General features: G+C 35.2%; 2 protein-coding genes across 7 annotated transcripts in view; both read right to left on the bottom strand.

Annotated features, from left to right (window-relative positions):
• Positions 1–38,776, bottom strand: part of gria2b (glutamate receptor, ionotropic, AMPA 2b) — a 95,743-nt gene extending 56,967 nt beyond the window's left edge. For all 6 annotated transcript variants that reach the window (XM_030145234.1, XM_030145229.1, XM_030145230.1 and 3 more), the window contains exons 1-2: positions 38,351–38,776; positions 38,067–38,207 (exon numbers count right to left, since the gene is read on the bottom strand). In XM_030145234.1, the coding sequence (XP_030001094.1) occupies positions 38,067–38,207; positions 38,351–38,435 (226 nt within the window). In that variant the 5' untranslated portion in view covers positions 38,436–38,776. The remainder of the gene's footprint in view (positions 1–38,066; positions 38,208–38,350) is intronic.
• A 36,578-nt stretch (positions 38,777–75,354) lies between these two features.
• Positions 75,355–143,914, bottom strand: glrbb (glycine receptor, beta b). Its single transcript, XM_030145830.1, has 10 exons — positions 143,548–143,914; positions 134,360–134,498; positions 122,615–122,721; positions 115,527–115,594; positions 108,347–108,573; positions 106,939–107,021; positions 106,263–106,403; positions 94,567–94,719; positions 86,904–87,196; positions 75,355–76,470 (listed from the first exon to the last, which is right to left on the bottom strand). The coding sequence occupies exons 2-10, from the start codon at positions 134,479–134,481 to the stop codon at positions 76,174–76,176; spliced, it is 1,491 nt and encodes a 496-aa protein (XP_030001690.1). The 5' UTR covers positions 134,482–134,498; positions 143,548–143,914; the 3' UTR covers positions 75,355–76,173.
• Positions 143,915–144,179: the final 265 nt, after the last annotated feature.

The following is a 144,179-nucleotide window of genomic DNA, read 5'->3' as shown; positions in this document are numbered from 1 at the left end:
CTAATTAAATGAGGATTTTGCGTGTGCTACTAGTTGTCGTCATGGAGACAGTGCACTGTAAAAACTGCTCTGGGATATGCCAGTACTCATAAATATGAAGTTGTTCTTTTTCCACACAGAGGGGTGAGTGGGCATTTCTCTGTTGTTGTTTATCAGTGGTGAAGTGTGTTATTAGTAAAATAAATACCTTCTCTCCTTATGTCGCTCTGTATGGTGAACGAAAACTTTCAAGTCCGTGGGCATGAGAGAAATGTGTGGATGTGCCACTGGTGGAACTGGGCGTGGGGGGCAGGCCCATAAAGTGTTTGTGTGTGTGTGGGGGCATATGTCTCAATTTTTTTTTTTCTTCCGTCATTCCAAAAATGTTGATGTGATCAGAACAGATTGGTTCTCTGCGTTGTGCCTATGCCTCCTCCTCGCCACAACTACTGCAGCCAGTTTTGCGCGAAGTTGAAACCTGCCTTTCAAACGCACTAAATGTAGATGCAAAATCAGCCATCGCAATTAGTTTCTGGTTTGGTAAATCACATTGCACGTGCTAAATAAATATTTGCATTTACTCCTCCCAATAATTTTGCGCATTCTGGCAGAAACGCCCATATTGCATATTCATCAGGGCAAACACGCTAAATGGGTTGCGCAAGCTATTTTGCCCATTTGAGAGGCGCAAACCTTGGTGCGCCCTGTTAGCAGATAAGCTTCAACGTGTTTTTGCGGGCGCAGTCAAGTTTGCGCACGTTTTTACACACCCAAGCCTTTAGCAAATCAGGCCCCAAGTGTTTCATTACCTACAGGGGACTGGGCTATGAAATGACAATAAAAGTTATTATCGTTTATATTATTTTAGTTTATTTATTTATAATTTTATATTGCTATAAATAAAACATCTTTAGGGTTAATTTTGTATACATTATCATATTTCTCCTTAACTTTACTAAACTTTGGCTTTTTTAATTTATCATGATCATTGTTTTAAATGATCTGATCATTTTAAACCACAAGTAACCATCTACTTTCTTCAACTGTCGCATAGAAATAAAAATTTACCTTCAATCTTAAAACAAACATTGATTTGACAGTTATTACAACAATTATTGACAATTAACATGAACATATTTATCATGATAATATTTCAAATCAATGAGAATTGGACGTCGGATAAGCTGTAGGAGTGATTTGTTACAGTTTTTTGTTCTCTTACTGTATTTGTTGCTTGGAAGTAAATTGATTAAACCTCTTGTTTTGTTCTCAAGCGAAAAACAGTCCTGTCAAAGAAGTGAAACATATTCTGTGATCTGTGTTGTCTCTCCTGAAGCCCACGGAGCTGTAGTTGTCTTATGTCTCTCTGTCACGTCTGGCTATTGTGATGTTTCCAAGGCTTTCTTTGCTGACACTCTGTCGCTTGTGAGCCTGCTGAGTTTGCCCAGGATTAAAACTCTCTGAGCTCGTGCTTAGAGACTGGATATCCCCATGACTGCGCTGCAGCTTATGCCAGCGTGAACACTTTGACAACACGTTACATTATTACCAAAAATGGCCATTAACATCCAGTAGCGATGCACTGCCCATTTTGATAAAGGATTCTGTCGTCTGGAATGAAGACCAGGAGGGTTTTAATGGACACAACATCTACGTGTGCTTCAATAAGGAATTTGGAAATGTTTAATTAAGGAAGAAAAGCCAGGCACAAACAGTAAGTTAGAAATAGTGAAGACTGTGGAAAAGCCATTAAGCCTCTGTCACATCTGACTGCTTTTCAATGAAAGCAGGGAGTATTCGCCCTCAGTACACAGAGGAAAGGAGTGACTGCATAAATCGTCTTTTTTTTTCTGGTGTTGATGAGGTCACCCTAATTAGACATTGTGAGCAAAACGTTGAAACACATCTTATTACCGCTCACAGCTCGGTCTGTAAGCTGTTTCAGACCCAGTTTTCCATCACTTTCTGCAAAAAAAAAATAAAATAAAAAAAATAACAGTTCTTACTTAATCTGGGAAATGCACAAGTAAGACAAACAGACTGTCGATATTTGGGGAATTGTAATCCTTGCATTGTGACGACAGACAATAGAACACAGTATACAGCATATGTGTGTATGCTTGTGCAAATGTGCTGCCGTCTGTTTAGTCTCATCTGGTCGATCTCACACTAATCACCTTAACATGTTTTTTTTTTTTATCTATGTACCACTTCTGTCCATGGAAATAATCCTACTGAACGCAAAAAGTGCAAAATAAAACAACAAAAATAAACTGTATCGAACAAGATCTGACCTGGCAACCACTGCAATATGCATATGTTTGAGGTTCATTTTGTATGCATTATAGCTGCATTTGCAATTTCCAAAAGAAAGAATAAGACATTATAGCTTCATAAAAGTATGGACAGACAGAAGGTCATGCATCAGCACTTTCCTCATTGAAATATTGAAAAAGAAATAACTTTATGCAAAAGGCCTGGAGAGTGACACGCTTGGAATCTAAAACACTCGGCTCATTTCAGGCTTTAAAAGAGATAAATTGGAAAAAAATTCAAACTTACCATGCTGTATTTGTAAGATTATGGTTTTACTCACAATGTTTTGCTGAAAAGCCAAACTGCTGTTCTTCTACACAATGAAACTGACCTAAAAATGTAGCTTCATAGCACCAACAATCTTGTTTCTAAAAATCTGGCAACAATTGTACTATTTAAGATGTGCAACAGCTATGTACTTACTAATTCCATGTCGTACAGATGCTGATCTGACACTGTGGTCATCAGAAGGTCATCATCACCCCATTAACACAGGAGGTTAAATCTGTCGTAACAGTGACTCTGACTCGGTGCATCACCTTCAGACGAGAAGGTCTACCCTGTAAAATATATTTAGCCGTCCCAATTAGCTGACCTGGTTTCCACCGCCATGGCACTGACAGCGTTTCCATCACTGTGCCAGTGTTTACATTAAAGCTCCATCGTTGATCAAAGATTATACATGCATAAATTAACTGCTAATTAACCATCCATCTTCAGCGAAAATGCACCTAAAATGGTTGTACAGTTTCATGAAAGAATAAACACTATTGGTAATTTGTTTGATCATTGACCAAACATTGTAAGAAGACTTTTTGTGTATTTTCACTTTTTTTTTGGGAACATGTTTACTCTAAAAGATAAAGAATTCCTTTTCTTTTTAGTCAGACTGATAGAAAAAGTTGATTTTTACCTTTTTACCTTACTCTGCTCTAAAAGACAGTGAACAGTTTTATCATAATTTATGATAATAATAATAATAATAATAATAATAATAACAACAATTGCACAAGCCTCTATTCTATGTTAAGCTGTAGACCAGGGGTATCAATCTCATTTTAGTTCAGCGGCCACAATCAGCCCAATGGGATTTCAAGCAGGTTGGAAAAATAATAGCATAATAACCTACAAATAATAACTCAATTTTTTTTTTTTTTGTTTTCATGCAAAAAAGAAAAAGTGCAATTTTATCAATATTATGTCTCAGCTTCTCATTTACGCACACACATTATAACTTACAGATCTCAAGCCGTTTTCAGTCCAACAGAGAACCGTACCAGTGCTGGTTCCTACACCTAATCTCGAACTGGCTGACATGTTCACACCAAAAATCAGAACGTTTGGGAACCGAAAATTTGGTTTCCCATGAGCCCCAAGTAAAAGTTGTCCTTTCTAAGTGAACGGTGATGACATGAGTGGACGTCACCAGGTCAGTCCGGGTCATAAGTGGAAAAATAAATGAATCAAAAAAATGTGAGTGTGGAAAATGGATGAGAAACCGAGTTGTTAAGTTCTGTGTTGCATTAAATAAAAACCATCTTCTGTGTCATCTTTACTGCCACTTGTACATTCACTTGCAGATGAGCATTTTTTCCTCCTACAACCTATCCCATCATGCATCAGTCCTACTACATCTACTGGCAAGTGATGAAAGACAAAACAATAGCAATACGACATCTCCCTGGTTTCAGTTTTTTTTGGTGGCGAAGCAACACCCTCTGTCAATGACACATCATGGGCTCGAATAATGGTACGAACGCAGGGCCGTTGATAGACAAACACCTCGGTTCCCAGTGTAACGGTGTGGGAACCAGCGACGACACCGGGCTGGCCGGTCCAAAAACAGCTACAGCGGATCTACAAAGACATGAATTATTTACTAACAGTTAGTATTCCAATGGTTGTTGTAAATGTTGTAAATTATCATATAATTTTGCTTTTTCGACACAAAAACAAGGACAAACATTTGGAGTTGTCATCATTTATACATTATTAAGCTATTATTTTACTTGTCTGATCCATTTTTTTTAGATCTGATCTCTGGTCTTGTGCTGTTACTGTAACAAAGTAATTTCCCCATTGTGTGGATCAATAAAGTAAGTCTAAGTCTAAAATAAGTTTGACATCCCTGACTGTTAAAATCTTCTGTGTCATTTTTGTACTTCGCAAATTTATCCCAGAATGGACCCTTTGGCAGACTAGTTTTGGCCCATGGGCTATATGTGTGACACCCCTGCTGACATTAAAACATCTGCACAATGACAACATACTTTCCACACAGTTTGAGTGAAATGGAATAAAAGAAAAGTTGCATTTTCATTCTAGACTTCTCTGATCTGTGATATTTAACAGCAACTCAAGGAACTCAGAAAAAGATGAATCAGTCCCACACACATCACATACTGCCGTGATGATCATCAGCAGCCCCGTCACAGCTAACAGAGCTGACTGTTAAATATCTCACCTTCTCTAACACTCCTGTTCTCACCACAGAGAAAGGCCTTGGGACTTGGGGACTTTATGTAAAACTGATCTGTCACCAGTTGGCGAGGCAGCTTAAAGCCACCACCCCTTCCGTCAAAGCCCGGTTGTCACAGATTTTGACGTCATACGAGAGAAGGTCAAGAATGGTCTCATGTGATTTTAACTGTCATCTCTACATTTGAGGTAGATGTAGCTCAGTCGGCTGCTTGGTTTCAGATCCTCAGATTCAATCAGGTTTCATTAAAGCTGAGAGGATGTTGTTTTTGGTAACGGGGGGCAACTGGGAACTCAGTCTTCAGATCAAACCTACATGTTGTTTTTTTCCACTTAAGCAACCTCTGAGCCTCATCCTGAGACTTTTTAGCTGAATAACATGTTTTTTCAGCAAACTACAAAATAGTTTTTTAAAAAGCATGTCCTGCTAAAATGTATTTTGCAGAGAAAACAGGCTACATAAACCCTCAAAAACCTAAACAACCACCAGTGACCAAAAGCATCTACTGATCCACTGGACATATGTGCAAAACTTTACCGATACTTACTAAATGTTGAAAAAACAGAAGTGCGTAATGTCGGTTTTTCCATTAAATCACAAATGCAATGATTTGTTTATTTAATATTGCGAGATGACACGAAAAGTCATTCTAAAAACATGTATGAATGTAAATAGTGATGATTTACAGATATATTCATTATTATATTTTGCCCCTCTATCCCCTACTAAATTTAAAAATGATTCGGTTTCCTGGTGTGTCGACACATAGCATGCAATGTTTCTTTTAAAACTCTTCTTCATTTGTTGTAACGTCTGTCAAGATCTTTTTTTTTAATTCACGTGACTCTAGCTGCGGAAAAAGGTCTTTCCATTGCAGTTTTGCATGATATAGCATTTGCAGTACGCCCGAAAAACCACCTCTTGCCAGTGCAAAAACTTTTAATTGAAAAACGAGAGTTTTGGCGAAATTGTCATTTTTCCATTAGGCAAATTTTTATACGCAAATTATATTCGTGCAATTTGTGGGTCAATGGAAACGTGACTATTGATTTACCAGTAAAACTCATATAGTTTGACAAATAACAGTGTTTGTAGACGCTTGTTTTTATGTTCAATTAATATATTTTGTTGAAAAGTCACTTTTTCATCACTTTTCTCTGTTTTGATATAATAACCTTTGCATTTACTCTTAGTTTTCATCAACACCTACACTGTCAGTATGAAACAAGGAAAATACCTCATTTTCATTAGAAAACACAATATTATAATAAACTAATATGTAGTTTTTATGGTGTTGTGTATTTGTGCAGGCTGTACCACATTTGTCCAGCAGTCACCGCCAAAGCCTTCTGGGTATAGCACCATGACTGTAAGGTTATTGTATTCCAAAATGACTAATATCTCCCAAAATACTGGTCCTATCACCTTGCTGATTTCGCTAGTCTGTTCCTTGACCAAAAATACATAAGTATGACAAACTGCAATAGTCAGCTCTGTATGGATTTTGTGTGAATCCTAAGACACACACGCACACGCACACACACACACACACACATACACACACACAGGCGCCACTTGGCTTTTATAATACAGACAGTGAAGGTGACTTAGGAAATGTTAAATGTAGAAAAAAATTATTTGGAAGCTGGCACAAACATTTTGATATCAACAGAGACCTTTCTATTCCACTACAGTTAAACAAAGACTGGTTTAAGCCTATAACACCAAATGTATCATATCTGATACATGAGTTTTGAAGCCCTCTACATGATCAGTGTGAATTTTTTTTTTCCTGAAAAACCTGATGTATACAATTAGATACATGCAATACATGGATAATCTACCAGGGGGGAGGAATTTGTTCACCAGAGGCCTTTCCAGTGACACTATAAGATTGTCATTAATGAGGAAGGAGGCAGAACTTTGCCATTTTTGAAAAGCAATTACCGATTTGTTAGACATGTTTGTGTTACATTATGTTTTTGTTTGTTCAAAAATAATAATATTTGAGCACTGAGACCTGATGTATGATAACAAGGCAAATGTTACAGGAGCTATGATACAAAATTGAAACTCATACATGGAAATTGATATTTGAAAAAAATCTTTTTTGGGTTGTTCCGAAGGACCAATAAAGGCTCCAGTTTCAAAATACTGGAATTTTCTGTCAATTATTTAATGGTTCAGGCTTTACAGGGTTACAGATGCTTCCCCCTGTTTTCCAAAATGCTCTTGTAACATTTGCCTTGTTATCATTAATCCTCAGACACAGAGAGCAAAATGGACAGACTGTTCCGACTAAAGGCTCTGACACAAGAACAACTTTGAGACTTCCATCTTTTCTTCGTGTCTAAATTAGCCCACAGCTGTTTTTCCCAGAGCTTCGTTCTGTGCAAAAGGTTCGGAAAGATGTTCCACGCTTCACCAAGCAGGAACAAGCAACACTTAACCAGAGCAAAAATATTTACTGATATTCTATCAAATTTATGGAGCGTAGCAAGGGTTTAATAATTTCTAAGAGCTGTATGTGCAGCCCCGTAATACGTGATCTGGTTTTGTTCCTTCTGTACATGGTTGCCGGGGTAACATATCTCAGCCTTGTTCAGTCTACACTGCAGGAAATATTCACCTCGTGTCATTTCATGTAGTGTAGAGGCTTTAAATGTCAGATCTCGGGGAAACAACTTAAGAAATCAAAGAATGACTGTTTGAAGTGCGGACGCTCTTGTGTAAAAACATTCTGCAAAACGGCTCTGAACGCTAGAAGGGCAAATTGAGTTTTAATCTTAAAAAGTACGGTCAAATTGTTCCTGCAAATGTCATCATCAGTGGATTCTTTGGGCGGTAAGAAAGGCGTACATGCTTTGCAGCTCTGCAGACTGTTGCCTGGGTGACAGCTTTCAGTCATGCTCTTGAGTGGCCGATAGGAAGACTTCTGGGAGGTGTCACTGTGGGCCGGCGAGGCACGCTGGGAAGTGTTTTTGTCTGCCTCCGAGCAGCTCTTCCGGCAGCTGGTCTCTAAAAGAACAGTACAGCTCAGTTCTTATCAACTTCTGACCCCCCCCTCCTCCCATCTCCCATCCTATTTCTCTCTGTCTCTTGCTCTTTTTCTCCCTGTCTCCTTTTGTTCACTGACCTGTTTCCTGGAGGCTTTTTCGTGGCCATGGATGGAGGATGTAGGTTTCTCCAGAAGGGAGTTTGATGAACGCTTTCCGCGCTAAAATTCCAATATGCAATCATGATGCACTCATCATTTCAGGTCCGCCTTTTGTTATTGTCGCAATTTAATGTTCTAGATGTGGCTGAATTACGTGGTTTGAGAAGTGTCTATATGAGTCCCATAAATGACCCCGACAGTTCATCTCAGAAACCTGCAGACCAACGCAGCTACATATTTTCCCTCTAATGTACTGCATTTCACATCAATAACCTTAATAATGTCCAAACAGTTATGGGCATTTCCCCTGATTCTACTCATCAAAGTCTGTTTAATCTTCATGGTTAGAGCTGCTCAGTCAGTGTAAATATATTTATTATTCTCTGAGTGTGAAGAACATTTTTAAAGTCATGCCAAGGGCCCATCTTGGCTTACAGGCTGCATCACACGCTGTATTTTCCATGCAGACTTGTACTAAACACCGCACTTAAAATACTCTAGCCATTTAATAGTGTAGTTTAATTCAATCACCACAGTTGAAACTTTTATGAGAGGGAATACCGTGTAAACATCCAGCTTTTTAACTGATATTTCACCACTAACAACGCAGATTTTAGATAATTTTAGATGTTTCCTTGCTTACGAACAACTCTGTATTGCGTGTCATATCTGAAACAAAGCTATTGCAGCAAACACAAGCCCACCGACCCACCCCACTAAGCACAATACAGAATTCCTCAGCCGTATTGATTGTGCAAACCGAGCCCATACTTCACACAGAGCTACTTTGTTCACATTTCATCTGCCTCCTGTAATAAAACAGATCGTATGTCCGCTGACCTTTAGTGGAAATACCAAGGCAGAGTTTGGATCGGCTCTTCTATGTTCTAATGATCTTGAAACCTGCTAGACCAAAATTAGTTACATCTATAAAAACACAGTTTCATCCAGCATCTGAGGGAGCAGCTGCCATAGCAACCAGACAGCAGTGTTTGCTGAAGATGAATAGGCATCAACTCACAGAGGTGGAGCGAGCTGAAAGCCATTAATACACACAACCCTATGTTTTATGCCTCTGGTTCTAATGGCACAGGCCCTGTTTAGGTGTACAGAGCTCCATTGTTTTCAACCCCCTCCCCTTAGGCCCCTTTATCTTTCATCCTCCCTTTTACCCTTTTTTTCCCCTCCCTCATTACAGAAAACACAGGGGAGAAGGATGGAGCCATGCAATATCCCGTCACTGGGACATGGCCCCCACCCGGGTTTACTCAAGAGGACTTATCATCGGCATTTTGGCCCTTTTAAATCCTCCCTCTGTCCCTGGGCTGGATACAACCATCCATCATTCCATTTCACTAAAGGGTCACATACATTTAATGGTAAGGTCTAAGTCTCGGAAGAGACATCTCTGTGCGTATTAGGCCATTTCAGATCAATTTTAGCTCTATAATATTTAATATCAGCACAAATACTTAAACTAGACCTGCTTAACAAACACACATGATAAATTTAGTCGATGATTTATATAAAACATATTCTCAGTTCACTAATTTCATGTATAAAAGTCCAGTCCTACTCCTTAATTTTAACAAAAAAAGAACTATTATAATATTATATTAATCATACTCATTAATATAGTTTAGTCTATGTTTATCTGCTGTTTTTCTATAGTATAGTATAGTATAGTATAGTATAGTATAGTATAGTATAGTATAGTATAGTATAGTATATACTCTCCTAACAAGATTTATTTGTTGTTGTTTCATGAAACAAAGACACATCCACCGGCAGGTACAACACTGACCTAATATACCTATATGAGCTGTATTTTGGGTTCAGGTGCAAGTTCATTACATTAAATAACAGGAGTGCAAATGCATGTATTGGGTTGTGACACCATTGTTTTTTAATCTATTTCACTGTCCACATGTATACATAAGAGTAGGAGTTTTTAATCACCTCTACTTTTATGTGGACAAGAGGCTGAGTATCTTTATAGTTATTTTGAATAATATCTGTAGTAGCATGGATGAGGTATTAAAGAAGTTGAATGTTACAATCCCTACCGTCGTCAGACTGATAGATAAAATTGAAAACTGCCTTGACTCGATGTACTGTGCGTATTTCTACAGCTTTGAACATAATTACTAGATCTCTGTGGTATGCTGTTGAAATACTAAACGTTTTCTTCCACTTGCATTGCGGATCTTGATTCTGTAATAAACAGCTGTTTAATGGATCCCAAATCTTGAGTTGAGGTTGAGTGATAAATAACTTTGGATTATCTTACTCTCATTTGTATCTGATGGATATGATAATGGTGTCTCTCTGATGTAAAAATTGGAAATATATGTCAGCTAATTATTGACCCATTCTGATGAATCTCAGACTAAAGTGTCACTGTTGATAGGTTATATATCTTTAAAGCAGTCCAAAAGTACTATGGAATCAGTAGTTAATCATTCCCTATACTATACTGTACTGCACTATACTAGCTCTAACCCTATTAATTGCTGTTTTGTTGCTTCATGCGATCTGATTTCAGGCTTTAGCTTTGATAGACATGCATCACAGATATGCAGTCCACTCCATGGTGAAGCAAACAACTGACTGACAGATGATAGAAATGTTAACGCTGTAATTTATACGCAAGATGCAGCAGAAATATGATCCAGAGAATGTGAATATGGATTTACAAACAATAAAAGACAATAAAAAGGCACTAAAGCCCATGTTTTAGGACCAAACAACAACCCGTTTGTACGCCTTAAGCCTTTTAAGTGCAAACAAAAATGTGTAGCTGTGACATTCACTCAATTTATTATTATTAGACTAAAGTTCTATGAATGCAGAGATGAAAATATGTGTATTGTATGTTTATGTGGATTGAAAACGTGGCTTCCATGCTCAGACCAATGGAGAACCCTGGTCTATAGAGGAGAATATGTTGACTGAACATGTCTGAATGAAGTAGATGATGATGAGATGCACTCCAGCTGTCATTTGCATGTATAATCCAACTGTGACGACAATAGCAACCAATGAAAATGGCTCCATTTTTCACACACTGTTCTCCCTTGTACTGTTTAAAACAGTTTTGACATTGTGCCTTTGTCAAAGCTTGAAATGATGCCAGTGCAAACTTCCACTTCAGAAGAAACCAACAGAGCACTGACCTTGTGGAGGCTTTGGATTTAACAAGAATATTATTGTTCCAAGTGTTTTAGGTTACAGCTGGTGTCCTTTCTAGGGATTTTTATGGATTTCTCTCATTTAGTTTTTCTTTTTGTGATGAGTAAAGCACAACAAAAGTGACTCAACATCAATAAAATTACATGGTGTGAGATTTTTCTCCCTGTCACTGCCACTATTATGGTTTATAGATAAAAACAACAAATTATACTGTATATACGTCTGCCTTTTGTGCATATTTTGATGTTTTTCTGACAAATATTTGCATGTGAAATAGACCTAAACTTATGTTGTTGCAGAGTATTTTGCATATTTGAGTAACACTGTCTGCTGTGTTCATACGAGCAAAACTGGGGGAGAATAAAAGGTCAGGATTGGGAGGTATTTTATATGTTATGCTACTGTTCAGACTTCCTTCCAGTGAGGAAATGGTGAAATCAGTAAATGTCAGATAATTTATGCAGCTGGCCCCTTTTTCCAGTGTTTTATCACAGCAGGAGGTGGAGCTGCTTAAAGATGTGAAAGCTGTTTCTCCAGTGTCATATTGAGATATTTGTACTTGACTTGAATGGCACATTTTACTGGAGAAAAAAAAAAAAAAAAAAATCAGAGCCACATGGTCCAAACTAGGGCTGGGCGATAAAACGATAACGATATATATCGCGATATAACTTTTCCTCAATAGAAATATGAGACATGATCGATACAATTTCGATAGAATTCATTCCTCCATGTTTTGACAGACATAAGAACAGCCAATCATAATTAAGTAGCGCCGCACCGAACCAATCACTAGTGATGTCCCAATCTGGATTTTTTTTGCTTCCAATCTGATCCGATATTTTTAAGATTAGTTTTGCCGATACCAATCTGATAGCGACTTTTTACAATAAAATTTTGATTTAAATTTGGAGTTACTATTTATAGGTTATGCTATTATTTTACTTGAGAACACAAATGGGCTGACCACGGAACCTGAACTAAAACAACTATGACACCTTTGACTCTGAATAACTTAGGTATAATTTTTGCACTTTCCAAATTCATACTGTGGGACGAATTAGAACCTTTGGGGGGCCGGTTTTGGCCCGTGGGCTATATGTTTGCCACTGCTGTAGCCAGTCTATGGACGGGTCGGTCCATATATTACATGAGGGTGTGTTCTGCGCTGTACGTTAGTGACACGCACTTCAGCAGGTTACTCGCAGGTCGGGTTGGGGCAGGTCAAAAGAATGACAGTTTATTTGCGGGTCGGGTTGGGGCGGGTCAAATAATTCCACAAAAGCCCCACAGATTGAAAAAAACCGAACTCGCACATCACTACTGCACTATAAAGTGCAAGTGAAACCTATAGATGTTTTACTAATTCCTCTACGCCTCCCGCTGTTGTGCAGCCAGTTTTCCTTTCCCCTACTTTTGCAAACTTTAATTTCAGGGAGCAGGATGTGTGTTTAGCCGCCCACCCCAGCCCCAGAACCAAGTTCGGATTCAGCCTGATCTCATGACTAAATCTGATCCGATCTTCAAAAAAAAATGTCAGATCGGCAGCCGATACCGATCTGTAAATCAGATCGGGACATCCGTACCAATCACACCAGAGCCATGTCAAGTTAGGTTGACACACACAGAACAGGCGTAAGAATAGTCACAGCACAAAAGCTAATGTTTGGGCTGCAGCAGGAGATAATGAGTGTTACCTCCACAGAAAATTTGACCGAGAACTCAGGCGACCGGGTTACTGAAAAGAAGGATGAGAACTGTTTCGGTTCAAGGCTTTCAATACAACACAAAGGTGAACCAAACGAATGCATGTGGCCTATGTGAAGAACGCCAACACTCTCCTTTCCACACAAACCTTGAAGCGGAATGCACACAGTATGAGCAGGTTAAGTTTCAGTTTCGGTTTATGCCAGTTATGGTAGTTATGGAATGCACCCCTGTGAAGGTGGTCTGTTTTGTTTGTGTTATCTTCTAAATTTGAAAGCTTCTGCCTGTTGGTCAGACTTTTAGTTCAATATTAAATATATGTACCTGTTTTATTGACCTGAAACAGCTGAATAATGTTCAGCACATCTGTCATGTTCAACCTCTGACAGAAAATAAACCATTTAAATAAAAAATAACTTTCTGATGTCTTCACAACTAACTTATGACTAAGAAATTTTAAACTGGACAAAAATAGTGATTTGATTTATATCGTGAAACATATCAATATCATCTAATATGAAAAAAAAATTATCGTGATATGTTTTTTTTTCCATGTCACCTAGCCCTAGTCCAAACTTAACACCAGATCCAGTCCGGTCCAGTCCACTACAGTATCGACGGCCTCTTCTCTTACTCTAGTTTCAGTGTGTTGAAATAAGAACCGACACTTGGGAACAATCAGTCGCTCCTCGCTCGTTGCATCATTACACACTCTGCTGCTGGATACAAACAGTAGATCTGCTCTGAGTGTGTTTGCTTGTCCATTTGTTGTCCTGTCTTTCAGAGTCGTGTCTACCTGCCAGAGGACATGTCTGATGACCCAGCTGTTTGGGAAGCAGCCACTGGCCCATGTCCTATCTCCCTCTGTCCCTTTATATTATTTGTTTTTTATCTTCTTCTAAATCTTTTTCCTCTTTGTCCATTTAATCGGTTTGTCCTGCCACCTATTACACACTTGTCCTTGGAGACTATTTTTGCATTGGAAATCAGTTTTTACTTGACATTGAGCTTTTTTTTTTTGCAGTTACTGTTCAGTTACTTTTCAGTAATTATTGTTGCTTCATGTCTTAATTTGATAAACCAATTTCTGCACAGTGTTGTTTGGTGACTCATTTGTTTGTTCCGACACAGATGTTGGAGATTAATTGCTTTCTTTGACTTGCTTTTCCTTGTAGCTGCTTTTCAGGCTGATTACTGAAAACACTAACTCTAAGGTGCTTTGGGCAGGTTTTTAGATAACTGCACTGTAACTTACTAATAATTTGTATAAAATATTCTTCCTATATGGCTTATTATATGGCATTCTAAAAGATGCTATTTAAGTCTTTGGCTGCTATTGTTGTGCTTGTTCATAATCTTGGGAAATGTTGGGTTATGTTGTGTTAATGTTGTGTCATCCATCGTTACATTTTTTTTTTTTTCTTTTTGTCTAGTTTCTATATGTTTTCACGATAACTTTGCACTTTGTGGATAACTTCTCTTCAAAACAAAAACTACAAAAGCCAACCAAAATTGCAAGAGTAAATGATATGGTGCAACTATGGACCCTGAGCGAAGTCAAGGGAAGGTTTACATCTGGTCAAAAAAAATGGAATTATAATAATCTACACCACACTTAGATTTTTGGGCAGGTAATTACTTATATTTTCAGGAAAATGTATTTTGAAATGAGAAAAAAATTGTGAAAACATTTTTTGAGGAGTTTTATGAGTGTGAATGTTTGGAAAGTGACAAAGTTTTCTGCCGTCATTTTGGGTTAATTTTATAAACTCTCATAAATACACTAAATTTATTCCAAATACAGTGATATTTGACAATTATTGAATTTATATCATATTCTAAACACTATTTAAAATTAATAAATGCATATATCTATGCAAAATACATTTGAACATAATGTTAATATTATTTGTATGTTGTAAATATTGTAAAAATAAATAAATAAATAAATATTGCAAAAAAAAAAATGTCCATCCGAGACGCTGCTGAAATTGTCAAAACTCTTGTTATTAAGGTATGATAAAATATTTTTTTCCTCTAACCAATTATTGGGTTGTAAAATAGAGGCTTTAAGGTATACACTGAATACATTTTAGGATGAAAATGCCATAGGAACTTCATTTTTGAGAACTTTATAATTCCAGCAAAAAATATACATTAATTGTTTGTCCATCCGTGACGCAATAGTTTTTGATATTTTTCATTTAAAAATGTTTGAAACTAAATTTTGCCCTTTGATTATGTTTAAGATGGCCTTTAGTCCTTTCCAGTTATGTGTAATATTTGTCTTAAACTTGTCTGGTTCAAAAGTTATTCAATGGGAATAAACATCATCACAGACTGTCACCAAAGACATCCATTAACACATAAAGACTTATATTTAGCCTTAAAAAGCACAATGCGTAGCCTCTTAAACCCTTAAAAAACCCATTTCTGTCTGTGTTGCCATGGTTCCGTCTCTGTTGCCATGGTAACGCTAGGCGACACCTGTAGCAACAGACACACAGTAAACATCCACGTGCCCACAAGAAAATAACGCAACAGCTCAACAAAACCCTTTATCAGATAATAAAATACAACTCAAACAACAAGCACTTAAATGGGAAAATATTGAAAACAAACCCAACAGTCTGAAACAAGCGTATGTTATGAATAATTTAATAAAACAAAAGACCAATGAGACGAACTTTGCAATGCTAAGCTAACATTAAGCAGATCCAACAGTACTATAAAAGTATTATTTCTCCACCGCTAAAACTTACTGAACTCAGATGAGTCGAACTAAAGGTTGCATTTTGAAAAGATGATTTAGAATTTTGGCTTACCTTTGCTGTTTTCTGTTTATAACCTGGCTTTATAAAAATGAAGTTTTTTCTACTAGCTTAATCTAGTCTTCTGTGTGTTACGTTGAAATAGTTCCGACTGGAAACAAATGTCCCAGGTTTTAAAAATACAAGACATTTTTCTCAATGAAGACAGTTGTTCAAGCTTCAGAATTTAATTAACTAATTAATTAATTTTGTCCTTAAAATATTGCAGTGATTAATGTGTTTGAGCTGAAAAAAGTTATTTAACCCAAACTGATGCAGTGGGTAGCTTCTCATCTCTAGAGAGCATAAACACTGGACTGTGTTTCAATTGAAACTTTATTTAATTTTATTTAATGTAATATAATTTCATTTAATTTTTAAATTTTATTTTATTTTATTTTTGTGTAAACATTCACTATTTTTCCAGTAAACAACTAAATAAAAAAAATACTTGTACTCCTCAGTCAATGCCAGAACTCAGTGGGCTCTATGCACAGTCCCACTACTTCCTGAACTTCAGGCAGCTCCTTTATTTCCTGTCTTTCATTATTGGACACAGATTAATCCAGGTGTGCCTGACCACAGTAGTCACAACAAGAAGTAGCAGGCACATCTGGATTAATCTGTGTGTCCAATAATGAAAGACAGGAAATAAAAGAGCTGCTTGTAATTCAGGAAGTAGTGGGGGTGTGCATAGAGCCCATTAATATAATTAAGAAACATCAGTTCGGGGTAGGCAAGGAAATGACCCTAAATCCACAAAGACGTGATAAAAATTGACTCAGTATATGTAATAATATTTACATCAAACAAACTTTCCTTAATGCTTGCATGTTACTATCTAAATCTAGATCTTCAGATTTAAAAAAAATTAAAAAAAAAAAAAAAAAAAACAAGAACCTGTAATTTCCCAGTTTAGGATAAATAATATCTATCTATCTATCTATCTATCTATCTATCTATCTATCTATCTATCTATCTATCTATCTATCTATCTATCTATCTATCTATCTATCTATCTATCTATCTATCTATCTATCTATCTATCTATCTATCTATCTATCTATCTATCTATCTATCTATCCATCTATCTATCTATCTATCTATCTATCTATCTATCTATCTATCTATCTATCTATCTATCTATCTATCTATCTATCTATCCATCCATCCATCCATCCATCCATCCATCTTGTCTCAAAGGGCATTTATTACAGTTGAAGTCTACACCAACCACCTCCCACATATAAAGAAAAAGCAAAGATTTCTTGTGACTCTGGTAAAATGGTCATACAAAACTTCTTTTTGGTACATAAACATGATATTGTAAGTATATGTGGTTTGAAGAAAACATGCAACAGCAATGTTTTTTGCATCAAGTGGGTTGAAATACCACAGATAAAGTAAGAATTCAGTGACGTTTTCATGTTGTGAGAATATGGTTAACACTAAGCCTACATTAACCATGTTTTACAGGGTTTCTGTGGGTAATTAAAAAGCATTAAAAGTCATTGAATACAATTTGTGAAAATTAAGGCCTTAAATGGCATTAAATTCAATGTCCAGGGGCATTAAAAAATGTAATACACTTGATGGGAAAAAAAAAAAAAATATATTCACAATTTATTTTGATTATATAAACATTTTATAATTTTGATGTGAAGTATAGTGTGATGATTGACAGGTGGAACCCTTTAACTGGCTATTGTTTTTGGCTGATACATAAAGTCACAGCACTGGATGCTTCGAATGCAACATGCTGTGGCGAAAGAGCAGAGGGCATATTAGCAAATGTTGGAAAAATTTGAAAATGCAAGTTTCAGCGGAAGTGATTGGAGGAAGAACTATTCAGAACCTGGTTAAAGCCTGTCAAAGGTAAACCGGCATGTATATATAAAACTACATATAAAACTGTATCTGCAGTTGGACATGGGCATTAAATTTGTTTAAAGTAGAATTAAAAAGCATTAAATTAGATATGCTGATACCTGCAGAAACCCTGTTTTATTGCATTATTTCTAAAAACCTACAGACATTGGAGTGCATGTTTCAGTTTCAAATTGCATTTAGTAAAGTTAAAATCTACCCCAACCACCTCTTAAATATTAAGAAAAAGCATGTACACACATAGATGTTGATGCAAAACCTGTTTTTAGTCCGGAAATAGGAGCTTATAAGTATGTGTGGTCTGCAAAAACATGCAACAGGAAGGATTTTTGCAGAAAGTGGGTTGGAATGCCACAAATAAATTTAAAAATTCAGTGATGTTTTGATGTTGTGAGAATATGGTTGCATCTAAACTGGCTCTGGATGTGTAGATAAAACAACATGCATCACATAAAGTTCAGATGTAAAAATAACAGGTCTTGTTCCATCACAGTGTGTTCTGTATCAGCGTGCTCACTGTTATACCTGTTCTCCAACTTGCACCTTCAGATGCATGACAGACCTTTAGCATGACTGTAAGAAAAGCAACTGACAAGTCAACAGCTGCTGAGACGTGTTGGCTTCAGTCCAGACGGAGGCTTTGTTTAAGCAGGCGGACCATCAGGGACCGGGTTCTTACAAGAGCACAATGGCACTCTGTGTTTTACAGGCAGTTCTTAGCAGTGCTGCTGGCATTATAAAGAAAGGTTTCAAGAGGATCAAAGCTTCAAATGAAGTAGCCGAGTGTGTCCTGGTTAGCGGCAAGCCTTCACGGGTATGTGTTAATTATCTGTCCACATTGATTTTAGCGGATGTATGAAGGGACGGGGCTATATTTTAACTAAATGTTTAAAGAGAAGCAGCTGAGGAGTTGTTCACTGTAAGTCCACATTACACAGAGATACAGGATGAACCAAACTCTGGCACCACTTCAATGTAGTTTTTAACCCATAAAGTTCCCAAATTAATTTTTCTCTCTTTTTAACCCTTTCATGCATAGAGGTCAGTACAATGGACAGCTTTTCTGCAGCTGTTCTCTTGTATATTCATGGGTTTTATTGTTTTAGTTCCATATCAGCCAACACAGTGGACACTTATGCATCATCGCGTACAGTGTATTTCATACCATTACTGTAACTATGCTGTTCTAGATAAATCTGATCTGTACTGACATGTTTTAGTGTAAATCAACAAACAAAACAGGGTTTTTTTTTTTTTGCATATTATCTCCATGAAATAAATAACTTGTATTAGAGTATGTTAAAATGTGGGAAAACATCTGATTAGCAGCATTAAAAATGTTTTTATTGCATACTTTTCCATATCACTTTCTGATATTAGGTTTTAAATACATGTTTCTTTGCTTGAAAAATTAAACGCATGAGGTCCGGCTGAGTAGACAGTTTTGTAACTCCTTAAAAAAAAAACCTAAATCGCATGGTTTTTTCATGCCTAAAGAGCAATAAAAACACACAAATATTGTGACCAAGGTTCTCATAATTGCATGAAAGGGTTAAGCTTTCTTAAGTGATTTATCACTATTTATTATAATATTATCCTTTGTATTTAGTGTTGTTGTTTTTTTTCAGTGTAAATAAGGTATTTTTCTATATTTAATCCCTTGATCATGTTGATGTTCATTAACGCATAAAGACCCAAACATCCACCGTTGACTGATCTAAAATGTTTCAAACCTGTTGACCCACTAATCCTGTCAATCCATGTAAATAATTGGCATAAAATGCAGTTTGTCGTCTTTTCATGGTCATCACAAACGATCCATTTGGATGTTCAGAGGCTCCATAGTTACCATGGAAACACTGTCATCTTCTACAACATTGATTCACCACTAAAACTCATGAAGTCTGATAAAAAACAGTGGATGGAGACACTTGGATTTATGTTCAGTTATTGATATTTAGGCTGAAAAAGTCATGTTTTCTTCAGTTTTCTCTGTTTCTGATATAATAACCCTTAACTTCACTCTGACCTTTTATGATCATCTACGTGATCAATGAATTGAATATTGGAAAATACTTGATTTATATTTAACAAATGTAAAATACAGAGGATTATATTATAACAAATGGTGATAAATCACTCAAAAAAGGTTGAATATATAGAGAAATTCATTTGGGAACTGACACAAAAATAACACTGAGTCTTTATGGGTTAAAAAGAGCATGTGCGCTAATTGATAATTAATAAAATAAATTTTAAAAAATAACAAATAATAATAATAAATAAAAAATAAATTTGATAATTTAGCTGTGGTTGACTTATATACAAAAAAGTCACTTTTTCTTCATTTTCCTCTGGTTCTGACAAAATAATCCTCAAGTTTAATCAGAATTTTTATGAACATCTACATGATCAGTCAATTACATACAGCAAAATGTTAGATTTCTACTGGAAAAAATTCTAAATATAGTGGAGAATACTGTAATAAATGATGATAAATCACTAAAGAAAGGTTAAATAGAGAGAGAAATTCATTTGGGAAGTGACACAATAGAAGCAGTGGGTCTGTATGGGTTAAAGTTTAGAGTAAATTCAAAGGTTATTCAAACAGAAACAGAGAAAAATGAAGAAATAGTGACATTTTCAACAAATATATCAACACCTGAGCATTAAATAAGCATTTCCATCCACTGTCATTAATCCAACTCCATGGGTTTTACTGGTGAATCAATGTTGTAGAAGATGACGATGTTTCCACGTTCACTATGGAGCCTTTGAACGTCCAAATGGGTCATATCTGATGACCATGAAAAGATGACAAACTGCATTTTACACCAATTATTTACATGTATTGATAAGATTTGTGGTTCAATTGGTATTAACCCATAAAGACCCAAACAAACACTGATGACCAAAATCATCCACTTATCTTCTGCACCATTAATCCTATCAATACATGTAAATGATTGATGTAAAATACAGTTTGTCATCTTTTCATGGTCATCAGATATGACCCATTTGGATGTTCAGAGGCGCAGTCGTTACCATGGAAACACTGTCATCTTCTACAACATTGATTCACCAGTAAAACCCACAGAGTTTGATAAATGACAGTGGATGGAAACAGTTGGTTTATATTTACTTAATTATATATTTTACTGCAAATGTCACCTTTTCTTCAGTTTTCTCCATTTTTGATATCATAACCTTCAACTTTAATCTGAGCTACATGATCAGTAAATTAATAATATAAAAATATCAATTTTTTTTATTCATAATTGCTAAAAACTGAGCATAATTTTAGAATAAATGGTGAGATATCACTCAAGAAAGGTTAAAAATACAGAAAATTTCATTCAGGAACTGACACAGAAGTAGCACTGGGTCTATATGGGTTAAACATTTTCGATCAGTAGATGGTTTTGGTCACCAGTGATTTGGGTCTTTATGGGTTAATTAAGTGATGTACAAATAGTTGAATATGCTTCTTACAGACTATACAGTAACGTGTTTTCTGCCAAAAAAATAAATAAATAAATAAAAAAACAGACCTTTTCAGATTTTCCTTTTCAGACATCCCCTGCTATAATGTCATTTCTAGCTTTAGCCTGAGTCATTTTGCCCTTTTTAAAGGACACAGCCAGCCCACAGATACTTTCTCTTACATTTACATTACATTTACATTTTGCTCAGCGAGACATAACATACAACAATCGAGTGCACAGGGACGAGTCGGTCTGTTCGGTGCTCTCTTGATCGGCTTATCAAACTGAAAAGGCATTCTTGCTCTGTCCTGTCATTTCCATTCATCAGGTCCTATTTCTTTATCTTTTCCATTGTCTCTCTCTCTCTCTCTCTCTCTCTCTCTCACACACACACACACACATACACATATACATACACACAAAGTCTTAATAAGTTTGACAAGAACACCCTGTAAAACCAGACAAGGCAACCGGATCAAATTTTAATCAACTCGATGATGGGAAGGACAGGTTCTCGTCTGTGAATGCTAATGAGCATCTCCTCTTGGTAGAAAAGGTTGTTTGGAAAATTAGAGAAAATTTGCCTCATTTTTAGTCATTTGAAGTTCACTTTGGCGACAGAAATACCTGCATGTCAAACACCTTTAGACATAGTGTCATTGTAGTTGCTACATATTAGTCCAAGTGAATATTTTAACCCTTTAAAACCTGACGTGTCACTGCTGACACACCCTGTGCATATGCAGTTTGGACTGTAACTTTTTCACTGTTTGTGCAATTTAGAAAAATTCGAATGGTTTCTGAAACCTGAGATGTAGCGCTTTTTAGACTTTATTGGGTCATTATGGTAATTTCACTGACGCCTGTACTAGGAGTTGGAAAAGCCGTATTATAATATGCAGTAAATTGTAAATGACAGCTAGATATGTACTATGGAAAAATGTGCAAAAGGACTCACTCACAGTACATTGTCTAACCTTTTTATAGTCAAAATAAGAAAAAAAAAACTCATACAGACCATTTTAGGGTTAGGGTTTTAAGGGTTAAATCTGAAAAAGTCTAGAATGACACTTGTTAATGGGTAAATGCTTTTTTTTTTTTTTTTGGTACTAAATAGACTAAATATTTACTATATAATAATAGGACAGACAGAGACAGAGGAGTTTGGGGTTTGGCTGTTGTCATGTTGGCTTATTTGGAGATGGAAGTGACCATATTTGGACAAAAGGGGTTGAACTACAGGAGTCCAAGGGGTGAAAGATAAGCTAATGGTAAGCATTAAATTACTGACACAATGAACTTCAACCATTGCATTAAATGGTTCTGTAATTGCTTATAAGTAAGTAAGTAAGTAAATTTTATTTATAAGGCACTTTTCACAGACAGTCACAAAGTGCTTTACATTGCAAAGTACAAGTACTTATATGAAGCAATTACAGATATAAGCAAAATGGGATGTGATGCCATTGTTTAACAATCTCTCAGCTTTCCCTGAATACACAAACACAAAAAAGCACAGTTTCTTCACTTTGGAAAGCTTTTTCTTTTCAGTCTTCATTTTATAGAACATAAATGCCATTTACATGTGGAAAAGAAGCCCAAACCTAGAGAAAAATATCTGTTTTGCTAAATAGTCACATTAGTGTTTATGAGGTGTTAAGCCTGACATGGCAGAAATCAGCATTTCTATTTATATTTCATAAAGCCGGACTAATAGAACATTTATTCTAGGTTCCAAATAAAACTGATGAAACCTGAATGTTCTGGGGAAAAAATTGATTAATATTTTTTAGGAGAAGTTCTATAATTCTATACATCTGTGTGAGTCAGGGCTTTTCGGAGCAGCATCGAGTGGTCAGTCATTTTATTTTATTTTATTTTATTTTATGTTATTTTTATACAACAGTGACAATACATACAGGTATTATTACAACAGATGCAGTGTATGAAAAGTAACTTATTTACAGCCCATGTCCCAGGTCATGTTGGGGCAGAAAAGGATTAGGGCCACTGGGAAAAAAAATTAAGGTCCAATACATATATTTTTTAATTATTATTATTATGAGAAAAAAAAGTCAGAATTCTGAAATTAAAGTCAGAATTCCAAGACTACAATCAGAATTCTAAGGAAAAAAAGTCAGAATTCTGAGATTAAATTCAGAATTCTGACTTTTTTCTCATAATAATAATTTTAAAAATATAAATATATATTGGACCTTTTTTTTTTTTTTCTTCTTGGGAGCCATTTTGGCCTTTGGATGTTATTGACAAATCAATTACTTATGCCTATGAAACTATATATTTTAGCAAAACTTTAAAAAGATGGTCATGTTTAACACGTACGAGACAGGCTTTATGAACCTGCCTCATATTCAACTCATCAGTACGTTCTATTTTGCCAGTAACCTGCATCTGTTGTAAAAAATGTCAGCAGGACGGCGGCCAGGTTTACGATGTTGTCGGGAAATGATGCTGTTCATCATAAAATAGATGTATTTCAAATGGAAAAGGCAGCTGATCTATAATGACTTTCGCTGCCCTGCATCTCCTAACACACTGGCTGTCTGCTATGAAAGATGTAGCCTCTGCCAGCGGGACGGCGACACTCTGAAACCTGACTAATTCACATATTAAAACAGTGAGAGTAAATGGTGTTGTTGGCATTGATGCTGGTGTCACTGTGGAGGCTTTTAGAGCCTGATGAAAGGGCTGCAGGAGAATGACCAAGTACTCTGTTGCTTTCAGATAAAACAGAAGGGGCTGGCTCAAAGTCCTACCCCCCCTACACTTGAGCAAAACCAGGGGGGTTTGAAAAGTATATGGGTGCTTCTATGAAACTGGTACCTGGGGCTAAAAATTCAAACCAGATGTAGACTAATGTTATGAAGCAAGTTTGGAAGCACTTTGGGTCTATTTAAAAAAATAAATACTTACTGAGATAAAAGTGAAACTATTTTTCAGATGAAACATATTTTTATATTATTTTACATTATATGTAATACAAAAATCTGCATGTAACATGGTCAAAAGGACACGAAAATTACGTGCTACTATATTTTTGAATATCTCTTTATTCTCTCACAGGTATATTTTGGGAATTGAACGAATTACACTGGTCAACAACAAATTTATTGTTGAAGTTTTTTGAGCTGATTTAGGATCATTTTGGTGTGCTGAATCCAAAAATCACATTAATTTTGCTCAATCAGGTCAACTTTCTGAACTATGCTACATATTGGCTTTTTAACATTTAACATGGGCATTTTCACATCATATGATACAAAATTCTTTCATATTTCTTGCAATAAACAAGTTCTGAAGATTTTACTTTTGCCAATTTATGATTTATGTTCTTTTTAATATTACAGGTGAATGAAATGGCTTCGACTAGAAGATCTTGCAAAAATAAGCCTGACGTATTCTGCTACATCTGCGGTGAATACACCATTGTACCTAACAGGAATCAAGTCACAACTTTCATAAAGTGTGCTTACCAATCTTATTTTGGTATTAATTATTATATTTTGTGAGAAGATCAAATTTTTCAAAATCAAATTAGCAAAAAAACCTGACCTGATTGAGAAAAACAGATGTCATTTTTGGATTTAGCGGTGCAAAATGGTCCTAATTCAGTTGAAAAAACCTAGACAACTTGCAAAAAACCTTTTTTGTAACCCAGTGTTATGCAAGGCAGAGTGTTTCACATAAATGACTGCTGTTGCAAAATCATTTGCGATTTCTATACGTTTAAATGGACAGGTTCTGTATGTAATGCAAGTGGACACGATGGGTTACACACAAAACCTGGAATGAGACATGTCTGGATTAGAAAAACCACTAGAATCATCAAATTTAACACAATGTCTTTATTTATAGCAGTATATAAGATCATTTATCATTTCATTTCAAAATAAAATGCACTGACACCTAGGTAGTTTTTCCTGTCCCAATTTTGGTCCTATTTTTGGACCCAATATTTGATTAAAAATTCATTAATTTTGGAATGGCTCAGAACAAGAGTATAATTTTTATTTTTATTTTTTTGCATTTATCTGAGGTCATCATTAGGTACATCCTGGGGGGAAATATGTCTACATTTCTCTGTTATTATTGGGTCTAAGAAGCTGGAAAAGTGCCAGGTACCAAAATGTACCCAGTTTCATAGAAGCACCCACATGCAGTACATTATGTAGAAAATTACAGCTCAACTTCATTTGAAATTTGATCAGTTTAGTGATATTTGAACCCCGGTAATCAACCATTTCAGTTGGATAAAATAATATTTTATGTCTGTGGATAATTGTTTTGCTGCTGTATTAAACTGTAAGTCTCACTGTCTGTTTTTTCTTTTTTTGGTAATTTTTGAAATTTAAGAACTTCCAATGATTTCTACTGTACTGGCTGCCGAGTTGGCATTTGTTTACACTGCACCTGTGTTCTGATGTGCTCGAAAGATGTAATTTATGATGCACATTTATTTAACCCATAAAGACCCAGTGCTATTTTTTTGTCAGTTCTCAAATTATTTTTTCTTTATTTTTAACTTTTCTTAAGCAATTTATCACCATTTATTCTAATATTATGCTCAGTATTTTGCATATTTTAGCGAAAATCTGATTTTTTAAAATATTTAATTCACTGATCATGTAGATGTTCATTAAAGCTCAAACTAATGTATGGGGTTATGATATCACAAACAGAGAAAATGGAAGAAAAAGTGACTTTTTCAGTAAAATATATCATTAGCTGAAAATAAAACACGTGTCTCCATCCACTGTCATTGATCTAACTCCACGGGTTTTACTGGTGAATCAGTGTTGTAGAAGATGACGGTGCTTCCACGGTAACTACGAAGCCTCTGAACGTCCAAATGGGTCATATCTGATGACCATGAAAAGACGACAAACTTTATTTTACACCAATTATTCACACATATTGATAGGATTAACCGATCAACAGTTATTTAAGTTTTTATATCAGAAATTGATTTTGGTCGCCAGTGGATGTTTGGGTCTTTATGGGTTAAATAAAATATGTTAAAAAAAGAAAAAAAAAGAGGGGGCAGCTGGAGGACCAATAGAAACTAGTGGCCAGATCATTTTAGCGTATGACCCGCAGCTTGGAAAAAGAAATAAATATAAGTAACCAGCGTTCAATTCTATTGCAAAGAAAGTCTCAGGTGGCGCTACATTGCATCATCTTATGTTTTATCACACCATCAAAGGGTGAATCTCAAAGGGATGATGGGTAAAGGATGTAAAAAAATGTCCACAAAAAGAAAAAAATGGTTGCCAATTAAAACTGAATTCTTACATTTTCACCCTAAAGCAGATAAACTACATTAAAAGAGTAAAATAAACCGGGGAAGTAGTAGGAGAAGCTAATTCATGTCAACTGCAGCTTTCATCTGCTGAGGTTCCACATACGACAACGACATCATCAATTCTTTGTAGACCATAGTAAACACTGAGGTGAGATTCATTTTTCCAATATGTAGATTAATCCTGAGCTGCTTTGTCCTTTAAGAAGTGCAGTTGAAAAGGCTGAAAGTAAACACCAACTGAAAAGACGGTTGTCGATTAATAAACATTTCCTGTTAAGTTGAAAGCTTTGCAGTTTCTCCCCGAGGCAGGTAAATGGTAACCGGTAGATTAACATAAAACAGAGTCTTGACTGTGGAAATAGATAAAAGAAGAAAAAAAAAGTAATTTATGTCCAATTACTCGTGTTTTTCAGAGTTTCTGCACCAATTGTTCACTTGTTGTCTACAATAGTAACGACTTAAGAGTTAAGATTTTTATTCCAATAAGTAAATATATCGTTCTTAAGCAGTCAGAGTCTGAAAAGGATGCTAATAAGTCTCTACTGAAAAAAAAAAAGAAAAAAAAAGAAAAGATTTCCTGTTAAACTGAATTCTTCCAGTTTCTCACTGAGGTAAATAAATGGTTATCAGGCACAAAAACCCAGTTCATTAAAATAAAACTGAATCTTGAAAACTAGAGAAGGTAATTCCTGTCAACTACTCATGTTTTTCAGAGGTTTCATCTGCTGAGTTTCAATAAATGACCTGTAAACAGAAGTAAACACTGCGATTATTGTTTCCAAATGATTTTTTATTTTTTCATTATTATAACTGTTTTAAATGTTCTACCTCCAGATTTCCACGGTAACTACAGATTCTCTGAACGTCCAAATGGGTCATATCTGATGACCATGAAAAGATGACAAACTGCATTTTACACCAATTATTTACATGGATTGATAGGATTAACGGATCAACAGGTATTAAATATTTTAGATCAGTGGCTGGTTTTAGTTGATGGTGGATGTGCTACTTTTATGGCTGTTCTCAAATGGATTATTCTCCATATTTAACATTTTGTAAGTGATTTATCACCATTTATTGTCATATTATCTTCTTTATTTGGTGTTTTTTCAGCAAAAATCAGGTATTTTCCTATATTTATTTTACTGATCATGCAGATGTTCATAAAAGCTCAGATTCAAGTTGAGGGTTATTATATCAAAAACAGAAAAAAACTGAACAAAAAGTGGCTTTTTTGGCAAAATATATCTTAAACTGAACATTAACAAATTGTCTCCATCCACTGTCATTGATCCAAATCCATGAGTTTTGCTGGTAAATCAATGCTGTAGAAGATGACAGTGTTTCCACGGTAACTACAGAGCCTCTGAACGTCCAAATGGGTCATATCTGATGACCACGAAAAGACGACAAACTGTATTTTACACCAATTATTTACATGTATTGATACATTTAGTGGATCAACAGGTTTGAATCATTTTAGATCAGTGGCTGATTTTGGTTGGTGTGTATGTTTGGGTCTTTATAATAATAATAATAATAATGGATTGGATTTTATATAGCGCTTTTCTAGACACCCAAAGCGCTTTACATTATTCATCTATTATTCATTCACTCTCACATTCTCCCTCTGGGGGTGGTAACCTACATCTGTAGCCACAGTTGCCCTGGGGCAGACTGACGGAAGCGTGGCTGCCAATTCGCACCTACAGCCCCTCCAACCACCACCACCAAACATTCATACACCAGTGTGAGTGGCACTGGAGGCAAGGAGGGTGAAGTGTCTTGCCCAAGGACACAACGGACTGACTAGGATAGAGGGGGATTTGAACCGCCAACCCTTCGGTTATTGGACAACCTGCTCTACCACCTGAGCCATGGCTGCCCCCATAACCCCATTATGGGTTAATTAAGTGAACTACAAATAGCTGAATATGCTTCTTACAGGCTACACCAAGAAAATTAACAAACAGAAACCATCAAGTTCTGAGAAGTTTAGTTTTTATCTTCTCAGACTGTTGACTGAACAAGTCATCCTTAAAATGTCCCATTTCAGATGAAAATGTGTCTGTGTAACTGTTAGAATTGAAAATCTGCAAGCACCGATGCTAGAGGGGCTAAAAGTTCACTTACTGCCTCGCTCGGAGCAAAAATGCATTTGAGACACCTGCCTTAGAGGCGCAAAACAAAGTCTCTGAATATGAGACAAGACGCCACTTCCAGCTGGGTGACTCTGAATCACACTGTAACTGATTCTATCTCAGTCTGTGTTTTTTGAGGACAGAGTGGAGAGGGCTTGGTTCGGGGGTGTATTCAGGGCAAGCAAAGATCCACAGAGGGTTCTTTAGCCTCATTTTCTGACCAGCCAGCTCCCAGGCCTATTTAATATTTCACAGCTCCCTCTGAAATGGAGGAGAATGCACTTAATTAAGTGTGAACAATAAATTGGCTATAACCAATGCTCTGCTGCATGTATATGGTTGGTTTAGGCTTTTGATCATTCAGCAAGGTCCCTGAATGCATGCGTTCCCTGAGATGCTACGTGCATGTAAATGCATGAAATTACAGTTTGACGAGATTCAACCATGACAAACTAGAACTTTGAAGTGTTAAATCGTGGGCCGGCTGTCAGTGACCTCAAACTGCTCTGTTGGTCTCAGAAGAGGAAGCGTGGTTTGCTTTGAAAGAAGGTGTCAAATATAAAACCAGAATACACACTTTAATTTGTCAAGAAAACATACATAGAACGAACACTTTGCATTTTACACAGAATGTTATAAACACGTCTGAATTAGAGAAAGGGTGTGTTCTGACAGGCTCAGTCACATGCTTCACTGCAAAAATATAAATCTTACTAAGTGTATTTTTCTTATTTCTATTCTAAATATCTCCTCACACTTAAAATAAGACATAATCACCTAGAGAGTAACTTTTCAGTGAGATATAAGAACTTATTTTTAGACAATAGATCTTGAAAATCTTATTTCAATAAATCTTACAAAGGTAATTTTCACTTGTTCCACTGGCAGATTTTTTTTTGCTTGAATTAATTAAAAAAAAATCTTGAATTAAGCAAAAAAAAAAAATCTGCCAATGGAACAAGTGAAAATTATGTTAGTAACATTGCTTGAAATAAGATTTTCAAGATCTGTTGTCTGAAAATAAGTTCTTATATCTCACTGAAAAGTTACTCTTTAGGCGATCGTGTCTTATTTTAAGTGTGATGAGATATTTTGACTAGAAATGAGAACAATACACATGGTAAGATTTAGATTTTTGCAGTGCTTAACCCATAAAGTCCCAAACAGCCACTGACGACCAAAACCATCCACTGGATTGAAATGTTTAATAATTTCTGAACCTCTAATTCTATCGATCCATGTAAATAATTGGTGTAAAATACAGTTTGTCATCTTTTCATGGTCATCAGATATGACCCATTTAAACGTTCAGAGGCTCTGTAGTTACCGTGGAAACACCGTCATCTTCTACAACATTGATTCACCAGTAAAACCCATGGAGTTGGATCAATGACAGCGGATGGAGACACTTGGTTTATGTTCAGTTAATTTCAGTTAATGATATATTTTCCTGAAAGTTACTTTTTCTTCACTTTTCTTTGTTTTTTTTAACCCTTCCATGCATAGGTCACTACAGTGGACAGTTATTCTCCAGCTGTTCTCTTGTACATTCATGGGTTTTGATGTTTTAGTTCCATATCAGCCAACACAGTGGACACTTATGCACCATCCCATACACTGACATTCAGACCAGTACTGTAACTATGCTGTTCTTGATAAACCTGATCTGCAGTTATCATGTTTAAGTGTAAATCAGTTGTTATTTGTTAGACAAGAAGAGGTTTTTTTTTTGCATATTATCTCCATGAAGTGAGTAATTACTAGCATTAGAATATGTTAAAATGTGAGAAGACATCAGATTAGCAGCATTAAAAATGTTTTTATTTCATTGTTTTCATATTACTTTCTGATATTGGGTTTTAAACACATTTCTTTACTTAAAAAAATTAAATGCATGGATATTTTTGTAACTCCATAGAAAAAAAAAAACTCGATTGCATTGTTTTTTTCATGCCTAAGGAGGAATAAAAACACTGAAGAAAAAAATCTTGACTAAGGTTCTCACAATTCATGCATGAAAGGGTTAATATAATAACCCTGAACTTTAATCTGAACTTTTATGAACGTCTACATGATCAGTATGTTTAATATAGGAAAATACCTGATGTTCACTGAAACAACACAAAACACAAAGGATTATGTCATAATAAATTGTGATAAACTCAAGAAAGGTTAAAAATAGAGAAGAAAATATTTTGGATCTGACACAAAAGTAACACTGGGTCTTTAAGGGTTAATTTATTACTGTATGTCCAAACGCATCCCAAGCACTGCTACGCTCTGTTGGTGTAAATCATTTTCTGATTTCCTGTGTTACCCATAATTCCTCTCAGTAATTCACTGCTGGAGTTATGTGGTTTGTCTAATCTGGGTAAGTTATGACAAAGTGAATCATACTGATGCTGCTGTGAAAGGCTAATGCTTCACAAACAAATCCTTTTCCTTTCATTCTTCAGGATGGAAATTAAATCCTGGTTTCTTTTTGACATCACATACACACGGCTTAATTATTTACTCCTAATAATATCCGATTTACTGCACAGTCATGGCAGCCGGGGACATATTTAGTTTTTACTTATTGATTAATCCTCAGTGTTAATCTTCTAAATGTACAATTTTATCCATACAATACCTGAAAATAGAGACAAATTTTCAGACCTGAACATGAAATCTTCTTTAATTCTATTATTTGTTGACGGAGAGGTCAAAAAGTCAACAACAAACAAAACATACAGTACACATAATCCTCACATCTTGAGTGTTCTGTACATTCAACAAGTTTTATCCAATATTCATTCAGTCTAACTCATCTTCTGGTGATTGATTAACCCTTTATTAGGCAAGTGACTCTTTTTGGTAATTTCCAAATACATTACAAGACACTGACATCAACAGTTCCAGTGAGGACAGTGAGTCAACAATCTCAGGTCCAATGTGGTCTACAGGGTCTGTAAGGTCCACCTCTGCATGAACAGTGAGTGGACCTGCTTTGTTAGGTACCATGAAGTAATGGTACTAATGTAAGGAATGATGTTCAAAGGGAGAATGTGGATGTGGACAGGGGTCTGGACCAGCACTGATGTTGGTCTAATGTTCTAAAAGTGATGCTCTTGATCAGTGGATCAGAAACACCATAGTTTACATAAAGTAAAAAAAAAAAAAAAGAGGTGTATGCTAAATAACTTAAATTTCAATAAAAAATTTTTTTACAAAATATGGGGGCCTCTTTTACACTGTGTGAATATATTACCTGGCATGGAACTTTAAATACATTTTAGGTGTTTATATTGTTATTAACCTGCTTTGTTTATTTATTTTCTTTCTTTCTTTCTTTCTTTCTTTCGTTCATGGTACCAGAATGCACTGTCTTGACTGTCTTTTTATGCACGTCCTGTTTGTATTGCCTTTTTCTTTTCCCCTCTATGGGTTCTGTTTATCATGTCTGGTATTAATCTCTGTATCATGAACACATTACTTGAAATTATTAACGTTATTTTCTTGTTTGTTTGGTTTTTTTTTTACATTTGATTTTCATATTTTTATTGACATAATTACACATAACTATATCCTGTTGTATCACTGTAAAATGTTTAATGGGTGAAAAACAAGAAAAAACAACAAAAAAAAGTGAATCACAAAAAAGAAATTATAAATGTTGTATCTGTTCAATGAAAAGTTCTATAAATAAAGTTTAGTTTTTTTGTAAAGTGATGTTCTAATGTCCAAAAATACATGTTCCTTTCACATTACATATGTCTTTCTTGTATTTTTTAATATTTACTTCTTGTATTTTTTTTTTTTTTGCCACTTATGGTTAAGGAACCAAATATGGTAACTTCCTTTACCTTGATTTTCTCCATAACATTTAAATATTTTTGAAAAATTTCACAAAAGTAATAAAGTCTTGTCAGGTCCTCCAAAATACACTAAGGTTCATGAGTTTATGAATTTCTGTGTATTTCTGAGTGAACTATAAAGGGTTAAACATTTCATCAGCTGTTTTCAACCATAATAATGGCAGGTTGAACAGAATAATCCCGCTTCTAATTATAAGGAACTTCTCCTTGGATCTACTTATGCCTTTATTTTATGTAAAGCAAATACAATTAAAAACTTAAATAACCTTCTACCACTAATAAATGCCTAAAAGGAACATAAATCTTTCATCAAGTATAATAATTCTACGTACTTCGCAAATATCATGGATGTTTAACATGTTTGATATTTCAGTGCATGACAAATAAGAACTGACCATATTAGTAGGATGTTTATAAATGCATGCTTTCAAATGGACATCACTCTAGTATTACTGTGCACACATGAACACACATGCACAACGACTCCTCTGGTCTTGGCAGCAGACGCAGACCAGTCCGGGTGAACTGTTATCGATGGAGGAATGCTGCCTTGGTGAAGTCCGCTGCTTCACAGGCCAAATACGACCTCAGTGTGAAATGCCTAAAGTGTAAACACTCATATGCTCTGTGTCATACTTCATTAGATTAAAAACTGCCTTCACTGTATCGGAGTAATCCAAGAAAATATAATGTTTTCAAGACAGGAAATGTCCATCCTGCAGCAAATGTGGAACGTGAAAGTTTAATTTGGCTTTTGAGGTTCAGCTAAGAACATCAAAATCTTATTTCTTGTAGATTGTTTGGGTTTATTGGTCTGAATCAAACTGTGTCAAACTCATTTTAGTCAGTTTCCAGGGGTCACATACGGTCCAATGCGTGTAACGTCATCACGCATGCGCAACAAAGGTGGAATTGATAAGCAGAATCATTGAGCAGGCAGCTAAACGATTCCAAGGAATTGAGCTACTGGGAAGCGGTTCTTAAAAGGAAACGGGTCTCGATTCGAATCCCTAGTGTCGCTTGCACATGTCACATGTGTTGACTATGTAGGCAGCCTTATTCTTAAAACATTTCATGCTGTTCAGGTTATTCACATTTTAATATGAGTTTGTAAATGTAGATATTTTCATGATGTAATTATACTTTTTTCACATTTAAATCACAAAGAAAATGTAAAGTTATCATCATTTAGAGATTATTATGTTGTTATTTTACTTCAGGTCTGATTGGGCTGTAGGGTTAGGGTTAGGCCCCTGAACTAAAATTATTTGAAAACCCTTACTTGTTAATATCTACAGGGTGGGGAAGCAAAATTTACAATGAACATTTAGTTGTTTTTTCTCAGCAGGCACTAGGTCAACTGTTTTGAAACCAAACATATATTGATGTCATAATCATACCTAACACTATTATCCATACCTTTTCAGAAACTTTTGCCCATATGAGTAATCAGGAAAGCAAACGTCAAAGACTGTGTGATTTGCTGAATGCACTCGTCACACCAAAGGAGATTTCAAAAACAGTTGGAGTGTCCATAAAGACTGTTTATAATGGAAAGAAGAGAATGACTATGAGCAAAACTATTACGAGAAAGTCTGGAAGTGGAGGAAGCAACAAAAAACGTACCAAAGCTTTTATTAAAGCTCTCAAATCCAAAATCCTAAAGGATCCAACAGAATCCATGAGAAAAATGGTAACTGAACTTGAGGTAGACAACAAGACCGTTAGAAATGCAGTAGAATATGATTTGAAGTTAAAATCTTACACAAGAACACCAAAACACTTGTTGACAACAGCAACAAATCCAACTTTAGCAATTTTTGGGAATCATGTTTATGGCCGCCTTCTAGCCCAGATCTAAACCCTCTGGATTCTGCTGTTTGGGGCGTTTTAGAACATGCTACCAATAGAACATCACACAGCAATGTCGACTTTCTTAAAGATACTATTAAAGAAGAATGGGAGAAGTTGTCACCCGAATATTTGAGGAACACTTGCGCAAGTTTCAGGAAGCGTGTGAAGGCAGTTATTGAGAAAGAAGGAGGACACATAGAATAAAAACATTTTTTATTATGGAAATTTCTTGTGGCAAATAAATTCTCATGACTGTCAATAAACTAATTGGTCATACACTGTCTTTCAATCCCTGCCTCAAAATATTGTAAATTTTGCTTCCCCACCCTGTATATGCACAAATTCATCCAACTGGCCGGATTGGACCCTGTGGTGGGCTGCTTTTGGGCCACGGGCTGTATGTTTGACACCCCTGATCTATAAAGCAAACTGGAAATAACTTAAAGTGCAAGAACCGGAACGTGTGAAGACAGCAATAGTCTTCATTTTTATGGTTTAGCTTTCAAAACGCTACATCAGCTTTGATTTTTCCTCCTGTAGTGCGTGCAGTCACACAAAGTGCTTTTTAAGAGACATGGTGTTGATGCACTTAATTACATCTAAGAGTGGACCATGAGGCAGACTGCCATCTACTGGCTCTAAAAGCAAACCCCCTCCCCCTTCCCACCACTACCACCTTACCTCACCCCAGCTACCCTCACCCCTCCCTCTGTTAACGCTCCCTCCACTGTGTCATTAGAGTATGAAGACCTCAGACACACACAATGTGAACGTTCAGCCTCCATGCTATGTCACAGAACATAAAGACAGGGACTTTTGCAGTATTTAGTGCATTTTTACGCCCACGCAGGGGGAGTTTTAACTGTGAGCAGGTCTTCGAACACACAAACACCTGCTGAAAGCCAACAACAGCTACTGCTATTAATGTTTATGACCGAGGGGGAGTCAAACAGTCCAAAACAACAAGTGTCAGCTGATTTGTAGTAAGAATCACATAGGAACTCAAGCAGCAATGATAATTTACCAAAATTATGATTAATTAGACTAATAATCAGATAAATATGTACATAGCAGAGGCAATTTGTTCTAAAAATTAACAAAACACTTTAAAAATCTTTTTTTTTTTTTTTTTTTTTTTTTTTTTTTTTTTTTTTTACATTTTTGCATCAGATCTACTCTGATTTTGACAAAAAATGCATCTATAATGAACTTATTTTCTATTTTATCTCATAACTCTCATGACTTTTTGCACATCATGTACTCAAGAAACAAGGACGTGGCTCATGTTTTTTTGTAGAAATAAGATGAATACATGGGCTAAAATCATGATGTAACGTTCAAAGTCCTTCCAGTGAAGTACAGGATGAAAACACGAGATAATAGTACTTATACTGTGTATGTTGGATGTATTTTATCTCATAACCTGACTTTTTGGACACCATGTACTCAAGAAGCAAGGATGAGGCTCATGCTTTTTTGCAGAAATAACATGCATATATGGGCTAAAATCATATGATGTAACGTTCAAAGTCCTTCCAGTGAAGTACTGGATGCAAACATAAAATAACAGTACTTGTACTGTGTATGTTGGATCTAGTTTATCTCATAACCTGACTTTTTGCATATCATGCACTCAAGAAACAAGGATGTGGCTCATGTTTTCTTGAAGAAATAAGATGAATACATGGGCCAAAATCATATGATGTAACCTTCAAAGTCCTTCCAATGAAGTAAAGGATGCAAACATGAGATTATAGTACTTATACTGTGTATGTTGGATCTATTTTATCTCATAACCTGACTTTTTGGACACCATGTACTCAAGAAACAAGGATGTGGCTTGTGTTTTTTTTGTAGAAATAAGATGAATACATGGGCTAAAATCATATGACATAATGTTCAAAGTCCTTCCAATGAAGTACAGGATGCAAACGTAAGATAATAGTACTTGTACTGTGTATGTTGGATCTAGTTTATAAGACATGGCTCATGTTTTTTTATTTTATTTTATTTTTTTTGTAGAAATAAGATGCATATATGGGCTAAGTCATATGATGTAACGTTCACGGTCCTTCCAGTGAAGTACAGGATGCAAACATAAGATAATAGTACTTATACTGTGTATGTTGGATCTATTTTATCTCATAACCTGACTTTTTGGACACCATGTACTCAAGAAACAAGGATGAGGCTCATGCTTTTTTGCAGAAATAAGATGAATACATGGGCTAAAATCATATGATGTAACGTTCAAAGTCCTTCCAGTAAAGTACAGGATGCAAACATAAGATAATAGTACTTATACTGTGCATGTTGGATCTAGTTTATCTCATAACCTGACTTTTTGCACATCATGCACTCAAAAAAAACAAAGACATGGCTCATGTTTTTTTTTTTTTTTTGTAGAAATAAGATGCATATATGGGGTTAAATCATATGATGTAACGTTCAAAGTCCTTCCAGTAAAGTACAGGATGCAAAAATAAGATAATAATACTCATACTGTGCACGTTGGATCTAGTTTATCTCATAACCTGACTTTTTGCACATCATGCACTCAAAAAAAACAAAGACATGGCTCATGGTTTTTTTGTTTTGTTTTGTTTTTTTTGTAGAAATAAGATGCATATATGGGGTTAAATCATATGATGTAACGTTCAAAGTCCTTCCAGTGAAGTACAGGATGCAAACATAAGATAATAGTACTTATACTGTGTATGTTGGACATTCACAGGGCTCTGGCTGTGATCAATTGGACGCAGTTTGGCTCTCAAAGCAGGAAGCTTTTATATGGTAATGAAATCGATTGGACCGGTGCGCGCACCAATCAGAAGCGTTTGATTTATGTTTAACTGACTGTGAGAGGAGTAGTCGCTTGGCAACCGCCTAATGAAATGTAAGAGCTGTGGTTATTAAGAATAGGGACCTTAGAAGCAATTTTCTGCTGCCTGTTGCGAGTGTTTACAAAAAAAAAAAAAAAGCTATTTTGAGGAAACCGTCTGAGAACACTTTACATTACAAAAAAAAAAAAAAAAAAAAACAGTGATGGAGTTGGATCTGAAACAGTCACTTTACAGCACAGTCGTCATTTATGTTTTCTCCTGTGTATTCCTCCAAGGATCATCCAGATCTTTTGCTTTTTCTTGCCTCGCCTGTCAATTAATCACGTCCTATTAATCGTCAATGCATGTTGTAACGTCACTCTGCCATTAGTCTGTGAGGCGTTCACGGTCCACGAAGAAACGTATGCTCTTTTTTTTTTTTTCTTTAGCGCCGACAAAGGGACACGGAGCTGAGAAAAGACGTGACACCGCTACACACTGTAAAAAATGTCCATCTCAGCAAGTCTTATCATTTTTTTTTTTTTTTTTTGGAAAGGAGACGAAAAATATCAATACGGCAAGTACGGCAGCTTGGGTTTATTTACTTAAAATACAGTTTTCCTCGTTTTAAGCCAAAAGAGGATTGAACTGACATTAATTTTCACTCCAGAATAAATGATTTCAGAGACTCAGATAAAAGTAACAGCTGTAATCGATAGTTTTTTTTTTGTTTGTTTTTTTTTTTTCCAGTGTAGCCTTGTCTGATCTCTGAATCTGAAGGAATGGAATGGGATGAATATGACTGACTGTTACTGTGGAAACCAACTTTCCCTGCCTACACCATGGAGAGGATGGACTCTCCAAGTATCCAGCTCTCAGCCACGACAGAATATGGATTAGATAAGAATCGATTATCTTATCCCCAGTAAAGTCATGATGAAAACGCACAGCACGAGCGAGACATGGGATGGGAACACTTGTAGAATTATACGCTCATGTATAAAAATAAATAAATAAATAAAAAAGAGGGGTGGGGGGTGTTTCTGCTACTTACAGCAATTGGTAACGGCAAAACTGTTCGCCACTTCCAGATTGTCAATATGGGGCGTCAGTCTGAATTCCGAGGTGCCAAACTGAACCATCCCTATCCGAAATGCGCTGTACTCTTGATCCGCGCCCCTTGGAAAGAGTCCCCCTGAAATCAGACACAAATACAGCACTTAACTCTGGATCAGGTTTGTAAAACAACACCCATATTCCAACTAATTTCACTCTTCTTTGCTGTTAAAGTGCTGTTTTTTTTTCTTTTTTTTTTCTTGTAACTAAATTAATACGCACCAATTTGGACACTGGGCGAGCCTCCAAGCGCGCATCCCCATAAAACAAGCAGAACTGAAATGGATAAATTCACTATCTTTTGCATGTCCTCAGTTTAGGTGTCCACATCCACCAGGGAGCCTGATATTCCTCTTTCTCTCAGGAGATGTTAGATCCGACACATATTTGAGACCTCCGGCTTTTGAGAAAAAAACAAAACAAAACACAAGCCTATATATTCTGCAGCCAGTGACCGTTTTTTTTTTTTTTTTTTTTTTTTTTTTTTTGTTTTCTTTTTTTTTTTTTTGCAGTGAAAGGACACCAGCAGTGAAGGAATGGAAAGGCTGCAATGTAGGTCTGCTGTGTGTTCTTCCTCTCCTCCTCGTCGCTTCCCTCCTGCCGGCAGCTGATGCCTCCTCTGAACGCACAGGGACACTGCGCGTCTCCGCTCGGCGCGCCGGAGATCCTTTCAACATCACACCCACAAGTGAGGAATGTTAATGAGCGCACGGACACAGACGGAAAGAGCCGAGCGCCTTCAACCTCAGCGGATCGGATTTCCACTCTGTGTCTCTGTTGATGGACGCTGTCACTTTCAGGAGACATCAGATAAACCGATATGTGTTCATGATGATGTTTATGTGGAGACTTTGATTTGTTTTTACTCAGTTTTAATGAGAAGCAGTGATTGGATTAATGAGGATATTAAAGCCCAATCACAACAGATCAACACAGAGGGGATTCCAGTCACTATCATATCAGAATGGATTTTATTTGTCCTAAGAACATCAAAACCTCACCAATAAATGATCTAGAGATAAAGTTTTCCAGAGATTAAGTCACTGGAGGTTTTTTGGTTTCAGTTTTAACCCATAAAGACCCAGAACTAACAATTTTTTTTATTTTTTTATTTTTTTTATTGTTGTGAATGAATTTCTGTCTACATTTAAGCATTACCATTATTCTTATTATCGTTATTCTACAGAAGAGGATTAGAGCCACTGGAAAAATAAAAAAAAAATAAAAATTAAGGTCTAAGATATATATTTTTTGTTATTATTCTGACAATAAAGTCCGAATTCTGACTTTAATCTCAGAATTCTGACTTTTTTCTCAGAAAAAGGTCAAATTTTTTCTCAGAATTCTGACTTTAATCTCAGAATGATTATAAAAAGAGATTTTATATGTATATATATATACACACAGACACACACACACACTACCAGTCAAAAGTTTGGACTCACCTTCTCATTTAAATGGCATGAGATGGACCGCAGATGGCCGACAAGTGTTCAGCATCACTGGGAACTCCTTCAAGACTGTTGGAAAACATTTCAGGTGACTACCTCATGAAGCTCATCAAGAGAATGCCAAGAATGTGAAAAGCAGTAATAAAAGCAAAATGTGGCTATTTTGAAGAATCTAAAATATAAAACATGCTTTGAGTTATGTCACTTTTTTTAACTCCATAATTCCATATGTGTTCTCTCATAGTTTTGATGCCTTCAGTGAGAATCTATAATGTAAATAGTCATGACAATAAAGAAAAACCAGGTGAATCCAAACTTTTGACGTGTGTGTGTGTGTGTGTGTGTGTGTATATATATATATATATATATATATATATATATATATATATATATATATATATATGACCTTATTTATTTTAATTCCAGTGGCCCTGATCCTTTTCGGTATTATTACATTATTCTTTGCATTTTCCAAGTTTTAGTGTAATTTTTTTGCATTTATTTGTTCCAGTCTAAAGAACAAACACAATCCACAGATCCATCCGGTCCATAAATCCAACAAATCACTGAGAATGAAAATTTATAAAAAATAAACTTCACTAATTCAATAATTAATTTGTACATTCAGAATTATAAGGAGTAGGCTGAAGCTTTATTCTTATTTTGCCTCCCCTTTATACGTTATTTTTCAGCACGTCTTCAATTTTGACAAATATATTCATACACCAACATTGAAAACAACAGACACTATCAGAATGCTAAAATAAATATTGAATGTTAAATACAAACTTACTTAACATATCTATTAAGAGTCATATTTGTGAATGTTTTTTTTTTTTAAGGTGAGAGACAGAGGTCCATAGTTTCAACTCATCTGTGCAGCTGTTCCACAGATCTACTCCTCTGACAGACAGAAAGGATTTCATAATATTTGTTCTGAAGGTTTTCTTTGTGAATATTTCTGTCCCTCTAAGCTCATATTGACCGTCTCTAATTTTGAACATTCTCTGGATTGCTTTAGACAGGCGGTTATTTTTAACTTTGAACATTATTTTAAGAGAAATCAGGTACTTTCCTATATTTAATTCACTGATCATGCAGATGAAACACTTCATTGTGACTGGGGCCTTTTCTCCATTTTGTGGATATATGAACTGCTGCTCATGAAGCTGGAACACAACATTTTATTTATTTATTTTATCTCTTCTCATAAAATGATTGAGACAATGTGATTGATTCTTGGTAGATGAAATGTAACTGGGACTGTATGTAATCATTGCATCTAGTCAAGGCTGATTACTGATGTATATAAATAGGAATAAACAGAGGAATGTGCCCGAAATCAATATTATTCCAATTTTATAGACAATAGTGTATGATATGATCTTCAAATCTGGTGATAATGTTTGTAATCATGTGGCAGTAGTTGGTATGTGCTTGTCATTACTGGCATTTAAGGTGTCCCAAAGGGCTGGATATTAAGATGAATTAATCCTAACAGTTCATGATTTGATATAAAAATACATAACGCATCATAGTTCAACATTAAGAAGGTTTTTGTCTCTACAACCGTCAAGTATCGCTCTTGGATTAGCATGTGTGAGATCTTCAAATGCTTTATGGTCTCATGAAAAACAAGTCTCCTCTAAAATGAATTAAAGGCCAACATTTTTTACTTCGAAAACTCATCAAGTGCATCAGCTGGAGGCCATCACTCATGCCCTCCAGGAATAGCCATCAAATGAATCTCCTCTTTAACTTTGATCCAGCGCTCATTTCTACCCTCTGCATACAAATTTGGTGCAAATCTTCGGGTGGTTGTAAGTGCCATTTTCAACCGGGTTAAATGGAGAAGCGCTGCTGCCTCACTGCCAACAGGAAATAAATGGCATTCCTGTCCCCTGGTTTTATGATATGCATATCTCAGCCTCCACAGACAGATGTATATTAATCATTGGATGATGTGAGATAGCGGTCCGGGAGCAAACTAATGAGGCTGAGAGTGAGTGGGAGCTGAGGGTAGAAGCAAAACCAAGCCACAGTCTGTCAGATTTCAGCACCATGGACAGCAGACCACACGGTGACACTGGATCCTGTGAAACAGCTCCCAGAGATAATAACCCATAAAAACCCAAACCACCACAGGTGACAACAAACATCTACTGATGTAAAATGTTTGATATCTTCTGAGTCACTGAATCTATCAATACATGTAAATAATTTAGGTAAAATGCAGTTTGTCAGCAGATATGACCCATTTGGACGTTCAAAGGCTTTGTAGTTACCGTGGAAACACCGTCATCTTCTACAACATTGATTCACCAGTAAAACCCATGGAGTTGGATCAATGACAGTGGATGGAAATGCTTCGTTTGTGTTCCCACAATGATAATTTTCCCAAAAAAGTCACTTATTTTTAGTTTTCTCTGTTTTAATATAATAACCTTTGAATTTAATCTGAGCTTTTATGAGCATCTACATGATCCGTAAATTCAATATAGGAAAATATGTTATGTTCACTGAAAAACACAAAATACAGAGGATTGTGTCATAATAAATTGTGATAAATCACTTGAGAAAAGTTAAATAGAGAAAAAAATATTTTGGAACTGCCACAAAAGTAGCAGTGGTGACAACAAGCAGCTACTGATCAAAAATGTTTAATATCTTCTAAATTGCTGAACTTATCAATACACATAAATAATTTAGGTTAAAATAGTTTGTCATCAGTTATGACTCATTTGGACGTTCAAAGGCTTTGTAGTTACCGTGGAAACACCGTCATCTTCTACAACATTGATTCACCAGTAAAACCCATGGAGTTTAACAAATGACAGTGGATGGAGACACTTGGTTTGTGTTCCCATTATGATATATTTTCCTAAAAAAGTTACTTATTTTTAGTTTTCGCTGTTTCAAAATAATAACCTTTGAATTTAATCTGAGCTTTTATGAGCATCTACATGATCCGTGAATTCAATATAGAAAAATATGTTATGTTCACCGAAAAACACAAAATACAGAGGATTGAGTCATAATAAATGGTGATAAATCACTTGAGAAAAGTTAAATAGAGAAAAAAATATTTTGGAACTGCCACAAAATTAGCAGTGGTGACAACAAGCAGCTACTGATCAAAAATGTTTAATATCTTCTGAACCACTGAAACTATCAATAAGTGTAAATAATTTAGGTAAAATACAGTTTGTCATCTTTTCATGGTCATCAGATATGACCCATTTGGATGTTCAAAGGCTCCGTAGTGAATGTGGAAACACCATCTTCTACAACACTGATTCACCAGTAAAACCCATGGAGTTGGATCAATGACAGTGGATGGAGACACTTGTTTTACATTCAGCTATTGAAATCTTGGCTGAAAAAGTCACTTTTTCTTCATTTTTCTCTGTTTTTGCAATAATTACCTTCAGCTTTAATCTGAAGTTTTATGAACATCTGTATGATCAGAAAAATAAATTGAGAAAACGCATGATTTTCCCTAAAAACAAAGCAAAATACAGAGAATAATGTTGTAAGAAATAGTGATAAATCACTTAAGAAAGGTTAAATCTACAGAAAAATTCATCTGGGAACTGCCCCAAAGTACCGCTGGGTCTTTATGGGTTAATAACACAGGGTATCTGCAGGTTTAAGGAAGCAAAATCCATGACTTTTTAGCCGTTTGAACTCCACCAGATCACTAGCAACCCCTCTAAGCATGATCTTAGACCCCCCGGAATGTTCATTAAGTCATAAACATATTACTTGTTCCCATTTAGGCAGTGCTATGTATCATTAGAAGGCTTAGATTCTTACATATTTTTGTAATTTGTGTATTTTTTATGGAAATCATGAGCACTAAAGAACAATTCATCATAAATTCAAGACAAGTGTCGAAGATAATTCCTGTTCTTTGAATCCAGGGGTAGTCAAATAGGATTTAACCCCCACTGTAGATAGACTATTGTCATTAACCCTTTCATGCATAAATTATGAGAACCTTAGTTGAGTTGGGTTTTTTTTTTTTGTTTGTTTGTTTTTTTGAGTGTTTTTATTCCTCCTTAGACATGAAAAAAACAATGAGACTGAGGTTTTTTTTTCATAGATTTACAAAAATGTCCACTCAGCTACACCATGAATTTTACTCTTGAAGCAAAGAAACATGTATTTAAAACCCACTATCATAAAGTGATATGAAAACAGTGAAATGAAACCATGTTTAATGCAGCTAATCTGATGTTTTCTCACATTTTAACATATCCTAATACTAGTTATTACTCACTTCATGGAGATAAGATGCAAAAAATAACAATTAACAATTGATTTCCACTCAAGAACCAATCAAGAACAGCAAAGTTACAATAATGGTATGAATTGCAGTTTATGAGATGGTGTATAAGCATCCACTGTGTTGGTTGATATGGAACTAAAACAGCTAAACCCATGAATATACAAGAGAACAGCTGTAGAATAGCTGTCCACTGTAGTGACCACTATGCATGAAAGGGTTAATTTGCCTCAATTTTCCACTGTTTTTTGTAACTGATTGTACGTGCTACCTAGTTATATATGATCCCTTACATTCATGGATTAGTATTAACATCTTGTTTCAGTAACAGTGTTATTAATTTCATGATATTCTACTGATTTTTGGGTCATTTTTGTCTTGTTTGGCTGGATCAATAGTTGCGTCAATAGAATAACCTGCACACCTGAGCCTTTGTTTCATTGTTTAACCTCATTTCAAAAACAGTGGAATATTGAGGCATATTTGCAAAAACAGTCTACAAGGGGTTAAAAAGTCAGGTGGAATGGAGTTTATCACCTTGGCAGTGGTAACACATACTCTATGTTCTGTTTGCACATTCAGAGGCTTCATAGCAAACATGTTCAAGCCCTAAAACTGTAGAATTAATTCATATTTTATCAATTTTAGCCAGTAAGTTGCTCTAACCTGCTGAGGAGAGGGTAAATGTAAGCAAATAAAATGCAATGGAAGTCTAAAAATATCTATACATGGCTTTCTAAATAACAAACTCATTAAAGCATAGGTGTCAAATACGCGGCCCGGGGGCCAAATCTGGCCCGCCAAAGGTTCCATTCCGGCCCGTGGGATGAAAGTGCAAAAATTAACCAGAACAGTCCAGGTTGTCAAAAATCCATTTGGTTCAGGTTCCACATGAAGACCAATGTGATCTCCACAAAAAACAACAACACAATAACCCATAAATAATGACAACAACAAATTTTCTTTGTGAAAAATTATGTGGAAAAATTTAAGTGAAAAAAATATTACACTGTGAAAATATTTACATTTACAAAATGATTCTTTCACAATAAAATGCAAATAAATACATAAATAAAAACAAAGATGAACAACCCGAAATGTGCAATTTTAACAATATTCTGCCTGTGACTAAATGTTTTTGTGCATTTATGGATCCACTGTGATCTGTAGTTGTATTAATAATAAGAGATGGAATATTGTAGAAACTGTGAAAATTTTAGTTCCAAAATCCAAAATTTTAACAATATTCTGCCTGTTACCAAATGTTTATGTAACACTGTGTGTAATGTATATGTAAGGGTAGAGACTGCGATCTGGTAGGATCGGCGATTCTACCAGTAGAGACTCCGATCGAAGTCTCTGCCAGTAGAAACTCCGATCAGAGTCTCTACTGGTAGAAACTCCGATCGGAGTCTCTACTGATAGAAACTCCGATCTTACCAATAGAATTGCCAAATGCAAAGTTAATGTTGAAATTCCAAAGGTTTTGAGAAAATTGTTGTCATTTTATATTTCACAAATTGTTTTAATATTTGGTGCTTTCCATAAATTATTTATATATTATGTGAGCATGCTGAGACTAACTAAAAAGTCCAGATGTGGGTTAGGGGTTAGGGTTAGGGTTAGGTAGGTAGGATCAGAGTTTCTACCAATAGAGACTCTGATCGGAGTTTCTACCGGTAGAGACTCTGATCGGAGTTTCTACTGGTGGAATCGCCAATCCTACCAGATCGCAGTCTCTACCCTGACATATATGTATAAATACTAAGTCGAGGGATAATATTGTTAAAATTGCACTAATTTTTCAAATGAAATTTCTGTTTTTTCAGGCTATTCACATCTTTTTTGTAAAATGTAAATATTTTCATAATTTAATTGGGTTTTTTTTATACTAAAACAAAAATAAAAACTTGGATTTGTCATTATTTATAGGTTATTAAGTCATTATTTTACTGGTCTGGCCCACAAGAGATCAGATTGAGCTAAATGTGGCCCCTGAACAAAAATGAGTTTGACACCCCTGCATTAAAGGTTCAAGAAAACAGCATTTTTACAGTAGTTTTATGAAAACATTTCTGGTAAATGTGTCTATTCTCAGATTAAACGAGTGCAAAATTATAACATTAAATAAACCGGATGAATTTCTTGATGTTGACACCTGACGCTGAAAGAAAAACTAAATAAAATAAACATTGTACAGGTCAAACATAACAAGATAATTAGAGGTCAATCACGTTTTAATCCAGATGATGTTACATTTGCATTTGTCCATGACTAATGTTTCTGCTTCTGACATTCAAGCTGCTAAAGCTCATACCTGAACCCCTCCACCCATGACTGATTATTGGAGTCGCTTTATTTATTGCCATTGAGACTCATTTGCGTTTTCAGCATCTGCTCCAGTGTTTATTAAGACACGGTATTCAGAAGTAGCTGCAAAATCTTGGACATCTACAGTTTTACAATGATGTACAACAGGGGATTCTGTAAGATGATAACACAAGACAAAGGTTGAAGCATTGACTGATTGATTTTATGAATGATTCATCGCTCAAACAAAAGCCAAAGGATACACGTTAAAGTGTTGCCACCTATTTCCAGTATGGTCCATAGATGATAAAAACAGAGGCAACATGAGATATTTAAAACAAATGTAAGAAATTAAGATCATCAGCTGCATTAATATAACTGAAGCAGCATCTACAACATCTGCTTTCTGTAAACTACTGATTATTGTCAGCATTTTTGCATTACTGAAAGACATATTTTCTTATACAGTATAATGTAATACACGCTGTAAAGACATAGTCAGATTTAACCTTTAAAGACCCAGTGCTACTTTTGTGGCAGTTCCCAAATTAATTATTCTCTCTATTTAACCTTTTGTAAGTGATTTATCACCTTTTATTGTAGTATCTTTTTTATTTCAGTGAAAATCTGCTATTTTCATATATTTAATTTACTGATAATGTCGATGTTCATAAAAGCTCAGATTTAAATTTAGGGTAATTATCTCAAAAACAGAGTAAACTGAAGAAAAATGTACTTTTTCAGCAACAATATCATTAATGAACACAAAAACACATGTCCATCCACTGTCATTGATCCAACTCCATGAATTTTACTGGTGAATCAATGTTGTAGAAGATGGCGGTGATTCCACGGTAACTACGGAGCCTCTGAACATCCAAATGGGTCATATCTGATGACCATGAAAGGATGAATAACTGCATTTTACACCAATTATTTACATGCATTGATAGGATTAATGGATTAATAGTTATTAAACATTTTACATCAGTAGACAGTTTCTGTTACCTGTGGCTGTTTGGGTTTTTATGGGTTAAGACGAATCAACGCAGATTAGAGAATTTATGTCACTAGTTTTAAAATATGATTTTTAAAAGATGGTTTAACAACTAGTGTGATTATCAAAATTAATGCTCTATATGGACAAAAATATCAGGACACGTTACTCCCATTCCTGTTGATATGAAATATTACTGTAAATAAAATGTTCCTGTCAATAATTATGTCGATATATGTCAAATCAATATTGCCTTTAAATGAGAGTTGAAGAAACTGGATGGGTACTTGTAGTTAAAAATGATTATTTATGATCAGAATATGGAAAAAAAAAAGTCATAAATGTAGAGGTAGAAGACTGAAACAATTATCATGTTAAAAGAAATGTTGACGTTGAACAAACGAAAGCATTTTGTAAGCATAGATGATAAAGTCAACAAAATTATGATAAAATAAAGACATTTATTGCAATGAAATTACATTTTACATTATGAGATTTGCCATTAACAGCACTGCTACCAATGAAACACCAGATTGTGTCCCAATTCTTTTGTCCACATCATGTATATGTGTCATGGGTTTGGTTAGGACCCAAATACAGTACACCAGGTAACAGAATCAGTTCAGAAATGTCTTTATTTAAAACACACAGCACAGAAATAGGGTAAGGAGAGTGAGTAGAATGGATAACAGGAAGAGAGACGTGGAGAGGACAAGCAGAGGTGAAACCAGGAAAATCCAGAATCACCGAACTCAGGGTCACAGGCAGAAAACAGGTCAGCCCTGAGCAGCATTAGAGAAGCTCATAATATTATTTGTTTGTTTTGCTGCTGTTTTTTGTATGATTTTGCCTAGTTTTCTTTTGTTTAATAGGTTTGTTGTGTAATTTAGTTTTTTGTATTGTGTTTGTGTTGATTTTTTTTTAATGTCCAAGTACATGTTTATGTAAATGTATAAATAAAGAAAAAGAAAGAAAAAGAAAACAGGTCAGGTTACCAGGACTGAGGCGAAGAGACGTGGTCAAAATCAGACAGAGGTCAGAAAACAGGACCATAAGTGCAGATAAATGCTGGACTCTGGCAGGTTCCAAAGACAATCTGGCAGAAACCGAAGAGTCAGTGAGGCTTAAATACGAGGCTGATTGGAGGATGAGCTGCATCTGTGCAGGTGAGGAGAGTCGGCCTGATGAGGTGGGCGTGGCTGAGTAGGAGTGGAAAGGTGAGGGAGAGGACGGCAGCAGGAGTCCCAGGTGAAACCAATGTAACTGAGGAGGAGGCAGGGCCAGGGAGGAGACAGCAGCAAAGCAAACTGTGACAATATACACTACAAATATAACACAGGGTTACAAAAAAATGTTTTTTGCAAGTTGTCTAGGTTTTTTCAACTGAATTAGGACCATTTTGCACCGCTAAATCCAAAAATGACATCTGTTTTTCTCAACCAGGTCAGGTTTTTTTGCTAATTTGATTTTGAAAAATTTGATCTTCTCACAAAATTGATTACATTTTTGTGACTTTATCAGTTGATTTTTTATATAGTTCTCGCCCAAAATAGGTTTTAAGAGAAAAAAAATCCTTTTCTAACAGGATTCCTGTTAGGTACAATGGTGTTTTCACTGCAGATGTAGCAGAATACGTCAGGCTTATTTTTGCAGGATCTTCCAGTCGAACCAATTTCATTCACCTGTAATATTAAAAACACCATTAATCATAAATTGGCAAAAGTAAAATCCTCAGAACTCGTTTATTGCAAGAAATATGAAAGAATTTTGAATCATATGATGTGAAAATGCCCATAAATGTAAGCAAAAATATTAAAAAGCCAATATGTAGCATAGTTCAGAAAGTTGACCTGATTGAGCAAAATTAATGTGATTTTTGGATTCAGCACACCAAAATGATCCTAAATCAGCTCAAAATACTTAATCAATAAATTTGTTGTTGACCAGTGTAATCTGTGTTTTTTACCTCCACCAAAGAGGTTATGTTTTTGTCAGCGTAGGTTTGTCTGTCTGTTTGTGTGCAGGATAACTCAAAAAGTTATGGACAGATTTGGATGAAAATTTCAGGAAATGTTGACACTGGCACAAGGAACAAATGGTTAAATTTTGGTGATGATCATGTTTTTTCTGTTTGTTTGTTGTTTTCTTTTAATTTGCTTTTACAGTATGTTTGTGTTGTTTAGCAAACATCTACAGTTAGTTACAGTGAGATAAGGCACTTTTTACAGAAGGAACATAAATAAATGAATAAACTTACAGATACACCACACAGGGAGGATTTTTGAACAACAGAAGAGAAAAGAATAAATAATAAATAAATAAATGAATAAATAAATAAATAAATAAATAAATAAATAAATAAATAAATAAATATCAAAACAAAACAAAAATATTACAGGCACTTTTCCCGTCCCATCCCATCCCATCCCATCCCACCCTCACACAACAGAAGAGAAAAGAATAAATTAACAAACAAACAAACTGATAAATAAATACATAATAAAAATGAAAATCAAAACAACGCAAAAATATTACATGCACTTTTCCCATCCCATCCCATCCCACCCCCTACTCTCCTCCCTTGCACAACAGAAGAGAAAAGATTAAACAAACAAATAAATAAATAATAAAAATGAAAATTAAAAAAAACACAAAAATATTACATGCACTTTTCCCATCTCACCCCCCACCCTCCTCCCTTGCACAACAGAGGAGAAAAGAACAAACAAACAAACAAACAAACAAACAATCAAAATCAAGATCAAAACAAAACAAAAATATTACATGAACTTTTCCCATCCCACCCCCCACCCTCCTCCCCCGTATGACTCTCAGTTTCCTTTCATTTCTATACCTACACAGTCTGTGTACAGTTTATAATTACACCCATCTGTACGCAGTCATATGTATATAAATCAACACATTACTCACAGTAAATACATCAATGTGGAAGTTCTACAAGAAGAACCTACAGAGGGCTAATTCGAAGTTGGTCCAGGAAGTCTCACATCACCATGGTCAACTAAGTCCAGAGAGGGCAGAATGTCTGTGAAGGAGCCCCAGATTTTGTCAAAGGCTGCAGGCTTCTCTCTCACATTATATAACATTGTTTCAGGTGTGCAGTAAGACACAAGTTCATTAATCCATTGTCTTATTGGTGGGGAATTTTCAGATTTCCAGTTAATTAAAATACATTTTTTCATTGCAGTGCTTGCAAGTAAAATAAAGTATTTCTTAAAACACGTCACATTAACAGAGCTTGTGTCCCCCAGAATCCACAGTTTTGGATCCTTTTCAATTTACAAATATTGATTTATTGATCCATTGATTTATTTTGCACATACATGACACTGATCAAAGTCATAATAGAACAGTAAAGGTGCAGGGAGAGGCAGAAAGCCTAAAATGACTTGTTTTAAAGCTTCCACCTTATAAATACATAAACATTATAAAAAATTATGAGACTTCCATAGTCCATACACATTCAGAATTCATTAAAAAAAAAGAAAGAAAATATAAATATATACATATTACATATTTATTTTTATTTCATTTATTTATTTGTATCAGACATGTAAATAATTACAGTCCATAGAGTATAATAAACATATAATAACAATAATAATAATAATAATAATAATAATAATAATAATAATAATAATAATAATAATAATAATAATAATAATAATAATAATAAAAAGGGTTTTATATATATATATATATATAAAAACAACACACGTGCACACACTGTATCTTTTATAACAAGTATAAAGATGCTGGTGCCAGTATTTAACAAGTGTAGAATCTGCATAAAAGTCAGAGTTAACAATTGTAAAAATCACAACATTTCTAGAGTGACTTAAACGCAGTATAAAATTCAAAATTGCTTTCCGTAACATCTCATAATAAGAGCGACCATTATTAAAACAGAACATACCACTGGCACTACAGCTACGATGAAGACCATGTATAATGTGGAATGCATTGTTAAAAGCCACTCTGACTGAGTGAGCAGTACAAGGTTTAAAATTAACCCATAAGTAACAGAGATAAATATTTGAGCAAAGTGTAATATATATCAAGGCGATATCATAATTGATTTCCTTAAATATTTCTTGCAGGATATCTCTGATGTGCTATTTCCAAGAACATGTGAAAATTGGCTCCACAGTTTACACCCTCCACACCTTATACAAAACTGAGCTCTTGATGTGACACATTTAGGCGAATGAAAATGTTGATTTTGATGAGTATTGTATCTGTGAACTGCAGCATTGGTTGCAAAATACAAAATGAAAAGCTCAGGCAAGGTACTTTGATTATATTGAATTTTATACATAAAAATACAAATTTGGTAGATATTAACCCTTTCATGCATGAATTATGAGAACCTTCATCAAGATTTTATTCTAGACATTTAGGCATGAAAAAAACAAAACAAAAAACTATGTGATTGATGTTTTATGATCCTATTTTTCATGGAGTTGCCAAAATGTCCATTCAGCTGAATACCATGCGTTTAATGTTAGAAGTAAAGAAACATATTTACTGATATACTCTGAGAAAACTATGAAATAAATGCTGATAACCTGATGTTTTCTAACATTTTAACATACCTGCATGGATATAATATGCAAAAAAACAAAAACAAAAAAAATTGTCTAACAATTCACATTTTTTTACACTCAAACATGTTAGTGCAGATCAGGTTTATCTAGAACAGCACAGTTACAGTAATGGTCTGAATGTCAGTGTATGGGATGATGCATAAGTGTCCACTGTGTTGGCTGATATGGAACTAAAACAACAAAACCTATTAACCCTTTCATGCACGAATTATGAGAACCTTAGTCAAGATTTTTTTCTCCAGTGTTTAGCCATGAAAAAAACAATGCGATCGAGGTTTTTTTGTTTTCTATGGAGTTACAAAAATATCCTTGCATTTAATTTTTGAAGTAAAGAAACATGTTTAAAACCCAATATCAGAAAGTAATATGAAAACAATGAAATAAAAACATTTTTAATGCTGCTAATCTGATGTCTTCTCACATTTTAACATATTCTAATGCGAGTAATTACGCACTTCATGGAGATAATATGCAAAAAAAAACCTTTTCGTCTAAAAAATAACAATTGATTTACATTCAAACATGCCACTGCAGATCAGGTTTATTGAGAACAGCGCAGTTACAGTAATGGTCTGAATGTCAGTGTATGGGATGGTGCATAAGTGTCCACTGTGTTGGCTGATATGGAACTAAAACAACTAAACCTATTAATATACAAGAGAACAGCTGGAGAAGAACTGTCCACTGCAGTGACCTATGCATGAAAGGGTTAAGTGGCAAACATTAGATCCCAGATGCTATGAACCTAAATGGACAGGGTGGGGAAGCAAAATTTACAATATTTTGAGGCAGGGATTGAAAGACAGTGTATGACCAGTTAGTTTATTGAAAGTCATGAGAATTTATTTGCCACAAGAAAATTGACATAATAGAAAATGTTTTTATTCTATGTGTCCTCCTTCTTTCTCAATAACTGCCTTCACACGCTTCCTGAAACTTGCGCAAGTGTTCCTCAAATATGCGTGTGACAACTTCTCCCATTCTTCTTTAATAGTATCTTCCAGACTTTCTCGTAATAGTTTTGCTCATAGTCATTCTCTTCTTTCCATTATAAACAGTCTTTATGGACACTCCAACTATTTTTGAAATCTCCTTTGGTGTGACGAGTGCATTCAGCAAATCACACACTCTTTGACGTTTGCTTTCCTGATTACTCATATGGGCAAAAGTTTCTGAAAAGGTATGGATAATAGTGTTAGGTATGATTATGACATCAGTATATGTTTGGTTGCAAAACAATTGACGTAGTGCCTGCTGAGAAAAAAACAACTAAATGTTCATTGTAAATTTTGCTTCCCCACCCTGTATATATAGCCTTATCTATGATTTACTGTCAAGCCTCACCTGTTGCATTGAACTGTAATACAGGGTAAATCCTACTATTTATAAACGAAACAGTGCGATCGATTTCTCTTGCTTCCCAGGCTCACATGTGTTCATCGGTCTGACCTTGTGTGAAGGTTCTGCTCTGCATGGACACGCTCGGCTGCTGCTAGATTGAAATGCAATTTTAGTTTCATTATCTTGCAGCATATTCCACAATGTTCTGAATTGGCAGCCGTGGAGATAATTTAACTGTTACAACATGGAAGAGGTTCATAATGAGTTTTTAGAGGGGAAACAAGAGGAGCTGGTAATCAAATCATAAACCTTCTAAATGGATGGAATGTTTACTTTTGAGTCAGGTTAAATACAGACAACACATGAGCCAGATTTGCTTTTACACACGCTAATGAAAATGTTTAGCGTTTTCAGAGATTTTCAAGATATTTTTTAACCAGTCTCGAAAATACTGTTTCTCTTTTGCCTGGAGTTCATTTCTGTTTTTTGACATTAAGTTGGTACTCATATCTACGAGAATGACTTTGCATTTTAGTTTTTCGCTCAAGGGTACTTAACTGGTGATGGACAAACAGAATGTGTTGTTGTGGCTTCTTGACCTTTCGGAGAGCAGAATGTAAATATGCGTCTGTGTCTCAGAGCTGTCATTTAACTATTGGATCCACAGAAGCGCTGAGACTTTCTCCAATACTGAACATTATGCCTGTTTGTATGTCCGGGAGCGTAAGTCTGCTCATTATTAATTTACTTCTGTTTTATGCCACATTTACCTACTAATTTGACATCCTAAAATGAGTTACAGAATCTCAGGAGATGTTCTACCCTACATGTTTTGTATTAAAAAAAGCCAAAATAATAAGTAGTCAACCTACTTCAGTAAGAAAGACAGTTGAAAGACAATTGAGACTAAAGTTAAAATCCTTTATTTGTACCAACAGGGAAATGTGACGTTGGCGTTTGTACTGTGTTGTAGCTGCAGTGGTAAACATAAATAAGACAATTCATTGGTGTTTTTTCTTCTTCTTCTTCTTCTTCTTCTTATTATTATTATTATGACCCCGCCCCCTGAAGAAGAGGCAAGGAGTATTGTTTTTGGTTCGGTTTGTTTGTTTCTTTGTTGTTAACACTATAACAGCAAAACTGTCGGTTGAATTCATACCAAATTGAGTTTATATATTGTCAGTGACCCAGAATAGATGTGATTAGTAACTGTAGGTCAAAGTTCCAATTTTTAATGATTTTTTTTTTTTTTTTTTTCCCCATTTACTTATAATGGGCGAAATTTCAAATGTCTGTAGCAGCAAAAGTATTGGTTAAATTCATACCAAATTTGCTTTATAGATTGCCAGTGACCCAAAATAGATGTGATTAAATTGTAGTAACTGTCGGTCAAAGTTCAAATTTTTGTGATTTTTTTTTTCCCCCTTTACTTATAAGAGGCGGAATTTCAAATGTCTTCAGCAGCACAATTACTGGTTGAATTCATACCAAATTGGCTTTGTAGATTGCCAGTGACCCAGAGTAGATGTAACTTTATTTTGGTAACAGTAGGTGAAAGTTCAAAATTTTTATGATTTTTTTTTTTTTTTCCCCCATTTACTTATAATGGGCAAAATTTAAAATGTCTGTAGCAGCAAAAGTATTGGTTGAATTCATACCAAATTGGGTTTATTTATTTCCAGTGACAAAGAATAGATGTGATTACATTTTGGTAACAGTAGGTCAAAGTTCAAATTTTTTCTGAATTTTTAAAATCTTTTTTTCCTCCATTTACATATAATGGGCGAAATTTCAAATGTCTGTAGCAGCAAAAGTATTGGTTGAATTCATACCAAATTTGCTTTATAGATTGCCAGTGACCCAGAATAGATGTAACTTTATTTTGGTAACGGTAGGTGAAAGTTCAAATTTTTTATGAATTTTTAATGTATTTTTTTCCCCCATGTACTTATAATGGGCAAAATTTCAAACGTCTGTAGCAGCAAAAGTATTGGTTAAATTCATACCAAATTAGGTTTATAGATTGCCAGTGACCCAAAATAGATGTGATTAAATTGTAGTAACTGTCGGTCAAAGTTCAAATTTTTGTGATTTTTTTTTTCCCCCTTTACTTATAAGAGGCGGAATTTCAAATGTCTTCAGCAGCACAATTACTGGTTGAATTCATACCAAATTGGCTTTGTAGATTGCCAGTGACCCAGAGTAGATGTAACTTTATTTTGGTAACAGTAGGTGAAAGTTCAAAATTTTTATGATTTTTTTTTTTTTTCCCCCATTTACTTATAATGGGCAAAATTTTAAATGTCTGTAGCAGCAAAAGTATTGGTTGAATTCATACCAAATTGGGTTTATTTATTTCCAGTGACAAAGAATAGATGTGATTACATTTTGGTAACAGTAGGTCAAAGTTCAAATTTTTTCTGAATTTTTAAAATCTTTTTTTCCTCCATTTACATATAATGGGCGAAATTTCAAATGTCTGTAGCAGCAAAAGTATTGGTTGAATTCATACCAAATTGGCTTTATAGATTGCCAGTGACCCAGAATAGATGTGATTACATCAAATTTGCTTTATAGATTGCCAGTGACCCAGAATAGATGTAACTTTATTTTGGTAACGGTAGGTGAAAGTTCAAATTTTTTATGAATTTTTAATGTATTTTTTTCCCCCATGTACTTATAATGGGCAAAATTTCAAACGTCTGTAGCAGCAAAAGTATTGGTTAAATTCATACCAAATTAGGTTTATAGATTGCCAGTGACCCAAAATAGATGTGATTAAATTGTAGTAACTGTCGGTCAAAGTTCAAATTTTTGTGATTTTTTTTTTCCCCCTTTACTTATAAGAGGCGGAATTTCAAATGTCTTCAGCAGCACAATTACTGGTTGAATTCATACCAAATTGGCTTTGTAGATTGCCAGTGACCCAGAGTAGATGTAACTTTATTTTGCTAACAGTAGGTGAAAGTTCAAAATTTTTATGATTTTTTTTTTTTTTCCCCCATTTACTTATAATGGGCAAAATTTAAAATGTCTGTAGCAGCAAAAGTATTGGTTGAATTCATACCAAATTGGGTTTATTTATTTCCAGTGACAAAGAATAGATGTGATTACATTTTAGTAACAGTAGGTCAAAGTTCAAATTTTTTCTGAATTTTTAAAATCTTTTTTTCCCAATTTATTTATAATGGGCAAAATTTCAAATGTCTGTAGCAGCAAAAGTATTGGTTGAATTCATATCAGATTTGCTTTATAGATTGCCAGTGACCCAGAGTAGATGTGATTACATTTTAGTAACTGTAGGTCAAAGTTCAAATTTTTTTATGATTTTTTATTTATTTATTTTTTTCCCATTTACTTATAATGGGCAAAATTTCAAGCTGAGTGGACATTTTTTTTAACTCCATGAAAAATAGGTTCATTAAAAAAATTTCAATCCTGTTTTTTTTTTTTTTTTTTTTCCATGTCTAAAGAGGAATAAAAAACACTCGGGGGGGGGGGGGGGGGGATCTTGACTAAGGTTTTCATAATTCATGCATGAAAGGGTTAAAAATGGTTAAAAGGAAAGTAAAATACATTTAGGAGCTGCCATAAAAGATGCACTGGGTCTTTATGGGTTAATTTGCAAAAGTCTTCTGAGACGTTTTTAGTCCATCATAACACCTCTGTACTTATAGGAATGTATGCGTTCATTTTCACTAATTTCATGGACTCTTACACCTGTCAGGTCAAAAATTATTTCCTTGGAATATGAAAACAGACCCAAAATTAGTCAAAAATGACCTTTTACTCGATATTAAACTATGAATCGTCCACTAAAATCTAGAATCATGCAGTTTGTACTATATAGCATAATGTTATTTCATACACATCTGCAGAAAAACATTATATACATCCACATACGCTGCCACACACATTCATTTCTAACTTATATGAACGTACGATCCAGATTGTCTGTATATGACATAATTCTGCCATACTTCTGTTTCTGTTGAACCGGGCGTCCCCAGTTATTCTTTGTGTACGATGCATTTTATTACCTCAGGCAAACCACTGATGCCAAGTAAAGCACACTGTTAAACAGCTGAGCAGAACACCCACTACTAAGATGCATTCAGACGACCATGTCTGTTCTCCACAACTAGAACAAAGGGTTCCAGCACACACAGCACACATTTCACATTCCTACGACTGGGTTTTATTTAGTCATATTCACATTTGTAATAAATCTGAGCGATTTTTATGGTTTACCGTACGGTGAGAAGTGGATTTGAAATGTTTGTTTACTGACCTGTGGGTTTTTGTGATGCTGTTTGTAATTGTATCTATCTATCTATCTATCTATCTATCTATCTATCTATCTATCTATCTATCTATCTATCTATCTATCTATCTATCTATCTATCTATCTATCTATCTATCTATCGTTCTATCTATCGTTCTATCTATCGTTCTATCTATCTATCTATCTATCTATCTATCTATCTATCTATCTATCTATCTATCTATCTATCTATCTATCTATCTATCTATCTATCTATCTATCTATCGTTCTATCTATCGTTCTATCTATCGTTCTATCTATCTATCTATCGTTCTATCTATCGTTCTATCTATCGTTCTATCTATCGTTCTATCTATCTATCTATCTATCTATCTATCTATCTATCTATCTATCTATCTATCTATCTATCTATCTATCGTTCTATCGTTCTATCTATCGTTCTATCTATCTATCTATCTATCTATCGATCTATCTATCTATCTATCGATCTATCTATCTATCTATCTATCTATCTATCTATCTATCTATCTATCTATCTATCTATCTATCTATCTATCTATCTATCGTTCTATCGTTCTATCGTTCTATCGTTCTATCTATCGTTCTATCGTTCTATCGTTCTATCTATCGTTCTGTCTATCTATCTATCTATCTATCTATCTATCTATCTATCTATCTATCTATCTATCGTTCTATCTATCGTTCTATCTATCGTTCTATCTATCGTTCTATCGTTCTATCTATCGTTCTATCTATCTATCGTTCTATCTATCTATCTATCGTTCTATCTATCTATCGTTCTATCTATCGTTCTATCTATCTATCGTTCTATCTATCTATCGTTCTATCGTTCTGTCTATCTATCTATCTATCTATCTATCTATCTATCTATCTATCTATCTATCTATCTATCTATCTATCTATCGTTCTATCTATCGTTCTATCGTTCTATCTATCTATCTATCTATCTATCTATCTATCTATCTATCTATCTATCTATCTATCTATCTATCTATCTATCTATCTATCGTTCTATCGTTCTATCGTTCTATCTATCTATCGTTCTATCTATCTATCGTTCTATCTATCTATCGTTCTATCTATCTATCTATCTATCTATCTATCTATCTATCTATCTATCTATCTATCTATCTATCTATCTATCGTTCTATCGTTCTATCGTTCTATCGTTCTATCGTTCTATCGTTCTATCTATCTATCTATCTATCTATCTATCTATCGTTCTATCTATCTATCGTTCTATCTATCTATCGTATCTATCTATCTATCTATCTATCTATCTATCTATCTATCTATCTATCTATCTATCTATCTATCTATCTATCTATCTATCGTTCTATCGTTCTATCTATCTATCGTTCTATCGTTCTATCTATCGTTCTATCTATCTATCTATCTATCTATCTATCTATCTATCTATCTATCTATCTATCTATCTATCTATCTATCTATCTATCTATCTATCTATCTATCTATCTATCTATCTATCTATCTATCTATCAGATGCCTTGCAGTGGTTCTTCATGTCTGCTGATGTGACAGTGACTGAAGGCCTGTGTGAGAATACATTGAGGTGGTCTGCATACATAACAGGGTCTTCGGACACAGAAAAGTTGCTAAGTCAAGCACATACGACCATTAGAACAGTTCTGGGGAGTTAAACCTGCAGGGATGGGCCCCAAGGTCAGACAGAGTGCTGAGGCCGGACACTTCCACTGCATCAGTTTGCATCGATAGTATTCAATCCTGTTCCATTTTTTCCTCTTACACACTGTTTCTGGCTTGGAGCAGATGATGGCTTTCAAACTAATGAGTGCAAAACCACTTAATATGATCATTTTCAAGAGGAGGGTGGTCAGGGAAAATCAGCCAGTTTATGTTTTTGAGTTAAAAGTTTTTAATCTTGTGACATTTTAGTTCAATTAGACTCATATTTACTTTCACATAGAACCGATTATTAACCCATAAAGACCCAGTGCTGCTTTTGTGTCAGTTCCCAAATGAAGTTTTCTCTTTTTTTAACCTTTCTTGAGTGATTTATCATCCTTTACTCTAATGTGATGCTCTGTATTTAGCATCGTTAAGTGAAAATTAGGTATTTTCCTATACACTGTAAGCCCAGATAAGTAGAGTTTACTCAAAAAATTTGAGGCAAGTGATTGCACTTAAATGATTTGAGTAATGATCGACTAATGAATTGGTTTAAGTAGGTTCAACTTTAATGCTAAAAGTACTGAACTTAAACTATTAAGTAGAAAAAACTAAAAGACAAGTTATTTGTACTTTAAATCTGTTGTAAAATCAACCCCACTATCCAACCATTCAACTCAGCATTTTAGGTTACACTGACTAATTTTCTCAGCTGCAGCCTGATTAATTTATCATTGGTTAAACAACTTTTTATAAGATAATCAAACTCAAAATCCTATTCCTGACCAGAAGAGACATGACATTTTGTAACTTAATATTTTGTTGCATGAACAGAGAGTAGTTCGATGTCATTTGTCAGTACAGATAAAGCTTAAAAATTGTAAAGTTTTTAAGATTCCTAATTTACCATAACAGTTTTAGATGAACAGTAAAGCCATTGTTCTTCCTCTGGCTCTGACTCGTGCAGCTCTACAAAAATACAAAAACAAACACAAAAAGGCCAATAAACACTGCCATACACACATTAAATCCAAATTAACACTAACACCACAACTTCGCTGAACCCCTGCACATAAAAATAACACATTTTCAACAACATGCCCAATACCCACAATGCAATGCGGAGATGAAAAGGTGTGGTCATGACTAAAACTGAGTGATTTAATTCCATTCAACTTAAACTTTTTCGTACTTTCAACTGTGTCTACAAATTAGTAGAATATACTTAACATTTTATAGTAACATCAAAAAACTTAAATCATTTAAGTGCATTGTAATTAAAGCATTTTAGTAAATACAAATTCCGGGCTTACAGTGTAGTATTTAATGTACTGATTATGTAGATGTTCATTAAAGCTCAGATTAAAATTGAGGGTTATTACATCCAAAACAGAGAAAACTGAAGAAAAATAATGTTTTTCTGCAAAATATTTCATCAGCTGAACATAAAATAAATGTCTCCATCCACTGGCATTTATCAAACTCCATGGGTTTTACTTTTGAATCAATGTTGTAGAAGATGAAGGTGTTTCCATGGTAACTACAGAGCCTCTAAATGTCCAAATGGGTCATGTCTGGCGACCAAGAAAAGATACCAAACTGTATTTTACACCAATTATTTACATGTATTGATAGGATTAATGGATCAACAGGTATTAAACAGTTTACGTCAGTGGATGGTTTTGGTCTGTGGTGGATGTTGATACTTTGATCAATGACAGTGGATGGACACACTTGTTTAATGTTCAGTTAATGATATATTTTTACTGGAAAAGTCTTTTTTTTTTCCTTCAGTTTTCTCTGTTTTTGATACAATAACCCTCAGCTTTATTCTGAACTTTTATGAGCATCTACATGATCTGTACATTACATTTGGGAAAATATCCGATTTTCCCTGAAAAAAATGCAAAATATAGAGGATTATTTTATAATAACTGATGATAAATCACTTAGGAAATGTTATATATAGAGAAAAAAAAATAGTTTGGGAGCTACCAAAAAAATTGGCACTGGGTCTTTATGGGTTAAAATTGAAAAAAAAAGTGACTTTCTCATCAAAATATATCATTAAATGACATTTTAAAAAAAACCAAGTGTCTACAACTGCTGTTATTTATTAAACTCCATGGGTTTTATTGGTGAATCAGTGTTGCAGAAGAGCCTCTGAACGTCCAAATGGGTCATATCTGATGACCATGAAGAGATGACAAACTGTATTTTATCTAAATTATTTACACGTATTGATAGGATTAATGGTTAAAAACTTATTAACCCTTTCATGCATGAATTATGAGAACCTTAGTCAATATTTTTTCTTGAGTGTTTTAATTCCTCTTTAGACATGAAAAAAACAATGCAAATGAATTTTTTTATGAACCTATTTTTCATGGAGTCACAAAAATGTCCACTCAGCTGGACACCATGCATTTAATTTTTGTAGCAAAGAAACATGTATTTAAAACTCATCATCAGAAAGGGCTATACTGTGTGAAAACTATGAAATAAAAACATTTTTAATGCCGCTAATTGCTAAATTGCTAACATTTTCTCACATTTTATCATACTCTAATATTAGTTATTACTCATTTCATGGAGATAATATCCTCCTGAGACCAAGGAATTTGACAGTTTTAGCTTTTTTTACATAAAAAAAAATTGTCTTGATTGGAAACTGCATAATGCAACAGTTTTTTCAGATACATTTTTAAAATAATTTTTATTTATTGATTGATTTTTTTTTAATGGAATGTCCTTTGTAATGCACTGCATTTTTTAAGTAAAACTGTTAAACTTTTGTCCCCTACAGAGGACAAAATGCATTTCTGGGTCTCAGGAGGATATGCAAAAAAAAAAGTAGTTTCACAAATCTGCTAATTACAGTATAATAACAATTAGCAACTGATTTACACTCAAACATGTTACTGCAGATCAGGTTTGTCATGAGCAGCAAAGTTACAATAATTATATGAACTGCAGTGTTTGGGATGATGCTTGAGTGTCCATTGTGTTGGCTGATATGGAACTAAAACAATAAAACCCATGAATAAACAAGATTACATCTGTAGAATATCTGTCCACTGTAGTGACCACTATGCATGAAAGGGTTAAACATGTTAGATCAGTTGATGCTTTTGGACGTCTGCATCTGTTTCAGTTTTGAGTGTTGAATAAATAAGGATAGTTACAGTTTTTTCCTTATCAGTACATCCAGTAGAACTTGTCTACATTCATTCCTTACAGCTGTTCTTCCTAATGATGCGTCCTCTTTTTACTTAATGAGTTTCATTTTTCCATGTGTGTGTTTACAGAGATGTCCTTTTATGACACGATGCCTACAAATCAATATCAAGATGCTTTATAATTAGATTTGAAGTTTAACTGAATGCATTATCTCGCCTCTTTAAATGTCCTTCAGTTCCATTTCTTTGCTTTTCCACATCTCCTCTCCTCCAGGCAGCTCCGTTTCACCCACCCATTTTTTTTCCTCTAGTTTGTCTCCGCTCTGAGCAGAACTAACTCTAATAACCGTCTTATAGTCACGGCTGTTTTTACAGATTGGTTCAGTCCGGGGCGGTTCAGCCGGAGCTCCTCACTACCTTGACCGCAGACAGGAAATGGCATCCACCAAACCTTCTATAGCTTCTAGACACCACATTTCAAGCTCTGCCAAGAAGAAGAACACCCACTGTGACTCTGCAGCTGACCAGAAATCACTGTGGCATTTGATAAACAGCCTGTTACGTCTAGGATTTCAGTTAGCAACGGGAAAATTCCCATTTAGCACTGAGCAAATATGACAATCAGTAAACAAACTAAAGATGAGTAAACACATAGGAGAAGACATGAATACAAATGAGGACAGTGGATGATACGATGTAGATCAGGGGTGTTAAATTCATTTTAATTCAGGGACACATTCAGCTAAATTTGATCTGCAGTGGGCCGAACCAGTAAAATAATAACATAATAATACAGAAATAATGTCAACTCCAAACTTTTCTTTATATTTTAGAGAGAAAAAAGTAAATTTACATTCCGAAAAGGTTTCCATCTACAAACTATTCTTTCAAAAGATGTGAATAACATGAACAAACTGAAAAAAATAAGTGTAATTTTAACAATATTATGCCTCAGTTTATTATTTACACATGTACATTAGAACTTACAGATCACAGTGGATCTACAAATACACACAACATTTAATAACAGGCAGAATGTTGTTAAAATTGTATTTACTTCTCTTAAGACATTTCAGGTTGTTCATATTTGTTCAGGTTATTCACATTTTTTGTTTTAGTGTATATATGTGAAAATATTTACATTTACAAAGAGAAACATTTGCAGTTTTCCTTATTTATATGTTATTATGATCGTATTTTACTGAATCCTGCCCTCTTGAGATTGAATTAGTCTGAATGTGGAACCTGAACTAAAAGGATTGTTAATATTTTAGTGTAATTTTTAATTTTTGCATTTCACAAATTCATCCCAAGGGCCGGACTGGACCCTTTGGCGGGCCGGATTTGGCCCCCGGGCCACATGTTTGACACCTGTGATGTAGATGAACAGACAACTTAACCCTTTATAGGGCACTCATTGAAATACTCTGAAATTTAAAATTTCAAACTTGGACGTCTCCATCTCCTTCTTGCCATAAAACATCTGAGCAGCACTTGCTAAAAAAAACAAAGACATGCAATAAAATAACTGTTATATTGTTATAAACGGACAAAAATCACTTATATTCACTATTTACAGCTTCAAACTGTCAATAAAATAAAATCTCTCTGAATCACTTTATAGTCATGCTTCTTGACAGGATTGGCCCCATGTTCAATGTTTGTGGAAATTACCAAAAATAGTCACTTGTCTGATAAAGGGTTAAATTAACCCATAAAGACCCAAACATCCAAAAATCATCTACTGATCTAAACTGTTTGGTATATTTCTCAGATCAGAATTGAAATTCTCAAAACTACTAGTGGGTCAAAACAGAGTAATGTCCCGTCAGAGAGCGAACTTTAATTGATCGCCATTCCAACATTTATTTCAATTTAAAGTAGCTCCTTGTTTTGGATAATCCTTTATGGTCCAACTAAAGCAAAAATGAATTTAAAAGTAAAAATGTGGGTCATATAGCAACACTAATCTGTCAAATTGTCTCTAAAATGTCCTGTCAGAGAGATTTCAAATACCGTGTTTTAACCCTTGTTCAATCGTCATCGTCATCATCGTCATCATCATCATCATCATCATCATCATCATCATCATTATCATCATCATCATCATCATCGTCATCATCTTTATTTCCAGACACAGGAGTCCATTTATAAACAAACAAACAAACAAGCAACAAATAAAATGAATAAAAAACACAGGTTAAAAACACAGTCAAAACATCCCAAATATTATAATTTAAAGACAACTGTACCAGTGTCGCCACAAGGATGACTGGTATCACACCGAGCTGTGACTGGGATTCGTCAACAGCATAAGGATGGAATTCTGCCCTCACTGCAGCCAAGAAAATACTGGCAGCTGATGGCAGCTGCCTCATACTTCATCACAGCAACAATGGATCAATTATTTTCTAGATATAGTTGTGATGGAGAGGTCAGTGACCCGGACGCATGCATCCAGTTTAAAAACCCTTAGTATGTGGGATGGTGTTTACATTATGGTTAAAACCCCTTTAGCCCTATCAGCCCGCCCGCGTGCCGAAAAAATTATATTAATATTCATCTACTATAAAAATATAATAAATCAGGACAATGAATGTTTTTTTCAACTTTTGCTCAAAGTTTAGACCCTAATGTTAATAAAAGTACATCAAAAGTGTATTTTAGCGCAAACTTTAATGTTCAAACATGATTTTTAATCTTTGTGGGGTGAAATATACACTATTAAAAATCTCCGACACGAACAATTAATTTATGCATATCATCGTCAATCAAAAAAAAACAGGCGAGGATAAAAAATTCTAATTTCTCTTTTAGTTTGTTACAGTTTACTCAGGCATAGTAATAGATACAATATTTTAGACAATGGGAATAGATTCTGTGAGGTCTGTAAATGTCCATAGACACTAAGAACATCCATATGAACCTTATTATTGTGAAGTAGTTCTTCATTTACTTTGGGTATGTCTTTTTAGGTGTTTTTCCCCTGAAAATATGGTCAGGTTAAAGAAAGAGTGCAACGTAATTATCTATGACTATACTGATCACTATCTGTTTATATCTGTAAATTAAATTCTCTTTCAACTATATACGTGTTTTTGTTTTTCTTAGTGGTTTTCGTATTTTGAGATCCAGGTTGGGTTGGTATGGGGGTCGCCATTGGTTCTCGGGGGTATAATAAAATGTGAATTTTTTTCTCTTTTTTTTGTATTGTACTTTTGGAAATGCACAATGAAAATAAATTAAAAAAAAAAAAAAAAAAAAAAGCATTATGATGGAATTCTGAGAAGCGTTCAATCAACACATACATTTGTACATTCATTTTCTCATAAGAGCCTGAAAAGTGTTAACTCCTGCATTGCAAAATAACTCACTTGCACTAGACCATCCAGGTTTTTTAAACAGTGTTCGGATGGAATCATTATATGCAGCTGTGAGTTTTTGTAAGCTAGCCTTTTTAAACCTGGCTCACAACACTTCGCATCACTGTGTCACTTGTGCACATCAAAAAAGCAGTTTCTCATTTCTTTGAACAAGTTGCAAATGCTTTGGTACACCCATGCAAATGATAACACTGGTCAACAACAAATTTATTGTTGAAGTTTTTTGAGCTGATTTAGGATCATTTTGGTGTGCTGAATCCAAAAATCACATTAATTTTGCTCAGTCAGGTCAACTTTCTGAACTATGCAACATATTGGCTTTTTAACATTTTTGCTTACATTTATGGGCATTTTCACATCATATGATACAAAATTCTTTCATATTTCTTGCAATAAATGAGTTCTGAAGATTTTACTTTTGCCAATTTATGATTAATGGTTTTTTTAATATTACAGGTGAATGAAATGGCTTCGACTAGAAGATCCTGCAAAAATAAGCCTGACGTATTCTGGTACATCTGCGGTGAATACACCATTGTACCTAACAGGAATCAAGTCACAACTTTCATAAAGTGTGCTTACCAATCTTATTCTGGTATTAATTATTATATTTTGTGAGAAGATCAAATTTTTCAAAATCAAATTAGCAAAAAAACCTGACCTGATTGAGAAAAACAGATGTCATTTTTGGATTTAGCGGTGCAAAATGGTCCTAATTCAGTTGAAAAAACTGAGACAACTTGCAAAAAACATTTTTTTTGTAACCCAGTGTTATGTACAATTCTCTGCTTTTTCCTACGTTATCAATCAGTAAAACCCATGGAGTTGGATCAATGACACTGGATGGAGACACTTGTTTTCTGTTCAAATAATAATAGATTTTGTCAAAAAAGTCACTTTTTCTTCAGTTTTCTCTGTTTGTGAGATAATAACCCTCAACTTTAATCTGAGCTGTAATGAGCATCTACATCAGGGGTCACCAAACCTGGTCATCGAGGGCCGGTATCCTGCATGTTTTAGATGTGTCCCTCTTCCAACACACCTGATTCAAATGATAAGCCTATCATCAAGCTCTGCAGAAGCTTGATAACGACTGAAAAGTGTGTTGGAAGAGGGATACATCTAAAACACAGGTGTCAAACATGTGGCCCGGGGGCCAAAACCGGCCCGCCAAAGGTTCCAATCTGGCCCGCGAGATGAATTTACAAAGTGCAAAATGCAAAAATTACCCTGAAGATATGAACAGTCAAGGGCATTAAACTAAAAAATAACAGCATAATAACCAAGAAATAATGACTCCAAATTTTCTTGGTTTAATGTGAAAAAAATAAGATGACATTATGCCTCTAAATAACGGCAACACCTATTTTTTCTCTTTAATTTATTGCAGACATTAAATTCTGATACCCTGTAACAATATAATGTCTATAATCTTAACAAATATGAACAACCTGGAATGTCTAAAGAAAAATAAGTGCAATTTTAACAATATTCTGCCTGTTTTGTGCCTTTGTAGATCTGATCTATGATGCACATGTAGAAATCATAAATTAAGACCTAATATTGATAGGATTGTACTTGTTTTTCTTCAGAAATTTCTTTTTTTTTTTCCAGTTATTCACATCTTTTTTTTGCTTTGGATGGAAATAGTTTCATCATCTAATGTTACTTTTTGCACTAAAAAATTTGGAGTTGTCATTATTTATAGGTTATCATGTTATTATTTCACTGGTTCGGCCCACTGGAGATCAAATTGGGCTGAATATGACCCCTGAACGAAAATGAGTTTGACACCCCCGATCTAAAACATGCAGGATAGTGGCTCTCCAGGACCAGGGTTGGCCATCCCTGATCTACATGATCAGTGAATTAACTCATAAAGACCCAAATAACCAACGGGGAACAAAAGCATCTACTGTTTAAGAACATTAAAACCACTAAATTTATCAAACCATGTAAATAATTGGTGTAAAATACAGTTTGTCATCTTTTCATGGTCATCAGATATGACCCATTTGGATGTTCAGAGGCTCCATAGTTACCATGGAAACACCATCATCTTCTACAACATTGATTCACCAGTAAAACCCATGGAGTTGGATCAATGACAGTGGGTGGACACACTTGGTTTATGTTCAGTTAATGATAGACTGGACTGAAAAAGATACTGCTTATTCAGTTCTATCTATTTCTGATATAATAACCCTCGACTATAATCTGAACTTTAATGAACATGTACATGATCAGGGAATTAAATACAGGGAAATAAATGATTTATACTGATAAAATATGAAACACAGAGGATATTATTATAAATATATGGTGATAAATCAGTTCATTTCATTTGGGAACTGACATAAAAGTACAGTTTTCACTGAAAAATGCAAAAAAAAACAGGGAATAATATTATAATAAATGATGATAAATTGCTTAAAAAAGGTTAAATAGAGAGGAAAATTCCTATTGGAACCACCACAGAAGTAACCCTGGGTCTGTATGGGTTACGACTATAATTTTGTGATCCTTTAAAACAACTGATTTATATGCTTTAAATGAAATATTTGCACAGATGTTCCTGTTTTTCTTGCCGTGTACTGTCTATTTATTATTTAGGGATTAGGGCGAGGTTGTAAAATCACATCAGTGATGTGTGAAAGCCTTACACACAGTAAATAAGCTTCCAATAAGCCTGGGCGACCTCCTCCCCCACTGTTTCTCCTCTAATCATCGCCTGACTGTCATGGTGATTTTCTTGGTGGCCTGGGTGGCTGCCTGGTGAGAGGTCATGTTGGATTAGAAAGCACCCCGTGTGATATAGGTTACTGCACTGTGCTACAGGCAGGGTGCTGAGGTGTGGGGGTGGAGAGCGCACTCACAGACACATTAGTGAAGAGAAAAAGATCTAATGCACTTGTGCCGTGAATTGCATACAGCGACGCTCATGATCTTTCAGGTGAAGCTTATTATGACAATATTGTACTCGCTGATGCGTTAACTGCAGATACAGCCTCAGGTTAAAGCTCAGAATGGAAAATACTCATCAGATTTTTGAAGAAATGACTTACATTTACATTTAGTCTGAGAGCCAGGAAAGTAAAAACTCCTACTTTTTTTTGCATTAAATAATCGTCTTAAGTGAAAATAGTTGCGGAAAAAATTATTAGACCATCAAAAGTCAACAAAAACAATGGTTATGCAATCAAGTATGAACTCCTGTGTGTATCATGTGACTAAAACAGACAGAAAAGAAAACATGGAATGCCTAAAAGCACTGTTTTTGTCAGTACAATGCCATAGATATTAATGTAAGAACTGAAGTGATTTTGGTTATTATCAAGAAAACATGGGAAATGACTAGATATCAGCTCTGAAATTAAACTCTCATGAGCTATTTTTGTTGTTATCATTATATTTGTCCAAACAAATGTACCTTTAGTTGTACCAGGCATTAAAATGAACAAGAAATTGAAGAAAACAAGGGTGGTCTAATCATTTTTTCCATGACTGTAAAAACAACAAAGCTAAAGGTGGAATAAGACTTTTGTCCAGTAGAATAGAATAGAATAGAATAGAATAGATCTTTATTGTCACTGCCACAGGAACAATGAAAATCAGTTTAGATCTAATCTTTTAGGTGAAGCTTATTATGACAATATTGTACTCGCTGATGCGTTAACTGCAGATATAGCCTGAGGTTAAAGCTCAAAATGGAAAATACTCATCAGATTTTTGAAGAAATGACTTACATTTACATTTAGTCTGAGAGCCAGGAAAGTAAAAATTCCTGCTTTTTTTTTTTTTTTGCATTAGATGATCGTCTTAAGTGAAAATAGTCGCGGAAAAAATTATTAGACCATCAAAAGTCAACAAAAACAATGGTTATGCAATCAAGTAGGAACTTCTGTGTGTATCATGTGACTAAAACAGACAGAAAAGAAAACATGGAATGCCTAAAAGCACTGTTTTTGTCAGTACAATGCCATAGATATTGATGTAAGAACTGAAGTGATTTTGGTTATTATCAAGAAAACATGGGAAATGACTAGATATCAGCTCTGAAATTAAACTACTATGAGCTATTGTTGTTGTTATCATTATATTTGTCCAAACAAATGTACCTTTAGTTGTACCAGGCATTAAAATGAACAAGAAATTGAAGAAAACAAGGGTGGTCTAATCATTTTTTCCATGACTGTAATTTTCATCAGTCGTATAGAGACAGCTTTCGTATATTTCAGTAGTTTTTGTAGGACTTGAGTAGTATATGTATATTTAATATTTTATCTTGCTTACATTTTTCAGTATTTTGGATGAAATTTTATACAGTCCTTTTTTGCACTAATTGTTTTTGCTGCTAAACAGAACAGAGCAGCTAAACGAACTTTCATTATTTCTGTGACAGTTAGTTAGTTAGTTAGTTAGTTAGTGTAGTTTTATTTTGAGCACATGGACTCATCAGAAAACAAAGAACCATACAATATGGTGAAACAAAATTTTTCTGCGCTCGAAAAGGAGTGGGAAGAAGTATAACTTATAGACTCCCACCCCTTTTTGCAAACTAATAATTAAATTAAATCCGCTTCCTTTGCTTTGTTAACACATGTTTTTCTGTATATTTTTACAATAACACAAATCATCCATACAAACCATTTATACACTTTTTTGTCACCTCACACAAAATCAGATTTGCATAATCAACCGTTTTTGATATAAACTATAATATTTATATGAACTTCAAATATTTACTACAAATACAATGATCAATACATGTGACATTTCTATTCTATTCTATTGTATTCTACTGTATATGCTATATGCTATATAAATATATGTTTTGTTTTTTTCTTGGCTCATTGAAGAAAACAAGGGGTGTTCTGATTATTTTTTTCCGCGACTGTATTGCATTAACCATTTAGGAATTAAAACTATATTATTTATTTATTTCGACCTGATTTTAAAAGACTTTGCAAGGCTTTTTTTAATGACAAGGTGAGGAAGAAACAATATCTCAATTCTCTGTATGTTGTGTTCATCTAGTGAATTAACAAAATAAAAATTTTTGAATCTTTAAATGCAGTACCTCCATTACCAAAGACTGGTGTGTATGTGAATAACATACAGTCGTGGAAAAAATTATTAGACCACCCCTTGTTTTCTTCAATTTCTTGTTCATCTTAATGCCTGGTTCAACTAAAGGTACATGTAGTTGAATAAATATAATGATATAAACAAAAATAGCCCATAGTAGTTTAATTCCAGAGCTGATATCTATGCATTGTCCATGTTTTCTTGATAATAACCAAAATCACTTCAGTTCTTACATCAATATCTATGGCATTGTACTGACAAAAACAGTGCTTTTAGGCATTCCATGTTTTCTTTTCTGTCTGTTTGAGTCACATGATACACACAGGAGTTATAACCATTATTTCTGATGACTTTTGATGGTCTGATAATGTTTTCCATGACTATAGGATTAGTGGTTCAGAAGTTATTCAGTATTTTAGGTCAACAGATGGTTCTGTTCACTGGCAGCTGGTTGGGTCTTTAATAGTTAAAAACTGTGATAACCACAATTTCAAGCATAAATTAACTGTTGCTCATGTGTAACCAACTTAGATTTTTTAAATTCAGTTTGGAATTTGCTCCATTTGTGATTCATTCCCACCTTAATGCACATAATACTGAACAAATGAATCCCCAATCTGCAAAAAGCAACACTATAATAAAATGCTTGTATCCACAAAGGGTTTCTGACAACTTGAAAGCAATTAGGTTTAATGATCAGTCTATTACTTCTTTTATAGGATGAGTCCGAGAGCCCCGGCAGTTTCTAATGACAGAGTGACTTTAAATGATTTTTTATCTCTGATTGCAACAGGATTACAGGTTAGGTCAGTGGTCTCAAACATGTGGCCCGCCAAAAGTTCCAATCCGGCCTGTGGGATGAATCTGCAAAGAGCAAAAATTCCACAGTCAAGGCTGTCGGTCTCATTTTCCACATACAGACCAATTTGATCTCAAGCAAAATAATAACCGACAAAAACTAATGACTCCATATTTTCTTCACGGTTTGATATGAAAAAAATAATATTACATTATGCCTGTAAATAATGACAATTTTAATGTTTTTTTCTTTGTTTTAGAGCAAAAAAATAACATTAAATTATGAAAATATTTATATTTACAAACTATCCTGTAACAATAAAATGTGAATAACCTGAACAAATATGAGCAACCTGTGATGTCTAAAGAAAATTAAGCACAATTTAAAAAATTTTCTGCCTGTTACTAAGTGTTTAGTGTCTTTGTAGATCCAATCCATAACGCACATGTATAAATGCTAAGCTGAGGCATAATATTGTTAAAACTGCACTAATTTTTATTAAGAAATTTCATTTTTTTCAGGTTATTCACACCTTTTTTGTTTGGACAGTTCATAAAAGTAAGTATTTTCATAAATAAATGGGGTTGTTTTGCACTGAAACAAAGAAAAAAATTTGGAGTTATCATTTTTAGCTTACCAGCCGACAGGCCATAAGCTATTGTTGTCATGCGGCGTCTGGTGTCGTCGTCATCTGTCATCGTCGTCTGTCTGTTGTCCGTTACAAAAATTTCAATCGTCTTCTTCTCTGAAACTACAATTCCGATTGACTTCAAACTTGGTATACAGCTTCTTTATGATGATGTCAACAAAAGTTAGTGAAATTATTTGGATTATTTGGATCTGAATCTGGATTTGGTGTGACTTTGAAAAATTTTCCCATTATAAGAGATAAGAAGTGGATTGACACAATAAATCAATAAGTATCAATGATATCAAGTTGGAATTGGATTTTTTTACAGATCTGATTAGAATATGACCAAAACATGGGCTATTTCTGTAATATAATAAATACACATTACTGAGTGATAGTAAATGGCATCTGGATACTTTTCTCAAAGTTTTTAATTTGGCCGGTAAGCTACAGGGCCATTGGTCCTATTTTTTATAGGTTATTATGCTTTTATTTTACTGGTCCGGCCCACTTGAGATCAAATTGGACTCAGTGTGGCCCCTGAAAGAAAATGAGTTTGAGACCCCTGGGTTAGATCAATATCTATGGCATTGTACTGACAAAAACAGTGCTTTTAGGCATTCCATGTTTTCTTTTCTGTCTGTTTTAGTCATATGATACACACAGGAGCTAGTACTTGATTGCCTAACCATTGTTTTTGATGACTTTTGATGGTCTAATAATTTTTTCCGCGACTGTAACATGATGCAACAGATACTTTTCAGTGGAATGTCCTTTGATGGGGACTTTTTTTTATCTTTTTAAATAAAGCTTTGAAACTCTTGTCCCCTACAGAGAACAAAAATACACCATTGGATCTCAGGAGGTTATTCAGCATTGATTTTCCCTCCTAAAAAGGCTCCATAACTCTGGTATTCTGCATTTCTATAACTGTTGCAGATACAAAAACACATTTTCTTCCTCTTTCTGACAGAGCCATTCACACACTTGCTGTTCTAAACATCCTGGCATTGTGTCTGTTTTTCTCCCAGGAGAGCATGTTATCTCTTTATTGCATTAAACAAATACACATTTGGCCATTGGAGGGCACTGCAATGCACTATCATCCCCATTTTGGATTCAAGCAGAGCTCAGGAGAGGACCAGAGCCTTTAGATCCGTCAGTATTAACTGCAAATCAAATCATTCATGACAAACCGTTGATCAATTCATGACACATAAATGTCTGTAATGACTGCAGATGTTTGGTGTGTAGTTTTAGAGGCTTTATGATTGCATAAAAACAGATGAGTCTCAATCCAGCTTTAGCAGTGACAGACTTCTTCCATGTCTGTAACCATGGCAGCAACCGATAAAAAAAACAAAAAAAACACAAGTCTTTTTTTTTATTTAGTGCAAAACAAATGAGAAAAAAAAAAGAAAAAGAGATTCCTGACATGGCAGTTTTGCTGTCGTTTCCAAATCAGAGCTCGTTTGCTTCAACCGTCATTAATACGAACCTGTTGTTGTGACATAAGGTCAGTGTCTATCTTGCATCATTAAGCTGAAGACAGATTTCATATGAGAAGTCTTGCAATGATAGTCAGAGGTCACTTTCCAAGCAGGTTTGCATGAATAATAGATTACCGCTTTGGCATAATAGGAAGGGTCAAAGCTCTGTGGGAAACAGCTGCGTGCTTCTGTGATGTGTGCGGAACATGTTAGCATGAGATAGCAGACACGAGAGAAATACTGAATTTTTTGGATGTTTTCTGCTACTACTTGTCTCTCCGGGCCACAGGTGTCAAACATACGGCCGGGGGCCAAAACCGGCCCATCAAAGGCTCCAATCTGACCCACACTGACAATATTAACAATCATTTTAGTTCAGATTCCACATTCAGACCAATTCAATCTCAAGTGACCGGTAAAATACTGTCATAATAACCTATAAATAATGACAACTGCCAAATCTTCTCTTCGTTTTAGTGTAAAAAATGTAAAATTGAAAGAAAATGTTTACATTTATAAACTAACTTTTCACAAAAAATGTGAATAACCTCAACAAATATGGACAACCTGGAATGTCGTAAGAGAAGTAAGTGTAATTTTAACAATATTCTGCCCGTTGCTAAATGTTTTGTGTGTTTGTAGATCCACTGTGATCTGTCAGTTGTCATGCACTTGCAGAGGTGGGTAATCCCAGCTCCACAGAGTAAAAGTCCTGCCATGTATTGGTTCTACTTGTTCACTGAACACAGGTGATTCCACTGATTATCCCATCTACCTGGATGAGCAGTTGTGTTCATCAAAATGGGCTGGTTCAATGAGTGGTTGGAACAAATACATGGCAGGACTTTTACTCTATGGAGCTGGATTACCCACCTGTGCACTTGTGTACATGATAAACTGAGAGCCAAGGGGTATTGTCTTCAGTTCAGTTGAATTCATACCAAATTAGGTTTACAGATTACCAGTGACCCAGAATAGATCTAATTAAATTTTGGGAAAACTGGGTCAAAGTTCAAATTTGTTATAAAAAAAAACAAAACAATTTCCCCCATTCACTTAAAATGGATGGAATTTCAAATGTCTGTAGCAGCAAAACTATTGGTTGAATTCATACCAAATTGGGTTTAGACATTAGTAGTGACCCAGAATAGATGTGGTTACATTTTGGGAAAAGTAGGTCAAAGTTCAAAATTTTTATGAATTTTTAAAATCTTTTTTCTTCTCCCATTTACTTACAATGGGCAACATTTCAAATCTCTATAAAAACATCAATTTTGTTTCAATTTACTTCAAACTTGCCACATACATAGAGGCAACTGATATGATGACATCACCAAATGCAGACATGATGACATCAGCTGGATCGATGCCAAAATAAGCTACAATACGTGTGAGGGGCGGGGTTTGTTGTGCCTGGAACCACTTGTTTTTCTTAATGTGTTTGTTTTTTTCATGGTAGTTCATGCTAAAGAACTGTTTGTAAAAGTAAACATTTTCATGTAATTTTACTTTTTTCACTCTAAAACATAAAGTTTTTGAGTTGGCATCATTTATATATTATTATGTCATTATTTTACTGGTCCCGCCCACTTCAGATCATATTAGGAGGACGTGGCCCCTGAACTAAAACCCTATAGATGCCTTCAGAGTATTTACAGTGAAAGAAAAAAAAAGAGCACCGTTTAATGCAAATACGTAGGCAGAGTTTTAATCACATCAAATGGTGAAAAGTCATTTGATCATTTATTTGTCTGTTAAATTTCACAAACACACAATCGCCTCAACAGCGACTCATTAACATGTTACAGGTGGAAAAACGCTACAGTTGTTTGAGGAAGTGGCAGTGTCACATGACCATCTGGACAGGAACTGATTGCTTTACTTAATCCACATAATCTTTTCAAGAGCAACCTATAAGAATAATAAAATTTAATAAATATTTTGTATATATATATTTATATTTTTATTTTCATATACATGCACTTTTTTTCTTTTCTTTTTTTTTTTTTTTTAACATGCAAGGTAATTACAATGTTACACTTTGCATTAAAGCTGAAATCAACATAGCGGCCAGAAAAATCAAATAGCTATGTACAGCTGATCTTTTATATAGATCTGTGCATATTCTGCTTGGCTCTTTAGCAATCACTCTTTGTGGATTCGTTTACATACCATACATCACATTTATTATCTGTAATCCTCTATTAACTTCTCAAATACTACTGTTAATAAATAAATTATTCTAATATAAGATGCTGTATTCATTTTAAACAAAGAAACTTTAAGGTGTAATCCTCTTTAATATACAAATGATAACAACTGTCTATTTTTAAGTATAAATGTAATATCAATACATAGTAAAGTTTCATTTTAGCAATTATTTTGCATGAGAACAATTCACATTTCTCAGTATTCACTTTGGAATTCAAGTCTTTAAATATAATCTGATCAATAAATAATTCATAGGAGTGAAGTGGGAGTTAACGACACATGATTTTGAATAATCACAAGTATACGGACCAGTAAACCACATTAAAGAAGAGAAAGGAGAAAGGGAAAAGGGCTCTGGCGTAAAGGTCGATTCTTTTGGCGGCAGAGGGGATGACTGGTTTGGGAGGAGGAGGTTTCTTGCTGTTCTTGGCCTGGGATTTACCGTGGCCGGCGGCGGTTTCGATGGGTTTCCCGTAGCAGTCAAAGTTCGACAGCTCAAAGTCCCGTGGGAGCGAACCCACGATGCTGAAGTCATTGGTCCGCAGGTCTGACTTGGAAGTGCACACCTTCTTACAGCGAGTCTCCGCCACCTGGGTGCAAGACAGCATTATTACATTCTGAAAAATTTTATTCCAAAATACATTTATCTGAAACCTATCAGCCGAAATAAGATTAGTTTAGTCTGAAAGTGCTGTTGGCGGCCCCTAAGGCAGCGTAAACACAGCAAAGTGGTTTAAAACTGACCGACTGGGCAACATAAGCAACTTTACAGTTCACAGAGCACTGCACTCCAAGTCTGCGCTCAGCCGCTCTAAACATTTCACTTTACTGCGACTGTTGGCCTCGTTACAATTACTGTACACTGGCATACAGACCTATGCAGGAGCACAGATGTGAAATATGTAATGCACACTGTCAGATCTAAATGTACAATAATGAACAGAGCTGCAGCGAACCTCATGAGGATTTAACTCAGAAGACTGAAGTTTGGATCGTACACTGCAAAAAATCAAAATCTTACCAAGTGTATTTTTCTCATTTCTAGTCAAAATATCTCAACACACTTGGTGATTACAGGAGTTAGAAGAGTGATAAATGAAAACACACACTAGTATTATTGGTATTTTAGTTAGTTACGTTAATTTATTTCACATTACACTGGAAAAAATCTAAATCTTACCGAGTGTATTTTTCTCATTTCTAATCAAAGTTGCATATGTTGTACTGTTCACCTGTAATGCCATATATGTCATACTGTGTGGAAATATGGGGCAATGTGTATAAAACTAATTTAGACCCAATAATTAAACTCCAAAAAAAAGCTATTAGAGTCATAAACTAAGCTGGTTATCTCCAATCAAGTAATCCACTTTTTGTAGAATCTGGTTTACTAAAGTTTTTTGACATTGTATATTTAAAAACAATGGAATTTATGTTTCGCGTTAAAAGTAAAAACCTTCCTTTTTGTATTCAGAAAATTTTTAAGTTAAGAGAAGGACATTATAATTTAAGAGGGATGTTTGTGTTTGAAAAATGTAAAGTAAGAACAAACGTTAAATATCACAGTGTTTCTGTTATTGGTGTCAAGCTATGGAACGAATTGAAGGATGAAGTGAAATTGTGTAGCTCACTGTTGAGTTTCAAAAAGAATTTAATTTGTCAAATTATGAAGGGCTATGAAAGTAATATGATTACAAAATGACTTATAACGCTGAATGTAGTATAATTTGTGTTTAAGTATTTCTCTGCTGCAACTTCAGGTGTGGACTAAGGATGTGAATAGGAGAAGCAGAAATAAGCCTCCGGCTTCAGCTTCTTCCTTTTTCAGTTACAAAATGTGTTAAGTTTATGTTTGTTTGTTTTTTTTTAATATGTAGGTGTTTTGTTTTGTTGTTGTTGTTTTTTTTAATATGTATGTGTTTTGTATTTTGTATTTAACTGAAATAAACATTCATTCATTCATTCAAGTATCTCATCACACTTAAAATAAGACATAATCATCTAAAGCACAGGTGTCAAACATGTGGCCCGGGGGCCAAAACCGGCCCACCAAAAGTTCCAATTTGGCCCGCGAGATGAATTTACAAAATGCAAAATGCAAAAATTACCCTGAAGATATTAACAGTCAAGGGCATCAAACTCAAAAACAATAGCATAATAACCTAAAAATAATTACTCCAAATTTTCTTATTGGTTTAATGTGAGAAAAATAATATCACATTATGCCTCTAAATAATGGCAACACCAATTTTTCCTCTTTGATTTATTGCAAAGAACATTAAATTGTGATATCATTTAACAATAAAATGTCAATAACCTGACCAAATATGAACAACCTGAAATGTCTGAAGAAAAATAAGTGTAATTTTAACAATATTCTGCCTGTTTTGTGCCTTGGTAGATCTGATCTGTAATGCACATGTAGAAATCATAAATTGAGGCATAATATTGATCAAATTGTACTTATTTTTCTTCAGAAACTTCAGTTTTTTCCAGTTATTCACATCTTTTTTGTTTTGGATAGAAATAGTTTCATCATTTCATGTTATTTTTTGCACTAAAAATTTGGAGTTGTCATTATTTATAGGCTATTACGCTATTATTTGACTGGTCCGACCCACTGGAGGTCAAATTGGGCTGAATATGGCCCCTGAAAGAAAATGAGTTTGACACCCCTGATCTAAAGAGTAACTTTTCAGTGAGATATAACAACTTAATTTTAGACAATAGATCTTAAAAATCTTATTTCAAGCAATCTCATCAAGATAATTGTCACTCGTTCCTTTGGCAGATTTGCTTAATTCAAGATTTTTTTGCTTAATTCAAACAAAAAAAGAAAATCTGCCAATGGAACAAGTGAAAATTATCTTGATAAAATTTCTTGAAATAAGATTTTCCAGATCTATTATCTAAAAATAAATTCTTATATCTCACTGAAAAGTTACTCTTCAGGTGATTATGTCTTTTTGTAAGTGTGATGAGATATTTTGACTGGACATGAGGAAAAATACACTTGGAGAGATTTTTATTTTTGCACTGTAGTATCTCAGCAAATATAAAACAATACAGGCTTTTCTTTCCTTTTCTTTCGTTTTTGTTTCTTTTCTTTTCTTTCCTTTGTCTTTTCTGTGACAACAATACATCATTCAATCTGCTGTCTATTCAATCTATTAATAATTTCTGTTTAATAAAGCAAATTATACCTGATATCTTAGTTTTGAAGGTCATTGTACCAGTTCCTTTTCACTGGTAAAGTGACACCATCCGGCATCCCAGAATAGTACAAAACCACTGGCACACATTTCATACATTCACACCCATTTCTTTATTCCTCCTGTTTTTTGTTCCTGTTTGTATGCCTCCCTTTTACATTTAACTGTGTACTGTGAATATATAGATGTACGCCTCTCAGTACAGATAATATACTGCACATATGGGTGCTTCTATGAAACTGGGTTCATTTTGGTACCTGGCACTTTACCAGCTTTTTAGACCCAATAATAAAAGAGAAATTTAGACATACTTCCCCCCAGAATGTAATTAATGATGACTTCAGATAAATGCAAAAAAATTATACTCTTGCTCTGAGTCATCCCAAAATTAATGAATTTTTAATAAAATATTGGGACCAAAACTAGGACCAGAAAAAGCTACCTATAGGCGTCAGTGCATTTGATCTGGAAAACATGGCTGTAAATGGTCTTGTATACCGCTATAAACAAAGACACTGTGTTAAATTTGATGATCCTTGTGGTTTTTCTAATCCAGACATGTAGGTTTTTCATGAATCTCAGTCTCATTCCAGGTGTTGTTTGTAATACATTGTGTCCACTCATGTTACACGCGGAACCTGCCCATTTAAACACAAATAAATCGCAATTGATTTTGCAACAGTGGTCATTTTTGTGAAACATTCTGCCTTGCATATTTACATCGATTCCCAAAACGTACCTGTGAGAGAATAAAAAGATATTCCAAAAAATAGTAGCGCGTAATTTTTGTGTCCTTTTCACAGTGTTACATGCGGATTTTTGTATAAAAAAATAACATATGAAAATATAAATATGTGTTTTATCTGAAAAACAGTTTCTCTTTTACCTCAGCAAATATTTATTTTTAAAATAGACCCAAAGTGCTTCCAAACTTGCTTCATAACATTAAGTCTACATCTGGGTTGAATTTTTAGCCCCCATGTCCTGTTTTTAGGGACCAGTTTGATAGAAGCACCCATACAACACTAGAGCAGAGCGCTCTCATTCAGTGTAAACTAAACCTTCCTGAGGACAGAAACGTGTCTCAGTCACATATTCTACCAGCCTGACAGAGTTTGAGAGTTGTTTTGCTAGCAGCTAAAATAATCAAAAGCACACCACCAATGCGTCTTATTACTTAAAATGTCAATGTTCAAATACTACGTGAAATCGAATCAAAGTCTGATCCAGGTTCATCTCCGGTCTGAGACTTTACAATCCCACGATAACAAATCAAAGCTGAACGTTCCAGTTTTTTCACTGGTGATGCGTGCCCACAGACATGCAGTATGTTATAGGTTATATACCACACTGAGGGTATGTTTCATAAAGACTGGACAAAAAAAAAATTAAATAAAACTTTTCAAGGGCGCAAGCTAGAATTAAACGATTAGAGCACCGGAGCTGTTTGATGCTGAAGTTTAGACCAGAATGATAAATAAAAACTCTGTGTTATTTTAAGAAAATAAAGATCTTTGCAGCTAAAATTAGATTTACTTTACACTCATACTATATTGCCTAATATGGTTTGGATTTGTTCTCGTAACCCCCTCCACGCTCAAACAGCTATCACATGCGGACAACCTGTGCTTATTAAATGCAATATGCAAAAGGATGTAGTTTAATGCCATCCAAAAAATCCCTTTCATCAGCTTCCCTGAAGGCCTGCGGGTGAACAGAATCTAATCAGACTATGGATGCTTACTCACTGAAGTCATTATGCTCATTAAAGCTTCATTATTTTGATTTGGTTTTGACAAGAAAACCCATTAAACCTCAACAGAATAATGTAATCCTCTCAAACCAAATGTAGTCCAGACTAATGTAGACTCAGAGCAGCTAAATTAATTTCAATTAAGTGTACAATTGGAGGACCCATGCAACACACTGCAGTCCCAGTGTGCATGTGAGTGTCAGGCTTCAGTCTTGACTGAGTCGTGTTTGCAGAGACAACAGTACATTTTAATGATTGAGACTCTCCGTTATGCATTTAGATTAGATCTCAAGGCTGTTACTCGTGTGCCTGAGGCTGTTACGAAGAGGTGCAACAAAGACACCGTGCTCTAGGTTTATTGTTATTGAATGCACTAATAAGGTGGCCTTGTTTATTTTGCATTACGTTCTACATGTAAAGTTAACTCGCCCACTGAAGGGGAGGAAAGGGGTATTGTTTTTGGTTTGGTTTGTTTGTTAGCACTTAAGCAACAAAAATATTGGTTGAATTCATACCAAATTGGGTTTACAGATTGCCAGTGACCCAGCATAGATGTCATTACATTTTGGGAAAGGTAGGTCAAAGTTCAAATTTTTTATGAATTTTTAAAATCTTTTTTTTCCCATTTACTTATAATGGGCAAAATTTCAAATCGCTAAAAAAATGTCAGTTTTCACTAAATTTACTTAAAACATTGCAGAGATATAGAAATTAATTTTAGACATCACTCTGCAAAATATCTAAGTGATGGCTTGTTTTGAAATTTTTTGTAAAATTTTTAACCCTTTCATGCATGAATTACGAGAACCTTAATCAAGATTTTTTTCCTGAGTGTTTTTATTCTTCTTTAGGCATGAAAAAAACAGTGCAATTGAATTTTTTTTATGAATCTATTTTTCATGGAGTTACAAAAATGTCCACTCAGCTGGACGGCATGTGTTAAATTTTTGAAGCAAAGACACGTATATTTAAAATCCATCATTATAAAGTGATATATTGTGTGAAAACTATGAAATAAAAACATTTTTAATGCAGCTAATCTGATGTTTTCTCACTTTTTGTCATATTCTAATACTAGTTACGGAGATAATACGCAAAAAAAAAAAAAAAAAAAACTTTTTGTTTGAGAAAATTAGCAGTTGATTTACATTCAAAAATGTTAGTGCAGATCAGGTTTATCAAGAACAGCAAAGTTACATTAATGGTCTGAATGTCAGTGTAGATGATGCATGAGCGTCCACTGTGTTGGTTGATATCCTCTTGAGATCCAGTAAAGTGAAAATCTTTAGCTTTTTTTTTTTTTTTTACATTAAACACTCATCTTAATTGGAAACTGCATAATGCAACAGTTTTTTCAGATACATTTTTAAAATTATATTCATTTATTTATTTTTTAAAGGAATGTCCTTTGCAATAAGCAGCATTTTTTTTTAAAAATTATTATTAAAACTGTCAAACTTTAGTCCCCTACAGAGGACAAAAATGCATTGCTGGGTCTCAGGAGGACATGGAATTAAAACAACAAAACCCATGAATATACAAGAGAACAGCTGGAGAATATCTGTCCACTATAGTGACCACTATACATGAAAGGGTTAAAGGAGTGATATTTTTCTTTTTTTTTTTTTTTTACATGGAATTTTGCATTTTAAAATATTTCCCTGTGGTCTACATAAACTCTAAATGCTCTGCTTGGGTCTGAATTCTTCATTAATTCAACTCCACAGGTCCATCTTCAACCCTATCTCTGAGTAATGACACCAGAAAGGTCGATTTGAGCGCTGGCCCTTTAAATGCAAATGAGCCACTTCATGCCCCGCCCCCTCCAGGTTTTTGATCGTGCTTCTCTGTCCCATTCAACCACTTGTGCTCGTTAATACAACCAACAACTGAACATTTTAGGTAACTGGCTCGAAGTTTGGACGTATTTTCAGTTTTTACTACAACCGCTGCTGCTGATGAACAATTATGTCGTACTCGGAGAAATGTTCATCGGAAGTCTTGACCTTATATGTGCAAATGTCGTGACGTAACTAGTTATAAAACGTAACAAATTAAGCAGGAATTAAAACAGGTTGTAGAAATCCACTCAATTTTTGCCGAAATGAATATAAAGCTAGCTTTGCAGCACCTGGAGGGTTCAAATTCCAACTTTTTGAACTATTAGGGTCCAAATACACAAATAAATGAACCAAAGACTAATAAAAGTGGGTTTAGCAAAATATGACCCCTTTAAATATTTTTTTCTCCCATTTACTTATAATGGGGGAAATTTCAAATGTCTATAAAACACATCAATTTTGTTTCAGTTAACTTAAAACTTGGCACATATATATATAATTTTTATATTTAACAAATATTGAATACGGATGAAAGAGTGGATCGATGTCAAAATATGCTACAATAAGTGCAAGGGGTGGGGTTTGTTGTCTTTATTTTGCATTACATTCTGTATGTAAATTAACATATTACACTGGGTTAAAAAAAAATGTTTTCTGCAAGTTGTCTAGGTTTTTTCAACTGAATTAGGACCATTTTGCACCGCTAAATCCAAAAATGACATCTGTTTTTCTCAATCAGGTCAGGTTTTTTTGCTAATTTGATTTTGAAAAATTTGATCTTCTCACAAAATATAATAATTAATACCAAAATAAGATTGGTAAGCACACTTTATGAAACTTGTGACTTGATTCCTGTTAGGTACAATGGTGTATTCACCGCAGATGTAGCAGAATACGTCAGGCTTATTTTTGCAAGATCTTCTAGTCGAAGCCATTTCATTCACCTGTAATATTAAAAAAAACATTAATCATAAATTGGCAAAAGTAAAATCTTCAGAACTCGTTTATTGCAAGAAATATGAAAGAATTTTGTATCATATGATGTGAAAATGCCCATAAATGTAAGCAAAAATGTTAAAAAGCCAATATGTAGCATAGTTCAGAAAGTTGACCTGATTGAGCAAAATTAATGTGATTTTTGGATTCAGCACACCAAAATGATCCTAAATCAGCTCAAAAAACTTCAACAATAAATTTGTTGTTGACCAGTGTTATTATAGCATGCATCACATCTTCATTAATCTATATCACTATATGCTCCTATTAGAGATAATTCTATTAAAATCAAGTCACCACAAGCAGGAAACTTAAAAAGATTTCACACCACAACAGCAAAAAGCAATTTAATTATATAAACATAACTAAATCTACATGCTCTTGGTGTGGTGATAAAATGTATATGGTATGGCCACACAAGACAAACATGTTTTCAGTTTACTTTCCGGTTAAAATCAGTCTTTGTTGATGCAAACACAGTCCGTTTGCTGCAGGCTACACTTCCACCACTGTTCTAGCTGTTACTTGATTTACAGTTTTGTGACAATGCAAAGTCACTGAAAGTCAGGCTGTTTTAGCAACTAGCAGCTCCTGTTCACATTGTAATCATGGAGGCACAGAAATCAATCAAATGGATTACAATGAGGCTGTGGAAGAGTCTGAAGCCTGATGATTAATAGGAAAAGCCTCTGGGGATAGGATTTTTATATAACGCACAGCTGGTATCAGATATTATTCATGTCATATGAGAAAATGCAAAGATTGTAGAGAAAGTCATCAACTTTGAATAGGTTTCTGTACATTCTAGGATTTTAGAGATGACTTTTCCATCTTAAAATATCTAAAATGGCAAGATTTCAGTTAAATATTATTATTTGACCACCCTTGTTTTCTTCAGTTTCTTGTTCATTTTAATGCCTGGTACAACTAAAGGTACATTTGTTTGGACAAATATAATGAAAGCAACTAAAATAGTTTAATTTCAGAGCTGATATCTATCCATTTTCCATGTTTTCTTGACAATAACCAAAATCACTTCAGTTCTTACATCAATATCTATGGCATTGTACTGACAAAAACAGTGCTTTTAGACATTCTGCGTTTTCTTTTCTGTCTGTTTGAGTCACATGATACACACAGGAGTTAGTACTTGATTGCATAATCATTGTTTTGATGACTTTAGATGGTCTAATAATTTTTTCCGCGACTGTATAGAAGTCAGTTTAAGGATTCGCTGATCTGACTTTTTCGGTTTTGATGCCGATACCGATGCTGGGAATGTGCCTATCAGTCAATACCTGATACTGATCTGACATCATTGTTGATTTAGAGCAAAGATTCTCAACTGGGGTGGGCATGAGTGAAATTGTCATGCATGCGGGTGCGTTAGTGTCAGATTTTTTGCTTAAATTAAGAAAAAAAATCTTGAATTAAGCAAAAAATCTGCCAATGGAACAAGTGAAAATTTTCTTGGTAAGATTTCTTGAAATAAGATTTTCCAGATCTATTGTCTAAAAATAAGTTCTTATATCTCACTGAAAAGTTACTCTAGGTGATTATGTTTTATTTCAAGTGTGATGAGATATTCTGACAAGATTTGAGAAAAATACACTTGATAAGATTTAGATTTTTACAGTGTACTGTCTAGTGTAAGTGAGTTATTTTTCAATGCAGGAGTTAACCCTTTTCAGGCTCTTATGAGAAACTTAATGTACAAATTTATCTGTTGATTGAACGATTCTCAGAATTCCATCCTTATGCTGTTGATAAATCCCAGTCATAGCTCGGTGCGATACCAGTCATCCTTGTGGCGACACTGATACAGTTGTCTTTTATAATATTGGTGATGTTATTTGTGTGTTTTCAAACTGTTTTTTTTTTAATTTATTTTATTTGTTGCTTGTTTGTTTGTTTTTAAATGGACTCCTGAGTCTGGAAATAAAGATGATGATGATGAGGATGATGATTGAACAAGGGTCAAAACACAGTATTTTAGAGACAATTTGACAGATTAGTGTTGCTAAATGACCCACATTTTTACTTTTAAATTCATTTTTGCTTTAGTTGGACCATAAGGGATTATCCAAAACAAGGAACTACTTTATATTGAAATAAATGTTGGAATGGCGACCAATTAAAGTTCGCTCTCTGAGGGGACATTACTGTGTTTTGACTTGGGATGGGAATCGAGAACCGGTTCTTTTTTGAGAACCGGTTCCCAGTAGCTCGATTCTTTGGAATCGTTTGCCTGCCTGCTTAACGATTCTGCTTATCGATTCTGCCTTTGTTGCGCATGCGCGATGATGTCACACGTACGCTGCATTGTTTTGGTCAGAACGTAGCCAACATGGCGTTGAGGCAGAAACGGTCTAAACAGACGACACCAGGTCCACTTACTTGGAACACTGTCAAAGCTTCCATGTCTTCAAAAGGGTGGAATCCCTCCAATAAGCTAAAACATTTGTCCACAGCATGTGAATCATTTACAGGAATGTCACGTATTTGATACTCTGCTTAGCAACGCCTGTGAATGTAGCGGCAGAGTGAACACCGGGCCAGTTCTGGTTCCGGTGCGGGCAACAAACGTCGTAACTCCTCAAATATAAGTTTCCGAAGGTAAGAAGGGAAAGGAAATGAGGTGCACAACAACGGGAGACAAGCAAAGCCGAGTCGAGTCGGTTCCATGTAGTAGAAATGCAGCAATAGAGGAATTAGTAAAGTGTCTTTAGTTTCACTTTCACTGTACGCCCTCCCCCATCCCTGAACTAGGCCAGCATCATCTGTTATTATTATTTGTACAAACTGTATATGTTCTATTTTCTGTGCAGAGATGGAAATTTAAAAGACAGTTAATGCAAACACACCTGTTTGTGCTCTTTTATTCCCTCACCCAGTGAAATAAGATAAGAGAATCAGATCGATAAACAATATCGATAATGGAATCGGAATCGTTAAATTCTTAACGATTCCCATCCCTAGTTTTGACCCACTAGTAGTAGTGTGATGAGATATTTTGACTAGAAATGAGAAAAATTCACTCAGTACGATTTGGATTTTTTTCAGTGTCATGTGAAGTAAATTAATGCAACAAACTAAACTGCCAACAATACTTCTGTGTGTTCTCATTTATCACTCTTCTAACTCCTGTAATCACTAAAACCACACCCCCACATACACATACACGCCACACACACTGAACGTATCAAACCAGATCCACTGACATGTAAGGTGCTGACGTGGAGCGGCGTCCCCCCGGTCCCGTTGACTGTGTTGTTCCTGGTGGACGGACTCTTTCCCATGGCCTTCTCCTTGGATGCTATCTTTGCCTTCTCTGCCTCGATGCGTTTGGGGCTGTTGAGCATCACTTGAACCACAGCATACTCCACCAGCGAGGCAAAACCAAACAGAAGGCAGGCGATGAGCCAGATGTCGATGGCCTTGACATAGGACACCTTAGGAAGCTCCGAGGCCAAGGAGGTGCACTCGGAGGACAGGGAAAGCACCGAGAGGATCCCTGTAATGAGAGGACGGACAGGTAACCTTGGAGAACAGAGGAGGAGCTCAGTGGAAAACAACTACTGTGCATCGTGAATGTATGTGTATTTCCTCTAGATGTCCCATGATTCCTTCTGTTTTTATTTAACGAGTGGTTTAGCGCACATGTCACATGATGATGTAAATATGGAAATAATACTTAATTTTTAATTCTAAATCTTTATTTACACTACAAACAAAAAGTTTAGTTTATTTTCCATTTTTGGGCTTTTTTTTTCAGTTGGGATTCTTGCACAGTGCTTTTTACTTTTTTTGTGAATTGAACACATTTTTTTAATGAACAGACATAGTTTTATTTACAAATGGCAAAAAAATGACCAAAAAAATTTTATATCCTTAACTTTTTGTTTGTAGTGTATATAAATACCAAATTTCTTATTTTTCTCTTTATATTTTCATTTTGCACTCGTTTGTGGTTTTTTCTACCTGTGTTTTTCTCTGCATTTTTTTTTTTTTTTTTTTTTTTACTTTAGTTTATTTCAAATATGCAACAAGACAAGTAATCTTACATAGTCCTTAGAAATAAAACAGGTTGTAAGAAGTCATGGAAGAAAACGAAAAAACAAAAATTGTGACAGTGAAATTTCCCTATTGCAAATTATTTGGTTCTTACCAAGAAAAAAGCAAACTTAGATTTAGAAGTGTTAGATAATTTATCTTGTTTTCAGAGTTAATTTGTTATTTTAAGTGTTCATACATCTGTAGACATGCTTATTTCTAGATTAAACAATCTTAATTCAAGGGATACTAGGGACAGGAGTTGAAAATTATTAATAGTTATAAACTCCACATGCATCACATCAGCTACAAGCTTGTAACTACAATACAAACAAAAAGTTAAGGATATTTGTAATTTTTGGGCTATTTTTTCAGTTGGGATTCTTGCACAGCGCTTTTTACTTTTTTGTGTGTGAACTGAAACACATTTTTTTAATTACCAGACATAGTTTTATTTACAAATGACAAAAAAAGACCAAAAAAAAAAAAAAAGAAATATCCTAAACTTTTGGTTTGTAGTGTACATAAATACCAAATTTCTTATTTTTCTCTTTATATTTTCATTTTTCACTCATTTGTGGTTTTTCTACCTGTGTTTTTCTCTGCACTTTTTTAATTTTTTTTTTTTTACTTTAGTTTATTTCAGATATGCAACAAGACAAAGTAATTTTACTTAGTCCTTAGAAATAAAACAGGTAGTAAGAAGTCATGGAAGAAAACAAAAAAACAAAAACAAACATACAGATACATGACTTCATTTGAACATTGCTTGTTGTATGTTACTGCTGTTACCTGTATAATTTCCCCACTGCAAATTATTTGGTTCTTACCAAGATTTAAAAAAAACAAAACAAAACATAGATTTTGAACTGTTGGATAATTTATCTTGTTTTCAGAGTTAATTTGTTATTTTAAGTGTTGATACATCTGTAGACATGCTTATTTCTAGATTAAACAATCTTAATTCAAGGGACACTAGGGACAGGAGTTGGAAATTTTTAATAGTTATAAACTCCATATGCATCACATCAGCTGCAAGCTACAATACAAACAAAAAATTAAGGACATTTTTAATTTCTGGCCTATTTTTTTCAGTTGGGACTCTTGCACAGTGCTTTTTACTTTTTTGTGTGTGAATTGAATTGAAACACATTTTTTCAATGACCAGACCTAGTTTTATTTACAAATGGCAAAAATGACCCAAAAAAAAGCCAAAAAAAAAAAAAAAAAAAAGAAATAACCTAAACTTTTTGTTTGTAGTCTATGTTTGACTGCATCGTCCCTGTCAAATAATTAAATGAGAAATCTAGTCAAGTGAAATTTTCTTGCTGGATGGACAGATATTTCACTTGTTTTGACCACCTTTTCCCTCAGATTTAGCAAAATATGACCCCTTTAATGGTTAAAAACTGTGATAGCATGAATTAACTGTTGCTCATGTGTAACCAACCTACATTTTTTTAAAATTCAGTTTGGGATTTGTTCCATTTCTGATTCATTCCCACCTTAATGCACATAATAGCGAACAAATAAATCCCCGAACTTGCAAAAAGCGACACTATAATAAAATGCTTGTATCCACAAAGGGTTTCTGACAACTTGAATGCAATTAGGTTTAATGATCAGTCTATTACTTCTTTTATAGGATGAGTCCGAGAGCTCCGGCAGTTTCTAATGACAGAGTGACTTTAAATTGTTTTTATCTCTGATTGCAACAGGATTACAGGTTAGAGATTCCCCTCGTACAGCAGCAATTCTTCTCAGCAAGAGTGAAAATAATTACAGTTGGTCCTAAGAGGGCTTCCTCGCCCCCAGCGAAAGTGTTCACTCCCCTTCTTGTCCGGTAATGCTTCATCAGAGACAATAAATGCATTGGAATGACCGATGGGTTTTGCCTCAAGGCCTCATTACGGTCACTCATCAAGCGGCGGTTCACGGAGGGTTCAGACTTTCTAATCACGCCGCCCCTTTCTCAGTGGATTTCAACGAGCTTTGAAAAAGAGCATTGTCATCCTGAAAACCCATCTATTACCAGAAACAGAAACATAAAAGTGATACTGAAATTGCTTTGTTTGTCTGTTATGAGTTATTCAGCTGCTGTACAGAATAAACCTGTCTTTCACATCAGAGATAAAACAGACAACAGGAAGTCTTCCTCTATTTTTGCTCTGAGATGATTTCACTTCCCCACTGTGGGATAAATCGACTTGTGCAGACATGAAAATTTACAAAAAAAAAAAAAAACATAGTTGCACACCTGGATGTATACACACAAACACAAAAAAAACCCCTCACACGAACACACACAGTGTAATAATGAAAGTAGTCCAGCACCAGTGTGTCGACTGACCTGGACTGATCCCATTTAGAGAGGAGTCAGAGGAGGCTTCCAGGAGGAGTTGGGGTGATGATGGGATGAAAGTGGTGATAAACGACTGGAGGGAGGATGGAGAAAGCAACTAAAGTGTGATAACAATGAATTATCATATCCATGCACTCATGGTCGGACAAAGGTGTTTTTCTAATACTGTCTGATGGCACTGACATATAACACAAAGGCTGAAAATAGAAGAGGGTTGCATATATTTCCAGGGAACATAAGTCGAGTACAAACTGACTTTCACATGGCAGTTCCACCATGTGCAATGTTAGTCTGTAAGTGAAATAATCCAGTATGGAAACATTGTCTGCATGATATAGGCTTACCCCACACATGTGTACACTGCAAAAAATGAACATCTGACTGAGATAAACTGACTTGAATCTGGAATTTTTATCTTGAAAGATCATTTTTGTTCCAAGAATTTTCATCTTGAGCTACCCCGCTTAGATATTCCAACAAATTTTAAGCAATATTTAAAACAAAACCAGCTACATTATTGGGAGATGAGTATGATGGAAACAGTAACTGTTTGCCCTCAAGAAAGTTTTACTCGCAGTTTTGCTGATACATACATATACATGCCATTTTTCACAAAAAAGTGAAAAAATTAAATTGTGATATCTCAAATACCCTTGGTCCGATAAAGTTAAAATTTGATAGTTCGGCTTTTCTGGCTATGAATTACTCATACACCAAATTTCATCTAAATTGGAGGAGGTGGGGTTTAACTTATTGGGTGAACTGAGGTGGACTGACCCCCAATACAGTATATATATGTAAGGGTAGAGACTGCGATCTGGTAGGATCGGCGATTCTACCAGTAGAAACTCCGATCAGAGTCTCTACTGGTAGAAACTCCGATCCTGCCAGTAGAAGGGTTAGGGTTAGGGTTAGGGTTAGGGTTAGGGTTCGGATCGGAGTTTCTACCAGTAGAGACTCTGATCGGAGTTTCTACTGGTAGAGACTCTGATCGGAGTTTCTACTGGTAGAATCGCCGATCCTACCAGATCGCAGTCTCTACCCTGACATATATACATATATACACCATAGATAAAAAAAATCTTACAATGAAGACTTGAAACAAGTATATTTTGCTAAGAAAACTTGGTAAGTACAATTTTCTTAAGATAATTTTACTTGAAATAAGACATTTTAACGCAATGGTCTTTTTTTTTTTATTAAAGGGAAAATATGCAGAATTTCATGAAAAAAGACACAATTCAACAATTTTGAATTAAGCTTAACGATTAATACAAAAACAAATTATTCATGCAAATTAACTTCACATGTCAATGCAAGAGAAAACAAATGGTGACAATAAAGACATGATGAAATGTGTGTTGAATAAGTGAAGGGCGCGGTCAAGGGCGTCACAGATGGACAGCCCACTGCTTTTTGAATCATAACTTTTGAACCAGACGAGTTTAAGACAAATATTACACAGAATTGGAAAGGTCTAAATGCCATCTTAAACATACACAAAGGGAAAAATGTAGTTTCAAATATTTTTAAATGAAAAATATAAAAATTTTTGTTGGTTTGTTTGTCTGTTAGCAAGATAACTCAAAAAGTTATGGATGGATTTTGATGAAATTTTCAAGAAATGTTGATACTGGCAGAAGGAACAAATGATTAAATTTTAAATTTTGGCCGTGATGGGGGGGGGGGGGGGGGGGGGGACGACCACATTGATCTGCCTTGGTGGAGGTCTGCGCTCTGAGTGCTTTTCTAGTTGCAATTACATTTTTTTGACCAGATGTTAACCTTCCCTTGACTTCGCCCTGAAACCACTTGGTGAAAGCTTTGTGACAGCATGTCTCTGCCAACAATCACTACTGGTAGCAACTGGGACTTTACAAATCATTTCTGGTTATTGCCTGTGATTTTTTTTCCCAAATAAGCAACAAACACAATGTGAATGAAGCAGCACCAGTAAAACACTGTTCTCGTGTCTCCCTGGAGGCTCACGCTCTACAGTCTGGTAATCTGGCTGGATCTTCCCCGGGCTGGGAGGAGAACTGTGTGCTCCCCTGGTTTGGAAAACAGTGCTGCTCCTCATGCAGCTCTGCACAGCCCTCCATTAATTGGGTTAATAGGGATCAGGTGTGCCCCGTTGGCCAGCTGAGCGCCTCCTCGTTCCCTCTGCCTCCTCAACAAACCCTGTTGCCCACACTGATTAACAAAAGGTTTGAGCAGAAACAGCCTGCTCTCATTTCCAGCTGTCAGACCCCAACCCTGCATGCTTCAAATATTATTAGATTTCAGCATCCAGTTTTTAGTGGAAGCCTTCAGAGAACATGTATGTGGCAGAATGTCACTGTTTCATTACAGTTTAACAGTGAAAATAACTGTCTGAGGGTGATGTGAGAGCAGAGTAGTTAGTGCACTTTTCACAAGGGTTAACGATGCCCTGAGTAGCGACTCCCAGGTCCAATACCCAGCTTTTTATCAGTATTTTCTATCTTCCAACATCTATCTGTTATCAAATAAAGGTAGAATCTACCAAAAACAGCTCAGCAGATGCTTTATTTCACATTTTCTTAGGTTTTAGTATTATCTATAAATATTTTATTAGGCAGTATACCCTGGAAATCTGAAGCAGTGACAGGCTGCGAATCCCAATTTTATCCTTTTTAACAGTTTAATGTAAATATGTTTTGCAGAGCTGAATAGAGAGACAAGGTCCTGCTCCTTCCAGTTGCAGAAAAATTGTGTTATATAGTCAGTGGCAAGAGACAAGTATTTTTTTTAATATATATATCTGCTTTGAATTAGGCCTACGTCATCCAACATAATGATATTTGTCAGTTTAAAAGATAATTCCAAGTCAGGAAAGTTGCAGTTTGTTGTAAAACTGTTGATATTTCACACTGAGAATACATGAATAGAAAGACTACACACCTGAAAGTCCTGACAGTCATGAAATTGTAACTTTCTGTTTCCACAGTCTGTTCTGGGTCAGTGTATATGTCCCTGCCCCATAAAATTGACAGGATTTTTAGTGATTTTTGCCTCTTTTCCTTACCTGTTCACCTAACTCCTGAAGAACAAGGTGAAATACATGCATCATGTCCAGAAAAAGCTGAAGTCTACTGAGCTATTTCTTACAAAATAGATGTTACTTGAATATCTTAGCCACAAACTGTGACTCTCTTGACTTAGACAAATATATTTTACACTGCCAAATATCATATGTGTAGATGGTGGCACAATTCAAGCAATTATTTGTCTCCCGCCATTGATTACCAGTCATATTTTTCTGACGTTCGGTCTCATTGGGCACCGCTAAAGGGGGTGGGACTTCACCGCTCTGTGGGATCTTTACCATTTTAATATAATCAGGGTTTCTGCAGGTATCAGCAAATCTAATTTAATGCTTTTTAATGCCACTTTAAACAAATTTAATGCCCATGTCCTACTGCAGATACAGTTTTATATACAGAAGTGTGCCAGTTTACCTTCGACAGGCTTTAACCAGGTTCTGAACAGTTCCTCCTCCGAACACTTCTGCTGAAATTTGCATTTTCCCATTTTTCTGACATTTGCTAATATTCCCTCCGCTCTTTCGCCACAGCATGAGCACGCTCACAGCACGTTACATTCCAAGCATCCAGTGTTGATGACTTCATGTATTGGCCATAAACAATAGCCAATTAAAGGGTTCCGCCTGTCAATCATCACACTATACTTCCAATCAAAATTATTAAATATTTACATAATCAAAATAAAACGTGAATAACAATGCTTTTTTTTCTCCCTTCAAGTGCATTGAATTTTTTAAAGCCTCTGGACGTCAAATGTAATAATTTTTAATGCCATTTAAGGCCTTAATTTTCACAAAATCTATTTAATGACTTTTAATGCTTTTCAATGATCCTGATAATGCAACACATGTGAAAAACGTACCAAAAGCAGCTACTGTTTCTTGCATTCATCAATTGCAGCAATGAATGCATTTGACATGTGATTTTTTTTATCCTGATGTTTGTTTTTTAGCAGGAGTATGCAGAAAAATGGAACAGATATATAAAATGGTCCACTGCTGTGTGTCCCTTCTGTCAATTACAGCTGTAACACAGTGATTCATCACATACAAAACAACGGTGTGTATCGGACCATGCTTGATTGATAAAGTCCTTCATGCTGTCAGAGTGATTGATGAAGTCATGATGGAGATGAGTGAGGCCTTACTGTCAGTGATCCTGAAAAACCCACAAATCCTCCAGAGAGATCTGCCTTTACAACCCCCCTAATCTTTCCTTATGTCTTTTTATGCCAAAATTTTTTTAGGATTTCACACCAAATTACCTTGGTGACAGACACATTCACCTATTTCCCTTTCACGTACAGCCAATACCCGAACAGTGAGAAGTATTTACACATCTGATGTCCTTGTGACACCAGTGTGAGATGGTTAAAATGATCAATAGACTGAAAATAATCCTCACCCAAAGGAACTCTGGCAGCGCTCGCATCAGGGTTGATCCAAAAGGACAGCCAAGAGAGGACTACGATGAGCAGCGTGGGGGCGTAAACACCCATCATGTAGAAACCAACCTGTCGCCTAAGGGTGAAGATAACCTCCACACAAGTGTAGTACCCTGCACCAAGAAGGAGAAACAGTTCCAAATGATTAAATAAATTCACTTTAGAAGGGTTATTTAAGAGCAAACACAGCTTCTTATGAAACTGAAAAAGAAGAGTCAGGTGCGCTTGAAAAAATAACTTTATGCTAGCATGTTGACCCGTGGGGAACTATGGGTCATATTAATACTGATATCTACGGACCGAAGTTAGTAAATGCGTCGTTCCTGTTTTTAACTTTCCTGTCATGCAGCGTAGGGGTGTTAGAAAATATCGGTTTTGCAATATATCACAATATTTCATTTCGCAATACTGTATCGATATTAAAAAGTGCTGTATCGATATTTTTAGGTATTTATTCAAATGCAGATATGGCTGAGGTTCATTTTTGTTTTTTTTTATTGTTTATATCTTACTTATTATTATTTAACACTGTTTTATTACATAATGGTAATTTGAAGGATCCTAAAAGCTCCTTTAACTGTCTGAGAGACACATTTTAGTTCCTTTGGAAACTAGGAGAAAGAGAAAAATGTTGTGATATTACATTAGATCCTGTTCTGATCAAATACAAACGTGTTTAGTAGGGATGTCCGATATTGGCGTTTTTGCAAAAACCGATATGCCGATATTGTCCAACGCTTAATTTCCGATTCCAACATCTACCGATACCGCTGCCGATATATGTGGGGTATTAAACTAATTTTAGGTAACATCACATATCTCCTGTCATGGAAATAACACATCATGCCTAATTTTCTTGTGATGCCCCATTGGATGCATTCTCAAATGCAACAAGGCTTTCAAAATGTAAACACTGTCTGTGCAAAGAATACATACTTCAACTTAAGTTGTGGAAAAAATGGTATATTTATTTATTTTCTCTCCCTCCCTCCATGAGTCTATTACAGTGTGGCAACTCTACTGTACAATTTTGAAAACTGCACATTTCTTTCAGCTACAAACAATGCTTCATTTACGTGTCGGTAAATGCCGGCGAAATCAAGGCATTATTTTATCGGTTTTAATGATAGGCAAAAAACTGATAACGATATTCACTGATATTACATTTTTATGCCAATATTGGGCCGATAATATCGGACATCCCTAGTGTTTAGTATTTGTGCATATTTCTGGTGTAATTATATTCTTCCAGGAAATAATCTTTGAAAAAAAAGAAACAAACAAAAAATTGCCTTTTTAACAGTATCATGATATATTGTGATATATCGTATCGTGATCCTAGTATTATGATTTGTATCGTATCACCAGATTCTTGCCAGTACACACCCCTAATGCAGCGTGGTACTGCTATTCCGGTTAACCGAGCTACGTGATTATAAGGCCATTGTATCCCAAAATGACTAATATCTCCCAAAATATTGGTCCTATCAACTTGCCGAGATATTTACTGTGGAGATGGGACTATTCCTCAACTGTCGGTATCAAACTGACCAGTTAAAAACATCTCAATTTCTCAGAACTGTGCAGATACACACACAAACACACTAAGGGTGAAGATAACCTCCACACAAGTGTAGTACCCTGCACGAAGAAGGAGAAACAGTTCCAAACGATTAAATAAATTCACTTTACAGGGGTAATTTAAGAGAAAATAGCTTCATAACACAGCTAAAACTGAAAAAGTAGAATCAGGTGCACTCAAAAAAATAACTTTATACTAGCGCGTTGACCTGTGGGGAACTACAGGTCACAATAATAACAATATCTAGGGATTGAAATTAGTAAATGCATCATTCCTGTTTTTAACTTTCCTGTCTTGCAGCGTGGTACTGCTATTCTGGTCAACCGAGCTACGTGATTATTAGGCTATTATATTCCAAAATGACTAATATCTCCAAAAATATTGTTCCTATCAACTTACCGAGATATTTAATGTGCAGATGGGACTATTCCTCAACTGTCGGTACCAAACTAGCCAGTTAAAAACATCTCAATTTCTCAGAATTGTGCAGATACACACACACACACACACATGCTCTGAGACCTTCCAGTATGATATAGCTATTAATTAAAAACAAGTAACATTTATATTGTAAAATTAAGATTCAGTGAGAACTAAGTAAAAACGTAAACATATACATTCATCTGCAGTCACCCTGTGCAATACTTTTAGTCACTTACTGTTAATCACTCACTGTACATAAGAGAGTATTATTCTAGTTTCTGTCGATAAAGGTTGCGATAGGTAGATGCACACTCTATGTTTAGGTTTATTTTTATATTTCTTATATTTTTCTGATTCTACTTATCTTAAATATTTTTGATCCTGGAACTCTTTTCCACTGCTGCTCTTGTACTCTGCCGCTGTAACGCTACAATTTCCCCATTTTGGGACAAATAAGGGTTTTCTTATCTTATCTTATCTTATCTTACCATATCTTATCTTATCTAATCTTATCTTAGCTTATCTTATTTGATTTTATCTTACCTTATCTTATTTTATCTCATCTTATCTTATCTTATCTTATTTCATCTTATCTCATCTAATCTTATCTTATTTTATCTTATTTTATCTAATCTTATCTTATCTTTTTTTTATCTTATCTTATCTTATCTTATCTAATTTTACCTTATTCACAAATATTCATGTAATAAATTAACTTAGTGGGTTGAGTAACTTTTATTAGGGGTTTACTCATACTATTTAAGTGGTTTATCGTCACTGCACAACACCTGAAAATACTTCGTAACTTTTATTCTGAAAAGTCTTTGCATTTGAATACCTGCATTCAGTTTGACAAGACACAGACTGAAGAAATACTCCGATAGCTGGGGTTCAACTGTGAGTCTGAACACCAGGCTGAACCTTCTGCCCAGAGGAGTCTTACCTTAAAGCAACAAAACTAACGGTGCATTCATGCCAGCTTCATCAATTTAAACATTTTGACCATTATGAGGTCTAATGTGTACTTAGGAGGATCTGAAACACAGCGGGTGGGAGAAATGGCCCTTCACAGACTTGGTCTATTAAATCCACATCAGACATTTAGAGGAAAGGCAGGAGCCCGGTTCAGTCCTCTATTTGATCAGCCTGCTTTTATTCCTCCACAACACAGCTGTGTGCAGCGAAGTAGTACACAGAGCAAAGAAGAAGAGGCAAAAAGGTCAACGGGTGCGAGTACGCTAACATCATTTCAGCTAACTTTGTTAAAGTTATGAGCTGTTTGAGTATTCAAGGGCAGCTCCCCAAAACGCACCAAGCTCGTTTACATGCACATTAATACTGCGACTTCATTATCTGATTTCTGGAGTTATCAGATTATTCAAGTGATTATGTAAGCAGCGTAATGTGATATGCTTTATATATCTGACTATGAGAAGAAATCAGATTAAAAGACCTGGATTCCTCCCCAATATTCCACTGTCTTTATGAATGTATGCCTGTTAATCTGATTTATTTTGTTCTTGTACATCTGCGCATATGAAAAAAAAAAAAAAAATGTAGAGAATGGAAGTGATGTAGTCAAACGTGAGCAGAAGACAATAATAAGAAGTTTGATTCTACCATTACTACGTAGGTTATGGACGTACTCTGAAAGAGGATTAACTAGGATTAATATTCAGGGTGCGATTTGTTGGGGGGGTGAGGGGTGGGATCAACCCCTCCTCTGGTTTTTACATCCCAACCAACCAATTGAAATAACAGGCAGGTTGTGAGTTTTCTAATAATAATAATAATAATAATAATAATAATAATAATAACAATAATAATAATAATAATAATAATGGATTGGATTTATATAGCGCTTTTCTAGACACCCAAAGTGCTTTACATTGCTGACCCATTACACTGGTCTGCATTTTTTTTAGAAATGATTTGCTTCAGAGATTAAATGTGCTAAATGTTATGTATTTTAACAAGATTAATTGGAAAATAAATGACAAAAGTGCCAGTTTGCTGATGTTTTCTAGGTATATGATTAAGTGTTATTACACATATATATTGGTTTATGTACATTTATATAATAGTTTTATAAATCGTCCACTAAATAGAACCTGTAAAGTGAATGTATTCTAATGTGCAGACAGTGTTTTGAAGTAGATCTTGTAGCTCTGAGACAAATATTCCTTTTGAGTCAAACCCATTCTCTCATTAATTCTTGAATTTCACATTTTGACCCAAGGCTGTATCTTGGAAAGTTCAGCCAACCAGCATTTTTTACTGTATTTTTCTTTATCAGTGACTCTCGTGTGGTAAAATTTCATTACTTTTATTCTGGAAGCATTTTCCTTGTAGACCAGTGTTATTCATTCGCTCTCATATTCACACTCTGGTGGTGGTGAACTACATATGTATCCACAGTTGCCCTGGGACAGGCTGACAGAGGCGTGGCTGCCAATTTGCCCCTCCGACCACCACCAAACATTCATACACCAGTGTGGGTGGCACTGGAGGCAGGGAGGGTGAAGTGTCTTGCCCAAGGACACAACAGACTGACTAGGACAGAGCGGGATTCGAACCCAACGCCAACCCTTCAGTTATTGGACAACCCGCTCTACCACCTGAGGTACAACCGCCCCAACCTATCTTTCACCTATATCCTACATTACTGGCACTAACATTCACCTGAACCAAACTGTCCGCAGTCTCAGAATTCACAAACATCCCCATGCACTGGGGAGCTCTAAAGGGGGGTAAATGTGAAAAATTCATGGGGCCCAGCATTTGTGGGGGGGGTCATAGAGCAGTGGAGGGGGTCCAGTGGATACAGGTTGGAAACTGTGAAAATTTCATGTGAGATCTGCTGTATAAGAAAGGAAGAGAACCTGGGAGTTGGATGATGAAAGTATGTAAAGTTTCACTTTCGCTCCACGCCAGCATTAGTTTCGTTAGTTATGGGCCGCACCCTCACATATATAACTGCCCCCCCCATACTCACACAAAAATCACCCCCCCCTCTCTGTTTTTTTGGACAAATCGCACCCTGTTAATATTGGTAGTTGAGATAAGGGCATAATTTACCTGAATTAAAATCAAATATGTGTGCTCTTCTGTTTTATATTTCACAATGATAACACTGAATTTTTTGTTATTGTTTGTTTGTTTTCTTGTGGAAACACTCTGTTAAGTGTAAATAGAGCTAGGCAAAATAAGTCTTTACTTCAGCCTAAACCCTTTCAGTCGCATTGTATATAGAACAATGGAAATGTTGTTTTTGTTTGTTGTTTAAAGAAATTAAACACCCAAACAAACTACTACTAGTACTACAACTACTACTACTAAATACAATAATGGACTAAAACGTCTTAACAAAGTTTTTTTAATTATTGTGTTTCTGACACATCAGATCAGATTATTACAATTATCTGATTACTCCCTGCTATTGGATGTTTATGTTCATGTTAACAGTCTCACTGATTCTAAATTATTATTATTATTATTACAATGATAAATCAGATTAAAAGACCTGGATATCTCCCCAATACTCCAATGTTTTTATGAACGTATACCTGTTAATCTGATCTATTTTGTTCTTTTACATCTGTGTATGTGTTAAACCAAGAAAAAAAAAGAAATCGTAGAGAATGGAGGTGATGTAGTCAAATAATAGGAAGTTTGATTCTACCACCACTATGTAGGTTATGCACATACTCTGAAAAAAATCCGATAATGAACTAAAATGTCTTAATGACACGGGGCGAAACGGTGGTGCAGTGGTTAGCACTCGTGCCTCACAGCAAGAAGGTCCTGGGTTCGATTCCAACACCAGTTGACGGGGGGTGGGATCTTTCTGTGTGGAGTTTGCATGTTCTCCCCGTGGGTTCTCTCCGGGTACTCCGGCTTCCTCCCACCATCCAAAGACATGCACTAATTGGTTAATCTAAATTGCCCATAGGTGTGAATGTGAGAGTGATTGTTTGTCTCTGTATGTCAGCCCTGCGATGAACTGGCGACTTGTCCAGGGTGTACCCCGCCTTCGCCCCTATGTAGCTGGGATAGGCTCCAAGCGACCCCCGTGACCCTAGTGAGGATAAAGCGGGTTCAGAAAATGAATGAATGAATGAATGTCTTAACAATGTTTTTTTGATTATTGTGTTTCTGCAGCGCATGTAAACGTGTCAGATCAGATTATTACAATTATCTGATTACTTCCAGTTATTGGATGTTCATGGTCATGTAAACAGTCTTACTGATTCTAAATTAAAATATACCAAATATGAAGATGGGCCTGGACCAGCCCTTCAAACACCAAAAATAGGAATATGCAGCTATTTTTAGATGATTATTTCTAACAATAATAAAGATAAACGCCTGCAAATAAATGATTACATTAATAGATCCAGCACCGTGGGAAGTCTTGTTGATGTAAGGCGAGTATGGAATAAACATCTCGACACAGATCTCCTGCAGCTGTGTTGTGTTTCTGCCGTTGGAGGCTGGTTTGCGGCTCTGATGGGATGGTGAAGTGGATGGACTGAAGTCATGTTTAAATAACCCGTGGGATCTCTGGGTGAGCTTTATACAGCAAATAAGAGCTGCCTGTGTCGCAGAGCAGGCTCGAACCAGTCGCACACAGAGGTGATCTTTGTGTCTCGCCAGGTTGCCATAGCAACCTGTTAAAAGGCTGACTCATTGCCAGCAGTGTGCCTCCCAAGTGTGAGAGCACTGAGGTCATACCTCCTCTTGGCTGTTAGAGATTTTCCATTTTATTGAAATTGTCCTTTTGTAGTCACACTGGTTTGATTATATGCACATTACTGGCACCTCTCTGGGTTTTTTTTTTTTTTTTTTTTTTTTCTTTTACAATATATTTTTAGTGCTTTGCCATCTAGGAGGAAAAAAATATGTGTGCCGGCTGATGTGACAAACAGTCTGAGTGTGTTATCCATCATATCTACCTCCACCTAATGATAAAGAAAACCCAGATGACCACACAGATTCTTCCATCTGCCAAAAGTAGCATGTGCTTGTTGACTCTAAAATGACTATGTGGGCTACCTAAAGGAGGTGTGCACATTTTCACTGTCACTCAAAGAACCAGAATTGTTACTTTATGATCATGACTAATATTCTTAGGAAAAATATCAATACATGCCCTTTTATAGTGATATTTGGGCTCCCTGTTGACTCTTGTTTTAACCAAACAGAGTCTGATATAATAGCTTTTACATCCCTCCTCGCAAGACGACGTATCTTATTTTTGTGGAAGTCTCCTAAACCCCCGTCTATTTCATTTTGGCTTAGAGATGTTATGTTTTTTCTTAAATTAGAAAAGATTCGACTCTCATTACAAGGCTCCTCAACTAAATTCTTTAATAAATGGCAATCTTTTTTAGATTACTTTCAGTCTTTACAAACACTGCCTTCAGATTGATCTCTCACACCTCCACCCTACTCTATTTTATTATTGTTTAGGTATTGTTGTTGTTTTTTTTGTAATTTGTTCTGTCTACCAATTATTGTCACATTTGATACATCTAGGTAATGTCTAATATTTAAAAGTAAACACAGGTATCTACAAGCTATGACTTAATTTTTTTAATTAATTTTATATTTATTTTTGTTTTCTTCTATTTCCATTAGCACAGTTAATATTCTTGTACATCACAGATTTGATACTGCTTGTACTTATTTGATTTTCTACTGCTCAGAGACTGTTATGATGTTCTTGTTTCTGCCGTTGCCCCTTCTCGGAGGGCCTTGGGGTTGGATTGGGCATGGGGAAAAATGATACAAAAGGCAACGTATAATGAATGCATTGTAATTCTGCTCCTTTGTATGTACTGTTACATTGCTCATAAAAAGATAAATTAAAAAAAAGAACCAGAATTGATGTTTATGCTATATGAAAATTTCCTATTTTTATTTATTCATTCATTTTCTGAACCTGCTTTATCCTCACTAGGGTCACGGTGGTCGCTGGGCCTATCGCGGTGACTTATGGGCGAAGGTGGGGTACACCCTGGACATGTCACCAGTTCATCACAGGGCTGAGATACAGAGACAATCTCACATTCACACCTATGGGGAATTTAGTAGGGGTGTAATGATACAGAAAAATTTTGGTTCGGTACGTTTTCAGTATAGTGAAGGACACCAAACAATGCAGGCACATCACTCTTGATTTGTCGACTTGTCTCTCTCTATTGACATAACTGACAGGGAATCTGTAAAGCTCCCAAATCAGAGCCTTTGGAGAAGACAGAGGGTCTTCCAACTCTGGCTTTGTACCTGTGACGCTGCTCTGAGCTGTGACGCTGGTTCACGTTCAGCATGTGTATTCTTATCCTGAAACTACTTCACACTTATTTTGTTTTTGTGTGCGCTCTTCTGACTTCTGGTCTAAAAAGGAAAACTATCTCATATCTAAATGTAATGAAAATATAGCTATAACATCTCAAAATGTACTTGCATATTTTGAACACGACATACGTTATTTAGAATAGACGGTAAATATGCTAAAACACGCCCAAATTTTAAAGTCCTTCTGATTGAATTTGAAAAATATATTAAATCAGTGGAATTGATCTTTAACAAAAAAAGCACAAACACTCTGACAGTTAATAAAGATTTCTTTAAAATGGACTGAACTTACTCTCTGATGTATTCATTTATTTATTTTTCTTAAATCTTTATTTTTTAAGTTTTTATTATTATTATTTGTTTATTCTTCTTTGTGTCTGTAAGTTCTTCCATTATTTTAATTTATTTGTTTGGGTGATTTTTCTTTTGACATCTTGATATTTGCTCAAAATTTCTCTGTTTTGTACACCTATATATTTTCAATAAAGCTAGACAAAAAAAAAACAAAAAAACAACAACCTCCAGCATGTGAGTGGTGCATTTACCACTTAGACGTCTGTCTAGGATATCAAATATTGCACATGGGTTCCACTTGCATCCACCCTGCTCATACTGTGTGCGTTCTGCTTCAAGGTTTGTGTGGAAACTTAAGGTGAGTGTTTGTGTTCTTCACATAGGCTACATGTATTTGTTTGGTACACGTTTTTTATTGTATTGAACGCCCCGGTACAAACAAGTGCACCATTACACCCTTACAATTTAGATTAACTGATTAACCTATCAGTGCATGTCTTTGGATGGTGGGAGGAAGCCGGAGAACCCGAAGAGAAACACACAAACACAGGGAGAACATGCAAACTCCACACAGAACTCCACACAGAAGGGTCCCACCCCCGTATTTTTATTTACTTCTGAGCCAAACCCTCCCATTGCCTAACCAGGGTTTGTTTACCTTAACATAACCTTCACTATGACTCTAATACTAAGTTTTTCTGCCAAAGGATGACACTAATTATTACTCCCCACTGAAAGGCACTGGATACACGATGTTTGCTCGACAAAATTACTATATGTGCTTTGGGTTTTTCCTTTTAAAATGATCCGTTCCTTTAGCCCTGTAACATATGACTCTGGACAGTTTCTACATGTATAACGGAACTGTTTACGTATTGGGTTTCAGTCAACTGTTTCTCATATGTAAACCTGCAAATATAACATCCATGTTAATAAAATTACAGCAGACTAAGCTCTTTAGCTTCACTTTTCTTTGAAGAGGGTATCAAGTGTGATTGACAGGAACCATAATCTCTTTGCCTTTACCATTATAATAAAAAGTCATGGCTGTGGTTTTATTGCAGTAGGATCCTGCAGTTGAAGACTGGGTGCTGCTGCCTAAGATCTGATGCAGCAAGATTAAACATTTCAATCAAAGACATAAAACTAATCTTACCTAACAAAGAACATTCATCATCTTTACTTCTCTACATCTTTACATCTTGACTGACAACCTACCTTAGTGTTTTAATACTTGTGTGATAAATAGAGTGACAAGAATAATGACTCTTTGTGATTTAGTTCCGAAGACTGTATACAAAGAGCTTCCTAAAAGTGAAGCAGAAATATACAGACTGCAGCACAAGTTGATACCATATTTGGAGATAGCATAAGATAAATATAAATAAACAAAGAAATGTGGCTTCTTTGTTTAGTCTCAAGTTATGTGACTGAATGCAGAAGCAGATTAGCATTTTGGTGATGATTGGCTCACATAGAAAACAGTTTTAAAATGATAATGCTAATTAAAAGGTTAAAGCACAGGTGGCAAATATACGGCCCACCAAAGGGTCCAATCCAGTGCGTGGGCTGAATTTGTGAAATGCAAAAATTACACTGAAGATATTAACAATCAAAAATGTTAAAATCATTATAGTTCAGTTCCACATTCAGACCAATTGGATCTGAAGTAGGTAAGACCAGTAAAATACTATCATAATAACCTATAAATACTAATAATTCCAAACTGTTCTCTTTGTTTTAGTATAAAAAAGGAAAATTACATGAAAATGTTTACATTTACAAACTATCTTGTCAGAAAAAATGTGAATAATGTGAACAAATATGAACAACTTGAAATATCTTGAGAAGTAAGAACAAATTTACCAATATTCAGCCTGTTACTAAATGTTTTGTGTGTTTGTAGATCCATTGTGATCTGTAAGTTGTAATTTACATGTATAAATAATAATAAATAATAATATATCACACTTATACAGTGCTTTTTTGGACACTCAAAGATGCTTCAGTGGCTGATCAATAGACACATAATAGTGTTAAAATTGCACATTTCAGATTCTTCATGTTATTCACATTTTCAATAAAAATTTGTAGGTGTAAACATTATTATAATCTCTTTTATTATAAACTCTTTTCTACTGTTATTATTTTACTAGTACGGCCCACTTCAGATCATATTGGGCTGAATGTGGCCCCTGAAGTTAAATGAGTTTGGCACTGTTGGGTTAAAAGTTAAAGATTAATTTCATCCAACCTACAACACACAGCACATAGCATTAGCATTAGCATTAACATTGGCATTAGCGATTAGCATTAGCACATAGCAGACATTAGGAGCAGTAAGCAGCCACTGAAGGTACTTTGGAACCAACTCTATCTCTTCTCTTGCTTTGTGGGTCACAGATTTTCATTATCTGCAGTACCTCTACCTGCCACTAGGGACATAAGCAGCAAACCTGTACTCTACGAAGCACCCTTAAAATAGTCGAGCAAAATTCCTGTAAAGGCAAAACTTTGGCTTCATATGTCTTCACTTGGAGTCTCCGTATTTATATACAGTCTTTGTGTAGTTCAAAGACGGCTTCCACTGATGCGCAGTAAATCCCAAGACCATAAAAAGTAGTTCAAGTTAATATTTTAGCCCAAGGAAAAAAAAATCTTTCAGACAAAATAAACTCAGGAGTGAATAAACATTATTGACCACAACTAATAATCAAGACAAATGGCAGGCGCCTGAACATATTTTTGGGACTGAAATGTAAAAAGAAACAAAACTTTATAAGTTAAAGCCGACACAGAATAAAATATTTTAAATTCAGTGAGAATAATTAATGACTAGAGAAAAGAAAAACCCAAAGCTGAGAATCATAGAAGTCAAAAGATTTTGTGTAGCTCAAATGATGTTGGTGTTAAAGTTGTAAAGTAAGTTTTGTGGTTCAAGGAGGGCAACACAACAGCAAATAATGATGTATTATATATGAATAATATCTAAGGTACCTGTTCCTGCATAGAATTTGGTGCAGTTTCCGTAATCAATATCTTCTTGTCTGATGTCAAACTGTGGCAGAGCGATGGCGTCCATTTGCACCGGGTCTCCTGTCTGCCACATAAACTGCAGGTCGTCTGTAGTGTAGCCAACTAGATGAAAGAGGTACACATAGCACGGCAAAAGTCAAAATACGCAGAGGCACGAATACAAACATACGCACTGGGGCCGCGTACAGAAAGATACACACGTGTCAGTGATGCATCTTTAAATGTTGAGCACACAGAAATATCAATCAGGCTGCCAAGATTATAATGTAAATGCACAAAGACCTGCAGAAACCTATCCATCTCTGTAGTTGGCTTTGGCAAAAGACTTGAAGTTATTTTGCTTATTTGGTCTAAACAGCTTTGTAAACAAGATGCTATAAACACAGTCAAGCTCAATTAGCTGTGAGACTTTCTCAACAACCTTAAAATATGATGATTTATTCCATTTCTCTAAGTGTTTGCCACTGAAATTGGCTCGTAAACAGAGGCAAAAAGCTTTCATTTACCCCAAAACAAGTGCTTTATAAAAACAACAAACATATTCCCAACTCATAAATACTTGAGCGGCCAAATACTAATAAGCAGACATACAAGCTGATGAGGAGGTCTAAGGTGATATTATTTTAAGAAAACTCACAGCTTTCCAGTTGCATTTTACACCTCTGGGTGTCCATGGGGAACAGCGTCAGGTCCAGTGGACAGGACAGGGTTATAGACAACCTGGAGGAGGATGGCAAAGATTTAGAGTCAGGCTTTTATTTATGTCCTGCCTTGTCTCGTCTGCATGTTTGTATAAACTGGGGATGTGACGTGATTTGTGGATTTATCCCCCTGTCGCTTTCTTTTTCTTTTTGCATTTGCAAAAATAAACATAATATGTCACACTAAATTACAAATAAATTGCTAGATTTATATCTGAGAAAACTACACTGATACAGAATAGTGAAGCTACTGCCGTTAGATTACACTGTGATGTTAACAAGTTGATATACATGCTAGGAGTGTTATTTATTTTATTTTTTTCAACATTTTTTGCAAGGAATCTTTGGATAAATATCAGGGACAGCCTACAAGGTTGACATATTGAGTTGTGACTGAAGGGTCGCTGGTTCAGTTTCCTAGACCAGCAGAGGAATTACTGACTAATGTGCCCTTGAGCACAGTCCACTGCTCCTCGTCTGCAGTGTGTGTTCATGCATGTTCAGCTGCTGGTGGGTTCAGGACTGCGTTTAAATTTTGGTGTGTGTTGCATGTGTGCAAGTACAATATATACTGACAAATATAGACTATTATTTCTAAATTAACCCATAAGGACCCAGTGTTACTTTTGCGTCAGTTCCAAAATAAATGCTTCTCTATATTTGACCATCGTTAAGGGATTTATCACCATTTATTGTAATATTATCATCTGTATTTTGTGGTTTTTCAGTGAAAATCAGGTATTTTCCTACATTTAATTTATTAATTGTGGATGTTCATAAAAGCTCAGAGTAAAGTTTATGGTTATTATATCACAAACAGAGAAAACTGAAGACAAAGGGACTTTTTGAGTCAAAGCTATCATTAACTGAACATAAACCAAGTGTGTCCATCCACTGTCATTGATCCAACTCCATGGGTTTTACTGGTGAATCAATGTTGTAGAAGATGACAGTGTTTCCACGGTAACTACGGAGCCTCTGAATGTCCAAATGGGTCATATCTGATGACCATGAAAAGATGACAAACTGTTTTTTACACCAATTAAGAAATGTATTGATAGGATTAATGGATCAACAGGTATTAAACATTTTAGATCAATAGAAGGTTTAGGTCGATGCTGGGTGTTTGGGTCTTTATGGGCTAATTCTTAATTATTATAAACACTATACTCTTGTTGGCAAAGTGCAGTTCTAAGTTTGTCTTGGAGATTTGAAGGATATTAAATTGATACGATATTGAATCACCACTTTAGGGTCTCCAGGTAATAATCCTTTCTTTAGTCATGTTCACACCTGTATTTAAGGCTAAATTAGGCTTTAATTATTACTGTTAGGAATCATTACCTCATACTGATGAGGACATCTCCGTTACGGAAGATGAACAGAAGAATGTTCTCCTGAGTAACATCATGGAAGTTAGCGCTCTTCTCATTAGCGAAGAACAGGTCAGGTTTCCAGAGACATTTGAACATTTTAGGATCAACGGTGAGGGAGTCGGACTTGAAGTCCTGCGGCAGCTTCAGTCTGGGGTCGTTCCAACGCTGTCGCAGGAAGATGTTGACTCTGTAGTCCTGTTAGGTTGAACATCAGACAAGTCAAATGTATGTTAATACAATTTGGATACAGAAAGTTGAGACAAATACAGGAATAAAATCAGCTACCGTATATTCTTACTTTCCGTTCTCATTTGCTGTGAAGCTTCAAAAGTGCTTTTTACAGAATACATATGTTAGCCTTTAGCAACACATTCCACCACAAGTAGAATTTTTCCTTAATTTGACACATTTCCCAGCAATATTTTTTGCACAACAAAAAAACGTTGCTTCAAAATGTTGAATGATATGTTACAGCTGCTATGAAAAAACAGTTTTAAAGTATCACCATACAGAAAACAAAGCAGTCCAAGGATCAAATGTTAAGATATCACAGACCAAATACCACATTAATGAGCTTTTTAATGAAGCCTCTGCACTAGTGTTGGTGGGAAAGTGTCACTTTGCGAGGCTTAAGGCTGTTATGTCGGATGGCGGGACTCAAGCTGCTCTGGGACCAGGTGTTAGGAAGGACTATTAATGCTGAGTGTGAAGATGGATGACATGTCAAATAAAGCCGCCAAAATACCAGCTGTGTGTATTTCTACTTAACAAATGAAGTTCCACCTTCCGTACTGACCTCACAGCCAATTAACTTTTAATTTTCTTTTTTAATGCATTCATTTTCAGAGTTTCTTAGATGTTTTATGCTTTCTACTCAGGTTTTTACACATGAAATAATCTTTTCCTCATATAAGTAAAACACAGTAGCATACTTTGGAGTATTTAACATCTCAAATATCAGCTCTTTAGATGCATTTGACATCTATTGTGTGTCGTAGAAGTTTACAGAAGGAACCTTCGATATACCTCTGGAAAAAAGAAGAAACTAGAAAAGCAATTGGAGAGCGCAGACCTCCGCTAAGGCAGATCAGTGTCGTCGTCCCCTTGATCACCACCAAAATTTAATCATTTGTTCCTTGTGCCAGTCTCAACATTTCCTGAAATTTTCATCCAAATCCGTCCATAACTTTTTGAGTTATCTTGCACACGGACAAACAGACACACCAACACCAGCAAAAACATAATCTCCTTGGTGGAGGTAAAAATGTGCGATACAAAGACATAAAGGCACACTGAATTTTAGTTCAGCATAAGTCGGTCTGTTATTCACCAGCATTTCAACAATTTACATTCCCAGTTTACACAACACCTTTAGGTGAATATGACAAAATATTTTATCAGGTGTGCCTTTTGTTTAAGACGGCAACGGCATTTTCAGGGGTTGAAAACACAAAAAAGTGAAACCACCTTCCAGAGTAGAAATCTAATAAACACTTGCGTCACCGTCTAAAGGGTTGAAAACGCAAAACTGCATTTTCTCGTCACGTAGTTTACATCACAGGCACGCGCCAGTACAAGAAAATAACATGTTGGATTATTTCCCTGCGATGGACCTTCAGGTTGCTTCTAGCCCCTCTAATTTACATCCAAGGGCCGTTTCAGCAATTGTCACAAATCTATATTGAAAGTAATGTTCTGTTTCCTGTTTTGTGGTAGTATTTCGCGCTAGGAGAGAACAGGAAGAGAAGTAGAAAGGTTCTACACAGGCATGCATACTACATCAAAAAATAGGAAATTTCTCACTCTTTTACATGTCCATCTGCATGCAGATTTTTCTCCCAAAATGCATGTCGAAACGTGGAATTAAAAGTGAGAATGCAACACCACTTTTGTGTTTTCGGTTCAGATCGTGGCCTCAAAACAATGGTGTTAAAACATAAGGGTTTGTGAACAGTCAATATTTTTTTAATTTCACATTCCATTGAGGACCTATATGCAGACATACATTCTAAAAAGTAGAAACAAGCCCAAAAACATAATGAACAGCTTGAGGATGGAACAGAAAAATCCGTCTAGCCAAATATTTTTTGCAAAGCAGTTGTTTCAATTGTTGATGTCTCAATTTGGGAAGCGAGCCATGATTTCTCTACAACCTAATTTCAGACTCCAACTACTCTTGAAATGACAGCACAAACGGCTCCTGCTGGCTCCTTTCAGATAGAGACACAGGCCAATTCCCACACCTTCGCCTTTCTAGAAAGCAGACAAGGAAATATGTCTTCCCTTTGGCTTGCTATCAAGCTGCCAGTGTTGAATTCGATTCCCGGGAGATTTAACACAACTGCCTGCTGTAATCAATGAGGAAAACTCAAGCTGAGAAGTACTATTAAAAAAAAAAAAAAAAAAAAAAAAAACATACAGCTGCAATTTATTCCATCTCACAGCCTTAAATTAGTCATCTTCTTATGAGACGAGACACTCATGAGGAGAATACAGAGGTGTGAACGACACTGGGCGTGTGATGGTGTTTGGCCTGGGAAGCTGTAAATGATGGGAGAGGGTTTCCTGTGATCAGATACCCCACAGGGTGATAAATTGAGGGGGAGAGGTGACCAGCTGCCTCTTCTTTCCCGTCCCTGATTCATTTTGAGGCGTTCTCACTTTCATTCCCGTTCTGTCGTTCATTGAGCACCCAGGGGCGAAAGAGACGACAGAAGTTGCCAGCTGGGAGTCGCCCTTTCTTTGTCTGGCTTTTACTTGTTCTACTTCTTGAACTTATCTCTGTCCCTCCCTTGGCCACCTTTTCTTCTTTTTTATATAGATTCTTACCTTTTATTCTTTTCTCAACTGACCCTCTGCATTCCTAATCACCAAATTTAAAAAGAAGCATAAAAACCTTATTTCCAGAGATTTAGTAACAATGAATGTGAGTACAACAGTAATCATCTAATCATTTGTTATCCTTTTTTTTGTAATTTAATAATTGGCCTATTCTTTGTTATGGATTGTTTACATTAGCTGATAAAATTGGGGTTTGGACAACATAAGCTCAGCTTCTTCCTGCTCCTTTTCGGATATACAGTATTGTTAAAGAGACACAATGAAGTTGTTATACACTTGTGTGATATTTGTTTTCTTTTTCGGTTGCTTTATTTCCATATATTGGCGCGTCCTTTTAACCCTTTCATACATACTGGTCACTACAGTGGACAGCTATTCTCCAGCTGTTCTCTTGTATATGCATGGGTTCTGTTGTTTTAGTTCCATATCAGCCGACACAGTGGACACTTATGCACCATCCCATACACTGCAATTCATACCATTACTGTAATTTTGCTGTTCTTGATAAACCTGATCTGCAGTAACATGTTTTAGTGTAAATCAACTGCTAATTGTTATTAGACTGTAATTAACAATTTTCTTAAACAAAAAGTTTTTTTTTTTTTATATTGTTATGACCCTGGGTCATAATTTGTCCATTTATATGTATATGTATATATGTTTTCTGTTTAGTGTGTGTGTTCTCCCCCGTCCTGTACGTGTGCTGCGCCCTTTTGTGTCTGTTGTGTTGCAGGACGCCGATTGGTGGAGGGTGATTGCCCGGCCCCTTTAAAAATGTCCCCAGAGCTTCCATACGTCCTCTCTCTTGCCTCCTGCCAACTCTCAACCCTGTGTTCTGTGTGTGTGACCGTCAGTCTTCGTGTGTTCCTGTGACACTTCAATTGTATATAGTTGTAAATAGTTTGTTTTGTAAATTCGCTCCTTTTTCTGGTAGGGGAGGTCGGCTCTTTTTTGTTTCACCTTTTCTCCTGTTTTGAGTTAGGGAGTTTAGGTTAGTTTGTTGTATTTTATTTCTTGCATTTATTTTGAGTAGGTAATTGAGTTTAAACTCTACAGAAGATATTTTGTTTGTTGTTTTAGCCACTCCCTCCCCTAACCCTCCTTTAGTTGGTTTAAAAAAACAAATATTGTGAATTTAGTTTTGACTGACGTGTGTGCTTGGGAGCTGGGAGGGGACAAAATTGAGCATATTATGTTCGCCCTGATGAACCCCTAGGCTGGGGCGTAACAATATATATATCATCTCCATGAAGTGATACGAACTAGTATTCGAGTATAATAAAAGGTGAGGAAACATCAGATTAGCTGCATCAAAACTGCTTTTGTTTCATAGTTTTCACACAGTATATCACTTTCTGATATTGCATTGTAAATACATGTTTCTTCACTTCAAAAATTAAACACATGGTGTCCAAATGAGAGGACATTTTTGGTTAAAAGGTTAATTAAAAAAAAATTTCAATCTCATTGTTTTTTCATGCCTAAAGACGAATAAAAACACTCAGGAAAAAAATCTTGTCTAAGGTTCTCATAATTCATGCATCAAAGGTTTAAATCTGGCATTTCTTTTGCCTACTTATGTTCAAAATAAAGTCTATCTATATCTATATCTCTTACTTTTCCCCTTTCGATCTTTATACTTTTTCTCCCTTGTCAATGTTTCTTCTTCTCATTTCTGATTTATTCCACACTTCCCTGCTTATTTATGTCAGCTCTTTCCCTCAGTCTATCCCCCTCTCTTCTGCCTTTGTTTTTCTATTTGCTGCCTATTCTTCTCTTTTTCCCTTATCTTGTCACCACCATCCTTCTATCTGCCTTTCAAATTTACTGACCTTTTCCCCTTATCTTTCTCTATCCCCTTCCTCTTTATCTCTTTTGTCTTTTCTGCTTTTTCCCCACCAACAACCCTGAGAGTCACAGTATGGTTGTCACTCATATCCCTGTTTCTTTGAGCACACCTCATGAACCGATGCCCTCGATGGAATATCTAGAAGAGATTTAGTGCATCTATCTTATGAACTAATGCCAGTGTCCGTGAGTATTGGCATCCTCTCTTAGAAGTTCTTTCATTACTTCACAAATACCACGCTGCAAAAATATAAATAGATAAATATTCAAAGTGTACCCCAGTTGCCAATCAATATGCTGGATATCTTCTTAAATATCTTTCACTTTTACACTCTGTATGTTAAGCAAAATAAGAAAAATCTGTGTATTCTATCATTTTAAACTATGAGTCATTCTTTTCATTTACAGCTGTGTCCAGTGGTGAAAAACAACAACAGTGCCTCTAGCTTTTATCACTTTGTCACTTATTTTGACTCTAAAAGTTGTTTCTTCGTGGTTCTCATCTCATCTTGGTCACTTTTGGACATTTTCTGGTGTTAGTTTCCATCACCATTCGAGACTGACAGAGTGACTCACTACTCCCTCTAGTGGTCACATAAATTCCACATTATTGCAAATATATTCAGTTCATTTCTCTACAATACAAATCCATTAGCATTTTTGGAAAAACTTCATCCTGGCTCTTTATTCTCAACATTCTTTTGATAATTCCAGGCATTTTTTTTTTTTTTTTTTTTTTATATGTGAACGTATAAATACTATATACAGCCCCTTTGGTCTATAAGGCTCTGAATGGTTTAGGACCAAAATACATCAGTGACCTCCTGACCCAGTATGAACCCACCAGACCTCTCAGGTCATCTGGATCCGGTCTGTTGTCAGTTCCCAGAGTCAGAACCAGACATGGAGAAGCTGCGTTCAGCTTCTATGTTCCACATGTCTGGAACAAACTTCCAGAAAACCTCAGATCAGCTGAAACACTCAGTTTACTTAAATCCAGGTTAAAGACCCACCTGTTCTCAGCTGCATTTGAATAGAGTTTTTATTCATCAGTTCAGATCTGCACTATTCCTTTTAAACCAAAAGTTTTTATCTGTTTAATCTGTTTTACCTATTTATCTGATTTTTGTTTGTTTGTTTGTTTGTTTGTTTGTTTGTTTTTCTCATGCCTTCTGCTGTAATGCTTTTAATGTTTTATGTAAAGCACTTTGAATTGTCTTGTACATGAAATGTGCAATATAAATAAAGCTGCCTTGCCTTGCCTTTAAATGATGATATATTTTACACATTATTTAAAGAGATGCTTGTGTTCTTTATAGTCCTGTTTAAGTACTGTATTATCAGCTCTTCTACAGGGTGGGGAAGCAAAATTTACAATGAGCATTTAGTTGTTTTTTCTCAGCAGGCACTACGTCAATTGTTTTGAAACCAAACATATATTGATGTCATAATCATACCTAACACTATTATCCATACCTTTTCAGAAACTTTTGCCCATATGAGTAATCAGGAAAGCGAACGTCAAAGAGTGTGTGATTTGCTGAATGCACTCGACACACCAAAGGAGATTTCAAAAATAGTTGGAGTGTCCATAAAGACTGTTTAGAATGGAAAGAAGAGAATGACTATGAGCAAAACTATTACGAGAAAGTCTGGAAGATACTATTAAAGAAGAATGGGAGAAGTTGTCACCCGAATATTTGAGGAACACTTGCGCAAGTTTCAGGAAGCGTGTGAAGGCAGTTATTGAGAAAGAAGGAGGACACATAGAATAAAAACATTTTCTATTAAGTAAATTTTCTTGTGGCAAATAAATTCTCATGACTCTCAATAAACTAACTGGTCATACACTGTCTTTCAATCCCTGCCTCAAAATATTGTAAATTTTGCTTCCCCACCCTGTATAAGAGCAAGTTTCTTCCTCATTGATAAAAGCCTAAATTGCAGCTTGTTAATGTACCAAATAAAGAAGGTCATGAGATAAAAGTGCGCCAACTTGTGGAAGCTGCTGCTCTCATCTGCACTGATTACAATTATCTCATCACATGATTGAATATATTTACTGAGAGAGACAGTTAATGTTTATTGGCCTCCACCCAGCTGCTTTAAATTAACGGTAAGCTGGATTTATTAGAAACCTTCAGGAATCTTCCCTTTATTGTTTCCTAAGTGTTCTAGAGTCGACCCAGCGTTGTCCTTGAGTTTAATCTGTTCATTAGCATTCAAACTGCACTTCTTTATCAGCAATTAAGCCATCAGATAAATGAGGCATGAAAAACCCCAGTCTTCATAATGATTCACTGCTAAATGGTCTGATACCATCTAGAAAACATGCTCGCGCATTCCTCCGAAAATGTGTAGGATCAAGCAGTTTTCAGAAATGGTCTTCTGCGCCTGATTGACAGAAACATTGATTATCAATACCGTCAAGTCAGATCGGGGTTCAAGGATGTCCTTACCATGGTCGTTTCTTGGATTGAGCCAAAGCTGTTGATGAAGATGTTCACTCTGTCTTCAACAGGAATTCCTGCAATTAAATAAAAATGGAGTTAGGATGATAGTACAGTCCACAGTAAATCCTCCCCCTATCATGTCAATACTAGCAGCATGTGCAGCTATATTGTAAATATGCTAAAACTAAATATGTATCTACAGAACAAGTGATATAAATAGCAGATTCTCTTTTATATTTGCTGTTTCACTTCCGAATGTTTTGTGTTGTTTTTTGTATTTTGCAACTGAAAACACTGCAGTTTCCCCACAGTGGGATCAGTAAAGTCATTTTTTTTCTTTTCTTTTCTTTTCTTTTCTTTTCTTTTCTTTTCTTTTCTTTTCTTTTCTTTTCAATTCTTTTCTTATATCAGTGTCATTATTCTTTCTTAAACACTCTTACTCTTTACATCAGTATCTATTGCATCTGGTGATTAAAGTGATTCTGTTACTGATTATATAACAAAAATTCCGTCTCAAGAGGATCATAACCACGCTGTAAACAAACATGCTGGCTCACTCTGCACTTGTGTCTTTTGTATAAACTAATAAAATCCTTGATGAATACAGCTCTCCCTGCTCTTAGTAAGTTATTTTCTTTGAAGTGATATCTGGAGGCTCGGTTTCACAAGATAAATTCAATCTATTTCAGATACTTCCATCAAAATTAGTCTTGCGTTCCGTCTAAAAAAAAATGCACATGTACTTCACACAGTCCTCTCAAACTAATTAAGATTCAACAAACACTTCTGCTGTCACGTTAAAATTTTGTATATGATCTATAAAAGTACCTCAGCATTTTATAGGCTTGGGAAAGAAATGCACGAGGCACACTTTAGGATGTAATTTGGGAGATTATGACATGGATGTTAATGGAAAGGCGAGCTTTCAGCCCGCCCTTAAATCAAGAGCAGATGTTTGGCCGCTAGACCAGTTGCAGGCGGTCGAAGAGGGAGCTGAATCTACTCACAACACATCAAACACAGAGACACAGATACAGCTCCTACTGCCAAGTGCCTGAGGATGGAAAATGTCTGAGTATCCACCTGAGGACCACTAAGACTATCAGTCAGACAAACAGGACACCATTCACTTTTTTTAATGGCTCTTTCTGTTAGGCTGTCCTGGCCTGGGCGAGGTTTCAACATTCAGGGTGCTTCAGCAGACAGATTTGAGTCCAAACTGTCACCGTGTGAATGTGTTCGCGGACTATAAATATGTAGGAACTGACACCTGTATGTGCTGAGTACAATGTGATAACTACAGTCGCGGAAAAAATTATTAGACCATCAAACGTCATCAAAAACATTGGTTACGCAATCAAGTACTAACTCCTGTGTGTATCATGTGACTCAAACAGACAAAAGAAAACATGGAATGCCTAAACGCACTGTTTTTAGCAGTACAATGCCATAGCTATTGATGTAAGAACTGAAGTGATTTTGGTTATTATCAAGAAAACATGGAAAATGGACAGATATCAGCTCTGAAATTAAACTCTTATGAGCTGTTTTTGTTGTTGTCATTATATTTGTCCAAACAAATGTACCTTTACTTGTACCAGGGATTAAAATGAACAAGAAATTGAAGAAAACAAGGGGTGGTCTAATAATTTTTTCCACGACTCTATAAGCAGATTTTAAGGCAGTACGCGAAGCTACAATGCTTATTATTTAGGCCTATTATTTGTAAGATTTGCGTTTACTTGTGTACTTATGTGACTTTGCCTGTTTTGTGCAACTGGAAACCATGTACAAAAATGTCTCGCACTACTCATACTGTCTTCAAAATAAAATCATAGATAATTTCATTTTACCAGTGATGAATCGTACAGACTGCAAGTGATAGAAGGAAATGAATGTTCTCTAATGTGCAGTCGGTCCTTCCAAAGTCCTCTACAATGCACTGAATATACAAAATCTATCTATACTAACAGTCAACATGCTTTTGTGTGAATAGTAGAATGTATATTTCATGTCACTTCCTGAAATCTTCCTTATGAGTTTGGGTTTTGTAACCATGGTAACCAGCCCATCTCATCTCTATGGACTGCCCATAGACTCATACTGTCTTCAAAATAAAATCATAGATAATTTCATTTTGCCAGTGATGAATCGTACTGACTGCGAGTGAAATAAAACATCAAAATGATTTCCAGTACAGATCAGGAAATGACTAAGGGACATCCAGTGGTGTAATGGTCCCTGGAGAAGTGAGTACGCTCTCAACTTTTGTCTTTTTTTTTTTTAAGTAGTCCTGAAAAATGTGACATGTCATACTACTCTATTTAGTTTACCCAAAAATCCATCAGTAGTATTTGCTCACTATTATAAAATTATCTTGACTTGTTCAGGACCAGTTTGTAGTTATTACTGGTCACACAAGCAGCTGTATGAATGGAAATGTATTCAACATGAGTCAAACATAGGCTAACGTTAGCCTTTCATAACGTTAGCCTGTCATAATGTTAGCCTACTCAGTTTAACTATTGGTGACTACATTTTTTTTCCCCTAAATGTGCAGTCATATGACCAATAGTTTAAAACAGTGACTCATTCTGAAACCACCTTAAAACTTACCTCAGAATTATGTATTCCATGAAAGAAGGTTCTCTCGATTTGTGTCACTCATTTGAAAGACGTTTATTCTGTCTTTCTTGTTTGCATTTCCAATAATCGCATATTTTTCAATGAGAGGTGCTGTGACCTGTCAATCAACTGGGGTGGCACTGGCACCTGAGGTGTCCAATCAGGTTCCAGAGGTGGCCAGCACTAAACAGAGCCCTGGCTCTGGCGCTAAGTTAGCAATAGTTTCCTCAGCATGACCCGCCCTACTCTGCCTCTGATTGGCTCATCAGTCCTCATGCCTAAAGTTCACCAATCTAACCAGTGAAGGTACCAAGTAGAGATATATCGATTACTGGTATAACGATAAACCGCGGTAAAATTGGAGATGGTTAGTATTACCGTTTAAATTCTAATTATCATGATAACCGTGTTTGATTACCACACTTTTAGGGGAAAAAACTCTATGTAAAGATCTGCTTTTATGTCAAATATTTGAGTATAGTTTTAATTGATTACAATTTGGATTTTATATACCTAATATTTGGAACCAGTATTCACTTTTAAAGTCTTTGAAAAGGATCGTTAAGCATCTTTGTGTTATTTATGCAATAAAGTATATACATTTTTCAAATCGGATTTTATGTTTTTTTTGTTTTCGGGGCCTTTTGTGTTGATATAGTAGATTAAAGTGAAAAAAAAAAAATAGACAGATGATATAGATGAAGTTGTGCTGAAAAAAAAGATCCCAAACATGGGTATAGTAAACATTTGTTTATATAGTATATAAAGGCAAAATCAAAAGGACTGAAAAACGGACAAAATAGGCTCAGACCACTAAGAGTTAATATTTGAATGTTTCTGCCAAGAGAAAGTGCAATGAGCCAATTATTTTATTTCTTTTTTGTTTTTTCCTTTTGTTTTTTTTAAATACAACTTGGTTAAATTATTTCAGTGTGTGTTTAAGTACTTTCTGAACATTTTGAGCACAATTTCAACAATACCGCGATAATAATGATAACCATGATAATTTTGGTCACAATAACAGTGGTATGAAATTTTCATATCGTTACATCCCTAGTACCAAGTACGAGCCAATTAGAGGCAGAGTGGGGTTTTATCGTCAGGGTTTTTTCTTTTATATTTTAGTTTTTATACGCTTTTATATACATTATTTATACTTTTTTATGGCACCTAGGAGGATTGCACTTTTTTAATTTCATTGTACCTGTACAATGTCAATAAAGACATTCTATTCTATTCCATTCTATTCTACTGTGAAAAAGTCTTATTCCACCTTTAGCTTTGTTGTTTTTACAGTTGCGGAAAAAAATTATTAGACCACCCTTGTTTTCTTCAATTTCTTGTTCATTTTAATGCCTGGTAGAACTAAAGGTACATTTGTTTAGACAAATATAATGAAAAAAACAAAAATAGCTCATAACAGTTTAATTTCAGAGTTGATATCTATCCATTTTCCATGTTTTCTTGATAATCACCAAAATCACTTCAGTTCTTACATCAATATCTATGGCATTGTACTGACAAAAACAGTGCTTTTAGGCATTCCATGTTTTCTTTTCTGTCTGTTTGAGTCACATGATACGCACAGGAGTTAGCACTTGATTGCATAACCATTGTTTTTTGATGACTTTTGATGGTTCTACCTTACAAACACAGTAAAACAAATTCGTTCAGTCATTTTACTAGTGTAACCTATCAACCACACAAATTGTGCTCTCAGGAAAAAAGAAAAAAACACTCCATTTTTGAGCTCTGATCCTTGCCCCTAAGCTAACATCAGTTATTGTTGAACTGTGTTGCTACTGAAGAGAAACAGAAGAGAAACTGAGGAACGAAAGTGCAAGCAGAAGGATTTTCAGGGTAAACCCTCTACATCCTCTATAGAGCATTCAGTGTATAGTCTGTTATCTCGGATATAGCAACATGACAGGTGTTAGCTTTGAAAAGAGGTACGCTAACATCAGCGAACGACTGACTCCAATGCAACAGTCACGTATACACACAAGTTTGTGCAGATCTTACCTTCTGAATATTTAACTCCCTGTATAAAATGTAAGTGACAGGAGTTTCCTGCTAAAGACATCCAGTGTGTGAATCAATAACCCTGTCAAACTTGCTTACAAAGAGTATGGACTCTGTAAGTAATTGTGCTTACTATACTATACCTTATATAAGTAAGTGCAAGTGAATGCAGACAAAGAAATGCATACTGTCACGGAAATACTTACACTTATATTGTTGCTTTTTGCAGATTGGGGATTCATATGTTCAGTATTATGTGCATTAAGTTGGGAATGAATCAGAAACGGAACAAATTCCAAACTGAATTAAACAAATCTAAGTTGGTTACACATGAGCAACAGTTAATTTATGCTTGAAATTGTGGTTATCACAGTTTTTAACCCTTACAGACCCAACCAGCTGCCAGTGAACAGAACCTTCTATTGACCTAAAATGTTGAATAACTTCTGTACCACTAATCCTACGGTCGTGGAAAAAATTATTAAACTATCAAAAGTCATCAAAAACAATGGTTGTGCAATCAAGTATTAGCTCCTGTGTGTATCATGTGACTAAAACAGACAGAAAAGAAAACACAGAATAATAAAGATATTGATGTAAGAACTTTTGGGGGGGGGGGGTTATTATCAAGAAAATCACGGAAAATGGATAGATATCAGCTCTTAACCCATAAAGACCCAGTGTGACTTTTGTGTCTTCTCTCTATTTAACCTTTCCTAAGACATTTATCACCATATATTATAATATTATCCTCTGAATTTTGCTTTTTTTTCCAGTGAAAATCATCTATTTTCATGTGTTTAATTCACTGATTATATAGATGTTCATAAGAACTCAGATTAAAGTCAAAGTTTATTATATCAAATCAGAAAAAACTGAAGAAAAAAGGGACTTAAAAGTACAACATATCATTAAATGAGTATAAACCCAGAGTCTCCATCCACTGTCTTTGATCCAACTCCGTGTGTTTTACTGGTGAATCAATGTTGCGTCTCCACGGTAACTATGGAGCCTCTGAACGTCCAAATGGGTCATATCTCATAACCATGAAAAGATGACAAACTGTATTTTACACCAAATATTTACATATATTGATAGGATTAACAAGGTTCTAATAGTTTTGGATTTTTCATTATAGTTTAGTTTTATATACTTTTGGCTTTTTTTTCTCTAATTCAGTTAGTTTCAATTAGTTTTTAGAGCAGTTTTGCTAGTTTTTATTCGTTTTCATTATTTTCTAAATGCTTAGTTTCAGTTTAGTTTTAGTTTTTTCATATCTTTTCTCTTCTTCACCGTCGTATTCAAATCAATCCCAGACAGGACTCTGCTGCTTTTTCCCAACTTTAGTCTCCATGTTTCCAGGTAGAGTGGGGACCAGAAGACGACTGGAAACCACAAGTGACAAGAAGTGATGGACCGTTAAATATCATATGGTGCCAGCAGCTAAAATTGCTTGAGGGAAATAAATCGATTTATATCAATCCGACATTGACAAAGACGAAAACGGAGGGAATTTTATCCAGAATTTTTACACGTTTTAGTTAGTTTTGTAAACACACAATACAGTTTCAGTGAGTTATCATTTTTTTCTTTTAATTATAGTTTTTATTTATTTCAGTTAACGAAAATGTTTTTACAATTCTAGTTTTCGTCATTTTGTTAGTTTTCGTTAACGATAATAACCTTGAGGATTAATGGCTCAACAGTTTAGATCAGTAGATGCTTTTGGTGGACGGTGGACCTTTGGGTCTTTATGGGTTAAATTAAACTCTTATGAGCTATTTTTGTTGTTTTCACTATATTTGTCCAAACAAATGTACCTTTAGTTGTACCAGGAATTAGTTTGTTGTAACTGTACAGTGTAATTGTATGTTGTAACTACAGGGTGTCCCATAAGTCTCCATACATAGGAGACATAATACATATGGTTCTAACATGTATTTCTTTATATTTCTTCTTTATAGTTCTTCAGCAGTGGAGGACACGCATTGAAATATGTTCCCGACAAAATGGCAGTCATATAGAGTATATTGTATAAATAAAAATGGTTTATGTCAAGAAACATTTATTTTTCCTATGTATGGAGACTTATGGGACACCCTGTATATGTTGTGTTTCATGCTGTCTCTTGGCCAGGACTCCCTTGAAAAAGAGGTTCTTAATCTCAATGGGATCCTTTTCCTGGTTAAATAAAGGTTAAATAAAAAAAAAAAAAAATTAAAATGAAGAAGAAATTGAAGAAAACAAGGGGTGGTCTAATAATTTTTTCTGCGACTGTATATACTGTGCAATGTAACCAGTACCATTTATGGAGGTATTGAGATCCTTTTAAGGAGACATCTCAGGGTACATATTCACAGTAAACTCACTTCCTTAATTACCATGACAACCCAGCACCAAAAATGTAAATTAAAAAGAGACAGAGACAGATGGAAAAAGAGGCTTGCCTTTGAAGTTGGGCCTTATTCTAGGATCATAGCTGATCAGTAACCTGTTCAAGATGTTACTGGTTGAATTTGCAGGGACTCGGGCCAGATCCTCAGATGACAGCTGTCTGCAAACAAAGAAGACAGAAAGAGAACTGCAGACACGATTACACTAGCAGGTCAAATTCCAGGCAGATGAATAGCCCAGATGCACAGTCCATCCACTTCTCCTCTGTATACTCTGTGATTAAACTATAACCTGAGAGAGCTACCAGTTAGGGATTAAATTAGATTTTCACATTTGGACCACCCAGGAAATGTTAGACTGAGGGAATGTTTAGGAATGCGACGTGCTGCTATTCTGAGATGTTTCCAGATCATGTCTGTGACGGCTGACATGATCCTTCTGGTAGACGGAGGCCATTTTCTTCTAGAAGAAAAAAGAAAAAAACAATGCGGGGCTTTTAAAGTAACATCTACTTAGTTATTTATCCTTATTTAAACGTACATATCTGCTGCATGCTTACATGTTCATGTTTCATGCTTTTTTTGGACAAAACGTAGTCAATAGTAGTGATGTCCCGATCTGGATTTTTTTTTTGCTTCCAATCCATCTTTTTTTTTTAGGATTAGTTTTGCCAATACTTATCTGATACCGATCTGATACAGACTTTTTACAATAAAATTTAGATTTTAATTTGGAGTGATTATCTATAGGTTATTATGCTATTATTTTACTTGAGATCACAGTTGGGCTGAATGTGGAACCTGAACTAAAACAAGTATGACACCTTTGATTCTTAATTACTTTAGTATAATTTTTGCACTTTCCAAATTCATACTTTGGGACAAATTAGAACCTTTGGCAGGCTGGTTTTGGCCCACAGGCCGTATGTTTGCCACTGCTGTAGTGTGTCTATGGACAGGTCCGTCCAGGTATTATATGGGGGTGTGTTCTGCGCCATACGTTAGTGACCCGCACATCAGATAACAAAAATTATTCCACCTTCATTGGCAACAGAATATACGCTTTCTCCGTAGATGTATTTTTCTGTGCAGTAAGTGATCAATCAACCTCATAAATACTGGATTTAGCTGTGAATGAATTGTCAATATGTTCATTTTTGCAGACCGTTATGCTTTTTACTGACTCTAAAGCTAAATAAAAAGGGGTGCTTCGATAAAACTGGTCCCTAAAAACAGGACAAAGGGGCTAAAATCAAACCAGACTAATGTTATGATGCAAGTTTGGAAGCATTTTGGGTCTATTTTAAAAATAAATACTTACTGAGATTAAAGATAAACTATTTTTCAGATAAAACACATTTTTTTATATTATTTTACATTATATTTAATACAAAAATCTGCATGCAACAAGGTCAAAAGGACACAAAAACTGTGTGCTACTATGTTTTGGAATATCTCTTTATTTTCTCACAGGTACAATTTGGGAATTGAACTAATGATCCCAGGCAGAATGTTCCACAAAAATGGCCTGTGTTGCAAAATCCTTCGCAATTTATATGCATTTAACTGGGTAGGTTCTGTATGTAACGCAAGTGGACACGATGAGTTACACACAAAAACTGGAATGAGAATGAGATTCAGAAAAAACCCACATGTCTGGATTAGAAAAACCACTAGGATCATCAAATTAAACAGTGTCTTTATTTATAGCAGTATGTAAGACCATTTCAAGGCATGTTTTCCAGATCAAATATACTGACACCTAGATAGCGTTTCCTGTCCCAGTTTTGGTCCTGTTTTTGGCCCCAATATTTGATTAAAAATTCTTTAATCTTGGGATAGCTCTGACCAAGAGTATATATATATATTTTTTTTTTGCATTTATCTCAGGTCATCATTAGGTACATCCTGGGGGGAAATATGTCTAAATTTCTCTTTTATTATTGGGTTTAAAAAAGCTGGTGAAGTGCCAGGTACCAAAATAAACCCAGTTTCACATAAGCACCCATATATAAAATAATCCAAATGACTAAAATGACAGACCATTTGTAGTACTGTAAATTATAGAACTGAGTCACAACACTACAATCTACTATACTACATTGTCTGTAATTACATGAAGTGGTGACTTTCAAAGATGTTCAGCCAAAATCATTTGTTTTCTGAGGTTGACTGATGAAATAACAATAGGACAGAGAAAGAAGGAACAGCAGGATCTGGCAGGAGGAAAAGGAGAAACAGAAAACCTCCTTGTCTGTGGCAATGAATCCTCCTGCCAAAAAATTTCCCCTTTTCAAAGCACTTTACATATCATTATGTAAACCTTATCATGCACTGCGGATGAGTTTAAAGTGCTCCACAGGAATGCAGTGTGTGTATGTTCTGCAAATACTGTGATCAAAGTGAAACACATAATTCCCATCCACTAAACCTCCCCTTTTTCTCTCTTTTGACAGACCATTCTGACAACCTCAAGCACAACAGCTAAACTAAAACCAAGTGGTTTCCCTTGATCCATGAAAACATCCACGGCGCTAAACACGAAATATGTCATGCAGCTTACACTTGCCAATACTGGGACTACATCAAACACTCTCCCTCCTTTATTTGAAGATGCTTCATTGTTGAGACATTTGTTTCCATTTAAGGAAGCAGTGGGTGCAAAGACAATGGACACTGCAAAGGCATGTCGGAACAAGTTCACATCTCTAAGGTTATGAGAAACCCCACGTACAGCTTGTATTTATCAGTGACCTGACAAAACTCCAGACACTGACATCATGGCCTTTCAAACTGGGTCGGCATCACCAGATTTTTGATATCTGCGCTTGATTAATTCATCATTTACTTTATTTGCTATTATATATTACTGTATCAGGGTTTCTGCAGGTCATTAAAAAGATAGATTTTGTGAAAATTAAGGCCTTAAAACCAAGCACCGAACCTGGGGGGACAGAGCTTTTTCTATTGCTGCTCCAACCCTCTGGAACTCCCTCCCACCGACATTCCTACACTGCTCCGACCTCAACACCTTCAAATCCCTTTTAAAAACTCACTTATAATATCTTTTTTGATGTTTAATTGTTTTATATTCATATACCTGCCTTTTGCACCCGCTTTTATCTGTTTTTAATGTGTTTGGTTTCTGTTTTTATCTGCTTTATGTAAAGTGTCTTTGAGTTCCATGAAAAGTACAACACAAATAAAAAGTATTATTATTATTATTATTATTATTATTATTATTATTATTATTATTATTAATAAATGGCATTAAAAACATTAAATTCAATGTCCAGAGGCATTAAAAAATTAAATACAGTTGATGGGGGGGGGGGGGGAAAGCATTGTTATTCACGATTTATTTTGATTATGTAAACATTTAATTTTTTTTTATTTTTTTTTTTATTCTCTTTATTGAGTTTTTTCACATAGTAACAAAAACGTGTTCATGTACATTCATTGTTCTCAATGCAATAAAAATGAGAACACGCAGTAAAACAAAAAGCACACGAACAACAGCAAACACTGAACATCAAAAACCAAACTGAGGACATCATATATCGCCCATCCTAAGTTGTTTACACATTTGCATTATTAAAATAATCAATGAAAGGTTGCCATGTTGAGTGGAATCCCTTTTAATGAAAATTTATTTTTTTCCAATTGTAAGTGTTTCATTACTTCTCTCATTAGGGCTGAATGGGCGGGGGGAGTTTTTTGTTTCCAATTTAATAGGATTAATCTTTGTGCTAGCAACACCACAAAACATATCATATTGTTTTGGTTGTTGGAAAGTTCTACAGTGGCCGGCTTCACACCAAACAAAGCAAAAACTGGATCTGGTTAAAGTTGTTTTTTAAGATTTCGGATAAAGTCTGAAATATCTTGGTCCAGTATAATTTGATACAAGGAAACATTTAATAATTTTCATTGGAAGTATAGTGTGATGATTGACAGGTGGAACCCTTTAACTGGCTATTGTTTGTGGCCGATACACAAAATAAATCACAACACTGGAGGTTCAGAATGCAACGTGCAGTGAGCGTGCTCATGGTACAGTGGAAGAGCGGAGAGAATATTAGCAAATGTCGGAAAAATGGGAAAATGCAAGTTTCAGCAGAAGTGGTTGGATGAGGAACTATTCAGAACCTGGTTAAAGTCTGTCAACGGTAAACCGGCATAAAACTATGTATAAAACTGTATCTGTAGTTGGACATGGGTATTATTTGTTTAAGGTGCCATTAAAAAGCCTTAAATTAGATTTGCTGATACCTGCAGAAACCCTGTGCATGTGCTGTATGTTCATGTAATATTACATGTATATTAATGTAATTATGTCATACACCGGAAAAAATCTAAATCTGACCAAGTGTATTTTTTTAATTTCTAGTCAAAATATCTCATCACACTTAAAATAACACACAATCACCTAAAGAGTTACTTTTCAGCGAGATATTAGAACTTATTTTTAGACAATAGATCTTGAAAATCTTATTTCAAGAAATCTCACCAAGATAATTTGCACTTGTTCCATTGGCAGATTTTTTTTGCTTAATTCAAGATTTTTTTGCTTAATTCAAGCCAAAAAGATCTGCCAATGGAACAAGTATAAATTATCTTGGTGAGATTTCTTGAAATAAGATTTTCAAGATCTATTGTCTAAAAATAAGCTCTTAAATCTCACTGAAAAGTTACTCTTTAGGAGATCATGTCTTATTTTAAGTGTGATGAGATATTTTGACTAGAAATGAGAAAAATACACTTGATAAGATTTAGATTTTTCCCAGTGTGGATCAGTCATCAAAAAGTCATCCACCCCTTTTCCCTACGGTTCTGGTTTCTTCCTATGCTTCACATTTCCACTTGATGTCATTTCTTGTTTCTGGCTCCACTTCTGTTCATCATTACTTTGTATTCCAGGGATGTCAAACATACAGCTTCCAATTCAGCCCACAGCATGAATTTGCAAAATGGAAAAATTACACCGAAAATATTAACAGCCAAGGGTGTCAAATTGCATTATGAAAGTATTTTCAATTACAGACTATTCTGGCAATAAAACGCGAATAACCTAAACAAATATGAATAACCTGAAATGTTTTAAAAAACAAAAAAAAAAAGTTCAATTTTAACAAAATAATAGATTCACTGCAATCTGTAAATTGTGTTAGTAATAAGCTGAGACACTATTCTTGAAATTGCACTTAGGTTTACATGGTTGTTCAGGTTATTCATATATTCATAATGCAATGTGACTTTTTCACACTAAAACGATGTGAAAATTTTGGATTATTAGGTATGTAAAAGTTATTATGCCTGTTATTTTACTGGTCCGGCCCGCTTGAGATCACACTGTGCTGAACTAAAATGAGTTTGACACCCATGTTGTATTCAATCTGCTGCAGAACATTGTCCCTGAGTCCATAAAACACATCTAGTTCATTCTACCTCTATACATATGACGATAAAAAGCAGATGAAGTGGATAAATTATGTTTCGATTCTTTAACAAATAAGAAAAAAAAAAAAAAAAAGCTAGCACTAGCTAACTAATATTAGCCCTCACTCCATCTGCCAAACCAGATCTGTATGGAGTCCCCTGGTACAGAAAAAGGTGTTTCACATCTTTACACTTCATGTTGTGTTTGTCAGCCTTTTATCTGTGCTGTCTAGTTCAGGGGAAGTAAATAAAGTAATGATTTTTGTCAACATACAGCTGAGTATGAAGTGAAGCAATGCACTGCTGTAAACAAACCCAGAGCTTAAACACTATTTAAAACACGTACTCTATGGATGTATGGGAATTTGCATTAATCACTGCATTTAAGTAAGTACATTTTATTTACAGAGCACTTTTTACAGACAGGGAGTCACAAAGTGCTTTACAGTGCAGACAATTAAAATACAGTTTAAAATACAATTGAAAATGCAATTAAAATACAGTTAAAATGCAATAAATACATTAAGTGCTATTGGTTTGTAGCAGCCCTGAGTCAGTTTGGATTTAAAATGCCTGCTTAAACAAGAGTGTCTTAAGATGTTGTTTAAAAGTCTCAACAGAGTCCATGGACCTGTGAGACGTATCTTACATTAAATGGAAGATGAATGTGTGACTTTGACTAGTTCTAAAATGTTGAGTGAACATCATATATCATGAACCAAAATGGAGAAGAAAAAAGGAATGTTACAAGTTATTTTGCTTGAAGAATCTTTTATTTTTGCAGATCTCAGTTATATTCTGATTTCATTAAGGTTATTATTATTAGAAGGGGGCAGGAAATATAAGATTTTCTTCATCCTGCTCCTTTTCGAGCATGGGTGTGTACATGTTTGTTTACTTGATGATTATTGAATGTTTACTGATGAAGTGCACAACCATGAACGAAATAAATAAATAAATTAATTAATTAATTTTATAATTTTTAACTGTATTTAGTATCCATATTTGTACTGAACAGTCAGTGAAAGGTGATTTGTGTGTGGTGTGTCGTTTAGATGAACTCACACCTGTCTGTGTTGAACTTGGAGAAAAGGTCAGACTCTATATAAAAGATCTAATTTTACATCTTTGGAAAGTAATTGTGGTAAACAGAGTCGAACAGAAAAACCAGATTGTGAACCTGAGGATTTTTTGTGGTCAAGAAATGCTAGCCTAATTGTGCAGGTGTTAAGCAAGAGCGTACTTACTGAACTTTTTGTGGTTCAGTTATGCTGTTGGTTTGATTGACAGGTGTCCAAGGCGCTTGTTAAACTCAAATGAACTTTCAGCATGTGCTTTTCTTAGAATTAGCTTATGGAGTGACTGACATGTTCTGCCCAGTAACTATCATTAATCAATAATAAGCGTACAACGAATAATGTAATTGAAAAATGGGAGTCTCCAAAGTCACTAAAGACTATAAAAAGTAGTAAAGGAAACTCTTCTTTTGGGGCTTTTTCTTTTTCTGTCTGTGACTAATTGATAACTGACTTCTTTTCTTTTTTTGTAACTTTTTCTATTTTTGCCTGAAGCAATAAATCAAGCTCTGTTTTAACTTTTTAAAACCTCAACCCTTCTTTTTGGTGAATTCTTCATTTGTCCTGGTTTGGTCCTTCCATCCGAAACATAACTGATGAGTTAATTTAAATTACACGACCCCCCCTCTGGAAAGCAGCCTAAGTGGAGTAGTCCAGAGCCACCGTTGGTCCAAAAATCTCCAGAACTCGTAGCTTTTTGTCCAAGATAACCAGAGATTTTTGGTACCAAGGTGGTTTAAAGATAACGAAACTGGGGCAGTAGTTCATTAACCGAAATAAACTGTAGTTTTAGAGATTTACTGCTTGCTGCGGCCAGGTATTTGAGTTAAATAAATGAATTTAGCCCCTCCTGAATTCAGAGTAGGTATAGAAGATGAACATACAGGCTCCACTGTGATGGCAACATGACATCAGACTTAACCCTTTCATGCATAGTGGTCACTACAGTGGACAGGTATTCTACAGCGGTTCTCTTGTATATTCATGGATTTTGTTGTTTTAGTTCTGTATCAGCCAACACAGTGGACACTTATGCATCATCCCATACACTACGATTCATACAATTAGTATGACTTTGCTGTTCTTGATAAACCTGCAGTAACATGTTTAAGTGTAAATTAATTGTTAATTGTTAGACTGTAATTAACAGTTTTTGTTTTTTTTTTTAAACAAAAAGGGGTTTTTGGCATATTACCCCTATGAAGTGAGTAATAACTAGTATTAGAATATGTTAAAATGTGAGAAAATATCAGATTAGCAGCATTAAAAATGTTTTAATTTCATTGTTTTCATATCACTTTCCGCTATTGGGTCAAAACACGGAATTCGAAATCTCTCTGACGGGACATTTTAGAGACAATTTGACAGATTAGTATTGCTAAATGACCCACATTTTTACTTTTAAATTCATTTTTGCTTTAGTTGGACTATAAGGGATTATCCAAAACAAGGAGCTACTTCATTGAAATAAATGTTGGAATGGCAATCAATTAAAGTTTGCTCTCTGACGGTACATTACTGTGTTTTGACCCTATTGGGTTTTAAATACATCTTTCTTTGCTTCACAAATTAAATGCATGGTGTAGCTGAGTGGACATTTTTGTAACTCCATGAAAAAAAACTCAATCACATTGTTCTTTTCATGCCTAAGGAGAAATAAAAACACTCAAGAAAAAAAAATCTTGGTGAAGGTTCTCATAATTCATGCATGAATGGGTTAATAAGGAGCTTTATCCTACTTATAGATTCAGTTCCATCCACTACAGTCACATGTGACATTCTGCTGCTACATCTCAACTACGTCCTGAAGTAGTGTATAATGCACCAACCCCCTTCTGGAATGTTATGAATTCCAGGTTTTCCTTCACATACATATTGCAGCGATGACCTACCACTGCAGGACTGATGCCGCCACTGTTTCAGAATTTTAAAGTACTGACATGAAGCCGCATTTCGACATCCTGCTTGCAATGTGAAACGGTAGAGATGTGTGCTACGAGTTAAATAGGTTGAACTAAGATCATCGAGTCTATAAAGGAATAATAAATTGCAGCGGTGTATTCTTGGAGGTTGGTTGTAAACACACAATACTCATGTCAGGAGTTCTAGCATTACTTTAGTAGCGCATGTGTATTAATATTTTATTCTGAAACGCTTGCACAGTCCACTTTTTTTTCTTAACACTGTGATATTTGTATTTTTTTTTATTTCATTATACAGTCCCTTTTGCACTAAGTGTTTTGCTGCTAAATTGAACTGAGCTGCTAAACTGATTTTCATTGTTCCTGTGACAGTGATAATAAAGATCTATTCTATTCTATTGTATTCTATTGTATTCTATTGTATTCTATTCTATTCTATTCTACTGTGAAAAAGTCTTATTCCACCTTTAGCTTTGTTGTTTTTACAGTCACGGAAAAAATGATTAGACCACCCTTGTTTTCTTCAGTTTCTTGTTCATTTTAATGCCTGGTACAACTAAAGGTACATTTGTTTGGACAAATATAATGAAAAAAAACAAAAATAGCTCATAACAGTTTAATTTCAGAGCTGACATCTAGCCATTTTCCATGTTTTCTTGATAATAACCAAAATCACTTCAGTTCTTCCATCAATATTTATGGCACTGCAATGATAAAAACAGTACTTTTAGGCATTCCATGTTTTCTTTTCTGTCTGTTTTAGTCACATGATACACACAGGAGTTAGGACTTAATTGCATAGCCATTGTTTTTGGTGACTTTTGATGGTCTAATAATTTTTTCCGCGACTGTATATATATATATATATATATATATATATATATATATATATATATATATATATATATATATATATATATATATATGTGTGTGTGTGTGTGTGTGGTCTTTATAAGTTTACTAAACCTAATGTTGAATAGGACTTTTGCACAGTACTGTACATTCATACTGTGATCATGCCAAAGCACTAAACAGTTAATATCATAATAATTACTCGTCCAATTAAAAAAATTCAAAATGTTTTCAAATAGTTGAGTTTTTATTCACATATTTAATTACAAAAATGTGAAAATAAAATGCGTTCTACAATATATTCCAAACGTCTTTCCTCCACTGTTAGAAAAAATTGTAGCATCCACATGTCATATGCATGAAGTAGGCGTATTTTCATGCAAGATAGCAGGTTAATACTAACTAAAGGTACCATGAAGTAATGGTACTAATGTAAGGAATGATGTTCAAAGGGATAACGTGGATGTGGACAGGGGTCTGGATCAGCACTTATGTTGGTCTAATGTTCTAAAAGTGATGTTCTAATGTCCTAAAATACATCTTACTTTCACTGTACATGTTTTTGTTGTTTTTCTGTTATATATTTCTTGGATTTTTTGTGTTTGCCACTCATGGGCCACTTAAGGAACCAAATGTGGTCACTTCATTGACCTTAATTTTCTACATGACAATAAAAAATTTGGAAAATTTTCACCAAAGAAAGTCTTGTTATGTCCTCCAAAAAGAAATTTTGAATTTTAGAGTATTTCTATGAGTGCCCTATAAAGGGTTAAAGTATTTTAGAATAATCAAAATACAGTATTTCCCATTTAGTCGGAGGCTTTTGGGCTAGAGAAACTTAAGTGGTGTAAAATGATTCAGAATATGTATGTATAGTGACATCACCACCATTCCCTCTGCTCTATCTGAGATATTTTAACACATCGTCAAATACGTCTTAGCTTCAGCCAGTTAGCCAAGCATGATTAAAAACATTTGAATCTCTAAAGCAGAGAGCTTCCATAAATATCTGAAGTTTATTTCTCTCTAATATCGTTTATTTTTTTTGTTGTTGTTGTCACTTATGGGCCACTTAAGGAACCAAATATAGTCACTTCATTGACCTTAATTCTCTACATCACAATAAAATGTTTGAAAATTTTCACAAAATACAGTCTTGTTATGTCCTCCAATAACACACTAGGTTGAAATTTTGAATTTTACAGTATTTCTGAGTGCCCTATAAAGGGTTAAAGTATTCTATAATAATCAAAATACAGTATTTCCCATTTAGTTGGAGGCTTTTGAGCTACAGAAACTTCAGTGATGTAAAATAATTCAGAATATGTATGTATAGTGACATCACCACCATTCCCTCTGCTCTATCTGAGATATTTTAACACATTATCGTCAAATACGTCTTAGCTTCAGCCAGTTAGCCAAGCATGATTAAAAACATTTGAATCTTTAAAGCAAAGAGCTTCCATAAATATCTGAAGTTTATTTCTCTCTAATATCATTTTTTATTTTTTTTTTGCCACTTATGGGCCACTTAAGGAACCAAATATAGTCACTTCATTGACCTTAATTCTCTACATCACAATAAAATGTTTGAAAATTTTCACAAAATACAGTCTTGTTATGTCCTCCAATAACACACTAGGTTGAAATTTTGAATTTCAAAGTATTTCTGAGTGCCCTATAAAGGGTTAAAGTATTCTATAATAATCAAAATACAGTATTTCCCATTTAGTCGGAGGCTTTTGAGCTACAGAAACTTCAGTGATGTAAAATAATTCAGAATATGTATGTATAGTGACATCACCACCATTCCCTCTGCTCTATCTGAGATATTTTAACACATTATCGTCAAATACGTCTTCGCCTCAGCCAGTTAGCCAAGCATGATTAAAAACATTTGAATCTTTAAAGCAAAGAGCTGCCATAAATATCTGAAGTTTATTTCTCTCTACTATCTTTTTTTTTTTTTTTGCCACTTATGGGCCACTTAAGGAACCAAATATGGTCACTTCATTGATCTTAATTTCCTACAAGACAATAAACAGTTTGAAAATTTTCACAAAATAAACTCTAGTTTTGTCCTGCAATAACACACTAGATTGAAATTTTGAATTTTAGAGTATTTCTGAGTGCCCTATAAAGGGTCAAAGTATTCTATAATAATCAAAATACAGTATTTCCCATTAAGTCTGAGGCTTTTGGGCTAGAGACACTTAAGTGATGTCAAGTAATTCAGAATATGTATGTATAGTGACATCACCACCATTCCCTCTGGTCTATCTGAGATATTTTAACACATTATCGTCAAATACGTCTTAGCCTCAGCCAGTTAGCCAAGCATGATTAAAAACATTTTAATCTTTAAAGCAGAGAGCTACTATAAACAGCTGAAGTTTATTTCTTTCTAATACCATTTTATTGCACTTCCACTTAATAAATGCTACAAATCATCCATATGTTGCTGGCTGTACTCTGAGGCCTGCCCGGTGTGCTGTTCATCTCATACTTACGATGGACAGTAAACCTGCTTCCCTTTCTTTTTGCCCTTCTTTGTTCCTTTTTCTTTGGCAGATCCTCCTTCTACACAAAGAACGAGGACCAGGAGAAAAACGGCGAGCTTCTTTATGCCCATTCTGTTGTGAGTTAAGCCTGTGGAGAAAAACAAACTGTTTAAATAAAGCGAATGAGCCACAGCATTTTAAATTACTCAGGCTTGTTGTTGCAGTTTAACCCGTAAAGACCCAGTGCTACTTTTGCAGCAGTTCCCAAATGAATTTTTCTCTGTATTTTATTTTTCTTAACTGACTTTTTATACCATTTATTATAATATTATCTTCTGTATTTTGCATTTCTTCAATAAAAATCAGGTATTTTCCCATATTTAATTCACTGATCATGTAGAGGTTGATAAAAGCTCAGATAAAAATTAATTGTCATAATATCAGAAACAGAGAAATTTTTTTTAAAAAGTAACTTTTTCAGCAAATATATCATTAACTGAACATAAAACAAGTGTCATTGATCCAACTCTGTGGGTTTAACTGGTGAATCAATGTTGTAGAAGATGTTGGTGTTTCTACGGTAACTACAGCGCCTCTTAACATCCAAATGGGTCACATCTGATGACCATGAAAAGATGACGAACTGTATTTTGCACTAATTATTTACACTGACTGATAGGATTAATGGATCATAATTTATTTAGAATTGTATATTGGTAAATGATTATGGTCGCCAGTGGTTGTTTGGGTCTTTATGGGTTAATAAGTGGTGTCTGGTCACAATCAACAAATTGCAGCATTTATTTGCATATGTGACGATAAAGAGTAAAAAAAAAAAGTTTTGGATTCAACATACTTGGACTTTTCCTCTCAGTCAATATGACAGATAACGTTAAAGTCTCCAATGGAAATTCATCAACGTTACAAGGCTTAACCCATAAAGACCCAAACATCTACTGTCGACCAAAACTATCTACTGGTGTACATGTTTAATACCTGTTGATCCACTAATCCTATCTATACATGTAAATAATTGGTGTAAAATGCAGTTTGTCATCTTTTCATGGTCATCAGATATCACCCATTTGGACGTTCAGAGGCTCCGTAGTTACCGTGGTAACACCGTCATCCTCTACAACATTGATTCACGGTAAAACCCATGGAGTTGGATCATTGACTGTGGATGGGGACACCGGGTTTATGTTCAGTTATTTATATCTTTCCTTCAGTTTTCTGTTTCTGATATTACAACACTCAGCTTTAATCTGAGCTTTTATAAACATCTACAGTCGCGGAAAAAATAATTAGACCACCCTTGTTTTCTTCAATTTCTTGTTCATTTTAATGCCTGGTACAACTAAAGGTACATTTGTTTGGACAAATATAATAATAACAACAAAAATAGCTCATAAGAATTTAATTTCAGAGCTGATATCTATCCATTTTCCATGGTTTTCTTGATAATAACCAAAATCACTTCGGTTCTTACATCAATATCTATGGCATTGTACTGACAAAAACAGTGCTTTTAGACATTCCATGTTTTCTTTTCTGTCTGTTTTAATCACATGATACACACAGGAGTTAGTACTTGTTTGCATAACCATTGTTTCTGATGAGTTTTTATAATATATAATAACTTTTTCTGCAACTGTACATGATCAGTGAATTAAATATAGGAAAATACATGATGTTCACTGGAAAAACACAAAATAAAAAGGATAATATAGCGATAAATCACATAAAAAAGGTTAAATATAGACAAAATTTCATTCGGGAATTGCCACAAAAGTAGCACTGAGTCATTATGGGTTAATCACATCGAGAAAGTTCACGCATAAATCCAATCAGCCGAATAATGCACCCGAATAACGACGGTCATTGAGGACTCGCCAGGTGAATGTGACCTCTAATAGACCTCTAATAGACGTGTGAAATAAAACCTTCCACTTCAGTCCCGACTTTGCTAATAAAAAGATCACGGAGGCCGCTTTCCGCACCCAGCATGGGTTTCTCTTTATCATTGCGACAATTTACTGCATTCCACAATGGATCATATCATTCGGTTGATCTATGATAATTCTGTTCCGTTTAGTTGAATTCGATCCTGTCCTGCACAACAAATACACAATGCGGGCGATAATACGGCATTGCGTGCTTTATAATAGATCTTTTTTGTTGGAAAGTCAAAAGCTGGGTGTAATGGTAATGCGAGTATACAAATGTACACTTCTATGCACAGGCGGGGTGTTTTTGCATTCCTTGATAGGGGCCATTAATCAACTAGCAGCCATATTACCTGTGTGATTCATTCCCCATCTAAAAAAATCAGTGCCCTTTCATTGTATAGGGACACTGAGACCAACAGCAAAGCCAACTACTGTCTCGCTGCCCCCCCCCTCACTCTCTCTCCCTCCTCCTCACCCCCCTCCTCCCTGGCAGCAAGGCTGTATATTAAATGAAGCAGTTTATTGTCTAGACAGAGACACTCTCTCTCAGTTCCTCAATGCCCTGGCCCAGTAACTCTCTCCGTGTGCTCCTCGCCTCACATTGATCATCATCCCCTACAGTGGAAATCGTTTCTAGGGTTCATTTCAGCCTTTTTTTTTTTTCCCTCCATGCTAACACCTTGTCTCACCCCAACTATGTCAACAGTGTTTCATCGATCGAGTTAAAAAAAAAAAAAATTCCGACAAAATGGAAAGTTTGAGTACCGCCATAGAGGACAGAAAGGCCGTACGCTGGCTGACACATAAACTTACACTGACACATTTGTGACAGATGGGAACAGATGGAGCAGCGAGGAATGTCTGGCTCCACATCCACTGCCATTTGGTGAAAAAAAATTCTTATCTGACCTACATTTTTTAGGTCGAAATTTCCCTTGACAACTCTCATCTTTGACCATATAGCCCAGTTCCGTGACTAATACTGTAAAATCTTTGTTCAGACTGCAGGCACAAGTGGCCTAAATCTGATGTTTCTTTGCTCATACGTGACTCATACTTGTTGTTTTCCCAACAGTGAAAAGAACAAATATAAAAACTATAAAACAACGTAAACAACGACGTATAAAACAACTGTAAATACTATAGTCCTCCTACAAAAACAAGCCATACTATTACACTGGTCAACAACAAATTTATTGTTTAAGTTTTTTGAGCTGATTTAGGATCATTTTGGTGTGCTGAATCCAAAAATCACATTAATTTTGCTCAATCAGGTCAACTTTCTGAACTATGCTACATATTGGCTTTTTAACATTTTTGCTTACATTTATGGGCATTTTCACATCATATAATACAAAATTCTTTTATATTTCTTGCAATAAACGAGTTCTGAAGATTTTACTTTTGCCAATTTATGATTAATGTTTTTTTTAATATTACAGGTGAATGAAATGGCTTCGACTAGAAGATCTTGCAAAAATAAGCCTGACATATTCTGCTACATCTGCGGTGAATACACCATTGTACCTAACAGGAATCAAGTCACAAGTTTCATAAAGTGTGCTTACCAATCTTATTTTGGTATTAATTATTATATTTTGTGAGAAGATCAAATTTTTCAAAATCAAATTAGCAAAAAAACCCTGGCCTGATTGAGAAAAACAGATGTCATTTTTGGATTTAGCAGTGCAAAATGGTCCTAATTCAGTTGAAAAAACCGAGACAACTTGCAAAAAACATTTTTTTGTAACCCAGTGTTTTTAATAAGGCCGGTTACTACGAAAATACTGATCAATTGTTTATGAAATCCCATTTTATGAAATTTTATGATTTGGTTTACTATGAAATAATGCAAATAATGTATAAAGCAAAATTAAAGTTACTCCCTGTCTGTGTACAAAGGTTCTTCTCAACACATTCTAGTCTAAATATGATTTGCAAGATGTTTGTAAATTTGTTGTACAAAAAGCTGGAAAAGAAACTAAAAGAATATGTCTATCTGTTGTTGGATTAAACCATGGAATGAGGCCATCATAGATTTAAGAATGTGTAGCTCATTTTTGAGATTTTAAAAAAAAAAGGTACGTAGGCCAATTTTTGAAGGATACAATTGTTAAGATCTAATAAGTAATAAGTAAATAATTTATTTTTGACTCTACATTAAATTGCCATTAATTTGGTTGGTTTTGTTTTCTATTTTTCTGGTTTAGTTTCCCTTTTTTATGTTTTTGCTTGTTTGTTTGTTTGATTGTATGCATTGTTGTTTTTTCTTTTTCCTATATTGAATGCTGGGTAACTGAATTTGTTCTGTAGGACAGGCATTAACAGACGCAATTCTGCTTCTAGCTGTGGCTTTTCAGTCACTAACCTGTTGGTAATGTTTGTAGTGTTGACACTGGTTGTATTATGTGATGACTGAATTAAGAATTTCATCATCATCAACAAATCACATTCACTTGCCATTTTTTCAAGACCACTTCCATATCTATTCCTTTTCATTACACTGGGTTACAAAAAAATGTTTTTTGCAAGTTGTCTAGGTTTTTTCAACTGAATTAGGACCATTTTGCACCGCTAAATCCAAAAATGACATCTGTTTTTCTCAATCAGGTCAGGTTTTTTTGCTAATTTGATTTTGAAAAATTTGATCTTCTCACAAAATTGATTACATTTTTGTGACTTTATCAGTTGATTTTTTATATAGTTCTCACCCAAAATAGGTTTTAAGAGAAAAAAAAATCATTTCACCATTGTATCTGTTAGGTACAATGGTGTATTCACCACAGATGTAGCAGCATATGTCAGGCTTATTTTTGCAAGATCTTCTAGTCGAAGCCATTTCATTCACCTGTAATATTAAAAACACCATTAATCATAAATTGGCAAAAGTAAAATCTTCAGAACTCGTTTATTGCAAGAAATATGAAAGAATTTTCTATCATATGATGTGAAAATGCCCATAAATGTAAGCAAAAATGTTAAAAAGCCAATATGTAGCATAGTTCAGAAAGTTAACCTGATTGAACAACATTAATGTGATTTTTGGATTCAGCACACCAAAACGATCCTAAATCAGCTCAAAAAACTTAAACAATAAATTTGTTGTTGACCAGTGTTATAGATAATCCCATAAACCCCCTGCACCACACTGTAGAGGCCCTGAGCAGCTTCTTTGCCACCAGACTTTTACACCCCCTGTGCAAGAAGGAGCGCTTGCACAGGTCAATCCTCCCCACAGCCATCAGACTATACAACAGTTCACAGTAACCCCACCCCCACCCCCACCCCCACCCCCACATCACACCATGTACATGTGCAACTACAATGTAAATAATATAAATATGCAAATACCATTAAAATTTTAAGAATGTTTAATTCTAAATTCTCTATTTATACAAATATTTATTTATATAAATGCCAAATTTCTAATTTTACTTTATATTTCACTCTCACTTGTGGGTTTTTTTTTCTACCTATTTTTTGCACTGGTATATTGTATGTTGCTGCTGTCAACTGTGAAATTTCCTCATGGTGGGATCAATAAAGTCTTATCTTATCTTATCTTATACACAATATGCAGGTCTGATTTTCTTGCTCATGAACCTTTTTACATCAACAGTAGACATATTTCAAGTCAATCAGTAGTCGCTTTTCCATTGGACATATTCGCAAAACTTGACCAATATTTACAAAATGTCTAAAAAACTGAAGTGCGTAATGTTGGTTTTTCCTTTAAATCACAAATGCGATTTACGGTATGGTATTTTAAAAATCTGACTGTGTTTGAAGTTAGGCTGAGAGAATTTATTTTGCAGATATATAGCACTCTATACTCTATAGTACTCTATCCTGTACTAAATTTAAAAATTATTCGGTTTCCTGGTGTGTCCACTCATACCGCACCATGTTTCTTTTAAAACTCTTCTTGTCTTGTTGCAACATCCATCAACATCTGTTTTTTTAATTCACATGACTCTAGTTGCACAAAAAGGTCTTTCCATTGCAGTTTTGCCTGATATACCAAATTCATTACGCGAATTTGAGAATAATGGCGAAATTGAAGTTTTTCCATTAGACAAAATTTAATGCACAAGTTATATTTCAGCGAGTGAGTACAAACATGGGCGAGAGCTACAATGGAGCCAATAATGACAGTGTTAATCATATTTGACTCTTTTTCCTTTACCTCATTATCATCTGCTCACACATTTTCTGCCTGCACATCAACTTACAGGTGAAAAAGTGACTTCAGTGCTCTCTATATTCACCTCCATATGACTGTACTGTGTATAATATCTTTTGTTATTGTTCTTTTGCACATGGGATTAGTTCAGAGCGGAGTCTGATAATGGCCACATCTAAAAACTAATGTCAGCGATAAACCTGAGGAGGAAGCAGTAACTAGTAAGCATGACGGAATAAAGCTGATGTACATCTACTTTAAACTGCCACATGCACTGTAAAATATAGCTTTAGTTTTTATTTTAATAGCCTTTTCTAGTCCTAATGAGGTGACTCGTATAATATAAACACACTTCTCTCCAGCTTTACTCGTCTTTATTTATAATTGCCATAACGCGACGTCTATAATTTAGATTTAGGTTTGTTAAAACTGCACAATTCTTCTCATATATACGATGCATGATTCAACATACTTTTCCCCTTTATTTAGACGCCTATAGAGTTATTTCCTGATGTCTGGGTAATTAAATGTATGCTGAAGGCAACCCACAAGAATTTTAACAAACTGCCTGAAGAAAGTGAGCGCTGAGTTGAAGCACACTGCAAAAATCTAAATCTTACCAAGTGTATTTTTCTCATTTCTAGTCAAAATATCTCATCACACTTAAAATAAGACACAATCACCTCAAGAGTAACTTTTCAGTGAGATATAAGAACTTATTTTTAGACAATAGATCTTGAAAATGTTATTTCAAGAAATCTTACCAAGATCATTTTCACTTGCTCTATTGTCAGATTTTTTTGCTTATCGGTAAGGTCGAAGATCCTGGAAAAGCAGTTTGAGCATTTTGAAAATACACAATTCAAAAGTCCACTTCCCCCCAAAGCCACACCTCCAGAGTACCGGATTGTACTCGCAGAGGGGGGAGGGACAAATGGCTATTGAGTTTGATAGACATATCACTGTTCAATCATTTCGATGGGCCAGTTAAAATGATTGGATGATGTTTTTTCAGTCTTGTCCATTCCACAGGTGACTAAAGATTTTTTATTTTTGTGTTAGAGCATTTAAGTAATTAGTTGCAATTGGGGTGTGAAGGCGATTTTAAGCAATATCATACAAAATGCTCCAGGAAAACATCTCCTACCCCATCTTTAATTCAAGATTTTTTGGCTTAATTCAGGATTTTTTTTTGCTTAATTAAAAAAAAATCTGCCCATAGAACAAGTGAAAATGATCTTGGTAAGATTTATCAAAGTAAAATTTTCAAGATCTATTGTCTAAAAATAAGTTCTTATATTTCACTGAAAAGTTACTCTTTCGGTGATTGTCTTATTTTAAGTGTGATGAGATATTTCGACTAGAAATGAAAAAAATACACTTGGTCAGATTTTGATTTTTGCAGTGCAATAGTTAAAATATGATCATTTTAATCGATAACTTGCAGGTCACATCCCTGCGCTGGAAAAAATCAAAATCCTTCCAAGTGTATTTTTCTCATTTCTAGTCAAAATATTTCATCACACTTAAAATAAGACATAATCACCTAAAGATGAGTTTCACTTGTTCCATTGGCTGACTTTTTTTTGTTGCTTAATTAAAGATTTTTTGTTTAATTCTAGCAAAAAAGAAATAAAAAATCTGCCAATGGAACAAGTGAAAATTATCTTGGTAAGATTTCTTGAAATAAGATTTTCAAGATATATATTCTAAAAATAAGTTCTTATATCTCAGTGAAAATATACTCTTTTGGTGATGGTGTCTTATTTTAAATGTGATGCAATATTTTGACTAGAAATGAGAAAAATACACTTGGTTAGATTTTGATTTTTGCAGTGCAATAGTTAAAATATGATCATTTTAATCGATAACTTGCAGGTCACATCCCTGCGCTGGAAAAAATCAAAATCCTTCCAAGTGTATTTTTCTCATTTCTAGTCAAAATATTTCATCACACTTAAAATAAGACATAATTACCTAAAGATAATTTTCACTTGTTCCATTGGCAGATTTTTTTTTTTTTTTTTTGCTTAATTCAAGCAAAAAAAATAAATAAATCTGCCAATGGAACAAGTGAAAATCATCTTGGTAAGATTTCTTGAAATAAAATTTTCAAGATCTATAGTCTAAAAATAAGTTCTTATTATCTCACTGAAGTTACTCTTTAAGTGATTACACCTTATTTTAAGTGTGATGAGATATCTCAACTAGAAATGACAAAAACACACTTGGTAAGATTTGGATTTTTGCAGTGTGTTGAACCAATTCTGAAGGAGAAAAGTGAAGCGTCGTGTGTGACTAAGACCATAAATTGACCTTGGTGGTGCCTGAGTCAACCCTGTGCCACTGCTCTGAATGTGTTTTACTGCTGGCAATGTTAAAAACTGCAGAGGATTTGTCATACACAGTAGCTGACAGGGATTCAAGAAGGATCACGTGATCTGCCCCTGGGGTCCAAGGTCAATAAACAAACCTGCCCTGCATGTGAAACTACATTCCAGAGCATCCATGTACCACACAACAACAACAACAACAACAACATACTGCCCATAATGAGAGATTTAGGTGAATTATTCTAAAGCTACATTATTATACCTGTTGTGCCCAGATGGACTGATTTTTATTTTCCAAAATACCCAATTGTCAGTGATTTGGATTCTAAATAATATTACATGACTTATAAGCTGGTGTGATGTGTAGTGTATGTGCAAAATGGCTAAAAGCACAATGAAAAGGCCTGGTTTATGATGATGAAAACATTGATATATGTACATATATAGTCAATCCAAAACAATCAGTATGCGCACAACCAGGGCACTCACAACCTGTGGCTGCACGTCGCATCGGGTCTGTAGTAAGAAGAGCAAAGTAAAGTAACAGAAGCTGACACTTAGGAGAGGAGAAGAGGCTGAGAACAACAGTGCAAACGGCGACCACCATGACGCGGAGGAGGGGGAGATGCAGGAAGGAGAGGATGCCAACAGCCTACATAGGAGCGCACGCGATTTTCACACGAGCGCGCATAATAATCCTAAGAAGTCCAAATGCAAAAACATGCCACTTACCTTTGGGCTTTGCCACCTGTCAAATTCCAAAACTAGACCCTGTAATAAAGCTGAGTGTGCAGGTAGTCGTTAACAGAGGCTTCCAGACCAGTCGCTGTCTTTCTTTTCCATTCTGTTCTCCGTGCGCTCCCCTCAGATGCAATTTGTTGAATGGGTTATAAGGACGCAAAAAAATAAAAAAAAAATAAATAAAAAATGAAAAGTTACATCTCGGCAATTTGCCAATTTTTTTTTATTACTCCCCAAGCTTGGTTTGTTGTTATTTTGAGATGAATATGTATATATGGCGGCTGCCCTTTCGCCTCAGCTCGGGATGCCCAAGATGGAGGCTTGCGTGTACCTGTCATGCAACATGCGCAGTAGTGGCTGCACGGATGGAGAGCATCAGTCCCATCAGCACCACGGACAGCCGCTCCCCGCCTCCCTCCCTCCCTCCTACCGCACGGAACGGCACGGAACGGCTAAACGCCCAGATGTGACGTGACGGCAGGAAAATGCTCCCATTCACGTGATGGAAGCAAACGCATCACTATTTATGGCAGTGTCTGTGTGGCGTTTAGTGGTGGATGGACTTGAACAATGTGGGCTGGAGACCATAAAGCACAGACAGGCTGCACATGACGGAGGCAATT

Source organism: Sphaeramia orbicularis, chromosome 10, assembly GCF_902148855.1.
Source record: "Sphaeramia orbicularis chromosome 10, fSphaOr1.1, whole genome shotgun sequence".
NCBI classification, from domain to species: Eukaryota; Metazoa; Chordata; class Actinopteri; order Kurtiformes; family Apogonidae; genus Sphaeramia; species Sphaeramia orbicularis.
This window is presented reverse-complemented; position numbering and strand designations above follow the sequence as displayed.

Excerpts from the sequence above, each read along its gene's own strand:
- glrbb (XM_030145830.1), bottom strand. The coding sequence starts at position 134,481 with ATGGGCATAAAGAAGCTCGCCGTTTTTCTCCTGGTCCTCGTTCTTTGT. Across the intron at positions 107,022-108,346 it reads GATGTCCTCATCAGTATGAG|GTTGTCTATAACCCTGTCCT; the intron begins GTAATGATTCCT and ends ATCCTCCTCCAG. Across the intron at positions 106,404-106,938 it reads TAAAATGCAACTGGAAAGCT|TTGGCTACACTACAGACGAC; the intron begins GTGAGTTTTCTT and ends TCTTTCATCTAG.